The 143,320-nt window shown below is 47.7% G+C and overlaps 2 protein-coding genes across 8 annotated transcripts; both read left to right on the forward strand.

Moving 5' to 3' along the window:
• Positions 1–7,471: 7,471 nt before the first annotated feature.
• Slc6a17 (solute carrier family 6 member 17) lies at positions 7,472–54,683 on the forward strand. The gene is made up of 12 exons (XM_029475499.2): positions 7,472–7,873; positions 24,574–24,946; positions 29,512–29,669; positions 31,251–31,377; positions 32,060–32,241; positions 33,799–33,909; positions 46,282–46,523; positions 46,780–46,972; positions 49,214–49,406; positions 49,986–50,145; positions 51,487–51,649; positions 52,141–54,683. The coding sequence occupies exons 2-12, from the start codon at positions 24,661–24,663 to the stop codon at positions 52,507–52,509; spliced, it is 2,184 nt and encodes a 727-aa protein (XP_029331359.1). The 5' UTR covers positions 7,472–7,873; positions 24,574–24,660; the 3' UTR covers positions 52,510–54,683.
• Positions 54,684–64,771: 10,088 nt separating this feature from the next.
• Positions 64,772–100,629, forward strand: Kcnc4 (potassium voltage-gated channel subfamily C member 4). 7 transcript variants are annotated; one of them, XM_085835582.1, is made up of 4 exons: positions 64,772–65,461; positions 74,988–75,924; positions 77,753–77,956; positions 99,278–100,629. In XM_085835582.1, exons 1-4 carry the CDS (start codon positions 64,772–64,774, stop codon positions 99,415–99,417), a joined length of 1,971 nt encoding a protein of 656 aa, XP_085691708.1. In that variant the 3' UTR covers positions 99,418–100,629. The 7 variants fall into 7 exon arrangements, with proteins under 7 accessions (XP_085691708.1, XP_021014360.1, XP_021014359.1 ...); XM_021158701.3 differs by lacking the exon at positions 99,278–100,629 and adding an exon at positions 83,870–85,034; XM_021158700.3 differs by lacking the exon at positions 99,278–100,629 and adding an exon at positions 83,930–85,034.
• Positions 100,630–143,320: the final 42,691 nt, after the last annotated feature.

The raw sequence follows: 143,320 nt of genomic DNA on the forward strand, positions 1-143,320 counted from the left end.
GGTCATTTTGTTCTTAATCTTGGCATAAGTTAGGACTCCCAGGCTTCTCTGTGCTCTCATCTTAGAAGATAATGGGAGCTATTGAAAGTTTCAGAGCACAGTGGTGACACTATTGGGACAGCTAACCTATGCTTGCTTGGGAGGTGACAATCCAAGCATCCTTAAGATGTGCTATGATTTCTGAGAGAAAAATCTCAATTTCTATTTCTAGATTCCACCTTAAAAAGTAGAAAAAAGAAAAACCTCTAGGGGTGATTTTATACCAATAACATGAAAATAAGATGTACTAGTGGGAGGGAAATGCAAATGAGTCAATTTGGCATCTTTCTAAAAAATAATCCTCAAAACAAGTGTTGAATGGAACATCTCATCCCTGACTACCTGGTGCCGGACAAGTACCCTATTGCCTGCATCTGCAAGCATTGCTTCTCCTGTATCTAGGTGAAGTTCACCATTGTCTTCTCACCACATTGCTGCTTTGGGACTTTTACTGACTTCTATAGAGGGAGGCTGGGTGCACCCTAACCACCTCCAAGTTGTTCTTGATTGATGGTATAAGCCATTCCTCTGCCAGAAACTGAGCACAGTGCCAGACAGAGAGATTTTTTTTCTCATGTGCAGTTTATTTGTTTTTGAAAACCAGAGCACTGTGTGGCAATAGGAGAAGGTGGGTGTTGAGCCACAGGAAGAACTGCGGTCCCCAGGGTTGGTCCCAGGTGGCCATGAGAGGAGGAACTACCCTATGCTGCCTCTGCTCGTGGAAGTCCCTTCTCCTTTCTACGATGGATAGGCGACCTTCGGAAGAACATTCTGGTGTACAGGCCAAGCTCTCTCCCCTCCCTGAGTTCTATTCCATCTACACAGGGTTACAGGGTGAAGAGCACCATCAATTTCTGGACCCTGCTACGTCCTCACTGTACCACTGTCTTCATCTCCACCTCATCTCTTGTGGATGAAAGCCTCAGGCTGCACCCACTGCTGTTAGAAATGTGTTGCCTGGGGCGGGGGAAATCCCATTGGCATCTCAGCTAGCTATGAAGGGGACCATATTAACTGTTTTCAGGAGACCTGAGTCCTGAAAATGAGGCGATACCACAAAAACTTGCTCTCTGACTCTAGGAACCAAGATGATGTTGTGTTTGGTTTGTTTCTTCTTGAAATGGGGTCTCAACCTCATTCTGTATTTCCCCTGCTGCTCTCCATGTTCTGGGTTTGTTTACTCATCCTGCCCTAGGCTCCTGAGTTGCTGGAGCTATAGTCTGATCCCCTTGCTAAGGAGACAAGTTTTCTAGCATGTACTGTGTGCTGATCCACCCCACTGTCCCCTGTACTCTGAGAACTGGGGCTTGATATTTTTTCCTTTTTTCCCCCCTACACTGAAAAAACTTGCTTCATCTCTTCAAATTTGTGAGAGGGTGAATCCAAATCCATTAGGCATTGTTGCAGGTCACAAGGGAGAGTGACTATGGATGGGTAAAGACAGGGAATTAAAGGGACAAAGGTGCTCAAGTGTGAGTTAGCCCGAGGGACGCACCGGACTAGTGTTTCAGGTCCCAGTTCCTAGATCCCCAGGGAATCACATGACATTTGCCCTTTCCTGAGGTGACATGTCACAGAGCCACAAAGATTGGCTGTATTATCTGAAGCCGCAGCAGGATACTCATCATTTCATCTCAGAAGCAAGGTGTTTATTTGACAGATTCAACCGCATAGTAGCAGTGGTGGAAAGAGACTTCCTTATCAGCTGCATTTTAGATCTCAAACACTAGTTGGGTGGGATTTGTTAATCTTTGCCAACTAAATACAGTCTGAGGGGATGGGGCTCCCATGGTGGCCATTGGAAGAGGCACAATTTACTAAGCCAAGGGTGAAAGATTCCTCAACAGTGAGGGTAGCAGGTTGATGAAGAGTGGTCACTGAACAGCTAGCTGCTTTCATTTATTCACATTGATGAGTATATGACTCTAGTGTTTTTTTACATTGTTGTGTAAGAAAATTTCCCCAAATGTAATGGCTTAGGGGCTAGAGAGATTCCTCAGTGGTTAGGAGAACTGACTGCTCTCCACAGGACTTGGGCTTGATTCCTGTCATCCCTATGTCAGCTCACAAGTGTCTGTAACTTCAGTTCCCGGGAATCCTACACATTCTATTGGCTTTTGTGGACACCAGGCATGCATGCAGTGCACAGACAAACATACAGACAAAACAGCCACACACATAAAATTAGATAATGAATGAATTAGTGAGCAAATGAATGATTGAACAACTAAACAAGTCCCATGGCTCAAAGCATCAGACTTTTCTGTCTCGTGAGTTCTATGGACCAGGTGTCTTGCAATAGCTTTTCTGGGCAGTTGCCTATGCTCTATGCAGAAGTGACACCAGAATCTTGCTAGAGTCTGGATATCTGCTTCCAGGATGGCCTGCTCACTTGGCTGACAGGCTGTGGATAGTTTTAGGTCAAGATCCCGGTGAGGGATGGCATCTGGGGGGGGCTTCAGCTTCAAAATGAGTAGGCCTCTCTGCATGGGCTTCCTCTTTGGATGGTGGTTAGTTTTAGAACAAGATTCCAGAACAGAGATAATGGCACAACTGCTTTCTTATAGCCCGTATCTAGAAATAGGCATGAGATCGCTTCTCTTGTTTAAGCAGTCACGGGGCCCAGACTCAAAGGGAAAAGAGAAAGACTTCACCTCTTGAAGAAAGTGTTGTCAAAGGATTCAGAAGCCATATTTTAGAAAAACTGCATCAGGGAAATAACAATACTTGGTGTCACTCTGAACAAAAGACAAATCATCACCATACTCAGAAGTTACACATATGAAAGGGAGGCCACACCACAAGTCCCTAAATATCAAGAATTAGAGCAAAGGCTTTAAACATGGGATGAGCTCTGTGTATGACTTGCATGGATTGACTAACCACACTAAGTCTTAGCTTCCCCATCAGTAAGATGAAGGTACTAGTCATACCTCCATAGTACCACACTGGATAATTTTCATATCATACATAAAAAGCAAGACTTTTTATTCAGGATAGTCAGAGGAGAGATGGCCATTGGGATCTGAAGTGCTCAAGAAGACTACATGGTTCAAGTCTATATCCCATTTTCACCTCAACACATGTACTGTAGCTTCCTGTCACCTCATGAGCCTGCCCACCAGTGATGCCTTTCAAGCTTCATTTCTGACTCATTGCAGTTTTGACACTGCAGATTGCCGTTCCTTCTAGAAACTTCTATAACACACACTGCCCTCCCAATTCTTACCTTCCTGTCTCCGTTTCTGACCCTCCTTCTTCCTGCCTTAGAAGTCAGTCCTCGAACTGAGACTCCCTCCAGACCATCTCCACTCTTCCTCTGCATGGTCTGAGCATTGTCCTCTGTGGTTAGGACTTCTGGATTTGAACCCAGCCTGCCCTCCTGGTGTTCTTACTCACATGTCTAACCACTCTTTTCCATTCTTTTAGTTAATGTTTGTAGAGGGCCCATTGTGTTGAGGATAGACATGATCTCTGCCTTTATGGAGCTTCCAGGTCAGCCAAGGAGACCATTCTCAAGAAACCAGTCACACCTTTAAACACCTAACCATTGTTGTAAGAAAGGCTACAAAGGGGTATCCACTTGAGGGGTTAGCATTACTCTCCTCCATGGTCAGAAAGATATGGAGGATTCTGTTGGGTGAATGGACAGGAAACAAAGGAAGAAGAGGAGGGCCAGCAGATGGGCCTGAAGTTTGAGCCAGGAAAGCGTAGGAAGAGTGGGAAGAGTAGAGAGAAGGCTACTGGAGCAAGTGGGCTGCAGAAAAGCCAGAGAGGGAGGAGTGATGGATGAGAGTGGAGACAAGAAAGGGCTCCGAGGCACTGTGGGCTTGAGAAGGGTGCCATTACATCTTCACTTCTAAAAGACTCCTCTTGAAAGGAGAAAGGGGGTGAATCTGGAATTTGAGTTAGGAGATTATGAGTGCCCAGGTGAGTGGTGGTTATAGTTTAAACCAAGATCATGACAGAATTAAAGAGAAGTGGCCAGATGCTAGAGGCAGTTAGTAGCTAAGACCTCCAGGATTTAATGTGGATATCACGAAGGGATAAGAAGGAGGTGGGTTGCAAGGTGACAGATGGGTTTCTGACATGGAGACTTGGATATGGGGCAGTAGGCACAAAGTTGACTGTTTTTCAGGAGGTGGGGGGCAGGTGTGGTCTCTGAATAAGGACATCTGCCTGGAAATGTAAAGAATTGAGTGCACCACACTCAGGAAACTCTAGAATGAAGATATCAGCAACAGAGAAACAATGCAGAGTGACAAAAGGACCAAGTAGAATTCAGTCTATAAAGATTAGCAGGAGAATGGGGGGGTGTCCAGAGGGCAGAGGGACATAAGGAGTGGGGACATAACGAAGGAGAGGGGTCCAAGAATGTACTAGAGAATGGTCAATAAGACAAGGACTGGAAAATGCCCTGTGGATTTAGTCAGTCAGAGGCCATTGATAGGATCCATCTTGACTTCAGGGCAGAATAGAGTTGGCTATGGAGTGAGGGAAAGAGGGGGAAATGGGGACAGAGAACTTGGAAGAAGAAAGTTGAGCCACTTTTAAAGGCGATATTTGAACATGCTTAAAAGCTGCCGAGAAAGACACAGTGGCAGGAGAGTCTAGTATGCTTAAGGTTGACTCAGGCTGTCAAGAAGCTGTGGGCCATGGGCCCCAGGGGCTAAGAAGGGCTTGGATTCTGACAACAGGGAAGGCTCCCCTGCTCTCCCAGGGATGGGAGGGAGGAAAGGAGTGTAGCTGCTCAGGCGGGTGCAGCAGGGGCTGGTGCAACCACTCCAGGTGGAGGCGCTTCTGAGGACCAAGGCGGTTTCTGAAAGACCAGGGAGGCAATGGGTAGGCACAGGATGGTTAAGAGAATAGAAACTTGAGGAGGCCTTAATTAAGGAGAGGAATTGATGGCTCATAAAGCCACATAGAGGTGCTGGAAATCAAGAAGCCCACCCAAGGCTGGTGACCGTGAAGGCAGAGGGAGATGGTGACTTCACGCTCCCCCTCCCCCAGAGAACTTTGCATGAAGAAACCAGGTATTGAGTTTACTCAGGATTAAGATTGTCAGCAAGTGGCTATGATGAGACAAGGGACTTCTATCTGATACATATGCTTTCTTCAGTATGCCTCTTTACCTTCTTTTCCAAATTTCCTCTTCCTAGGGTTTGTTTGTTTGTTTGTTTAGTGACAATACAATCACCCAATATTTGCCATTTATCAAGCATATGTGACATCAAATAATTTAAAATAATCATCTTATGTGATCATAACAACAACTGTATAGGATTGCATTTTCTTACAGTATGCACCGTTAGGCTCATTAGGTTATAAATCCTACTCAGGGTATGCAAGTGATGACAATCTAGATAAAAAACTTAGAACGAAGACCAAAGTGTGGACACTTTGCCCCTTCTTAGAATTGGAAACAATCACCCATGGAAGGAGTTACAGAGACAAAGTTTGGAGCTGAGACAAAAGGATGGACCATCTAGAGACTGCCATATCCAGAGATCCATCCCATAATTAGTCTCCAAACGATGACACCATTGCATACACTAGCAAGTATTTGCTGAAAGGACCCTGATATAGCTGTCTCTTGTGAGACTATGCTAGGGCCTACCAAACACAGAAGTGGATGCTCACAGTCAGCTATTAGATGGATCACAGGGCCCCCAATGGAGGAGCTAGAGAAAGTATCCAAGGAGCTAAAGAGATCTGCAACCCTGTAGGTGCAACAACATTATGAACTAACCAGTACCCCGGAGCTCTTGACTCTAGCTGCATATGTATCAAAAGATGGCCTAGTCGGCCATCAGTGGAAAGAGAGGCCCATTGGACACGCAAACTTTATATGCCCCAGTACAGGGGAACGCCAGGGCCAAAAAGTGGGAATGGGTGGGTAGGGGAGTGGGTGGGAGGGTATGGGGGACTTTTGGGAGAGCATTGGAAATGTAATTGAGGAAAATATGTAATAACAAAAAGACAAAAAAAAAAAAAACCCTTAGGCTCACTGGGCTCAAAAGTTCTTTGCAGTCACTACACAAACTCTAAAACCCCTTTCCTGAAAACCACCTTTATCTGAGGTTCTCCTTCCTCTCGCCCCCTCTCTGCACCTCAGTTGTCTCACTGGGTTTGTTCACCTCCTCCACATCTCTTACATCACTTGCTTCTTCCTTCCGTGTACCTCCATCCTGCTGATTTCCTGGTTAAGTCCACCAGAACATATGTCCTTGGCCCAGATGTCTCATGGGCCAAGGAACTGATGGTTTTTTTGTTCCAGTAAGGTCTGGAGGATCTTTGCACAGTAAACTGGTAGATCTTTGCATAGCGATCTGCTTCGGAGAACAGAGAAGGTGGAGGGAAGTGTTGTTTGCTGTTCATTATAACAAAAATTCTGTAGGGGCAAATCACCTGTGAGTTTTCTTGGAGTCCATTATAAAACATTTAGGCTTCCCTAAACTTGAAGCCCTCCCACAGGACTTGAGAATTGAGAGAAACTGACCCGAGTCTGAAGCATTTCACTTGCAATACAAGTGCTTTGTTTCTGGCCCCGGACTTCTGTGTCTTCAGTCATCATCCATAAAACGGTGGCCAGCCAGCTAGTTAGACTGAAGTACAGACTATCCCAGTACTTGCTTCTGGTCTCCATCACTTTTCCCTAGGATAGTTAAGACGATCTCACTTCCTCCACCCCTTCCAAACAGATACTTGTTTGGAAATACCAAAGGTCCCCTAGAGCAGAGACAATTATTTCAGACTCCCCTAACAGCACTTCCAGCCAGACAAGTCCTGTCACTTCTTGTCATTCGCCAGCTGTTTCTGCTCAGGCAACCACTTGTATGCACATAGTCTACACTTTTGCATTCACCCTGAGCAAATAAATACATTTGCACTATTCCCTCCACAATGACTGCCTTTCCTCATTTTGTCTACGTATCCATTGGAGCCAGCATCCTTCAACACCTGTTTGGTATCCAGTCACAATTTCCCTCTCTTACTGCCCTCACTAGACTCATCAGGTTTTTGAGTTGTGTAGAGGTTGGCCTTGTGGGGTGATAGGATGGAAGAATGCCAGGGGGAAGGGGCAGCCAAAGGTGGGAATCGAGGCACCATCCACGTAGAGATGGAAAGAATAACCACTGAGTGGGACTGGAAATCCTGAGAGAGTCAAAAGAAGGTGAGTCTGTAATGACAGGTGAGGTCCTCAGCTCAGGAGGCCTTTGGCCATGGCAGTTCATTTTCCTGAGAGCAGATGCCTAATGAGAGCCTTCGGATCTCAAGAGGCTTCTTTCGGCAACCCCTCTCCTTCTCCCTGCCCACCCCTCTGTCTGGGTCCGCCATCAGAGCTTCGCACGCAGCCGGGGAGCCTCGCATTGACGCGGGCCCGCGCGTGAGTCAAGCCTGCGTCACGGCGCCCCGCCGCCAGGGTGGCCTTTCGGAAAGCGAGGGAACAGCGCGCGCCGCGCTCCGCCCAGCTCCGTTCCGCTCCGCAGAGCCGACGCGGACCGGGCACGGGGACGACGGCACTCGGCCGGGGCCTTCGCAGCCACGCGCTCCCTCCGCGGCGGGATCTGAACCCCGGGGTGGCTCCCTAGAGCCCCGAGCGAGCGGAGGGCGGGAGCAGGGTTGGGACTGGCGGCGACGGAGGGAGCGACAAGCCAGCTGAGTCGCGTGCGCCGGCGCGCGCAGCTCCAGGTCCCCCAGCCCTAGCTGGGGCCTGTCACTGCCTGACTCCACTTGCCCTCGGGAAGGACGGTGCACCCACGACCCGTCCGGGACCACGGCCACTCGGCGGAAATCCAGGGGCCGAGTCCGCGCGACGGCCCACGCGGGACAGGTGAGTCGCTGTTTGCTCCCCGAATGGCATCCCTGGGACAGCCACCGCAACTTTGCTTGCGCGGCCCCGCCTCAGCCTGGAAGGCCAGAGGACCCCCGTGCAAGGCGGCGCTTTCTCTGGGTCCACACGACCCTGAGCTGGCTCAGGGGCTCCTCCTGCCGTTCCAGCCACCGTTGCTTGGCGACGGAGGCCCGGGGCGGCGACGTTCTGGCGCGTCAAGGGTGCAAGGCAGCTCCTGCACAGGTTGGACTTGAGCTTCAGCTTTTGGAGCTCAGGATGCCCCAGAACTCCGGAGGTAACAGGACAGCTGCAGAGGCGAGCACGAATGAAGAACCAGCGAGGCCAGCTCGGTGGGTCCCTCCGCCTGGAGCGCGCCTAGGGCGCAGCCCCACGGGGAGGCTCCGGCGCTGCTGGAGACCCCAGCCTCAGACATGGCCACGGGCCCGTGACCTTGACGGTAACATTGGCCAGAGAAGCAGAACGTTCGCGCCCGAGATGAATATTTAATTCCCAGCCCTGGGGCTGCTCCTCAGTGAATTTGGGGCTAGAGTGGAAGAGCCCTTCCTCCCAGGAGGGAAGCACATCTGGGGACTGAAAGGCAGAGACAGGCGATGTGCACTGGGGGCCACAGTCTAAAGGGGCCAGCTGTCTGGAGAAAGGCCTCCGCCACATTTAAACCTGTGCAGACAGGGCTCTGAAGGGATGTTCGCAGTACGTCAGGACTGCTCCCCCAGGGGCGCGGCCGCCTGAGAAGGAAGCCTGATGCTTCATCCTCTTTAAAAGCCCAAACAGCTCTATCTTGTGTTCAAGTTCAGTTTTGAGGCTACTCGGACCCAGTAGCAGTCAAGTGGGTTTTATTCTTTGAAAACTTCCCTCCCTCCCTCTCTTCACCCTCCCTCCCTCCTCCCTTCTCTCCCTCTGTCCTTTTCTCTTCCTCCTTAGAAATAGTTTAATGGGACATGTGAATTAGGAAATTTCTACTATGGGAGGCAGTTCAGTTGTGAACAAGAGGCAGGTTGGATTGGGTTGGGTTGGGTGAGAATGAAGAAGAAAGACTGTTATTGCCCTTTTAACAAAAAACTGCCAGGGACTGAGAAAGTCCTGCAATGGTTCCATAAAAAAAGGTACCAAAACTTTAGAATATATTTTGGTGGGCTATGTGGAGCTTAAACATCTTGCGCCTCCCGCAGTTCTCACATTATACCATCTAGTAAGTTAGGTTCATCTCTTGGGAGAGAAGGACTTTCAGGTCACACCTGGTTGCCCTTGGCTGTGGACAAGGCCATCAGAGGTTTTAGCTCCTGTGTTCCCTTTTCCTCTAATAGAGCAGCTGTGGCTAAGTAGGTGGTTGAGCCGAATAGAGAATTTCTGCAGCTTAGCCTTTGGTGACTCAGTGCAGGAGGGGAATCGTGCCCACCAGCTCTGATTGGAGTTGGCTTAGCCTGAGTCACACAGAGTCGTGTGTCAGCTGTTTGTGAGTTCCTTGGAGTTCTTTAGCAGGACTCGTGAGCTGGAATGGCCTGAGCTTCCAGGTAGTGTAGGGGTAGCCAAGTCTTCAGAGTGGATCTCAGTCTGCCTGCTGTCAAGGAGGGCCTGTTGAACTCTGTCCCCATGGGGATGGTGAGTACCACCAGGCTGCAGAGGGGTCCTGTGCTTGTGGTCACAGTTTGGCCTAATGTTCCATCATGTGCCAACATGGTGACCTTGAGCAAGTCACTGCATCACGGAACATCTGTTTTCATCTGTTGTTAAGGAGGATGCCCTTGGTACCATTTTTCTTACTTTGTGACCAGTGCTAGACATAGCAGGTTCCACCCCATGTTGGGTTCCCATCTCTTCCCTTATGGATCTCAGCCAGAGATGATCTCCCTCACCTCAGCTATGCTCCTGAGCATGGTGTGAGTGTGTGAGTGTGTGTGAGTGTGTGTGTGTGTGTGTGTGTGTGTGTAAGACTCTTTATGACTGAACCCACAACTCAACTTCAAATGGAGCCAACTCTAACTCTCAGGTCTCCTCTGGAAGGGGAAGCTGGAACAAGAAGCAGGCTTGTGTGAGGTGAGCAGTGTGAGCATTTACAATAGCTCCTGGATGACTCCAGCAGAGAGACCTCGACTCACTGGTATTATTTATGACGGTGGCCTGTTCCCAGGCTGGTGTACCTGCTGAGTAGACTTCAGGGGTTCTTTCTCTTTGTTTGGAGATGTCTTGCCATCTCCCTACCTACATGTCTTATCTAGAACAGAGTTAGAAGCTTCACAAGAAAGGCTCAGCAGAACTGAGGCTTGCTTTTTCTAGAGGGGAAAGAGGAGAATGGATCTCTCACTTTCTTTAGGGGTTCTGGGCTTCTTGTCCTTCTCTTCTATAAAGTCCCCAATCTAGGGCTGACCTAAGATGAATTCGGTTTAAGAATGAAGAACATGACTGGGAGGTAGTGGCACACACCTTTAATCCCAGCACTTTGGAGGCAGAGGCAGATGTCTGTGAGTTTGAGACCAACCTGGTCTACAGAGTGAGTTCTAGGGCTGCCAGGGCTACACAGATCATAAGATCCCCAAGGTAGCAAGAAAAGGTCCAGGTTGACCCATGAGACTCCAACTGACTACTGAAAGTGTGTGTGTGTGTGTGTGTGTGTGTGTGTGTGTGTGTGTGTGTGATTACATTGCATGTTTACTCTGAAGTCAATGCCTTCTGTATTTTGTCTGGAAACATCCAATAGAAACAGAGATGAAAGGATTCCAGAGCAGCAGCAGCCTCCTGCCTGGTGCCCTCACCCCAGACTCTCCTGTTCAGTTTTGCTGCAGTTGGACGAGTCATCATAATCCCTTAAAACTGCTAAGATAAGCTGCAGAAGAGTTTTCAAAAGAAGGTGATTGCCCCACCTCCCAACCCCCAAATCCCCAGACAAAGTCTAACTTATCACTAGCTTCCAGGCTATGCTGCAAGAAATCCTGACAGCTGAACATCTGAGAACCAGGGTGGGAAAACAAAACAAAACAAAACAAAACAAAACAAAACAAAACAAAACAAAACAAAACAAACAGGCCTATGCCAGCGTCCCCAGAGCATCGTCCCAGGCTGCTGGAGGTCAGAAGGAAGCACAAGCCTGGATTGCTGGTATACTGTCCTGGAACACAAATGAGGCAGTGCTCTGAGGGAAATGCCTGCTGCCTTCCATTCCATTCCAGTACCTCCCCCGTCTCTCTTCTATACCTGTCCTCTTTTTCTCACATAGTGTCTCATGTAGCCCGGGTTGGCCTCCTACTCACCAAATAGCTGAGAATGACCTTGAATTCCTGACCCCTCTGCTCCCCAAGTGCCAGGATTACAAGTGTACAATAGCACACACATGCTTTTAGGAGGGGAAAATGTAGTTCTGGACTGCAGCACTTCATGCTGTGGCTGGCACACATAGATAATACCCAGCTTTTATTGGGGCCTCTGTGCTGTGCTAAATGCTCTATTTACAGGCCATCTTACTCAATCTTCCCCGAGATCCCAGGAGATAGATAGCACTATCTGTAGTTTATAGATGCGGATTTTGAGGTTCTGAGAGGTTAACTAATTTGCTCAAGGTCACTCAGATTAGTGAAAGGCAACCCAAGACTTGGCACTTGCTTCTGTCAGACTTCAAATGGCATGTTCTTAGCCACTGTGTGATATATTCTTAACAACAAGTTCTTAATACATGTGGCTGACAGTGTAGGTATTTATCAAAATGAGGTTTATTAAAATCTGTGGGCTTTGCTCTTCAAACTAGTGTCCTGGAAAAGAGAGAATTAGATCTCTATCAATGGGAAACTGGTAGAAAATGAGCAGACTCACATTGTCAAGGTTTAAGGAATATGACATTTGGTTCCAGGCAAGCTAGAATTGAGAAAAAGATGCCAGACTCTCTCTTGGAGCTCCATTGGCCCGCTCCCATCTTTCTCCCCCTGACTTGATCACTCCAGCTTTAACTCCCTCAAAGTTTGCCCACTCAGGGCTGGTGCCTGGAGCCAGAAGGGATGAGGCAGAGCAGGTCGGGTGCTGCCCTGAGAATCTCTGCATCTGCAGAATCAAGGACAGCAGGAGTGGATGGAGCTCTGGTGTGTCAGGTTTCCCTGCTGGACAGTATGTGCCAGGGATTTGCAGTCTCTGATGAGGCCCAGACCCCGGAGCCAAACTGCTGGTACACCAAGGTTATTTACTGCAACTGCTGGCAGGGTCTGGTGGGGGGATGCTGCTCACTTCTTGGTCCATAGAGATTCTCCGCTTCTTAGGCCTCTACCACTTGTGTCCTTGGCTGTTCTGGGAAAGACAGGAGGAAAATAGATTCCTCCTGCCTATCTGTCTCTTCTCTGAGAAGTTACCATTCCCAGAGGAACAGGCTCTTCCTGTCTTAGCCTGCCTCCATCCTCAAACCTCCAGAGAGCTCAAATGAGACATTCCTGTAAGAAAGGCTAGAGAATTGAAATGTAAGCATTAATGGTCCCCTACCCAAGTCGACAGAGGCTACTCAGAAACCTCTTCTACCTAGAAACCTGTGCTACCCAGAAACCTCTTCTACCCAGAAACCTTTGCTTCAGAGGCAGCCATTTTGTGGAGACAAAATCTGCTGATAATTCTTCTTTCTCCCCCTTCTTTCCACAAGTAATTAAAAAAAGATTGAGACATTCATCAATGTGCAAATTCAGTTATTAAAAAACAAACAATTAGCTATTCTCTGTGCACAGAAAACTCCTATGTGAGAACAAAAGCTCAGAGGCAATATGAATTATCACTGAGTTACTAAAATATTATCTCAGAACCAGGTATGTTTTGTTAGAGAATGATTCTGGGCCCAGTGAGTCCTAGGCTGCCTCAGTCTACAACTTGGAGTTGAAGTGTAAAGACTTATTTCCTCTGTAGTTGTGGGACAGGAGTGAAGCCAGAAGAACTCTAGATCTAAGCCCTGGCACTGAGTTCTAGAGCTTACCCAGCTGTTCATCTAAAGACAGCATGTTGCTTCACCCCACCCCATCATTCATATTTACTGGCTTAACTAGGACTTCGTATGCACTACCAATTTGTCATCCATTCTTTTATTTTCAAATAGAATTCATTGGCCCATACTCCCAAAACTCTGTCAATTGTATTTTTTCTCTGAATAAGACCCCTAGACGTTTGTGGTGCGGTTTAAAGACCCACAGGAGCTTTAAGCAGAGTAGATTGGATGTTCACAAAAGATGTGAATGTCACCCAATAGGTGGTCCCAGCAGGTGGGGCCAGGTGAGAGGTCAGGGAGGACCTAGACCATCTCTTCTCATGGGATCTAAAGGAAGGAGAGCTCAGGTTTTTCTGTTGGACTCGTTCCCAAATGACTGGTGGGTGCTGTCCACGGTCCTGCCACACCCCAAAGCTAACTGCCTGTTAGTAATTTGGGACTTCCTTACAACAGCTAGGAAGAAGCTGCTTGACAAGGCCTCCAAGTGTAGTATTCTATTGGTTTTTGAGAAGGACCCATGGAAGTAAGGAAGCTCTTGACCTCAGGGAGAAGCCTTGGTCCATGAGGTTGTTCTTCTGGACCTGTGAGGTGAGTTTGGCTGCACCATTTTGCAAGGCAGCAGGACATACTACAGATCTTCCCAAAGGGTGCTTAACAGTACATATAGTCTAGAAACCATGATGTCCAAATATCTTGAAATAGGTTGGGGGTGTCCCAGGGCTGCAAAGCCTCCTTCATTTACCATAATGTTCCAGACCAGTACTAATTTTTCTGTGTACTATGATTTGTAAAACTTTGGAAAATACTGGCACTCGAGAAAGAATCTGCACTACACAGCTTGGTAAGATCACAGTTAAAAACCTCAGCTCTTGCACTGATGGCTGGATAACCTTGTCCATGATGGTTAGAGTTGCTTTGCCTAGGAATTTTCATCCACCAAATGATGACTGAACTCTCTGTTAGCGAGCGTAGTAGGTCGTTGTTTTAACTTGTCCCCAGTAAGGAATATTAGCTTGCCCAGCTGTCCAGCAAGCTGCACAGAGGGCTGTTGGGGAAAGAGTTCCAACCCTCCTTGTTCTCAGGAAGGAGACACCATGTGGGGATTGTAATTAAGGGTTTCTGATTACTCTTCCTTCAAGAGCTCTTCAGAACTCTGCTGGGTAACTCAGGTAATTGGACACCATGATCCTTCTATGTCTCTTTGAAACAAGAGAAAATAATGAGTTTAAGAAAATCCAGGTCAGAAGATTTGGACAGATGCTAGGAGACCCATCTGCCACCATCGTGAGCCCCCCGTGGTAGGGAAAGCAGAGAGGAAGACCTGCGGTCATTCACTTTTGTTTTCAAATCTAATTTTAACCTTTTTCTTTCTTAAAATTGGTATACACAAAGGTCTTTTATCTAGGGCCTGGAGTGTCCAACAACCTGGCTCCTCGTTTTCTTTTACCTCATGCAGCAGCCCAGGTTGCCACCATCTTTCACCTGCCCTCCCAGTTTCTCCAGTTGTTGAATTACAGACAGCTATATATCCATTTGAAAATAACTGTCAGCTCACAAATCTCCGAGACCTTTCTGTTAGCCTCAAGAAAAGTCCAAACCATTTTTTCACATCTGTAGGACTTGCCTGCTTTGGGCATTCTGTCTCCCGGCCTTGATCCATCCCAGCATCCCTTACTCAGGGTGCTCTTGACATAAACCGTTTTGTTGCCTACATTCACCATGCACCCTGGTCCTGTCTCAAGGCCTTTGTGCTTTCTGGTTCCTCTATCTTCCATACCTTCCCAGGAAATCGAAATGGCTCATTCTCTCTGTGTTTAGCCCCTTTGTTCCCTTATCAGAATGTGTTCTTAACAGATCTCCATCTCATAGAACCCCTCCCCCAACTCCATCCCCTCATATTGTGTTTTATATATCATATATTTCTTGGCCTCCCAGCATGAGGATATAAATACCACAGGCCAGCAACACAATTTCCTCTGTCCTCTGTTGTTCCAGAACAGGGCCCAGCTCACAGTGTATAGTGTATATTGAAAGAAATAAAGAAAAGGAAGGAAAGAGAAAGGAGGGAAACAAAAAGCAATTTTAAATGTACTTTCAGTAGCGCCTCTAATTGACAGGAATCTGGGTTCCATTCTTACAGTCCAGGAGGTCAGTGGGGAGTCATTTGAGTAACGATCGCTTGCATGTCAATGCAAGCTTACCATGTCCATGGGTTCCCTTGGGACAGTTCCATGTCTATTTCCGGTTATACCACAGGTGGATCTATCTATGTCCCTGGTTAAGCCAAATCCCTACATTTTCTTAACTAAAGGAGGCAACCAGTGCTGCCTTACAGGGAGTGGGGGCTCTGTTAACCACAGTCCTTATGCTTTCATACACATGAATTAGGAGTGTTCATCCCCATCTCTCAGGTCCAGAAGCTGGAATCAAAAAAGGCTACAGATGTTCCCAGAGATTCCCTGCTGGTAGGTGGCAGAGCAGGACACATGACTAGGTTTCCTGCTTCTAAGCCCCATGTCCTCCCAAGATTGTAGCCAAGCTGGGAGTCAGGCCCTGGAGTCAGACCATGACAGTGCAGATCTAGTTTATGCTCACTGGTACATATGAGAAGCAGGATGTAATATACAATCAATGTCCATTTCAAAATGGCAGCCAGTGTATGGCAGGAGTGACCTACTTCCACTGGACCAAGATCCAAGTATCTCTAACTCAATGAGATATAGGCAATCCCTGGTAGCCTGCACTTCTTCATTTTAAAATGTGGCTATAAGTGTTACTTCCAGTTCTGATCAAGGGGGTGGGGTGGGAGTAGGGATTAAGTAGACAATGGCTAAGTGGTGCTTAGCACCATGGCTCCCACAGAGGTGGATCTCAAGCAGTGTGACAGTTGAGGTTTGGTTTTTTGCTTGCATTGTAATGATAAGTACTGGCCCCCAAGGTCTGGTTGCCCCCAGGGAAGAGAGGGACTGCACATGATTCCAAATAACATTATGTGACTTTTCCCCCAAGTTATCCGTGATTGCTGAATAAAGATGCCTACAGCCTATAGCTGAAGAACTGAGATAGGTGGGGTGTGAGGTTCCCAGAATTAGGGTCTGAAGAGAACTGTGAGGAGGAGAGAGCAGAAGATGCCAAGGGGTAAGAATCTTTAAAACATGGCCATGAGGGCTGGCCAATTGGATTTACTAGTAGCCCAGATGGAATATAACAAGTTATAACTCGGGGTTATGGGGAAGTAGACATAATAACATAGAGGGTAGATATCTGCCCAGCTCTAGTGATGATTAAGGCTTATTATAAATATAAAGGTTGAGAGTCTTTTGATCTGGGAAGTGAATGATCGATCAAAGTCAGGGTAAAACCCCAGACTGAGATTAAGTATTTTCTTCAACATATGACCTGTGGGCTGCAGCTGTCACTGTCACTGCCGCACCTGCTATATCTTCAGAAGTCCCCCAGAGGGCAGCTCAGCACCTCGTGCTATCAGGATGACCCCATGCCCGTCAGGCACCCAGCCACCCATCTCACATACTGAGCATGCCTTTCCCTCTCATAGGAAATGGTAAAAAGGAACCGAACGGTCTGGTCTGGCTTGCGCTGGCCACGCCCACGCCCAAGCCCACGTTCTCTGGTGCCAGTTTCTCCCTCTCTGGACCATCTGCCCCTTTTCCTGCTTCTTTTCTCTCTTGACTAAGAAAACAAGATTTTAGCCACACAGAGCACATTTAGCAACTATGACAGGAAGGTGGAGGGCATTGCTGAAGGTACAGTTGACTCCCTGGCCTCATTTGTTGTTGGGAACCACCCCATCCTTAGACCCCTGCAGGCTCTGTGCCCATCCACACATATTTCTGAGATGAAGATGAATCCCATCTGTGAGGTGATGAAGGTGGAGCACAAATGCTGGCTCCTTGGAAAGAAGAAAAAAGACAATGGCTCACAGTCAGGCTTTAGTGTGCTTTAGTCTTTAAACTGTCACCTGAGGACATCCCTGGGGTATGGCATGCTCTTGGAAATCAGAATATTGCATCAGAAAGTGGAAAAACTTTTAATCTATAAAACTAAATCAGACTGGAAAAAAATCTGAGGGGAATTCAAAATGTAGGTTCATTTTTTTTCATATTGTATTTATCGAGCATGTATTAAAACATGGAGCATATGATGTTAGAAAAACAACAGAATTTGGTCTCGCCAAATAGGAGACCAAAACACAAACCCGACAAGCCTGTGACGTGGAATGATCAGAGAAACTCCCCCATTCCCTGTATTTGACTCCTCAAGAAGTTTCTGCGCCCCTTTCCCTTCCACTCATGTGGCAGCCAGATGTCGTTGGTAGGTAAGTGATGTTCTTTATTTTACAGATAAACAAGGAGCAGAAAACTGGCTCCTAAGTTCTGGGTTCTCCCCACATGCTCAGAGAGCTGCGTTTGATTAGCACCCTGGTGGGGGCCTGCAGGCTTTTGGTGGGGCTCAGTGTCTCCCTGGTCAACTCTGCTTGCTTCTTACCCTGCCTCTCTGTTTTAAAGGCAACAGCTGAGATTTAAGCATGGAAAGGAGGTTGTTCTTGGAGAGTGGGTAAGAAAAGGACTTCAGAAAGTCTACGGTTTACCCGTGGAAATTTGTAGAGTAACATTTGTGTGACAGGCAATGGCTGTACTAGGAACAGTGAAGGGTGGATAAAAAGCTGACAGCTTGGTTTCTGCATTGAAGGAATGTCTTGTTTGGAAAAGGGCTGTGGCATAGGGACAGCTAGCTGACTATCCCAGGGAGCCAAGGGAGTCTTATGGAGTATGCTGAGAAGAGGAGAGGAAAGGGCCATTAATGTTCACTCAAAGAATAACCAGAGGTGTTACAGAGGTGAAGTCAAGAGATGGACCTAGAAGGCTTCTGGAGGTTGTAGACATGGAAGGGTTTCTGTAGAGGGAGGAATTGAAGGCCAACATTGATGGACATGGAGGGGATCAAATGTCTTGAGAAGGGCTCTGGGTTCTCTTTAAAGGGCAGCAGATCTGGATGACAGTATTTCTAGCAGCTGCTTCTGAGGACCACATGTAAGGACCAGCATGATGGTAAAGTTACTCGATGCCAAGACTGATGACATGAATTTGGTCCTGGAGACCCACATGGTGGACAGAGAGAACCAACTCCCACAGGTTCTCCTCAGGGCACACATGCATGCACTCATGCACAACACATATGCATAGACACTAATACAAATACATATACATATATAATAATTATTATTATTATTATAATTGCACACATGTATATACACACATATATATATACATAGTAAAGGGCCATGAGTAGATGGCTAAGAGAAGTAAGTAGGGAGCCTACCAAAGGTTCCTAAGCAAACAAAGGGCCTGAGGCAGAGCAGGCTGATGGTGTCAGGGCAGAGATGCAAACACCTGCAAGATTTCATGATATTTGGATGGAGTCAAAGAGGGAGGATTCAGAACGGAGTTGGTGATCCCTGCAGTCGTGTTGTGGGAGGGGAAGTCCAAGAAAAGCCACCACCAAACCATGCAGGCTCTATCAGCGTGCCTTGGGTGACTGTCAGAAACGTGGAGAAAATAGTTACAAATAGTCAAGAGGACAATTTGTATCTCTAAGAAGAGCCCAACTTGTTTTGAGCTATGTGGAAGCCCAAAGGCTCTGAGGAAATTAGGAAGACTGCTGGGGTCACAACCACTGGTCACATGGAAATCAGGAAGCCACTAAGCCTTCTCTGAGGGAAAGGGATCTGGCCACATTTTCTTTTTACCAGCAGGTGTTGGACTGGACCTTGGCCTTGTCACTTAACAACTAAAGTTCTCCACGTCTGCTTAGTGTCTGCCTCCGTGTAAAGGTTTTCCTTCAGAATGACTGGGTCATAGGATGCTTTCCAGGGTTATAAACTTTAGGGAACAGAACTGGGCATACCACAGACTGGAAAATGTGTACACTGTTGTATGAATTAGTTGGGCTAATTGCCTGCTTTTCCAAAGATGGCATCTTGTTCACCTGGCTTCCCTGGGGAGTTCATGCCTTAAATGACCTTCCTGAACAAGAGCCACCCCAGATCCAGAGGAGCTGATCCAGAATCCCAGAAGAGACTTTCCCCTGTATTCAGTGGCTTTTGGGTGGAGGCCTCAGTATGGCCCTGCTCCCAGGGTGAGAACAGCCATACTTTCCTTATGGCTGATTACCAAGGTGTTGTGTTTGAACATTTGTTGTGAAGCCATTAGAGCTCTGGCAGGAGATATTTTTACCTGTCTGCCTCCCAGTCTCACTATATGGGTTTTTTTCCTCCCTTCTCTCCTTTAAAGAAGATTCACAGTTCACTGCTCAGTCCTGCTTTTCTCGAATGAGCTATTCTGAGCTATGAGCTACACGGGTTGCTAAGTGACAAGCTGGCACTAAAGGCTCGCTGTGCACTCAGCCCCTCTGTTTTGTGCTTTAAGTAATTGAGGCATTCTTTTCAGACTACCATGCAACTTCATCATCTGATTTGCTGCTCTTGAAAGACTTCACAACCTACCCCAACTACTACTACAGGGGGATAACTAGAGTATGCATAGGCTGGCTGTCAACACCTCCTTACTACACTCCAGCAGGATCTCGGCTGACAGAATGGCAGGACAAACAGACTGCAGAGCCGGTTGCACCCAGTACCTGGGTGGGGCAGATCATGCTTTGCTCACACCAACAGGCAAGAAGGACACTCATTAGACATATGCTGGGAGGTTGCACAGAATCCTCACTCACACACTGGGAAACTGAGACCCAGAGAAGTTAGGCTGCAGGCTGCATACTTGGCTCACGACTGGCCCTGTGGGGTGTAAAGGCAGAGCAGAGAGAGCTTGCCTTCTCAGGATTCTAGTGTCCTGGTGTTTGTCCTAGGCTGTATTAGGGCCATTGACTAAGTAACTGAAAGCTGGCAATTAGCCATAGACTAAGTCAGCACATGGACTGCAGGCTTAGGCACTGTGTGTACTCTGTGTGTGTGTGTTTATTTATGTGTGTGTGTTATGAGGTTATGAGTGTGTGTGTGTTGGGGGTTGGAGGCTAAGATTAAAAAGCTGGTCCCACCTTACTTTTAAAGAAGCTGCACAGGGCTGCTGAGATGGTTTAGGAGGTAAAGGCCACCACTGGTAAGCCTGATGACTTAAGTTCAATCTCTATCTACTGGAAGGAGAGAACCATCTCCCATAAATTGTTCTCTGACTTCCACATGTGCATGCACACACACACACACACACACACACACACACACACACACACTAAAAAATTCAAAACACATTAAAGATGAATGTGGCCCATGCTCTGTGCTACCCTTGGCCTGGGTGCTCCCATCTGTAGGCAAAGTGCACACACAGTTAACTGCTTGCTTCCCTGGGTTCCATGGAGTGGAACTCAAATAAGAGCCCGTGGTGATGGTGAAGCGTGTTTGTGCAAACCTCTTAGAGTCTGTGGCTTCTGTCCTGCATGACAATTCTCAGTATTGTGAGGGATACTTTGGAACATATCTGTGACAGATGAAAGAACAGAGGCCCAGGTAGTTGATATACAGTGATGCTTAGATTTGAACCCACACTCATCATAATCAACACCCCATACTATATCAGCAGGCAAAAATGTTTAAAAGGCTCAATGTTTAAAAGGTTCAAATGACCACAAAGGCTATATGAGCTATGTTATTACTAACAACAGTGCTTAACTTTTCTAAGTCATGTTGCTGAGCTATTGAATCCCCACCTGGAGCCGCATGGTGTGTACTTGGCTCTTTGGGGCTCTAGGGTCTGATGAATAAGGTGCTAGTGAGAAGCCTCAGGGGGGCCCAGTTCCTGCTATGAGGACTGAGTGCTTCTGGGCTGGGGCTGTAACTCAGTGGGAGAGTACTTGCCTAATGTTAATAAGGCTCTGGGCTAGATTGCTGGCAACACACACACACACACACACACGCATGTGCACACATACAAGGTGGACATTTCTGAGGTGGGTGGAAATGTTTCTCTCAACCACCCACCTCCATTCCCACTTGTAGCTCACTCTTGCTCTTTCCTAGAAGAAAGAGGGAAATCATGTAGACAAATAGAAATGAAGACTTGTACAGTTTAATGTGAGAAGCTGCCTAGTGCTAGACCTTCTGGCTGCAGCTGTTGCCAGCTGGACCCTTCCTTTGTACCTGCATCTGTGCTGGGCACTTCCTTCCAGCCGTTTGCTCTGCCTCCCAGCAGCTTTTTGGGAGAGGGAGCCTGTCATTAAATAGAGCCGTTTTCACTGCGAGGAGATGAACTTTAGGTAACTGGTAGGTCTTGACCAGGAGGACACAGCTAGTATGTGGTCAAGTCCTCCAGGGGTCAGTACTTCATCAGATGCCCATCCAAGTCCTGGATGCCCGGCATGCATTTCAGGTTCTTTCCTGTCTCTGGCCATTTAGACCACATTGCTGTTCCTGAGTCACTCAGAGGACTTGGTGTGTGTGTGTGTGTGTGTGTGTGTGTGTGTGTGTGTGTGTGTGTGTGTGTGATCTCTGCTAGTGTTTTCTCCTGTCATTTAGGGCTCTGCTCCAGAGTCACCATAGCTACCATGATGCCTGACATCCTCCATCCCCAGCAGGAAGACAGGTGGCTCCATTCCTCCTATGCTGCTCCTCTTTGTGGCACACGTCATCCCTGGCCACATTTGATATTCATTTCTTTAGCATTTGATTGTGTAAAAGAAATGTGAACTGCATGAGAGAGTCTGTCTTGCTCACTGAAGTATTGCTGTCCCCAGAACAGATCCTGGTATGCTGCCTTCCTGAAACCCTCTCCCCAGATCAACAGTGTTGATCCTGACTGATTAGTGGGATTCCCTGTTAGGGTGTCAGGAGAACCTGGGTAGGTTGAGCAATTAATTGCCTCTCTTTGAGACTTAGTTTTCTTATACATATATACATACATACTCATACACACACACACACACACACACACACACACACACACGTATATTAAATGCTGTATTGGGCAATTATAGGGTCCCTTAAGATTTACTTTTTCAGAATATGGTTCTGTCATCACCTGAAATTAATCACTGGGTGTAGGACTTCCTGGTTGTTGTTACAGCCCAGCACTGCAGCTCACAGGTTGTATCCTGTGCAGCTCAGAGCTTGTATCCTGCAGACATAGTGGTACCAGGGTCCCTGGGCCCCATCCTACAGAGTGCAGGAAACTCTATGAGTAAGTGACATCAGTAGAAAGAAGGTCATGCAGCCCTGGGCGTGGCCCTGTGGCTCCCGGTGATGCAGCTGTGGCTGCCCTCTGCATTTGTGCTTGAGCGTTTCTAGCATAAAGAGGTGGTACTTTTTTTTTTTTTCACACTAGTGACCGGAGCTGCTACTCACTAGACATTTATGGAGAAACATGTGCTCTAGTTGGTTAGCACTGAGATGCATTCTGTAGCTGGTGGGGAGCTCCCCTGGTTTTGTCCACTTCAAGCCTGATGATCAGTAAATCAGACCTAAGGCGTTGCAAAGTGTTCTGGGAGGTCCTATGTAGAAAAAGTAGCTGGACAAAATTCTAAGCCAAAGCATCTGAGTGGTTGCAATTTTCAGATCCCTCAACCAATATCCTTGGCTCTAATCTGCAGTAAGAGCCTTCAAGGTGAGCTGCAGGGGATGAGCATGCTCCCAGTCAGGACAAGCATGTGAATGCTTCCATCTGAGTGGGTTACGGTCAGGGACCTTCTGCATGTCCATACAGGTACTCATCTTGACATCCTAGGTCTAGACACAGGAATTGCATAACTCCTAGAGTCCCCTTCACTTGTGTAGCATGGGGTATACAGCAGCTGGAAAGAGAGTCCTGAGGGCTACTGAGACCACAGATGCACCCTCTAGGGCACCCTCTAGGGCACTCTCTAGGACATAATGGGATATTCTGCTAGCCCACTGTGGAGTCCCAACAGAGCTCCCTATTGGGAATCCTGACATCTTTTGGACAGGGTGACTCTACCCCAGTTCCTCCAAAGCCTGAGACCCTGATGTGCTTTTCCTGGAATGGAAGGGACAGTTGCAAAAGATTCACTGCTGTTCTTGAATAAAAATAGCAGGCTAAAGTCACCTCCTGATGTGGTCCATGGCCCAGCATGGATAGAGCTAGCCAGTCCCACAGGCTAGCATGGATGACTTGTCCCCATCAGACAAGTCTCACAGCTTTATCACATGTGTAGCAGGTCTGGGATGGTCAGGTCCTACCTGGAGTTAGCCAGAAAGGCTATATCATCCCCAGAAGAAAGAATGCCCCGTGCACACAACGACCTTGTCTGTGCTTTTCAGGGGGGCATAGACGCATGAGAAGAATAACAAGCCTGGCTTCCAGAGACAGCTTGTTCCCTTAATAAAGTAATTACAGCGCTGGCTAATTTACATCCCTAGAAAGATGCAGGGCAACGGTAGGCTGGGGTGTGTGTGTTTAATTTTAAATCCTCCAGCCTCTCCTTAATGAGGAGGTGCCTTGAAATATAACAGAACACTGGGAATCGTCAAAGCACTCATTTTCTTGGTGCTCTCTCTCTCTCTCTAAAGGAAAGTGTAAAAGACAAATGAGGGATGGCAGCAGAAGGGGAGGGTTCTGCCTCCCCCACCCATGTCGTGCAGACATTATCTGCCATAAAGCTGTCGCTGAAGGATGGAGGAACAGCTCTTGGCTGCAGTGGCCTTCAGATAATGTCAATGCTGAGCAATGACCCAGGATTTGTTGGCACTGAGCAAGCGTTTCTAGGGCTTTGATGCCAGAATCTGTAGCTGAGCCTGGGCAGCTTTCCTGCCAGGGAATATGAAAGGGACTCAGAAGCTAGTGTTCAGGAGCCCCATAGTGATCCCTGCAGAGCTTCCTGAATCATTAGAAGGCCTAGCAGCCCTCATTTCTATAGAACTCCTAGTGACTCTTTGGCTCATGGATTATGTTTTGAGCAGAAAGAATTTAGAGAAGTCAGACACTGGCTTCCCATGTGTATTAGTTACTTCCTCGTGGCTGTGACCATAAGCAAGGCCTTCTTTTGGTGGTAGGAGCAGCGAGGGGCACTGGCAGCAGGGAGCATGCGTCTGCTTGCTCACATCTGTCTCCCCAGGCTAGGAAGCACAGCAAGGGGAAGCTGACTTGTTTTCTTTCTTTCCTCCTTTTTATTCAGTCTGGGACCTCAGCCCATGGGATGGGATGGCACACACACACAGGGTGGACACTCTCCAACCCCCTCTTAAAACACTCAAAGGGGTACTGCACGAAGTGCTTCCCTAATCTAACAAGTTGATAGTTGAAATTAACTACCACATCAGGGTCCCGCCAGGTGGCTTTGGCTAACTAGAACACAATAGAGATAGGTGTGAGCCCCAAGCCTGCTTCCTTGGAGGGAGAAGGCTGTGGGCCTGTCTAAAGGTCTTGACCACTCTAGGCTCTGCATTGCAAAAGACACATGCCATGGTAGATGGCCTTTATTTAGGTTTGGCATATGGTTTTGTTGGGTCTGCCACAGTAGGTTTCCAGAACCTTTTAGTGATGCCCAGGTAACACCTATGGGAAAACAACATGTGTGCTTACCTTCAGCTCCCCAGTGAGCATCCTAGTGGGGATAAAGGCAAGTTCAACACCTCAGGCCCCTCTCAAGTTAAGGGATATCTACCAGGGATTTGCTTTGGGTTCTGTCTGTTTCCTTTGGGACCCTTATGTCTGGAATTGCCAGTGAATCATCTGCTGCTCATCTGCTTTCACAGGCTTTTGGATGAGAAAAAGCTGACAGGAACCGAGCCCCACCTTCTCTGTGTGCCGGGGAACAGGGCTACACGGCCCCAGTGGCACCCATGCCGAAGAACAGCAAGGTGACCCAGCGCGAACACAGCAATGAGCATGTCACCGAGTCAGTGGCTGACTTGCTGGCCCTGGAGGAGCCTGTGGACTACAAGCAGAGTGTACTGAACGTGGCCGGTGAGACAGGTGGCAAGCAGAAGGTGGCGGAGGAGGAGCTGGACACAGAGGACCGGCCAGCCTGGAATAGCAAGCTGCAGTACATCCTGGCCCAGATCGGCTTCTCTGTGGGCCTGGGCAACATCTGGAGGTTTCCCTACCTGTGCCAGAAAAATGGAGGAGGTAAGAAGCAACCAGGATTGATCAAGGAGACCGGAAAAATGGGCTTGGCTAGGGTAGAAAGGGCCATGCTTTTGCTGAGGCAGAACTGGAGTCCTTGGAGGGAGGAGTGCGGGATTCCAGAACAAGACTCAGAGAGTCACACAAGTGGCTCATAGCTATAAAAAGGCTGGAGGCCATGATATGAATGTGGGTCCTGGACATTGCTAAGTGCACCTCACTAAGAGTTGTGCCAAGAATATAGCCCTGTTAACAACACTATCTGACAGACCTAGCACCTGGTACAAGCTGCTGAACCTCTCAGGGTTTATTCTGCAAATTGAGCATAAGAATACTTCCTGCCTACAGGATGGTTGGAAGGATTAAATGAATCTTATATACTATGTTGGTAAAAACAAGTGTTGGCTGTTATTGTCAAACACTTATGAGATACAAAGTACTATTTTAAGCACTTAATGGATGCTGGGCCTACTGCTAGAAACTCCTCCTAGCTGAGCATCCTGGAACAGCCAAAGCAGCAGTTTCACATGGTTCACCCATCAGCTCCTCCCAGCAACCTTGTTTAAGAAAGAAAGCCATTGTCTTTCCTTTATAAAGACTATAGAACTGAGGTACAAATTGGTTGGGTAATTTTTTTTCCAGGTCATGTGGCATGAAGGATTAATGCTAGTGACAGGATTTCACCTGGTGGGCCTGAACCTGGCCTGTGCACTTTACACCATACGGACTGGCTGCTTGCAGTGGGGTCTGATGTGGCACCTGCATGCACATTTCTCTTGATCATTATGGCTTGCAATAAAATTACCATCAGTGCTGATAAAGCACCTAGGGTAGGGAGATATTCCTAGGCTCTGTCTCTCCAGAGTGTGGAGGCTCATCAGAATTTTCCATAGGCAGACTGGTTTGAAACCATGAGAAAATTACAAACAGCAGCAGCAGCAAAACAGTAAACTTGTGTTTTAGGGGTTTTTTTTATTGTGCTAAAATACTCTTATTAAAAAGCAACTTAAGTGAGGAAAGGGTTTATTTGGCTTATATATGTCTAGGTCACAACCAGGGCTGGAACTCAAGCAAGAACTCAAGATACCATGGAGAAACACTGCATGCTTACTCATGGTATAGTGCCTAGCTAGCTTTCTTGTATAACCCAGACCACCTTCCCAGGGAATAGTGCTGCCCACAGTGGGCTGGGTTCTCCTCGATCAATTACTAATCAGAGGCCATGCCCAGAGGCTAGTCTGACCCAGGAAATCCCTCAACTGAGACTCCCTTCTCAGATGACTGTAGTCAAGCTGACAGTCAGAGATACAGAAGAAAGCTGAAAGCTGCATTTCCAAACCTGCTCTTGTGTTCCTGAGAAAGCTGCCAGCAGGGAACTTTCATAGCTCCTGGGTTCCCTGCTGGGGGACCACCACAGTCCAGTCTGTTGGATGGCTAAAGGTTTACAGGCATTATGACTCAGGCTCTTTCTGCTTTCCCCAAGGAATTCCTAACATTGTAGCCTCTCCCAAACTTTCTGCCCAGTTCAGAGAGGGACACCATCTGGCCTTTATATTGCCTACTCTGTATTGGTCACTTTGTGTTGTTCACTCTGTGTTGGTTACTTTGTGTTGTTCACTCTGTATTGGTCACTTTGTGTTGTTCATTCTGTATTGGTTACTTTGTATTGGTCACTAGAATACTTAACAGAAGAAACTTAAGAGGAAGGATTTAGTTTGGTTCAGGGTTTCAGGGGACGTCTGTCTTCATGGTGGAGATATGAATGTCTCTGTGCCTACAGAAGTGCATTGGGGAGTGATGGCAGGGTAGACTAAGAAATACAGAATTAGGAACTGGCTGTAACTCTCAAAGGCTCACTCTAGTGACCCAACTCTACCAGCCAGACCACCTCCTAAGAGTTGTATAGCAGCAGTCTTCTTAGTCTGTCTATTCAAAATCACTCATTTCTTCTCAATGACAACCCTTTATATAGAAGCTGGAAGTGGAGGAATACAAAGTAGCATTTTTTTTGTAAATTAAAAATGGGCACATATCAGCAATTTCATACAGTTTTGCCTAATATTTTCATTCTGTGTACATCAGTGATTCTTAACCTTCTTAATGCACTGACCCTTTAATACAGTACTTCATGCTGTGGTGACTCCCAACCATAAAATCATTTTGTTGCTACCTCATAATTGTAATTTTGCTACTGTTTGAATAATAATGTAAATATGTGTGTTCTCCTATGGTGTTAGGTGACCCCTGTGAAAGGGTTGTTTGACTTTGAAGGGGTCTTGACCCCCAGATTGAAAACCACTGGCCTAGGTAGCTGACAAAATAACAAGAAAGAGAGACCAAGTCATTTGTCCAAGTTGCAAAGTAAGTGGCAGAGCCTGGATTCTAGTCTGGATGATCTGACCTGAGTCTGGTCTCAGCTCCTTTTCAATCAATGAACTGGGCCCAAAAAAATGGGCTCTTGGTGTCAGTGAAATCTTGTCACGAGAAATAGAAGAGGTTTGCCAAAAGCAAGACACAGGGTATAGGTAGGGATCTGGGGAACTGAGGAGAACCAGGCTCCACTCGTGGTTGTGTTCTACTAAACACCCTGATGTTCCCAGCTGTTCAGTCCCAGGACTCCTGAAAGACTTGGCAGCATCAGAAGAAATCCAGTTGTCTCCAAGTCATGTCTTCCAAGGTAGAAGAGGGTGGCTGCTGCATGTCCATTTGCTTTAAACAACGATCGATACACACATTTTCCTTTGACTAACCATGAACTCAGCTCACCTAAGTGTCTTGGCCTTGAGCCCTCTGTGCAGACTAAGCTCCATGTGGTAATGACCTGCAGTCATGATTGGGATAGAAGGAACTTTGGTCACAGGAAGCCAGTCCATATTTCTTTTTCTTGCCATAAATCACTTTCAGAGGCTTTCCCCAATTTGTGGCAAGAGGAACATTTACAGGAGATAGTATTAGTGTGCTCTGACTCTTAGACTCAGATTCCTGTACATTTCATCCTACCCGAGGCAAAATAAAAAACCAATGAGGCTCTTTCTTGTTGTCTTTCTGCAGTTTCTATTGCTTCTGTTTCTATTAAAGACCAGGAGGCCGAGTTAAAGAGAGATGAGGGACCTGTGCCTCTGGCTTTTCAGCCCCGTTCCCTTCACCTATGAGCACTTGATAGGACAGCTTGTGAGTGACAGGGTGGATGAGTGTGTGCGTGAATGGGTGCCTTTGTGGTGTGTGTGTGTGAATGTGCATGCGCATGCTATAGGCACTGCTCTATGAGGCTCAGTGGGAAGCTTCTCCTGGAATGCTCTCTCCATGAGTTCCCTCAGCAGATGTGTGCTCAGGTGTCCCCCTCTGGTGTGACCAATCCAGGATGTGTGTATGCACCTGCTTGCTGACATTACCCAAATGAATCTGAGGGACACAGCTCGCACAAGGTCTCCCAGGATGACATCTGTGCTTTCTGTTTCACCTGCTTGAGTCTGGCCCAGAGGAGACCCACGGTAAACAGCTTCTGTTGCTAACTGATGGATTTTTGGGTCCAGAAGATGCCTGACCCCGCAGTGTTCATTGGGAGATGGAGTGCGTGCCAGAAAAGGTTGAGATACAGGGGACAGAGCACTGTAGCTGGGGTCTTTAGGAGACTCCTCACTGGAAAGGCTTTCCCTGGAGGTGCTAGGAAACCCAGGAGACAGGGACCAGCAAGACAGTTTGACAGGCAGGGCCTGGCTGATAGTGCTGCTAACAGGGATCTTGGCACAACTCTTGGTGGGGTGCACTCGACCATGTCCAGCCGTGGCTTTAATTCTCCTGCTAAATGCCCTGTCACTTGGAATTGAGATCGTGTCTGCAGCTAGGTTTAAGACAGCAAGATTAATTTGTTATCTGTAATCTTTAGCAAGATCATTCTATCCTTTATGATTCCCTTATCACGCTTTCCTGAACAGCTAATTTCTCTTCCATTCCTCCCAATTAGCTGTGGATTAATGGTGAGGCTGATCAGACCCTCTCCCTGGAGAGTTTCCAAGCTCGGCTTCCTTCTCTAGAGTGTCTCAGTCTGCTGTGTCAGCATCCGCCTCCGATGCCAGCAGGCTGGACCAAAGAGTGGGGAGGGGTGGGAGTGAGCCCTTGGCAATGAGTGGAGCAGGATCCATCACGACTTCTGGGTGGATAGTGGACAGGTATCCACACAATACTATGTGAGGTCAGAGTCTGAGACTTGGCATGCGGCTCCCTGAGAGGCAGTGAGGACTTCTGGACCCAGCCCTGTGAACAGAAGGCTCTGGCATCCATATGGCCCTTCTTTTCACATCTCAAGTCACAGGATCAAGGAGAAGAAAGTCTGGAAGTGCCAGTGTTGGAGAGATCACAGCCATGAGCCATACTATTCACAAAGAAGCTCCAGGTGGCCTAAGAGATGTGGCTGAGACTGTAGTATATGGCTCCCACGCCCCTTCCCTCACACTCCTGCCTCCGTGCGCACACTAAGGTTAAGACCGTAGGACACTGTGGCTACCCCTCCCCTCACACTGGCCCTCTAATCCAGACCTACTCTAACAGCCTTTTTCTTTTCCTTGCAGGTGCCTACCTGGTGCCCTATCTGGTGCTGCTGATCATCATTGGCATCCCCCTCTTCTTTCTGGAGCTGGCTGTGGGCCAGAGGATCCGCCGTGGCAGCATTGGTGTGTGGCACTATGTGTGCCCCCGCCTGGGGGGCATCGGCTTTTCCAGCTGTATTGTGAGTCCGGTGCTGGAGGGTGACACTGTGTGGGAGGCAGAGGGGCCACTTGTGGATACTATAGAGGACATCATCAGGTTTATAGGCCACAGTCTTGGGCCAAGACAAGGGGAGCAGGAGAAACCACCACAGAATTGCTTACAGCTTGTGTCTCAGGGCCATAGTCACCATATTTCCTAAACTGAAAGTTGATGGTACTGCCAGAAACCACATGTGACATCCACAAATGATGCAAAAGAGCAAAAAATGTGACATGTTCACATGAATATCTCAGACCCTATTATCTAGGGACACATAGACCATCCCAGTATCCCGGTCCCTCCCCCACCTCCCCCCGCAATCCTTACCAGTCTTCAGCTTTTGAAATCCATTACCTTTCCTTGGGAAGAATGCTCCAAATATATGTGGCTTAGGACTCCTTGCTAGTGTGCCATGTAAATGAACAGTTGAAATACTCAGACTGGAGCCTTATGATCAACCCAGGAGACGTGAGATTTTGGGAAACCTCATAGGTCTTGGATGGGGACTTCTAGGCTCATCTGTATGGCTGTAGATGAACTCTGGCCAAGAGCTGTATACACTTGAGGGAACTGAGCATTCCTTAAAGGCAAAGTCCCCAGTGCCCACTCTCAGGCTTGAGACAAAAACTGGAATCCACATCTGGAAGGGACAGAGGATTATGTCAAACCCGGTGGGAGGGTTGTCCTTAGTCTGCTCTGTCCTGTGGTCAAACCAGGCATTACCTATGCACAGCTTACTGTGGTCAGCTACAGTGTAAATGCCAGGCTGGCCATGTATGCACATGCACGAGTAGGGAACACTCTACTTGGACTGGAAACACGGCAGTTAAGGAAATGGATACTCTCTGTGTTTATTCCAGTGCAACCCCTCCCTCTTTTTCTCTCTGTGTACAGGAATACATGCTTCTTCGTATAGGTACTCATACAAGAGGGAAGAGACCAGGGACCCTCTGCACTCACACTAACTAGCAATCTCAATTGTCTGGGTTAGCCTGAGCTTTGGAAGGGACCTCTGAGCATCAGGAGCAGATACAGCCAAGCCCTGCCTATAAAACATGGATAGACACTCCTATTTTAATAAAACTCTGCCAAGTTTAATTGCCGTGTCTCTAGAGGCAGGCTGCTAGAAATTTCAAAGAAAGAGTAGCACCCAAAAGAAGGGAAGATGTAGGAAAACAGTGAGCCGCACAATCTCAACACATCACTCTCTGGGCCTATAAGGACCAGTGCTGTGGTATGCCTCCACGGTCCTGGAGGCCATCTCTAATTAAAATCCCGAGTCATCAGGAAATGATGGAGGAAGGGCTTCAAGTATCTTACAGGAACTTAAAACTGGAAAGAATTAACATTTTAAGAGCTTATTGCTTAAAGGAGCAAATTTTAATATCCCAGGAATTCCTTTGTGGCCTGCCTGAGTACCAGATGAATCAGATGAATGCGGGAGCACTAGTAGCATCCTGCTCCCTTCATCAAGGCTGTTTCTGCTCTGCTAGGCCTTGTGCAGGGAGGTATGGCTTACCTCTAGCCTCTATGATTACCTTATTTCGGCCCTCATCCTCAGGTCTGCCTCTTCGTTGGGCTGTACTACAATGTGATCATTGGGTGGAGCGTCTTCTATTTCTTCAAATCTTTCCAGTACCCACTGCCCTGGAGTGAATGTCCTGTCATCAGGAATGGGACTGTAGCAGGCAAGTGTGGGATCCCCAAGGAACCCCAGCTGTGATCTCCAGTCAGCCCTGTCCCAGGAAGGAGTCTAAACTGTTTAGTGTTCAGATTTGGGATTTCGTTGGGTTTTTGAGTCACCTTGGAGAAAGCATTCCTAACCTGATCCTCATTTTTGCCCCCTTCTCCTGAAGGAATGACCTACTGATCTCCTTTTGGTCTGACTCACAGAGGTCTCGAAGATTGAATTTTGTTCAGTTATTATGAAGTACTGTGTTACCTCGATAGCATATGTCTAAGAAGAGTTTTAATTTGTGTGAAGCAGACTGTCCCACTCCACAGATGGAAAAACAGATTCTGAAGCCCATTCTCATACTATATACATTTAACCAATGGTCTGAATTCTGGGTTTTCAGCCTCTGTCTCTGGGCCTTTTCCCCAAGAACCTTTAGACAAATTTGGTTCTTCTTTTTGTGAATTAGTGGACAGAAGATGGTCTGGGTGGGAATTCAGCCATTTGACTGTGGCCTAAAGCCTGTTAGGTCCCACCAGAGACTCAGAATTTCTGAGGATCTACCAGCTCATGGCACAGCCCACTCTTAGTTACCCACTCACCCACTGCAACCTGGGCAATGTCCCACACAGGACATGGCTGTTAGGGCTGGAAGCTGAGGCTCTGTGACCTTTCTGTGTCCTCTGTGGTTTCAGTGGTGGAGCCTGAGTGTGAGAAGAGCTCAGCTACTACCTACTTTTGGTACCGAGAGGCCTTGGACATCTCCAACTCGATCTCAGAGAGTGGGGGCCTCAACTGGAAGATGACACTCTGCCTCCTTGTGGCCTGGAGCATCGTGGGCATGGCTGTCGTCAAGGGCATCCAGTCCTCTGGAAAGGTGAGCCGGGATAAGGCAGCAGGGGCCCAGAGAAAAGGAGCTTGGACCACCAAAGAAGAATGCTTCAGTGATAGCCTCGTGGGAGGGGTCGGAGCATTACCACTGCAGACAGCCCAAGGGTGAGCTTACTGGGGAGTCATTTCTGGAACCCTTGTCTGCCCTGGTGTTCATAGTTCAGGCCTGCGCTGTAAACACCAAGGAGAAGGAAAGCTGGAGGCCTTGATCTTGGGGTGACACCTGTCTGGATGCTGTCCCCCCCCAGGCTCCTAAGCAAAAGCCTGGGTACTCCAAGCAGTTTCTAATGACGCTCTGCCCTTACACTGAGGTCCATGGGTAAAGGGCTGTTAGAACAGCTGAGAACTTTGAGGCCCCCAAGCAGTCCAGCCTCTGAAGGTGCATAACAGCCAAGCCCTAGCCACCTTTCCCAGCAGTTCCAACCTCTATTATTTATGGCTTAGTAGAGTTGGACTGCAAGCGATAGAAAAGATGACAGACATCTGATAGGCCCCCACTCACTTTACCGACAAGGAAACTAAAGTCTGCACAGGGGAAAGCACTTCTTATAATGTCATACAGCTAGTCTGTCTGAGCTGGCGCTGGAGCCCTGTCTGTCTGTCTGTCTGAGCTGGCGCTGGAGCCCTGTCTGTCTGTCTGTCTGCCTGCCTGTTGAGGCCCTTTTTTCTTTGTCAGACACGATGAGTCCCAAAACTAAGTTGTAGAAAGCTGGTATCACTTCAGCCACCAATCTTCCCCCCTCTCTGAAGGCCACAGTAGTAGCTGAGACTTCATGGTATTTGTCTGAACTGTCACATCTGAGCATCCTTGGTTCTCACCAACGTATGAGTTAAGAGTATTACAGCCCTTTAAAGGTGAGGAGATGGGGGACATACTAAGATTAATAGACAGCCTGAGGCCCCAGGATTGGTTGGTGGTAGCTGCAGGAGCAGTACTCAGATCGCTAGCTCACAATGCTCCCTCTTAGCCTTTATGCTGCCTTGTCCTTAATATCCCCAAGATTTGTTTTACTGCAGATGAGGTTCCATGAGCAAATTCTTTGTGTATGGCTCGGTAGCAGGCACACAGGGCTGTAGAAAGATGTACGACATATATCAGCTAACAACTGATTCAGGTTCAGGATCCCTAGGGGCTGGGTCCTCCTCTGATGGGCTCTGCTGTGTCAAGACCTAGACACCTTTTGTTTAGGACCTCTAAGGACAGGGGAGATCTTGGAACTGTCTACTGGGGACACAAGACTGCGAAAATGAGAAGGGAGAGCACAGAATTTTTTCACCCCGTAACAGCCTAACAGCTCGTTCCTGCCAGCCCTTGAAAGGCAGAACAGCTCCAGGCACAGCCATGCTGACTCCAGCTTGTTCTGCTCCTGCCTGGGCCCAGGGCCAGATGGATGGTGGGTTTGGCTCAGTGCCTGGGGTCTCCGGGCTCCAAGTGCTGCTGCCTAGTATCAGAGGAGGATCCTGGGCCCCAGCTGCGAGCAGGAAAGGAGGGTGCCTGCTGTAGGAGGGGCTGGCCTGACAGGGGCCTTTGTCTTCTCTGCAGGTAATGTATTTCAGCTCCCTCTTCCCTTACGTGGTGTTGGCCTGCTTCCTGGTCCGGGGGCTGCTGCTTCGAGGGGCAGTGGATGGCATCCTGCACATGTTCACTCCTAAGGTAAGGGTTTGTGGCCCCCTACATCTGGGGAACCCCATCAGATCAGCTTCATGCAGTTTCACATCCAAACCCTACTGTGTGTCAGGTGTTCTGCCAGCTCCCATGGAGAGGAAAAAGGAAAGGGCCATAGGCTCTGTCCTCATGTTTCAAGGAGAGAGATGTTATACCAATTTGGGTAAAATCAGAAAAGGCTCCGGGAAAGAGGTGGCCTCTGAAATGAGCCTTGCAGAGCAGGATGGGTTTTGGCAAGTACCAGTATGATTTATTAATCAAAGGAAACCACACGAGCAAGGATGTGGAAAAGCACCAGATATGCCTGCAGCCATGGTACTGGCAGATGCCATTGAAACGTGAGGGAGGGGCTTCATTCACTCATTCACTCACTCACTCATTCATTCATTCATTCACTCGAGGGTGGCTTTATTTCATGGATCTGTGACAACAGGAGCCAGGAAGATGAACTCCCCTCAGGAATTCCAGTTTGTACCCAAACCAGGGGAACAAGGAGCCCACCCAGGCTCCCTCTCAATCCTACCTATAACCTATGAAAGGAACGCACAGAAACTGTTTATAGAGGATGCAGATGAGAAACAGGTATCCTGAAGATGTGTGCCCAGCCTTCAGGAAGGTGGTCTGTCCTCACCTCATGGCCATTTAGACCACTGGGCACAGCTATGGGAGTCATGCCAGTGGGGATTAATAATTTTAGATTGCCATAAACAACGTAATTAGTGCCTCCAGTTGGTGAGACCAAGCACTTCATCTCCAAATCCCCTTGTCAAGCAGCAGCCAGAAGGGGTCTGCTAAGACTCTAGCCCACATGCTCCAGGTCAGACTGGGCCAGACGAGCTGGAAACCTCAGGGCTCAATAGAGCCACCATCCATTCGTAAACAAATGCACATACACGCTCCCTGACACAGGTAGTTCACACTGGGTGATACAGAAGACCTCAAATTCCATGGAGTTTGAAGTCCCTAGGTCCCTATGACTTCCCTGCCCTGCTATTGTGAGTATGCTCTGGTGTGTGGACGGTGGCCACGGATAAGGCTTACACTATCCATAATAGCACAAACTAGCCCTAGGCATCGTTGGACTGACCAACCAAGATTTCTACAGTCATACCCACAAGCATGAAGCATATGTCCTAAAGCAAACAATAGGGCTGTAAACACATGATATCTAACAGATAAGCAGTCTGCTTCCTCTGGGGTAAGTGGTTATGAGAAGGCCATTGGCTTCCATGAATGACTTCAGCAGTCACTATAGAGTCACAATCAATCTCAAGCATCCACTTGAGTCTTTGAGTTATACTTCACTGAACTATGTGAAGATGTTAGATGCTTTGGTGATGTATATAAATGTGGAGCGTCACAAATGTCTCCAGGTAGGCTGCTGACAGAGTTAAGAGTCACTGGTATGAAGATCCAAAAGATAATGGCACAAAACACTGGACTTGACCACCAGACCCAGCACACACAGTATTTCAATTCACCTCAGTGGATTCAGACACCCATTATATTATCTCTTTAACTGTGAAATATTTCAAGCTTATATAGTAATATAATAGACATTTTAAAAGGAGTAAAACAACACAGATGCGAATAAAGTGACTTTGTAACGCTCTCTGATGTCACGTTACTTTTCTTTCTCAAAGGTAGCTGCTGGCAGTCTGCTTTTGCTACTGTAACAAAAATACTTTAGACTAAGTAATTTATAAGCAAATGAAATTTATTGCTCACAGTCCTAGAACTAGGAAGGTCAATGTGAAGGCACCAGAAGATTCCATGGTGAAAGGGCAGAGGGACACAATCTATCACTGAGGAAAAGTCCGAGCAGAGCTCAGGCAGAAGCTGAAGAATGCTGCTTACTGACTCTCTCTCAGAGTCACTCTCTGCTAGCTGTCAGATATCTAATATCTTATTTCTCATAGCTTGAGTCCCTATTATAAAGACACGAATCCCATTCTCTGGAGTGGATTCCTCAACTTGCTCACTTCCAGGGAGTCACTCCTGAATATTAGGGCCTGAGTGCAAATTAGGGTTACAGAAGCTATTATTCTGAATTTGGAATTTATTCTGCTAATGCATTCTTTAAGATGTTAGACATATTTCCACAAACAGTGCATAGCATTTTTACGTACTTTTAGAGTTTACATATATCTCCACAGGTATCCTCCTATGACTTGCTTGTGATTTTTCATGACACTATACTTTTTGCTTTACATATAATGATGTGTGCATATAATATATATGATTTACATATATGATAGATGGCTCTAGTGCCTCTTTTTCAGTGTGGTATAATGTTTTACCACAGATAAAATGTACTTATTTGTTTTCTACCTGATGGCCATGTAAGTAGTTTCCAGTTTCTTCTCTTGCTGATAATGCTATGTTCTGGTTAGTTTCCTTGTTGCTGTGATACGCAGTGTGACCAAAAACAACTTGAGAAGGATAGGGTTGACGTCATCTTATCCTTCCAAGTCACCGTCCATCACTGAGGAAAAGTCAGAGCAGGAGCTCAGGCAGAAGCTGAGGAATGCTGTTTAATGACTCACCCTCAGAGTCGTTCTCAGCTAGCTTCCTTATATAGCCCAGCTCTATCTGCCTGGAGATGGTGCTGCCCAGCGTGGGCTGGATTCTTCCAAAGCAATCATTAATCAAGATAACTTCTTACAGACAAGTCCACAGGCCAGTCTGATCTGGGTTGTTACTCAGTTGAGATTCCCTCTTCCTAGTTGTGTAAAGTTGACAATAAAACCTAACCAGCCACAAGTTATAATCAACATTGTTACACACATCTTTGTTCAAGTTTCTATAGGGTATCTACAGTAAAAATTGAACTTGCTGTCTCAAAAGGTTATACAGCAAAAATACTTCAGCCAAAATACTTCCCAAGTGGTTATAGCCGTGAACACTTGCAGTTTATAACTCTCAGCCAAGATTCCTTATTTAGATGCATATAGCTTATGTACTCATTGAGCAACGGGGGCACCTCCTTTCTCAAACCACTTCCTGGATGTTCCAGAAGCCATGTGAATCTATCTTGGCATTTGTAGTGGCTAAAATCTTCTGAGCTGAAAAATCAAACCCTAGAGGAGCCAAGTCCCCAAGAACTGGCATGGTGAAGCTCATGGCTCATCTGATTTGTTGGTCTCCAGGACAAGCCTTTCTTGACCTAGCTTGGCATTGTGTCCACTGAGCAATTTTGTGGTACAGCTCCTGCCTGTGAGTTGGAGGATTGCATTGGTCAAGGAGGGGTGACTAAGAAGACTTGAGCTCTGCTCTATCAAGGGCACCGAGGCAGCCTGTGCTACTGTTTGCCTGGAGTGAGGTTTCTATTTATGGATACCTCCAATACTGTGCAGAGAAGATGAAGCCACAGTCAGCACCAGCCATTTAGCAGTCAGTGCAGGATGAGAACCACTGTGGAGAGGTAACTGTTTTTGACACATAAGGTAAAACATGGGTCTCTATGTCCATTTAAAGTTCTTGATACCATAGAGTACCAGGTAACTGTCCAGAGGTGCCCAGGATATGGGCACTGTTACATTAATATAGGCTTCAATGTTAGTAACATCCCAAGAGATCATGCCATTTGTCATCCTGAGCAGAGTCCAAGGTAATTCTGGCCATGGCATCTCAGACTCCTTTCAGACAGTGCTGGATGATGTGAGAAGTCGTCCCTCCTTCCCTGACTTCTTCCAACATCAGAAATTATCCAGGATACAGGATCTATCCTTTTTGTCCAGGCCCACAAGCAGAAAGCTAGTGGATCTGATGACTGCTGTGTGACCAGGATGCTGGGATGATTCACTAGTGCCTCTGATGGAATAGTAATTGGTGTTAATGGCTACTGAATTGCTTGAAATTCCCAGACAGCTTCCCCTTATCATTTTTTCATCTGATTGCAAACTTATGTCACCGTAGAGAGCCCTGTAATTCTTATGTAATTTGCCCAATATATAATGGCGAATTAGGGAGTTTTCTGAACACATAAACTCTCAGAGTCAGAATTATAAATATTCATATTTTTGGCCCCGTAACTTCATTTGTAGGTATTTTTCTACAAATGTAATCATATATAAACAAACTGGTCAGTGCTCAGTATTGGTTTTATTATTTTAGTAGCAAGAGATGACAATGCTCCAAATGCCTATCATTTGTCTTTGCATTCATCTGACAATGGCTCACTGGATGCCAAGCACTGTTCTAAGACTGAGATTCAGTCATGAGTACAGCAGACAGATTTCTCAGCCTTCATAATGGGTGATATAAGCTAAGATCCAGCACTGAGACTGAATGCTGTGGCTGAGGGGCGAGGGTGGGGAGGGGGATAGAGCAGAGAACAAAGGAACTGGGGTATCTAAGAGAAGAGTTGTAACTTTATACATACATAGTAGGCCTCAAGGAAGGCCTCATGGAGAAAGACCATTTGAATAGTCACTCTAAGGAGTCCCTTTCTCCTTAGCTACATGCAGATGTGGAGATCACACCTTCTGTTCTAGACAGAGAGACAATGAATGAAAGGAACTTCAGGCTGGGCCATCTTCCAAAGTCTAGGTGTGCTAGAGTGGAAGGGAGAGAGGCAGGACTGTGGTCTAACTAGGGCTATGAGGGCATAGGGGGGCATGAGGCATTTTTTTTCTCTGTAGGAACTATGGCCAGTGGAGGTTCTGGGCAGAGGGATGGGATAATATGGTCACCTGGAGCCTCTTTGAAGGCTGCTATAGAGAGTTCAAGAGTAGAACAGGGAGGCTTGCTTGTGAGGGTCACTGGGTGAGAGGCAACTGCCAGCCAAGAGATGATGGAGGAGTGAATTGGTTGAGTTGAAGAAACACTTAGAGAGCAGACTCAGGAGGGTTTGCTGTTGTTTGGATAGGACATGTGGGAGGAGCCAAGAGGAACTCCGAGGTCCTTTGCCCGAGCAACCAGAAGGATGAAGATGACATTTACAGAGATGGGAAGGATGGTGGGAGAAGCGGAATCTAAGGGGAACACTCAGAGAATTGTTTTGGATGTGGCAGTTTTAAAATGTCAGATAGGCAGGTAGAGATACTGAGTGGCAGTTTGCTCTATGAATCTGGAAGAAAGAGGTGAAGGAACAGATTTGGGGTTCCTGGGTAATGGAATTGAAAGCTGTGGCTTGGCTTGTGTCACCTGGAGGGTGAGGGCTGTCAGAAGGGACCCAGCTCTGGAGCCTCCATGTTTATAGCTTGAAGGAAAGAGAACAGGTGAGGGAGGCAGAGGAGGAGGAAGAAGCACGCATCCTCCTGCCCCTAGGCAGAGTGAAGAGAATGTCTGAATAAAGATGGGATGTTCACATGATAAAGGCCAATCAGCTGGCAACAGAAGCGGCATCGGTGGCCTTCATGGGAGATGCTTTGGTAGAATTTGGGGGACCAACTCTAATAGTAATAGACCGAAAGAAAAGTGAGGTAAGGACTCAGAGACAAGTAGTTGACAGCATTTATATTTGGTAGTTTCACTATAAAAGGAAGCAAACAAACGAGACAGAGAGAGAGAGAGAGAGAGAGAGAGAGAGACAGACAGACAGACAGACAGACAGACAGAGACAGAGACAGAGAGACAGAGACAGAGACAGAGAGAAATGCAGTAGTAAGTGGAGAGGGCCCAGGTCAAGGATATTACTGCAGAATTTATATAATGATTAAAACAATCCATCAAACCCTGGCAGACTAGAATTGAAAAGAGCTTTAAAAAACAGCCTGGTGTCTCCATATATGAAGCAGCAATTCTACCTTAGATCTTAAGAAAACTCAAAATGTGATTTCACAGGAAGTTTGGACATAAAGCTTCATAGCAGAGTGGTTTATAGTAGACCTGAAGTAGAAACAAGCAAGATGCCAATCAGCTGAGGAGTGGACATAGAAATTGGGGCTTGTGTATAAAATGGAATGGTATCCATCTCTAGGAGGGGATGAGGTACCCGAGCTGTGATAATGGCACAGCCAATAACAGGCATGCTATACAAGCCTGAGGACCCAAATGTGACCCCTAAAACCTACATAGAAGAGCCAGGCATGGTGGCATGTACTTGCAACGCCAGCTCTGTGGACAGAAACATGAGAAGATCCTTGGGACCTGGTGCTCAGTCAGTTTAGGTTCTAGTCTAGGCTACCAGTGTTCATCAGTGTTCAGTGACTTAGTAAACCAGTTAGATACCCTGTATCAAAAACAAACAAATAAATGGTGGAGAGCAAGGAAGAGATTCAAGGCTAACCTCTGAATTCCACCCATGTACATAGAGAAATATATCATCATTCCCTATGATCATGTATATAACACACACACACACACACAAGAATAAAGTAATTCATGATAAATGCTACAATATGGAAGACCCTGGAAAACATTAAACAAAGTGGAAGAAGCAAGACTTATGTCTCTTATGAGACTACATACTATGCAATTCCAAGCATATGAGATGCCAGAGCAAGGAAACTCATAGAGACAATATTCTAGCAGTCATGTAGGGCTGGACTTGAGGGCAGAGGTGAGGAACAACTGTTAATAGAAACGTGCTTTTCTTGAGGGAAAGGGAGAGGCTCTACATTAATAGTGGTACAGACTGCATGACTTTGGTGTGCTAAAAATCGTTGAACTGTGCACTTTAAAAATATCCAGATGGCATCAGGGAGAGGCCCAGTGTCCTTGGGGGGTGGGAAGAGATGGTGTTAGCTGGAGTCAGAGTTTCCACATCAACAAGAGAGAGCAGCCCCTGGCAGCATGCTGTCACGGAGAAGCTGTGGGGAGGGAGAGGTTCTAATGGTGGAGTCTTCTTCTGGTCGAGTTATCTTTCTCAGCAAGGTAGGAAACCAAGTGGTTAGCTGGGGAACGAAAAAAGAAAGGAACACTGGAGAGCTAAGGAAGTGTGAGTGTGAAGTTATTGTCCATTTGGGAACAATGGACAAGCATGGCCCTAAAAGCCATCTGGTAAATAGGACTCAGAAGTGGACAGGACCTTGGTAGCTAGTGGACCACCCCTAGCTCTCAGCAATCTGACAATGCAGCCTTTTGCACACTACTATTGTGAAAGCACATAGCTTCTGACGCTGGTGAGGCACTTAAGCGGTGTTACACTCCTTACACGAATCAACTTGCTTAAGCCCCCTAAGGCCCCTCAGGGTAAAAGTATTCTTATTAATACTGCTTCCAAAGAGATGAATTAACTGTGGTGGGGTGAGGCTGTGAGGAGAGACAGCAGCGCAGTTTGCTAGGCACTCTGGGACTCTGTAGGATCCCAGGAAGCACACTGAGGAAGTGTGGCAACTAAGAGCAGGGTGGTGTGCTCCCAGAGTAGGAAGAGCTCCATGGGGTGTGGGAGAAATATACGCACACATGTGTCTGTATGTGTTGTAATATGAGATATGTATTTCAATGTGCTGTAATCTGTATAATTGTTGCTGGGAGAATTCTCTAGAAGCCAATATCATGGTTACATATGTCTGAGGAAGGAAACTGGACTTCTGGGATTGAGGGCTAAAGAAAAGGAGCCTAAAGGATCAAGAGTGTATATTAACCCCTGGAGAAAAGCAGAGGCATTCGTGAAAGTCCCAAGAACTCAAGAAAAGAGTCTGGTTGTGGGACTTCTTGACGCCTATTTGAGCAAAGACCTCTCCCATCAAGAAGATGGCCAGCCTTGTGACCTGCGACCAGCTCATCACCCAGCTTCCACTGGGAAGGCCCCTCATTTCTTGAGGTTTATTTTCATAGCTTCAAGATGGGGTGCACAGTGATGCCCCTGCCCAGGGCTGTCAGCAGAGCTCATAGGACTGCTCCCGGCAAGTGTGGAGAACACATAGCAAGCACAAGCTATTATTGTCTCTGTCCCTTGTGAAGGTGACACTATTCTTAGGCAGTGGGAACTCTGCACTCCAGTGCCATCTGGTGTCTTGTGGCTCAGTCTGGCTCTGCCGTGGCAGGCGCTAGAGAAATGGCAGGTACTGAGAAGCAAGAGTGTGTGCTGCTGTCACGTGTGAGCTGCTGTCACTCACCACTCAGGCGGTGCTCGGCGGCTGTTTGTGCATTCAGAAAGCATATTCTATGCTGCAAAACATCTTGTTCCCTTGGCAGGAAGTGACTTAACAGCTGTGCCAAAGAAACAGCAGGAAGCCAATGCTATATCACACTGGGCACCTGGGAGGGAATGGGCTTCCCTCCAGAGTAGAAAATCCCTTCCCACCTCTCTTCTTATCCCAGTGTTTGGATAAGTGGTATGCCCTGTCTAGATAGTGACACTTCCTGAAGTCACATAGTGTCATCCCATGACAAGAGTCTCCTTTAAAATCACCTCTAGATTAGCTTTGGGTACCTGTTCATCTCCAACAGCAAAGTGTCCCATTTAAGCTATGGACTAGAAGCAAGGGTGTCACACAGGGCCATCTCCTCTCCAAGAGCAAGCTAAAGCATCACATGATTTTATGGGGCCTCAAACTCAATTCGGAGCTATCAGCCTCCTTCAAAATGATCTAGGGCTGGAGGGAGTTGGGTGAGGATGCAGAGGGGCTGGATTTAGAAGAATGAGATTGGTCTCATATGGATAGTTTCTGAAACTGGGATCCTAATGACAAGAATAGGGATTTGCTATGCTACCCTTCTCTATAGGTCATATTTAAAAAGAATAATGACAGCTTTAATCTTAACAAAGAAACAATTGTTTCTAACAAAAATCATTACATGCACTTCAGTCCTTCCCTGTCCCTTGCGGTGTCCCTCGAGCTTTTATATCAGTCTTACTCCTCAGTTTGGAACTGGGTTGTCTCCCCTGGAATAGCTGCTTTTATTTAAGAAATTTGACTCTAAACAGTGATTGGGCTAGACATAAAGCCACATTCCTGCTTCAGCTTCTGGGAATAATGAGAATCCTAAGAAAGTCTCATGCTTGAGTCTCAGACGAAATCATGACACCAGAAAACGCCAGTGAAGTCCAGCATGCCTTCAAAGTATATGTAACTCAACTCATTTCTGGAGCCTTTTGGAGAATCACTGAAAAATTGTCACCCAAAGGGGTGAGGGGAGAGAGGAGGGGTTTAGAAGAGTCCTTTAGAAGTGATTGGCTATTTTCTTCTCCTTTTCTCTAATCTCTCCTTTTCTAGTAGTCCTACTACAGACTCCTATTTACTAATGTCTTTTTTTAAAAAGCTGCTTCTTTTCACTTTGAGTCCTATAGAACTCATTTGGAGGGAAAATCCCGGCACAGATATGAGGCTATTTACAGTCTTTATTGATTCAATTGGTATGGAGATTCCTATTGTGTTGCTGAGACCCTAAAGTGTTTGTTACAGGGTGGAGCCCTGGACCTTGCTGGGGATGTTAACACTACTGGGTCTCATAACACTGTATTATTATCTTAAAATAAAATTAGAAGCAACAGCCCCTAAGTCTAAACCCAGTTTGGCACCAAGGTTTTACCAAAAAGCCCTGGACCTGGGTTTCTAATGTAACAAACAAACAAACAAACAAATTTCATTCTACATCAAAAGCCAGACCTCGGTGTTAGGGATGGAGCTCAGAAGTAGAGCCTACAGTCCTAGCATACAGGAGGCCCTGAGTTCCACCCCTCATTCTGTATATTTGTATAAACACAGGCATACACACATGTGTGAGCATACACACACACACACACACACACACACACACAGTGAGACCCTTTCTTGGGAGACAAACAACAGCAAGCAGCATACCTTACCCTTGCACACGGGGTGGCCCACAGCAGTGCAGGATCTCCTTTCCCTGTTTCTGGGACCCTTTGTCTCCCAGGCTCCTCCGTGACCACTGATGTAGCATCTACCCTTCAGCACCCTCGCTTGCTTCTTGCTTTTCAGGGAAAGCAGGGCTATCAAGTCAAGGACCCCTCACATGACAGACAAACCTGTAGGTACAGACCTGCTTGCACCTTTCCTGTCTTTCTTCCTCTTCCATTACTAACAAGTAGTTCAAAGGGCTCTTGTGGAGGACAGCTTCACTTTCCATTCCTACATCCCTGCCTCCCACTAGTTTTTTTTTAAATCCGACCATCAAGCCATGAATGAGAATATAGAAAACAACAACAACAACAACAGCCTGATTTCATAGATTTTTCCTCCCCTGATTAACACCCTCTCTACTGCCTTCCAAGGCTGCTTCTCTAAGAACTAGTTTGTATGCGTGGTTCTATTTCTTTCCCTATGTTGCCTCCCTTTCCTCCCCCTGGCTCCAGGGCCTCTGAAGAACTAAACCCACCTGTTACCTCCTGGCTGCTGACTTCCTCTCTGGGATCTTCCACTGGGATGCAGACCTTCCCTTTACAATGTCCTGGCCCTGTCCCCCCCCCCTTCCACCTCACCCCCCCCCCCGCACCTTGTGCCTCTTCTGCTCCCTTCAAATTGACTTCCTTTTCCCTGCATGAAACCCTAGAGATAAATTTGGCCCCAGGATCTGTGGGACCTCTTCTCAGTGTCTGCCTCTATCCTACAGGGACACATGCTAGTCACAACCGCTTTCTCCAGCTGTGCTCTCTGCAGTAAAGCTGCAGTATCTGCCCAGCTCCCTACTGGACGTCTTCCAGCACATTAAAACTCAGTGTCTCTGTAACTGCTGTCTAGACCTGTTCTGCCCAGCCCTGTGGATCTCTTCTTCCCTGAGACCCATCTCCAAACCAGCCACAGGCATGGCCTTCCAGCCTAGCATACCCATCTCCAGTCCATCTTTAAGGTCTCCATTTCTCCCTCAGCACCATCTAACGACAGACAAAGCCACTATCACATGCCACTTGGACTTCCAGAAGGTGTTTCCTTAGAGCTTCCTAGCTACATACACGAGTTACTTTTGTGAATGCACATCTAATAGTGGCCTTCCTTCTTCATCCCTTTAGTGTCTCCCAGATCAAGTGCTTTCTTAGAATAAATACAAAGATCTTTAAAGGCCTTTGACTCTTTGGATTTTCTCAGAACCACTTGTTCTACCCTACCTGCACTATCCCACCTGCACTGCCTCACCTGCACTGTCCCACCTGAACTGCCTCACCTGCACTATCCTACCTGCACTGCCTCACCTGCACTGCCTCACCTGCACTGCCTCACCTGCACTGTCTCACCTGAACTGTCTCACCTGCACTATCCCACCTGCACTGTCTCACCTGAACTGTCTCACCTGCACTATCCCACCTGCACTGTCTCACCTGAACTGCCTCACCTGCACTGTCTCACCTGCACTGCCTCACCTGCACTGTCTCACCTGCACTATCCCACCTGAACTGCCTCACCTGCACTGCCTCACCTGCACTGCCTCACCTGCACTGCCTCACCTGCACTGTCTCACCTGCACTATCCCACCTGAACTGCCTCACCTGCACTATCCTACCTGCACTGCCTCACCTGCACTGTCTCACCTGAACTGCCTCACCTGCACTGTCTCACCTGCACTGCCTCACCTGCACTGCCTCACCTGCACTGTCTCACCTGCACTATCCCACCTGAACTGCCTCACCTGCACTATCCCACCTGCACTGCCTCATATCTCCAAGCATACGTGCTTATCTATACTATCTCATAAGAACCACCTCACCTGTACCACTGTGTCTGCATCACCTCTCCTGCCTACATTTCTCGCCTATACCACCTTTGCTGCCTATATCACTGTACCTCTACCTACATCACTCCACTTGCTCAGCTCATCTGCACCCCTACCTGCACCAACGTATTTATACTACTCCATCAGTCCAGCCATACCCCTTCATTGTGTAACCACCTCAGGCACTTCAGTGTCCCTTTATATGCCACCCTATGCTCACACTGATCACCCTAATGCTTTCTCGTCTCTGCTGTCAGTGGTCAGAAGGCCATCTTGAGGATTCCCTCCCCTGAGAAGCATCCCTTGCCTCCTGATCCACTGAGTGCCTGACTGTCCCAACCCTTGCCATATTTTCAATTTAGCATCTGTTGGTGAAATCAGTTTCCCAATGTCCATCTGTCCAACTAGCCCATAAGCTCCAAGGATGCTGGAACCATGCCTATTTCACTCTCCTTGGCCCTACCTTGAAGAATGAAGTGTGAAAGAAAAAGTGATTTGATAAAGGCTTTGGAAATGGCTCCATATCACCCAAATACTCTTGTAACTCAGCCTCCTGTGTAAGCACTCAGTATTTAAACAGCCCTTTGAGGTCGACACTGTTATCTGTCTTCTGCATGTAAGGAAGCTGTGGCTCAGAGGAGTTAGGTGAATTTCCCAGGATCCTACAGCCATAGCTGGTTTATACCAAGCCATGTTGCATGGTCTCAGTTGAGGCTGAGGAAAGGGTGGGATGGCGGGCACACGATTAAAACCATCATCTCTTTGTCTCTTTCTTTGCTCCCATGGTCATGCCTGTAGCTGGACAAGATGCTGGACCCCCAGGTGTGGCGGGAGGCAGCCACACAGGTCTTCTTCGCCCTGGGGCTGGGCTTTGGAGGCGTCATCGCCTTTTCCAGCTACAACAAACAGGACAATAACTGCCACTTCGATGCTGCCCTGGTGTCCTTCATCAACTTCTTCACCTCGGTGTTGGCCACCCTCGTGGTGTTTGCTGTGCTGGGCTTCAAAGCCAACATCATGAATGAGAAGTGTGTGGTCGAGTAGGTGGCATGGCCCCTCCGGTTCCTCATTTCCCTGTCTGCCTCACCCAGGGGTAGCAGGTGGGCCGGGCAGGGTGAAAGGTCCCCTCTGTTCCGTAAGGAATGAGACCATCATCTTCCTCAGCCTTGGCCCACAAGAACAGGCTCATGGATGTTTCTATCAGTAGCCTGTGGGTGCCCTGCCTGGGTTTCTGAGAGGGGTCTCCAGGGCCCTACTCCTACCTTCTTACCTGATCCCGCCCTCTTTGCACTGCAGGAATGCTGAGAAAATTCTAGGGTACCTCAACTCCAATGTCTTGAGCCGGGACCTCATCCCACCTCACGTCAACTTCTCACACCTGACTACCAAGGACTACTCAGAGATGTACAGCGTGATCATGACTGTTAAAGAGAAGCAGTTCCCAGCCCTGGGCCTGGATCCCTGCCTCTTGGAGGATGAGCTGGACAAGGTACTGGAACAGGATGCCCTTCCCAGGGCAGACAGGAACCCAGAGATAGGCTTAGTGGCTGGAGCTTGGGAACAGGCCTTGAAAGACCACAGGGTGTAATCATTTACTAATAAGCAAAGACTCACTATGTAGTCGGTTGGAGAAAGACAAGTATCAGCCAAAGCAATTGCCAGAGGTAAGCTTATGATTAGATGAAGGGCCAAAGGAAACATTGAAATCACAGGAGCCTTTATCAGTTTGAGGGAGCTTCTCTATCTATCTATCTATCTATCTATCTATCTATCTATCTATCTATCTATCAAGATTTTTTTTAAAATTTATGTACATTGGGGTTTTTTTTGTCTGCATGTGTGTCTGTGTGAGGGTACCAGATATTATAGAACTGGAGTTACAGTTGTGAGCTGCCATGTGGGTCCTGGGAATTGAACTGGGTTCTCTAAGAGCAGCCAGTCATCTTAACTGCAGAGCCATCTCTCCAGGCCAGTCTCACCATTCATTGAGCAAGCTTTCTGTGCACAGGGCTCTGTGTATACAGTGCACTTAGAACAGCACCTGTGAAACAGGTACATGCCAGTCTCCTTTCATTTCCATTTCCTCTGACCCCTGTGGCAATACTATGAGTTGAGTGTGAATATTATCCCCGGTTTTAGCAATAAGCAGCCTGTAGGTTGGGGGAGGGGCTTGATCAGCATCTCACAGCTAGCGAGTGAACAAGCAGTGTGTGTGTGTGTGTGTGTGTGTGTGTGTGTGTGTGCATGTATGTTTAACTCCAGTACTCTTCCTCCAGAGTCCCAGTTCTGCATCATCCCTTGAGAGTTCTGCCCTCCCCAACTGTCCCCCACTTCCATTGCCACAATGACACTTAGCTCCTGGTCTAGAGCAGAAATCCTGTCTCCTCATTAATGCTCAGGTTGAAGTGAGGACGACTTTTTTTGTATTTGCATTTACGCCATTGTTAGCTTTCAAAAGGACTGCTCTGCTAGAAGTGTCCATAGGAAACAAACTCACAGATCCCAGGTCCCAGGCTGGAGCCAAGGTTCACATTAGGGATAGCAAACCCTAGAGCCCCTGAGTTTCTTCATGAGACCAGAGGCTTCCCAGAGAGGCGTCTGAGCGCACTGGCAAGGCAGCCCTGTAGCTTGGAGATGGACTTTGGTTGGCAGAGTGCTAATGTTGCAGCCACGTAGCTCTGGGTTTGATCCTGAACGTTAAAAAAAAAAAGGATTGACAGAAGAAATTCACAAAGTCCGCTTCACTGCTCTACAGGAGTTGCATCCCACATCTCTTGCTCTCTCCCATGATCAAGGGCGAAGGAGCCCAACTGGAGGATCCTCTCCCTCCATGTTCCATGAAACTCCACCCAGTCTCACGGGCATGGGCCAATCCTCTGAGAAAACTAGGATTGCAGCAGGCAACCTCAAGAGTGTCTGAATGACAATTAAAAAACTCAGGTTGGGCCATGTGTTCCCTCAAGATCACAGGACAGTTCTAAGTGATGTGAGCAGGCAGTGTGTGAGCAAAGGGCCTCTGTATTAAAGCAATGGTTCCCTACTCGGAATTTCCATGAGAACCCCTGGCAGCTTTATACAATCTCACAGCAGTTTAACCCTAGACCCAGGAAATCATTGCCTCTGTGGGAGAATGGCATGGGATGGGTACTTAAAGACTACAGTTGCTTCTATTGCACAGCTGAGCCTGCTGCTTTAAGGTCTAGAGTTTGGCAATTCAGAAATGGGAGTGGTCATTGTGGGTGCAACAAAGACGATGCCTTAGAAAAGCAGAGTCTCACAGTGGATGTGTTTCATTGTGCGTCTTCACCTGGATCACTGGGCTCCATGAACAACTTGTAGGTCAGAGGTCACCCAGGGAAACTCTCAGAAACCTTTTTTTTTTCTTTCACATTTTGGTTTAGTTTGGCTGTTTTGAGACAATATTAATCTGTAGTCCAGGTTAGCAGGAAATTCAATGTGAAGCCCAGGCTAGCCTTGAACTCATAGCAATCCCCCTGCTTCAGCTTCCTGAGTGCTAGGATTAGAAGTATGAGTCACTAGAGCTGGCTCTCTTCAGAGATTCTGATACTCACTAAAGTTTAAGACCCACTCTCTCGAGCTGAAAGAGTTCAAGTGGCAATGGGGATCCCTATGAAATAGGGGACGTGGTAACTGTAGCCCTAAGGGCAGTGGGAAGGAGGCAGGGGACTTGTGGAGTAACAGTGGCCCCTACTCTCTGCCCCACCCTCAGTCTGTGCAGGGCACAGGCCTGGCCTTCATCGCCTTCACTGAGGCCATGACACATTTCCCGGCCTCCCCGTTCTGGTCCGTCATGTTCTTCCTGATGCTCATCAACCTGGGCCTGGGCAGCATGATCGGAACCATGGCAGGGATCACCACACCTATCATCGACACCTTCAAGGTGCCCAAGGAGATGTTCACAGGTAACTCCCTGCTGCCCTGCCAGACACCAGCCCAGCTTGTGCATGACAATTTAGGTTCTGACTTGATCGGGTCATTCAGCACCCTGTGTGCAGAAGGCCCTTCTCTCTCGCCACAGACCTGGATGTGCCACTCAGCTTCCAATACTGTCAGGATATGCATTTACCACTCACCTGCATCTCTGGGTCATAGGGATGGGGTAGAGCATCTTCCTCCTCTCAAATAAGAAAACTATGGTTTCCTGGGGAGGAATCCTAGGACCAATTGGTTGAATCATCTCAATTCAATTCAGTAATTAAATGGAATGGTTGTCTTGAGCCTGGTGCTGTGCCAGGCGCAGGAAACATGGCAAAAGCATGCAGAGTGTTCCCTTCCTCGAGTCTCCTGCCTGATACAGGAGGGCTCAGAACCTCAGCTTCCAGCCATCTCCTGCAGGGCTGTGCCTGGGGGTTATGGAGAGGGTAGGCTGCAGGCCAGTTTGGAGCAGTGTGGTGGAAGGAGGGAGTTGGGTCCCCCTAAGTCCCCAGGGTCCCGCCCACCCTGCACCTGCGCCCCCACACCGGCCTCCCGGCTCTCTGTAGTGGGCTGCTGTGTCTTTGCATTCTTCGTGGGGCTGTTGTTCGTCCAGCGCTCCGGAAACTACTTTGTCACCATGTTTGATGACTATTCGGCCACCCTGCCACTCACCGTCATCGTCATCCTTGAGAACATCGCTGTGGCCTGGATTTATGGAACCAAGAAGTAAGGAGATCATAGAGGAGTGGCGGGGACATGTGGTGGCTTCTTTCCTGTAAGGGCTTTCTGGGGAGTCTTATGTTCTCATGGCTGCTTGTGAAAGGGGCAAGAGATCATAGTCCATCAGAGCTAATCGGGCCCTGGGCTCTGAGAAACTGAGGCCTATAAAGAGGGCTTGGTTAGTAAGAGACAGAGCTGTGCTAAAGACCTTGGGAATCCTGAGTCCAGGTTCTGAGGCCATCCTGAGTGATTAACTACCACAGCCCCTTTGCTGAGTACCAGTCCTTAGATGTCCACTAAGCTTGTCTAGCATGTGGTGGGATTTGAGGGGCCCTGCTCTGTCCCCTCAGAGTCGGTGGGCTTCAGCAGCCTGATTTATAATTTTAATGTATGGTTTTGGCATCAAGTTTAGGTTTTGCAGGGAAAGAGGATTAGCAAGAAGGTAAGGTTTGGTTTTATATCTCTCCACTTACAGTCAGCTCTGACTTATGGTCAAATATGCATTCCCAGGAGCTTCCAGAACTGGCACCTTCCTACTCCCTTAGTATTTATTGTGCTCACTGTCTTTGTCCTCAGAGGGACCCAGGCCTTCCACTAACTACCTCAACTTGACCCTCCTTGATGTCCATATTGGTTTGGAAACCAGCTTTCCTCACAGAGGTCATTTGTGTCCTGGGAAGGCACAGAAGGAGTCACTGAATGCATAAGAAAAAGATCACCTAAAGGAGATTTAGTTATGGATCTAATAGCAACTGTAATTTCAAAGCAGTTATGGATATAAATGTTTCTAGGTACCTCCAAATAACTGGGATATGATAAATGTCTGATGCAATCTATTTGGGACAAAGTCACCCCTGAGGTCGCTTGCACTTATAATAAAAGGATTGACCGGGCTCAGTTAGTATAACTGAGGTAAAGATGAGTTTTCTATACCGCTGAAACCCATATCCTGCCCGCCTCCTGGAATTCTAGCAGAGTCTGGTTTAGAGGTCCCTGGGTTTTGGAAGTTTCCTTCTTCCCATGCTAGGTAGGTGCATTACTGCCTCTCCTCCAGCAGGGGGAGTCTTGAGCCAGGCCAGTGGGAGGAGGCTGTGCTTTGGGAATCCAGAGCTTTCCAGCATCTGTCTGCAAGGTTCAGGGCCTGTCTAATGGATCATATCTCTGATGGAATATGGTGTGAAGTAGGCAGGGCCGAGCCCCCTGGAGATCACAGAAGCTTCACACTGTGAACACTGAAGGCAAAGGCTAGCGGAGCCCAGAGGGGACTGGTCAGAAGCAAGTGACCGCAGGAGAATGAGAGGAAGTGCTGAAGGTGCCAACTGCTCTGTCTTCTGCTGTGCCTGGCAGGTTTATGCAGGAGCTGACAGAGATGCTGGGCTTCCGGCCGTATCGATTCTATTTCTACATGTGGAAGTTTGTGTCTCCACTGTGCATGGCTGTGCTCACCACAGCCAGCATCATCCAGCTGGGGGTGTCGCCCCCAGGCTACAGTGCCTGGATCAAGGAGGAGGTGAGTGGTGGCCCCCACAAACCCCAGAGTCTCTGGCATCTTCTCAGGCCTTTAACATAACAGACTAGAGCAAAGCTTCCTAGCACAGCTACTCTGTAACAAGTCTTGTTGGGTGTGCCTTGTGTTCCTAAGCAGTGGCACTATTGCTATAGTATAAATGGGAAAACCGAGGCTCAGCAAAATCAGCATGCTTTCTAGTTCTTCTAAGGCATAGTCTGTTTTTGTGTCTGTGGAGTGGAATTACCCACCCTTTCTACAGATGTAGAAACTGAGGCCCCTTTAACCAAGCTGATATTCAAACAGCTGTCCCTGGGACCAAGCCACCGTACTAAACTCAAGTAGCACTCCCCGGAGACACCATCAGTACTGCTACTTGGTCAGGGGGCGGGGAAGAGGGGAGCCAGGGGCAAGGGTGGGACAAGATTGGCCTGTAGGCTTGGGACCCGCACAGTCTGGTGCCCTGCAGCCTCTCTCCTGCTGTCACCCTTTAGGCTGCTGAACGCTACTTGTACTTCCCCAACTGGGCCATGGCACTGCTGATCACCCTCATTGCCGTGGCCACCCTGCCCATCCCTGTGGTGTTCATCCTGCGGCACTTCCACCTGCTCTCCGACGGGTCCAACACCCTCTCTGTGTCCTACAAGAAGGGCCGCATGATGAAGGACATCTCCAATCTGGAGGAGAACGATGAGACGCGCTTCATCCTCAGCAAGGTGCCCAGTGAGGCGCCCTCCCCCATGCCCACCCACCGCTCCTATCTGGGGCCTGGCAGCACATCACCCTTGGAGAACAGCAACAATCCCAACGGACGCTATGGAAGCGGCTACCTCTTGGCCAGCACCCCTGAGTCAGAGCTGTGACCACAGCTCCACCCTGCCTGCCTCCCCTCAATACCCAACCTGCCCATTTGTCTGGGCCTGGTCTCTTCCTCCATGGTGGCCACCAGACCCAGGCCAGTCCAAGGAGAGAGGATCTGTCCTGTCTTGTTCCCCACCCAAGTCCCAGCAGACTCCCTACCTATGAGCAGAGGACTGGGGACAATTCAGTCCCTATTCCAGGCCCCCAACCCATGTAACTTTTTGAGAACTCTTGCCAAGTTGCAGTCATGTAACCACAAAATCCCAGTATGGGGGGACTTCAAGTGGACACTTTAGGAGTCACCTCCCCCTCTCCCTGTAAAACCTATCACTTGTAGTTCTTGGGTCTCAGGGAGGGTCCATTTGTGCTGCTGGTCACGGTGGGGGGTGTTGGACAGAGGGTTTAGGGCTGAGGGTGCAGGATGTAGGTGTTAGCCCAGCCTGCCACAAGACCAGGACTCATCGTCCTGTCCAGCCCCGCCAGGCTGCTCCTGAGTTAAGATAGAGATAGGGATGCGTGTATCAGGTCTCAGGCTTTGCTTTGCCAGAAGGTATATGGAGTCTCCTCAATTCTATCTTTTGAGAAAGGTGGAGACCTCTCAGGCTTAAGCATGAACGCTGCCATAGAATGAAATGAATCCACAGCCAGCTCGTGGAGCCTTTGAATGTCCCTGTCTACCCCGACAGGTCCTGCCCGAGAGCACAGTGATGGGGTCACTTTAACTAGGGCTTAGCCATTTCTCAATCTCCTCTATCCAACCTGGAGCCACGGGTGGAGGTCTTTGCCTCTGTCCCAGAAAGAAAAGGGCACAGTGCACAATGGGTGAGGTTTCCAGAGCACAATTTGCAGGTTCCCAGCACAATCTAGATGGTTCGGAGCACAAGAGAAACAAGCGCACCTCACCTGGAGCCCCATCTTCTCCTTAGTGGCAGCTTCTCCCCTGGATTGAGGGTTCCTGGAGGTCAGAGGTGTGTCACCAGGAGCCCTTGTTTCTAAGGAAAGACAGGTAAACTCACTGCCCTCTCTGGCTGCCACTCACTCTCCTTGTTGTACAAGCACAGCCGCTGGTGTGCACATCATGTGGAGACACCTTGGGAGCCTTTCCCTGACTTCCCCCAGCCTGTTCAGGGAAGTGGCACAGGCAGTTCTGGGCAGCGGAGAGCCTCTGGTCTTAGGCTCCAAGGGAGATATGATCTATGGCACTGTCCCTGACCACCTTTCAAGGCTCCTCTGGGAGGAAGGCTGCTTCAGAGCGGCCTGTGAGGATTCGGAAGCTGACCTGAGACTCAGAGTATCTCTCTGTAGTATCACCTTAGAGAGATGGGTGTATGGACTTATATGGTTGGCTGGCTGGGATGGACAGATGGATGGGTGCATGGATGGGGTCACCTTAGCTAGGGTTTAGTCATTTCTCAATCTCTCCTTCCAACCTGGAGCCAGGGGTGATGGCCTTACATACAAACATCCATACACACACACACACAAACCACACACACACACAAACACACACACACATGCACATGCACACACACACGCACACACATGCACACACACACACACACTGTTTCTATCTTTGAAAGTTCTGGTCGGCAAGAACAGACCTGGGCACCTGCCAGAGATTCCTGGGTCATTGTTGTGGCCTAAATTTCCCTCAGTCCTGAGAGGGACAGTCTAGGCCCAGATGTCCACCACTTGCTCCTAAAGCCTCCTGGACACCTCCCTCCCTAGCCTGAGAGGTCCCCCACCCTCAGCCTGACATCTCTTATTCCTCAGTTCCACACACCTTCTCTCACTTCTAGCCTTCTTGGTCCCACCTGTCCTAGTATTTAAGGTGAGAGGGAAATGAGCTTTGGGGCGGGGCATCCCACCATCGGCCCCTCACCTGACAACACCCCCTAGCTGGCCCCGTGCCTAGTCCTGAGCAGAATTAGAAAACAGGAAAGCCAGGCCCTAGCAGAGACTCCACTCTCTCTCCTCCTCTCCACATGCTATTTCTATTGTACATTCAATCTGTACATGTGGGTGTAGATGCTGTGAAATGACAAACCCAATATTATACTGTGGCTGGTGGACTATTTTCATCCTCAGTGCCGTACAGATCTATTTTCATTGTATATTTGATATATTTTTAATTTTGTAGCGTGGCTGGGCCAGGCCCCAGCCTGTGAGCCTGCAGTGAGTGGGGGTGGGGTGGGGGCGGGGGGCTGGGTGGAGCTGAGCTGGGGCTGTTTGCTTATGCCTTGTGGGCTCTGTAGTGTGTGTTGTAGCCTTTTGCTGTAAGCCAGAACCTGTCCTGGCCACATCTTTGCTTCTGTGAGTTGGACATAGGACCCAGAGCTCTGTGGTTGTGTGTGTGTGTGTGTTTGTGTGTGTGTGTGTGTTTGTGTGTTACATTCGTAGGTGTGAGTGCATAAGGTGCTGATCTGTGACACCCCCACCCACCCAGTGTTCATCACCTTCTGAAGACCCCGTGTCTTCCTCTCAGCTCTATGGGTGAGACCTCAGGACAGGCACCTCTAAGAAGCACCAGCTGTGGGGAAAGGCACGTGTTTCCTTCAGGTGACTCACTGTCATTTCACCTTTGGTGGGAAGGAGGGCCTTGGGTGGGGGGGAAAGCCCCCAGATTTATTTTCCAGTCAACCTTTTGTTCACACTGGAGTCACGATGTCTTAGGCAGACAGTACCGGGCTTCTTAGGAAGAAGGCATCTCTCTGCCCTTCAGTCCTGCCCTTGTCCTTGAGAAAGTCTGGAGTACTCAGAAAGCAACAGCTGCTTCTCAGACCTCCGCTGGCTCCTCTGGAGAGATGAGGTGGGCTCACCTGACCACTGAAGACCAGCCCCAGCTTCTGTGGAGGAGCTGGAAGTGAGGACTGGGTCTCCAAGTCTTGACGCAGGGTCCCTAGTGCTGGTTGGTGCTGCTCATACGGTGCCTACCAGGAGACGAGAGGTTTCTGGGGCTGAGTCATTCCAGTTGGGGCAGTGCAGAGGTACACCTAAGTGTTCCTGTTCTGACTGCTCTCAGCTCCAGTCACCAGCTTCTTGCTCAGGGAGCCCTCAGACCTCTTCCTGGGGACAGCGAGGAGCCTGAGGCCTAGGTTGGGTGGTGGGGGAGACGTGAGGTGCAGAGGGATTATAGATAGGTTGGCTTCTGCCATCAAGCAATACAACTTCAGGAGCTGGCTGCTGCTTTTTAAGTGCCAGGAGATGTCCTCCAGAGGCAGTGCGCGCGTGTGTGAGCCCTGAGGCTATGAGCCAATCCCTGTGCAGGTCTGCAGTATTCCCAGGCAGGGACTGCCCTTCTTCCCTTCTTTACCACTACCCTTCCCCCAACTAGAGTATGCCCACTGTGAAAAGAGAAGTGAGATCACGCAGGTTGTAATACACCTGACTCTCTGTGAACCTCTGAGTCCCTCTTCTTAGGTCTGAACTATGGGAAGTTAGGGGAGGAGGGCCCCGGGTCATTTCTCATGAGAAGTCCTGCTTTGTACAGACCTAAACACATACCAGGCAGTCACTTCCGGTCCTGACACACATTCAGAACAGTTTAAGTTCATGTGTCCTGGAGTGGCCAGTGCTCTGGGTCAGGATCACTTGGCCCAGGAGAGGGGATGAGGCATTGTCACCCCAGGGCCCCCCACTTCATCTCCCCCACCCTGGTGTACAATAAAGTGTCTGTTCTTAGCACCCTCTCTTGCCTTTCTTCACTTACAGGAGGGGAGCTGAGGGAGGCTTTGGGACAAAAGTATGTTGTAGGATGGGGTGGAATGGGATTCTCGTGGGTGCTGGCTGAGAAATTTGAAGGTAGAGATGCAGCCAGTTTTCTGGACGTGTCCCTGTGCTTGCCCTTACTGTGCCTCAGCAACTCTGTACACCTGAGATTTTTCTCTGAGGGAAGTGCTTGAATCTACGTTATTCCAGGTAAGGAAAGTGGGGCTCCATCTGATATGAGGATGGCGTTTGGTGTCCTCTCCAGGGCTTTTCAGGGCAATTCTTATCCTGCCCAGCTTCAGAGAAAACTATGTATGTTCACTTTTTGAAACACAAGAAAGGCAGGGGACTGACCTAATCCTTAGGGAAGTGAGCTAGTTCACAGCAAGCCATGTTCTAAGTTCTCAGAGAATTACCCCTCAACTTCAGATCATATCTTTTGAAATCTCCAGTGGAAGGTAAAGATGAAGTATAAGATGTGAAAGCCCAAGTTTTTGTTAAATAGGCACCCACGGAATGTAGGGTCATAAAGAATGGAAGAGGCTGGTGGCAGAGAACCCGCTCTTCCTGCCTCAGCTCGGAGTATAATCTTCAGAAGAGCGCTACTCTCATCTTTCCCCATCCCAGCCGCACTCAGTGCCTTGTGATCTCAGTTTCATTCAGAAGGGTCCTTCCTCCAAAGGAACCTTCTATTTCCTCTCCCTGCCACCCGTCATTCCACGAGCAGCCACCAGGTGGCAGGAATCCCTTTCAGTTCGCGGTTTAGCCTGGCAACACTCTTACACTGTCTCTCCATGTTAGCAGTAGTCGTCCCCAAACAGGCAATTCAGAACTCACTGGCCCGACTTTGGCCAAGCGCCTCTCTTGTCACATCAAATCTCCTACTTAGTTCTCAAACAAGGGACTGGCCCAGTGCTGGAAAAATCACTCCCCACACAGTCACTCAGTCTTTTGGTAATTCTGGTTGAAACGGCAGCCATCCTTCCAGGAGGGATGCATACACACAGAGACACAAGGTATTAAGGGCTTCACTTCTGTGGCACTCTGAAGCCAGAATCCTCAAAGCCACGTCTAAGTTCAGTGTCAGCTGGGTCTTGTCTTTCCTAAGAGACACAGCTTCTAATTTGCAAGAGAGAAGGAAAGAGAGAGGGTAGTTCAAAGGCAACAATACATCCTGAAACAGTTATCTCTTGCAGTGTTCCATGTCCGTCCAAATTTTAAAACAACCAACATTTCCTACCTCATGATTTTATGAATGAGGAATTCCAGTATGGATTAGGGCAGCAGATGGGTGGAAATGAAAGTGATGTCCCGTGGGTAGAAGAGCTGGTCTGGACGTCCCAAGGGAGCCTGTCTCACATTTATTTAGATATTTAGTTCTTGGGTGAAAACAGGTAGGAGTAGAGTCCAGCTGAGCCTGTTGGTCAGAGTGACCAAATCCTTATCTGATGGGGAGACCACTTCAAGAGCAGAAATGTGGAAGCTGGCCTGGCCTTGGGAATAGATCACCTCCACCAGTCTGAGGATCATAGCATCTGTTCAGAGGCCCACAGGCCTCGCTGTAGATTGGAGATGGGAGGGTCCCCACACAATAAACCTATTCTAGGGCATTGGATATGCCCACCATCCATCTTTGGCATCCTTTTGGAGGCTTTTCCTGAGAGGATATTAGCTCTGAAACATGGAACTGAGACACAGAGCTAATCTGTTCTGATGAGGAGGGGAACAGCTAGATTTGGGCCCCGAATGGAGGCAGTAAGTAGGGAAGAAGACGGCAAGGGCATGCCAGAGGACAGGAGAGACAGATTCTTCCACTTCTCTCTGGCCCCAGGGGCAGGCTGTTTGAGGTTGTTTCAATCATGAGTCTGTCACCAACCTTGGGCAGGCCACTTAACCCTCTGAACCTGTGTGACAATAAAACCTTTTCCTTGAGGCGCTGGGAGGAATAAATGAACTCCTGAGGTGCCAGGTGGACCGTCGCATAGAAGTTTTCCAGAGGGGGAGAGAATATATGCTGATTATTACTCTCTTCTCTCTACCAACACTGGCCCCGCTTCACCCATGCAATGAGCCAGCACCCTGGTACCATTGTTAAAAGACAGTCTCAACCTAACCCTGGAAGAAGCCAAGGAAGGCGGAAAGACAAGGTCCCCTTTCCAGGGAAGAAGGCGCTTACCAATCCTGTCCCTGTCTTGTTTCCTTCTTAATCACATCAGACACAGCTTCATCCGGCCCTAGCATGGGCAAGAGAATTCTATAAACTCCCAAAATGTTGTGGCTTGTTTGCTGGTGAATTTTCAGAGGTTTCCCCATTCTTTAACCCTTCTCCCATCAGGAATATTCTCTGCCTTTGCTCTTGAGCCTGGGCAAGCAGATTCCTCTTCTAGCCAACAGAAAATGGAGGAGGCAATGCTATGGACTTGCAGAGCTACATCAACAAGGGTGTTGTTCTCTGGATAATGGTTCTGGGGGCAGTTAGCCACTTTGGGAGGTACCCCACTCACCTGAGACACTGACAGTGCTAGAGGGTGCACACTTGTGGGTGCTCTCGCTGACAGCTGCAGCTGAGCCCTTAGCCCATGTCAACCACCAGCCGTGTGAATGTGCCACACTGAACGTTCATCTCAAAGGAACCTCATGTCTCTCAGTACCACTGCAATTGCATGAGTTCTAAGTACTGCTCAGCTGGACCCTTCCTAACCTCCTGGCCCATAAAATAGTGAATGGAGAAAAATTCCTGGTAAAGTTACATGTAGGAGCACTTTATTATTTCACAGTAAAAATAACCATGAAGTGAATTCAAGGGATGATTTGACCTAATCCCCTTATAACAACTGAGGAAACAGAGGCAAGGGGTAGGTAAGGCTTTCTCGAACAAGTAGAGGGCGAACTGTGGCCACAGCCTGGTTTTCTGACTTCCAATCCAGTGTACTCTCTACCACATTGCAAGACCCTGACAGAAAGGACCCCAGCCTTCTCTCACTTCTAACCTTCTTTCATCAATTCCTTGCCTTGAGAATGAGGCAGGTATTAGGGGTGCCTAGAATTGTGCTAAACCCTGGGAACCTTCGGAAAGGCTTGGTTCAGGCAAGGCTCTTTGTCTTGTCCAAGCAATCACAATGAGTCTTGGTGTGTCCACCTTCCGGTGGTGCCAGATGGAAGGAACCTGGAAGATGGGTAGGAGATTCAAGTTATTTAACAACAACACATTGTGAATAAGATTACTCCATGTAGGCAAAGTTCCAGCTGCAAAACAGAAAGACTTGGTAAAGGGTTTACCCTCGGGCTCCCAGCGTCCTAGTTGGCAGCATAATGTGTCCAGAGCTAACCTAAGAAGAGACAGATTCTTGGGCTTCATGATTATCCAACAAGATCTCGGATTTGAGTTGCCTCTGCAGACAGCTGCTCCCCTTTCTCCAGGATACTGCGGGAGGGGATCAAACCCATCAGGTCTAATTAACTACTCTGCTGGAATGAGCCTGCTTTGTTGGACCTTAGCCCAGGTAGGAGGAATATGTACTTTTCTAGATGGAGAAATGTGGAGTGCCAAGGAGTCATGCCAGCTGGGCCCTGCACTGTGTGTGTGTGTGTGTGTGTGTGTGTGTGTGCACTCCCCAGCCCCAGCTGCCTCCCACTGCCCAACAGCCTTGAGTAGAAAGACCTCGAGGGGACCCTTCCACTAGCTCTGGGTCTGTGATTCTTATGAACACACTCCTACATGTGGAGCCTCCATGTTTTCTCTGTTCTTAGTTCAAACCCAGCTGTAGCTCCTTCTCTCAGGTTCACTGATGCTGCATAGGTCTGAAACCCTCAACAGGAACATGCCTAAGAGGTAGCACCCAATCCCTCCCCGGCCTATGACTCTAAGCCACCATTTCTGAAGCCCTGAGTTCTAACCCAGCCCGAGCTTGTGATCTGTGCATTTGCAGTCTCTTCCTCTTAGGAGGTGGGCCACCAAAAGGCCTCTAGAGTTCTCTGAGATTTTAAAATGGGCCCAATTCTGTCTATAACCCTTGTCAGAACCAGTGTAGCTGATCTCCATATTGCTGGTAGTACTTTGGGCCATTGTCTTACATACATTCTTCCTAGAACCTTCCCAGAACCGCTCTCACATTTGATTTGGAGCCTAAGAGTCTGGGGTGAGAACTGAATAAGACAATGAACTGTTGAGCAAACAGGTTCCCAGTATTCTCTGGCCCACCCTACTCATCCTGCACAGAATCAAAGACTTACTACATGTGCCTGGTGATGAGGTCTGATAAAGCAATTCAATTTGTTGGGCTGAGAGGGAACAGGGCATGCTGGGAAAGGATGCTGGCCCCTTGGTCTGCATCTGGAGGAGGAAGAGGAGGAGGAGGAGGAGGAGGAGGGATAGGTCCCTGGCAGGACCTGTAATGCTAAGAGATGTGAGTACCAAAGGATATAACTTTGCCCTAATAGCTATAGACTAGCTCCTTGGCCTGGGGCACCTTAGAAAAAAGGATACCAAAGAAGAGGAGAAGTGATCAGATGACCCCTGTCACTTAAAAGGGGGAGACCACACACTGCCCCCAATGGGGAGAGACTTTAATTTTAACCTCTTAATTTCCCTCTGGCTTCAGTAGAGATGGGGAAAGGGCTTCTTTAAGAGCCCTACAAAGGATACAGGAGCCCAAAGAATTTGCATCAGCATCACTCTAGGTTTAAGCTTAGCCTTCTATCCCTATCCTTTGGCTACCCTCTTAATTCTAGCTGGGAAATTTACTGCATATGATTCCATAGTATTAACTGGCTCTAGATCCTCTTGACTATAGCAAAAAAAAAAAAAAAAAAAAAAAAATCTTAGGGAAGAAAAGTAGAGAAAATGCGAGGATGGGGATGAAGAGAAGCTTGGGGAATAAACATTTTTGGCAGGGACCGAGGCACGCTTGCTTAGGCTTGTAACTATCAGGATCTTGAGGAATGGACAACAGAGCAGGTAGTATCCTGGGAATGCTAGGTGGGGCTAAGGCCTGAAGTCTTGGAATCAACAGGAAATCCTGGACCAGCTGCTGTTAGGAACCAATAGTAAGGATCGAGTTCCTTAACTGGGTTGTCCCAGCACCACTAGGGGGCAGCACCCTCCCACACAGTAGGGCAGGGGGCTGGCCTCTTCTAAGCCTATAGATTTTGGAAGAGATTAGCCTTACCTCACACACAGAGCTGAGGACAGTAAAAGTTGGAATGCCAACCTTAGCATACTTACGCTTCCAGGGAATCTGGGAAAGGCCCATGAAGCAGGTTTAGTCAAGACCTTTAAAATAAATTGTCAGTGGGAGCTTGCCAGGAGCCCTCCTCTTAAGAGTGCCTTTAACAGGTTTTTCCTGAGCTCTTCCTGGGACCCGCTAGCTACACACTGACTTTCTTCTCTACCTCTCTTCTTTCATGGCTTCCTTTTTTTTTTCCTGGCAAGGTTCCTCCTCCATGTTCCCCAGACACTCATCCCCATCCTACCAGTATTGCAGGATGAAAGCACAGACTGGACAGAGGATTCCTGGGGCTAGAGACAGGGACTATTTTATTGACAGATGTGTGATCAGTGTCCAAACAGCTTCTGAAAGGTAGTGGATGCTCAATGAAGAAACAAATGAAATTTGGGATACTGTGGCCTGTTTCCTTCCTCTCTCCTACCAGTGCTAGCCATTTGTCTGTTTTCTCAGGCTGAAGAGTAGAAAGTGAAGGGAGACTTTTTCTTTTTGGCCAGGACACAATCCTGAGAGGACTTTAATGTCATCATTACAGTCAGGACGTCAGTATCCTCTTGTTAGTGCATCCTTCCTCCATCCAGACCTAGATCTTCTCTGGGATCCAGACATGATGTAAGAGTAAGCAGGTACCCAAAGAGGCTGCCCACAGATGAGTGCTTCTGACTCCAGTCAAGATGGTGGAACGGTCCGGTCCTCTCCTGCCTGCTAGCACATGTCACCACAGATGATCATTTGGTCTGTTTGGTTGATTGGTTTGGGTTTTTTTTTTTTTTTAAGCCTCAATAATGATAAGACCTTTGTTTATAGATATCCCTTGCATTTACGTTGGACCTTTAGCCTCTTTCAAAACAGAAAAGCCCCAGCTGGTGGATAGTTTATTGTCATCTTGTTTACTCACTATGCACTATGAATAGTGCTGCCCCTTCCAGAAATCAGATGGTACACACACGTAGTATCAGGTATGATGTGTCAATCACCTTGCACTTCTGTTTTAAAATCTTCCCTGTATCACCCAGAGTAACTGAAGCAGAGAGAGAGAGGAGGAGATGGAGAGGGAATGTAGGTGTGGTTCTAGGCAAAAAAAAAAAAAAAAAAAAAAAGCCCTAAAACTAATGAATCTGGAAATTGCTTTTGGGAGATGGCCAACAAAGTCTAATGCTTCATGTTTTGGATACGGCAGCTTCTCAATTACTTAGCAAATGGGTCCTCAGAGGCGGGCACTGTGGGTGTTATCAAGATGAAAAAACACAGTGCAGCCTAGAGGAACCCGGAGTCTGGGAGAGAAGTCAAGTGCAAGGACTGGAACAGTAATAGGACAATAAGACAGCATGAGGCAGAGTGTGGCACCTCCTAAGTTCCCTTCATTGCAACAGGGAGCCAGGCCTTCAACCTGATGATCTTAAGGGACACAAGGACACACTCATAAACCATTTCTCTACTGAGAGCAGCAGGTTTAGGACTTCCCTCCACCTCGACCAGAAACATTTCTCTGCCCAAGGCTGTGCTGTCCTGGCTCCAAGGTGGAGGCTGTGGTGAATATGTCAGAGATCATAAATATCAAGATCGAGAGCATCCAAGACGCAGGATGGGGCCATGGTGGTCAGACCATGTTTCTGGAGGAGGAGAGGAGGCAGCTCTTGCTTGATGTAGTCTTGCCACTCTATTCCACCCTGGCTTCCAGTCAGCCACAATGAAACAGTGAAACTGCAACAATACAACCAGCTTAGCTGTAAGGGATACACAGGTTAGACTCTGCGTGAAGAGGTGCAGAGAAACGACAGGAAAAGAGAGAGGTTAGAGGTCAGGGGTCGGGAGCGCTCAGGAGTCACCAAGGGCTGCAGTGGGTGGAGCTGAGGGCTACCGAGAGGCGGGGAGTGGGGCTGAGAGGGGATGGAAGCGGAGGCGCGCAGGGGCGGCGCGCGACGCTGGGCACTGGCTGCTAGCGGGTTACGCGCCTCCTGGGCTGGGATGCGCGGATGAAGGCTGAGCTCTGCTGCCCGAGCTCCGCAACGCCCCAGGTCGGCCTTGCGCCTCGGCGCGCTGCGCCCACCCCGCCCCGCGGAGGGTGCGCCCCGGTCAGGCGAGGCGGAGAGGAAAAGGCGCCACTTGGAGCGTCGCATCCTCTGCCAACGCGGGAGGGAGTCGCAGAGCCCTCTGAGCCCCATTCCTCTGGCGCCCAGGCGCTCCCTTCCCTAGACCACCTCGCGCCCGCCCCTAGCAGGGAGCCAAGGCCGGCGCCCCGCCCGGAGATGGGCAGACGCACAGATGGCGCGGCTCCCGGCGGCGCCAGATCGCAGGAACCCGGCGCCGGGGCGCTGCGCTGAGGCTCCCTCTTGGCGCGGCCCCGGAAGCCTGCAGGTGTCCTTGGCCATTCGGCCACCGCCCGGGACACTCCTCCGCCAGCACCCTGTGCCTGGCTCTTCAGAGCAGCCCCGCCCTCCAGGCTCTGCGCCGCGCAGGACGCCCCGTCTGAACCCCCCCTCGTCCCGGCGCGGCCCCCGCAGCGCTGCACCCAGCCCGGCGCAGCTCCCGGCCACGGACGCAGGACCCAGGCTCGCTGCTGCGGGCGCGCTTGTTTTCCTGCCGCCTGGTCCTGAGCAACCCCCACCTGCTGGTCCGTCTCGCTCGACTCAACCCCGCCCGCCATCGGTGCTCCGCGCTGGATTTATGAATGGGGGGAACAGGCCACATGCTCGCCACCGCCGCCTCGAGTTGACCGCACACTGCCCGGCCCCGCAGAGCTCTGACTACCGTAGGAGCATCCGCCCGGCCCCGGTAGCCGCTCCGAGGACTTGTTGCTGTTACGCTTCTGCCTCCGCCGCTGCCGCCACCCAAAGAAACCCTGCCGCCTTCGGGCTCGCCGCGTTCTAGGAGCCAAAGGGTGGCCCGTGTGAGTGTGAGCGCGCGCGCCGCGGACCCTCGCAGTGCTCTGGGACTGTGCGCTTCTCTGCCTTTCTGGGGTTGGGGGGGCGTGTCCCCGGCCCGGAGCATCCTTGTGCTTGCCCCTACCTCCTGGGACCCCGGACCCTTTGGTTTGAGTCCTCGACCCAGGTCTTCACCTCCTGCCTCCACTAGGTTCTGCCTGCCTAAATCCCAACCACCTGTGCACTACAGAAAGCCAACTCTTCCTGCTCCGCGCCCCGGGGGGGTTGGGGGGGGGAGGCAGGAGCAGAGCCACTCCGCAGAAGGGGCCGCCACCACCTCCTGCCTCCTCCTCCTCCTCCACCTCCTCCTTGTCGTCTCCTCCCCCTCCCCGTTCTGACGCTGCCTCCTTGGGAAGGGTGTTTGGAGGGCAGCGGCCGCCCCAAGCCGGAGCCCCGCAGCGCTTCTTATGATCAGCTCGGTGTGTGTCTCCTCCTACCGCGGGCGCAAGTCGGGGAACAAGCCTCCGTCCAAAACATGTCTGAAGGAGGAGATGGCCAAGGGCGAGGCGTCGGAGAAGATCATCATCAACGTGGGCGGCACGCGACATGAGACCTACCGCAGCACCCTGCGCACCCTACCGGGCACCCGCCTTGCCTGGTTGGCGGATCCCGACGGCGGGGGTCGGCCAGAGTCGGATGGCGGCGGTGCAGGCAGCAGCGGCAGCAGCGGCGGCGGCGGCGGCGGCGGGGGCTGTGAGTTCTTCTTTGATCGGCACCCGGGTGTTTTTGCCTATGTGCTCAACTACTACCGTACGGGCAAGCTGCATTGCCCCGCAGACGTCTGTGGGCCTCTCTTTGAGGAAGAGCTCACCTTCTGGGGTATCGATGAAACAGATGTGGAACCCTGCTGCTGGATGACCTACCGGCAGCACCGCGATGCTGAGGAGGCACTGGACATCTTCGAGAGCCCGGACGGGGGCGGGGGTGGCGCAGGGCCAGGCGACGAGGCTGGCGACGATGAGCGGGAGTTGGCCTTGCAGCGCTTGGGCCCCCATGAAGGAGGCTCTGGCCCTGGTGCTGGGTCCGGAGGGTGCCGTGGCTGGCAGCCCCGAATGTGGGCGCTCTTCGAGGATCCCTACTCATCCCGGGCGGCCAGGGTGAGTGGCAGAAGCCAGGGTCTCCCCATCTCCGTGCCCAAGGGTTTCTTGGTGTTAGTGTTGATAGGTCAGATGGGGAGGGGGTTGGAAGGAGACTGACATACCTGGCAGACGATAACTACCTGCCTCCTAACACCCACCCTCCTCGGTCTCTTGCATGCTCCATCAGGAGATTGCACACACTTAACTTACTACTTGGACCTGATCCGAGCTGGCTGCTCTGGCACATGCCCCTCAGTGGGTGGCAAGCCTTCAACTTGAGCATTTCTCACTCCTTTTTGATCAGCACAATTGCCCTCCACAAGACCACAAAGTCCTGGAGAGCTTAAACTTGGCCTTTTTCAGGGGTGAGACCGGATCAAGAGAAGGAACCGTGGATTATGTAGGATACTTAACCTGTTTCTATCCTGCCAACAGCTCTGTATGCAGGCGCCTATGGATTTCAGAGAAGGGGGCATAGTTTCTAGAATACCTGTCTCATAAAGGGCAGAGATCCCCCAGAACCCAGGCCTCCTCTCCTGAGTGAGGACATTTTCTCCTAGGAGCAGGCCATGTCCCAAGGCTTTCTGTACCTCGGTCACAGCCTGGCTGCTGCTGACAGGAGAGAGAAGTAGACAGGAAAAGCCTCCTGCTTTAGGCTCTTCAGGATCCCAGGACAGTGGCCAGCCACAAGCTTCCTGGTGACGATACCAGATTTGTCACTGCTCTTTTGTTTCTGCTGCAGCACAAAGTGGCTTCCCAGAAAGCCCTGGTTCAGGTTACACTGGAGATGAACGTGTGCAGAGCAGGGGAAACAGGTTGATTTAGACAAGACCTAGTGTGTGTCCTGAAGGTAGGAGGGGGTCCTAGAAAGGTATGTATCTATTCACTCACTTCATTCTCCTCTGGCAGCTAAAACCCCGAAGAAGGCTTTAGACTTTAAAAATAGAAAAGCCTGGAGGTTGGTATCTGATCTCATAGCCTTCACCTAAAACCTGTCTGGGAGACAAGGAAAAAAAAAAGAGAGAAAAACAGTGTGTTTGCTGTGTCTGGGCTATGCTCAGTGTGTTTGCTGTGTCTGGGGTATGCTTCTGGAATTGGATTGATTGATTCCTTTGGCACCCCAAGTTGTCATGCTAATGAGTCTCAAAGCCTTTCTCACTACCTCCCTTCAACACCCCATGGGCTGGTCCTCACCCTAATCATGGGAGAAAAAGTTCCACTTCCTACCCAGGGGAGAGCTCAGTGTTGAAGATTGCAGCTAAAGGGATGGGTTAGTCTGGTGTAAATACCAAGCCAGGGTAATGCATCTCCTACCTGCAAGAGAAAGGGGGTAGAGGTCTTAGCAAGAGGTTCCCTGCAGGACGAGGACTTGAGGTAGCCACTGTAAGTCTGATTTCGAGGCCCCTGTCTATCTCCGCTGCTTTGTTTTGTGGCTTTGTCATCCTGAAATCAGCTAGGAAGGCGGGAACACAGTGATGCTCCTGACCAGTGCCCCTCTGTTGTGACAGTGTCTTTACTAGGAAAGCGAGTCAGGCACAAGTCATTGAGACAAGTTGTGGGGTAGGGAAGAAGCAGAAAGGGGACAAGCCAGGGAAACAGTTCTTAGAAGAGCTGACTAAGTGAGCCAGGCCCTCTTTCAGAGCATTCTGGGACCTCTGCTCAGTTTTTTCCCTCCTCTGGAATTATGAGAGGCTCTACCATCAAGTAGAGGGTCAATTCTCCCATTTAAGCAGGGAAGGAACCAAGATTCAGACACATAAACTGTCTTGCCAAAGCCACCCTGAGTTTCCAACCTCAAGATCATTAATGCTGATGTGGATCATGCTGTGGAGCTCTGGCTGGCACGGGAGCCAAAAGACTTGCCCACAGCGGAGGAACACGGGCAGAGGCCAATTCTGAGCTGTTCCTGGACACACAAGTGGGAATATGCAATTCATAAAACGGGGGGGGGGGCAGCTCTTCACCAAGCATCCTAATTCCAGGGTTTTGCCATAAAGATAATACATTAATCTCTATTATTCCTAATGAACTTAATACAGTGCCCATTTAACAGATTGAGGCTGGCAGCAAATAAACCACTGGTGGCAGGACTGTGAATCAAAGCCAGGGCTCCTTCGTGCCTACCTAAGCCTTTACTCCTGTAACTGCTACGTGGTCTCCCCACTGAAGAAGCTGATGGCAGGGGGGAGCAGTGCCTAGCTGCTTGCTCCAGCCTGCTTGGTGTCCTGAGGTTCTTTCCTTCTGTGAATAAACATCAGGAACCAATGGGACTCAGAAGTCAAAGGGAACATCAGAAGGGACACTTGCCTTGTTCCTCCTTAAGACCCGAGGGTGCAGTGTCACAGAGTTCTGCAGTGTCATAGAGTTCTAAAGCTGCATTTATTTTCTCCACTGACCCCAAGTTGGCAGAACTGTCCCCCACGGGAGATCTGTACTGTTGCATACCACCAATCAGCTGGAGTTTCCCCGGAAGGAGTTTGCAACACTAGGGGTTTGTGTCACCTAGTAGGGCACATGAGGGCAGAGGAGTGGTGCTCTGGGCCTCGAGGCATCTCTCTACATACAACAGCCCAGTCGTTTGACTAGTGCGTTATGACAGGAGCAAAACAGACACAAACGGAAAGTGAACTGAGCTAATTAGGAAAGCCTGTTGCCTAGCTACTGGCCTGGCCATCAGCTGGTCCATTCAGGAAGGTTCCTAGGCAGGACGATTACCCCTGCTGACTTCACTATAGTCAGGCTGCTCCTGCAGTTTTGATCCTGTGGTTTGAGCTGAGTGCAGGCTGGTTCTAGCCTCAGCCTCTCATGGACACTGCCCTGGGGCAGGGCAAAGGCTTCCTTGGATGTTGTATAACCCAGTAGGAACCAGGAGGGCCTGGGCAGTACTCAGATCTATAGAATCCTGCTTTGCGCCTTCTGAGTGCCAACTAGAGGCCTACCTAATGGGACCCTGGGCTGCCTTGATTCCTTGCTCTGTTCTTTAGAAATCCCGAGATGAGTTGGATTTAACTCAGTGATCAGCTGTATAAAGATAGGGCCACAGCCCTTCTCTTTTGGCTATGGTTCCTGGGTGGTTCTTTTTCCCTTCAGAACAGAACGGGGCGATCACAGGATCCCCACCTGTCTCAGGAGGGCAGCTAGAAATGTCCTTCTTTCTCAGGCATCGACTATGTGTTAGGTGTTTGACTGGGCTTTCTCCTGATACCTCCTCTGATTCAGGAGAGGCAGGAATCATTCATCTTAATGAACAGACAAGAACACCAAGTCACAGTGACACAGTGACAGCACAGCCAGTTGCACTAGGATCCAAACCCAGGTCACTTGAGTCCAAATCTGCAGCCACTCCTGCCTTGGTAGCTTCAGCCCAGAAAGGCTTGGGGCGGGAGTGGGGGGTGGGGATGGCTGTCACCAGAAAACCTCTGCTGATCCACTTCTCTATTTCTTATCAGGTCTAAAATTGCCTGGGTCCAACTCCTGTCTCTCATCTTTTTGCCAGGTGACTTTGATAAGAAAAACAAGAGGTCAAACTTGGTTACAAATAAACAATAGGTCATGGCACAGAGAGACAAAACTCATGCCCCTCTAACGGTCTGACATGGTTGGTCATCACAGTGCTCATGACAGGCTTCAGTGAGAGCCAACACTTGCTGAAGCTGTGCTGTCTAAGCTAGGGTGATCGGATAGGGTGTACATGAAATATGAGTCTAGAAGGGTAGTGCCAGCCCACCCTGGGCTGCCCAAGGCTGCAGACTCCCGCTGATGCTGCCTTAGGCAACCTCCCAGGTTCTTCTCAGAGCTGTTTCTCTTTCTCATTCTGAACAGATCAACATTGCCTCAGAGCATTTTGTCTCTGGATGATGAGTTGTTTCTGTTTGTCACCATTTTGTAGGAATGTGGAGTGGGGGAGGGGAGTGCAATTACATTTGGAGATCTAAGGAAAAGAGCAGGCAGAAGCAGAGTTCGGTAGCTCAGCCTTGGGGAAAGCTGGCTCCTTGATCCTTAATCTCCACCATGGGCGTTGCTAGTGTAAATGATGAGTACCAGTCACTCACAATACCCTGGGTACAACCAGCATACCATGATGGCCCAGCTTCATGCTACATTTTCCTTTTGACCATGAAGTGGTCACCCAGCGCATAGCACAGAGTCCTGTCAAGAAGTAGGTTTGACCCACTCTAGAGAGCTGTCAAGGTGCTAAGTGACTGGTATCTGGAGGGAGTACCTTTGTCACCTCTAGCCTCAGTTAGGTGGCTAATCTCATCTTCTGGCAGCTTGCCAGTCCGGTGAGAAGAAGCTATGGTCACCTTGACTCTACTCATCTAGAAGACACTCACCTAGCACTTACTTTGTGACAGCTACACGCTGGCCTCTGGAAACATAAAGAACAGTATAGGGGTCTGAAGAGAGGTAGAACAGGCAGAACGGATGGTAGTAGAGAGAGCTCAGTGACAAGAAATGGTAACATTAGGTGCTCTGTGGTAGATGCTGTGGTAGGTGTGAAGGATAAAGTCCAATAGGCAAGGAGGAATGTTGAGTCCCACCTCCAAATGGGGTGGGGCTTCTAGGAGAACATAGAGAGTTGGCCAAATGGGCCTTGTAGGATAATGAGTTACCTCCTTGGATAATGGTTAAAAGGAGGCGTGCTATAAAAAAAAAATACATGACACCCCCCTCTGCAGAGTCAGGGATGGAGTTGTCCACCTTGGGAAGACAGGTCTGCATGGGACATTGACAGAGAGGCTCTTAGACAGGAACTTAGACTGGAGCAGATCCCATTTGCTTGAGGACTCACAGATTCTGGACAGGCCTGTGAGACCTTTCGCCCAGGTTAAGGTCAGCTCCAGTGGCTGGCTTACAGCCAGAGTGGATACCTGAGGAGTGGCCCTCAGCTAGGCTAGGACCTCCTGCGTGTCCACTTAAGAGCCAGGAGCTGCCATTCTTGGCCCTGTTCCTTCTTTTTTGTTAACCCCAGGGCACCCTACTCCCTGTTCAGCACTGTCTGGGTAGGAAACTCTGGCTTTACCAGGAGGCTCAGCCCCTCACCCAAGCTCCACGGATCTTCCTCTGCAAGCGTCTTTGGCTGTGTTCTCAATTTTTTCCTTCTCCTACACGTCTTCCTTAATATAGGTTTTTGGGCATGAGTCTCCTTATGTTTATCTGTTCATCTGTCTCCCTGGCCCTCCTTCCTTGGACTCCCCTCCCCAGCCCCCAATGATTGTATTTAGTTCCCATTGACTAGTGTCTGTCACCTCTCCCCTCATCCAGCCTGTGCCAGCTTCCAGACACTCCATGCTCTGTGCTAAGTTTCACGAGTATCATTTCTTTTAGTTCTCAGAACAACCGGATTAGGCAAAGTCTTCTCTCGTCCCTCTAAGACTGCAGCCTTGGAGCCTTTGTGCTGTTGATCCTGCTGCCTGGGGAACATTTCCTTTAGGTCTCCATTCAGGCCTCTCTTTGTCATTGTGATCTGAGCTGACCATTCCGTTTAAATTAGTGCTTCTATTCCATGCCTCCTTTTTCTGTGCCTCCATAAAGCTCATGCCATTGGGTATGCTGTGTAAGCTATCCGTTTAGTTGTTAGCAGTTTCTTTCCACTAGGATGGAAGATCCAAAGGGCGGGAATGTTTGTCTATATTTTTTCTGCTCTTCCAAGCATGGCGGCACATAGTAGGTGTTCAGGTTTCCACTAGGTAAGTGATGATTCTAAGGCTAATTGGATCCACTTTGTAAATTTTAAGGCTAGCTGGGGCTAAGAAAGTCACAGAGGTCTCATAGGCAGTTGGTAACAGAAGCTAATTAGAACCCAGAAGTGTGTCCTTTAATTTGTTCAAAGACAGTGGAGTAGGAGGAAAAGCCGGTAATTTGACTGATAGTTGCAATACTATGGGCCTTTAGATATGGACAGGTCCCTCAAAAGCCATAGTGGCCAGCATATGTGTATGGGGGGGGTGTCTCAGGAGAACAGGGGGCTGTTAGAAAGGGTGCAGTCATGACAGGAGCCTCCAATCCTGGATGCTGAGGCCCACCTACCTCCTCTAGCAGGCACAGCCGGTTCATTCAGCCATTTTCTGGTTGGGTGGTTTTGACTTCCATTAGAATCCATAGCCCGTGTCCTTATGCCAAGGAGAGAGGAGACAGGCAGCCTCAGGCATGGAGTCCAGTACAAATTACTTCTAGCCCTTGGGTTCCTTTGTCTCCAAAACCTCAAAGGGAGTTGATTTACACACTTCTGAGGATTCGATGATTAGTCATTTTTAGACGTGGTGTGGGGGTGTCCCCAGATACTACCTCTACCTCAGCTTGGTCACCATTTTATGGACTACTTAGAAAATCCTAGGCATGTGCTGTGTTGAAGCTTGCTTATCCCGCAGTGGTACTACAAAGTGGGTACTTGTACTGTCCCAGCACATAAAGAGAATGGTAGCACCTGACTGATCATAAGAAACAACAGACACCCCAGCAAGGCTGCCAGCTCTTTAGCTGAGCTTTGCCCTCAGATTGGCAGTGCAGGGCTTGGTGACGGGGGGCTCAGGCACAATCAACAGACCTTTAGTACAGCTCATGGGGGCTAAGGTATAAGCACGTCTTGTAGGATGCCATTGCTATAGTTGCTGTCTCTTGGGATCTCTTCCATCCCAGGCAGCCTGAGTCAAGGGCCTTGTGGGAAATGAAACAGTATCCCTCCCTCAAGGATGAGGCCCAGCAAAAAGCACCAATTACACCAGCCAGCCACTTAGGAAACAATTGCCTGAGAGTAATATAGAGGAAAGGCACACTGTAGGTCACTATATGTCCTAAAGGACCTGGACAACCTTATGGCCATTTGTGGGACAGCTCTGTGCTTTAAAAAAAAAAAAAAACCAAGGAGACCACAGGATTGGGGTTGTTTCTGCCACCATGAAGGTGGTCTGGGCCTGCTGTAAGTGCCTATGGCAGAGGCAGCTGAGGAAGGCAGGCAGTGGGGAAGGTTGGACATCTCCCTCCTGCCTCTGCTCCCAGGGCTCAGCCCCTTGGCAGCTCTTTCTGACCTTGTTTTCCACATCACTAATTAACCTCATGCTCAAGTTCCCAGGTGGGCTGACTCTGCTGGCTAACGAACGGTCCCAGGGAGAGAGAGGGAGAGAGAGAGAGAGAGAGAGAGAGAGAGAGAGAGAGAGAGAGAGAGAGAGAGAGAGAGAGAGAGAGAGAGAGAGAGAGAGAGAGAGATTGGGCTTCTATGTCTCCTAGCAAAACTAGGAATTCTGTTCCCATCCCTCACTCTGGTTCCTTCTGCTTCTGAGAGCACAGGGTAGAGCCAGGACCCTGGATTGTCACAGTCACAGCCTGCAGCAGCCTGTGTTGTCTTGGCAGCCCATATCTCAGGGGAGGAGACGTGAGGCCAGCAAAAGCACTTGCAATTTTACTTTCCTGAGGAGAAGTAGGTAGGAAGAGCCGTAGAGTAAGGAAAGCGTCTGTGGACCCTCCTCCCCAGTGTGCTCCTTCCTTGCTGTTTATGATCTGCTCGTCCTACTTTCAGGATAAAGGAAGTAATGACTGGATGGTGGGAGTGTGTCCTATGAAGGCACACATCCTCATGCTGATGGAACAGGCTCAATCATCAGGACCTATACTCCTGGGCCTGGGAAGTGACTCTGCCCAGGGGATAGTAAAGATGATATGGTTTAAGGGTGTAAAGGAAATGTACAGACTATATGATGTTTGGTTCATATCTGGTTCTTACCTGCTCAGGGCAGTATGGCCCCAGAATAGGCGTATGATCTTGGTTCTTTTTATGTAAAGTGGAAAGATGGAATCTGCCTTCTATGTCACTAGGAAGACTGAAGGCAGTGACACATATAAGGTGCCTAGTAGTTCCAGGAAGAGGACAGATGGTGAATTGCGTGTCCAAAATTCCTTCCTTCCCTTACTTCTACCCCAGAGGCCTAGGGATATGAATTTCCATACTCCTTATTTCCCACTGGTATCTTGCACTGCTTCCTCCCTTTTACCATAGGCACACCAGAAGGAAGCCCCTGCCAGGCAGACCTGACTGTTCACTGGATGGGGATAAGGACAAGGTCAGGTAGAAACTGGAGCAGTGCAGACATGGGGTTGTGAAATGTGCAGCCAGGGACTTGCCTCAGCTGCCTGTAGAGGTTCAGTCCTCCTCCCCAGGGGGAAACCAAAACCTGTCCCCCAAGCAGGAGCAGGAGCTGGAGCAGGAGCAGGAGCAGCAAAGACAGGAGGCTAGACTTCAGCAGTGAGCATCTTGACAGTGCTGAATGAAATGGAATGAATAACGAATGAAGGCTCTGTAATTGGTGTTATTACACATGAGTCTCATCTCCATTCATAATGGCTGGCCACTTAGTCCAGCCGTTCCTCTGCCGAACTCTGCTGTCACCATTCTCGCTGAGATCCCCGTGGCTGTCAGATCATCTGATGCATGTCTGCCACCATTCTCACCCTGATAAGTGCAGACTTTGACTTTGGAGCTCAGAGTCCCAGCTAACATCAGGGAGACACTGTTCTGGGAATGCCCACCTATCTCCTGCCCTAGCCCATATGTTCCCCACTTCCTGGATTGGCTGCCCAGGCCAGGTGGTTCTAGGTTAGGTGGTGGGTGGGGTCATGAAGGTCATGAAGGTCAGTTGGCAGAAAGAGGTTATTTCTTGTAGCCCTTGTCTCTGGGCATCCCTTAAAGCAATGGACCGTAACCTTGAGTGAGTATCAGGATTTAGCAAACTGGATGGTTTAATAAAGTACTTCTTCTCTGTTCCCACTCAAGTTTCTCCTTCAGTAGGTTTGTGTGGCTGGGCTTTGTATTTCTAACCTGTTTCCATGCATCACTGCTTCTGGTTTAGACCCCTCCTTCAAGAGCCTGCTTATTGCCGCTGTGGTCTGTGGCATACACTTCACCTGGGGATTTACGAGGGAGGTGGGAGTGCTGACCTTTCCCTAACCTCCCGAGTCAACCACGCTTGAAAGGGGTTTTTTCCTAGTTTGTCCACACACCACAATTTGTGAAGTATTAAAGCATGAAACGGGCAGTGCTATAGTAGGCAGGGCCAGGCAGCTATGGTGTCCTGACTTGTGGTTTCCAGACAAAAGCAGCCTCTGTCTTCTGGGCACTCTGGCAAAGATTAGGAATTATTAGATCTGTGGAGTGGCTCTCAACCTTCCTAATGCTGAAACCCTTCAGTACAGATCCTCATGTTGTGGTGATCCTCAACCATGAAATTATTTTGTTGCTACTTCACAAGGGTAATTTTGCTACTGTAATGAAACATAAACATTGAGTGTGCAGGATATCTGATACCTGACCCTTGTTGAGACCCACAGGTTGAGAAGCGCTACCCTAGAACACACATACATATACATACACACACACACACACACACACACACACACACACACACACACATCCTCTTCTGTCTCTACCTTAATCCTACCCCTTGACTAGCAATGAGCTAGTAACCTGTATGTGTTCTATGAGTAGAGGTCACTGTTCTCAATGGAGCCAATTATCACTGACTTGACAGCCATATCCTATTCTGGCCTACAGGTGGTAGCCTTTGCCTCTCTCTTCTTCATCTTGGTCTCCATTACCACCTTCTGCCTGGAGACCCATGAGGCCTTCAACATTGACCGAAACGTGACGGAGATCCACCGGGTAGGGAATATCACCAGCGTGCGCTTCCGGCGGGAGGTAGAAACAGAGCCCATTCTTACCTACATCGAGGGTGTGTGCGTGATGTGGTTCACTCTAGAGTTCCTGGTTCGCATTGTGTGCTGCCCTGATACGCTGGACTTTGTCAAGAACTTGCTTAACATCATCGACTTTGTGGCCATCTTACCCTTTTACCTGGAGGTGGGATTGAGTGGTTTGTCTTCCAAGGCAGCTCGCGATGTGCTGGGTTTCCTGCGCGTGGTACGCTTTGTACGCATCCTGCGGATCTTCAAGCTCACACGCCACTTTGTGGGGCTGCGTGTGCTGGGCCACACACTCCGGGCCAGCACTAATGAGTTCCTGTTGCTGATCATCTTCTTGGCCCTGGGTGTGCTCATCTTCGCCACCATGATCTATTATGCCGAGCGAATCGGGGCCAGGCCATCTGACCCACGGGGCAACGACCACACCGACTTCAAGAACATCCCCATCGGTTTCTGGTGGGCTGTGGTCACCATGACAACGCTTGGCTATGGGGACATGTATCCCAAGACGTGGTCAGGAATGTTGGTGGGTGCGCTGTGTGCGCTGGCTGGCGTGCTGACCATTGCCATGCCCGTGCCTGTCATCGTCAATAACTTTGGAATGTACTACTCCCTGGCTATGGCCAAACAGAAGCTGCCCAAGAAGCGAAAGAAGCACGTACCACGGCCACCCCAGCTCGAGTCGCCCATTTACTGCAAGTCTGAGGAGACTTCACCCCGGGACAGCACCTACAGTGATACCAGCCCCCCTGCCCGGGAAGAGGGTGTGGTCGAGAGGAAACGAGCCGGTGAGTAGAGCTCAGGCTCCCTTCTCTCTGTGTAGCCAAGGGAGCTGCCATAGGCCTTGAAATCTGGGTTTATGCTATATCGTGCAAGCTTCACTGTGTGTAAGATGAGCTTCTGGGAGGGGAAAATATTAAGACCAACTTAAGTCCCACGGTTTAAAGATCTTGGTGAACACCAGTGCTTGTGGAGTGAACTATCCTTCCAATGTAGGATATGTGGACAGTACATGGAGACTGTATGTTAGAAAGACTGGTTTCTAGTCCCTTCTTGCCCGCCTTGCTCTGTTCCCAGAAGCCAGTTCCTTCCCCTCTGGGCATAACCTATTAATGGGAATGACATATCAATATCCTACCCTACTCTGATGAGACCCAAATGGGTGGTGGCTCTGCCACACTTTGAAAAAGTAGAACACATGCCAGTGCTGATATGATTAGGCAGAGAGCAGGGCAGCTGTTCCTCCAAGGTGCATTGACACATGAGTCACCTCTTTCCCAACATTCACGTCTGCTCTCTCTTGGCCTAATAGCTGTGATAACGTAACAGCAGTGGGAGGCTGCCTTCTGTTCAGTATAGCTGGAGTGAGTCCTGGGCTCACAGCTTGACACGGATAGAGGGGAACCAAGGGAGAAGTAGTCCAGGCTCTTTATAAGAAGCAAAATGGAAGGGGAAGTATCTGTGTCCTGAAGGGAGTAAGACTGAGCATCACTCTGTCTTTCCATGCAAATTCTACTCCTGTTCTGGGTCAGGAGACAAGAAGGAAAATCAGCATAGTCCCCAACAACGTGGGAGGAGGCCAGAAGACAGGGATCATAGACTGGAACGTGACTGGCTATCAGGCTACTGAGGCTGGGCTCAGTAGAGCTGAGACTGAGGCAGCAGCTCCTGGTTAAGCTCTCAGGGACTAGTTCTCCAGAGAGGGGCTTGAATTGAGACACTTACCTGTGACCTTGCCTGTGTTGGGGTTAGTTGTTCTCTGGGATTAACTAGGGTTTGGGTCTTCCTTGATGAAGACCTTGGTAGAGAAGCTTCCATCCGTTTGCACTACTACGATGGTGCCCCTTCCTGAGCCTGTTAGGAATCTGAGATGTGTTTTGAGGTCCAGTCAGAGCTCAGAGCAGATCCTTATGAACAAATTCAGAGGGCTTTAGGTAGCCTTCTAGACATGCACAGCATGGAGGCCCCTGTCCTGTTTAACTGGCCACACTGGGACTTTGAGTGGCCAATGCCAGAGCCACTGTCTTAGGCCAGGTAACTCTATCACATCCAGTCAGGCCCATAGTGATTGTGCCACTCTCCAAAAAAGGCAAGTTGGTCCCCACAGGGAAGACTTGAATTGGAGCTCTTTTCTTTATCTTCCTAGACATAAGAGAGTCCTGCTCCAAGCCCTTCAGAGTGGCCTGGGTGCCGGAGGAAAAAGAGTAATTGCCTTAAGTGGTGCAGAGAGAAAGGCAGAGAAACTTCGGAGTATGTCTGGCACTAGAGCCACCACCCATTATTCCTACTAGCCAGGTATTCTCTGAGGAATGCAGACTCATCAAGAGCCTACCTGAGCCAGACCTGAGGGGAAATGAGAATATGCGCCTGCCAGGATTGATCTCCTGGGACATCCTCACAAGCCCTATTGGGAAGTACTGCTGCTATAGGATGTCTGAGCTGTGGTCCAGCTCCCAAAAGGAGGCTCTAGGCCAAAACTGAGAGAAGATCCTTCAGACCAAGCACAGGCACTCTGCCTTTGCTTCCAGGACCTGGGGTCTGAGACTCCAAGTAGCTCCCCTTAGGAAGAAAGCCCCAGCAACCATCTTAGCTTCCTTTCTCTCTGTCCCCCTCCAGACTCTAAGCAGAATGGTGATGCTAATGCGGTGCTGTCTGATGAGGAGGGAGCTGGCCTCACCCAGCCCTTGGCCTTGGCCCCCACCCCTGAAGAGCGTCGGGCCCTGAGACGCTCAGGCACGCGGGACAGAAACAAGAAGGCAGCTGCCTGCTTCCTGCTCAGTGCTGGGGACTATGCCTGTGCTGATGGCAGTGTCCGGAAAGGTACGGCTCCATGGGCTGGGCAGGTGGGGAGCCCCCCCAGAGCTGAGTCTCCCCAGCCCTCCCCTCAGAGCTTGAGGTCTCCCCCTCCCCTGAGCCCGTGGCCACCATCTCCTCTGCCTTGGATGCGCCCTCGCTTTTAGAATGGATATCCTAAATTGCCAGTGTCTGGATTGAAAAGGTCTCTAGCATTCCCTGTGGAGCCCCTCCCTCAAAGGTATCCACACAATACTAGACATTTGAGGGCACACTCTTTCACCTCCCCCACTCTAGACCTGCCGCAGCCATTAGGCCTAGCCCACAGGGTCATACCCAGCCACTTCCCTAGGCCTCCTAAACACTGCCAAAGCTTCCCTCAAGGAAACAGACTCTCCCAGTGCATGGCAGAGACAGAGCTGAAGTTGGGCTGTGCAGCTAGGGACTCTTAGCCTTAATGGAGAGAGGGACACAGAAGCCATTAGGATGACAAGGGCCAATGATGGCTGAGAACCACGAGGCTCAAGACCAGACCCTTGTCCTCTCTGTGTTTTCTGATCCCACTTGACCTTGCCTTTCCTGAGTCGGAATCTTCCCTAACGTCCTGCCTATTTCCAGGAGAAGCCATGATTCTCCCTAAACAAATATCACCATCAAGTTCTCATTCTGGCCACTCCTTAACCAACTAGGTTTCCTACACTCAACTTCCAACAGTCCCAAGTCCCAGGCTGGGACTGGTTTGAATCCGTCAAGGGAGTGGTTGCTGCAGGAATAGCCTGAGAAACTTCTGAACCCTAAAAAATGGCTCCTAGCTTCTCGGTCCAGGTAAACTCCTGGGGCACCTTCCTGTGTGATTCCTAGGTATCCTGAACTGAGAAGCTCTGAAAGGTGGGCCTCCAGCCTTGCTGGGTACACATCTTACCGAGTAATAGCAACAGGAACAAGTCTGGCACCTGGAAGGAGAAGGCCCAGAGGCCCCAGATAAATGGCTATAGGTAGAGTACTCAGAGCTCATATACCCTCACCTGCCAATCCTGCACTCCAGTCTTCAGGTCCTGGATCTCTCTCTCTCTCTCTCTCAAGAATGCAGCAATTCTACTGCATCTTCTTTTAACCGAGGGATCTGGGCTCAGGCTGCAGCCTGCTAAGAAATGGTGTAAAATGCATCCTCTACTCCTGTGGAGGACTTCAGAGCACAGAGCTGGGGGATGAACATCCTGGCTTCCCCTCTGGTGCTGGGAGGTGCTTGGTAGAAGCAGGGATGTGGAGGAGACCATGGGAGTACAAGTTAGGAGAGCCCTGAGGGCAGATGCTCCTACATGTACAGGCACCATGCAGAAGAGCCTGCATCCCTCCACTTTGCCTCCCTAGGGTGCCTTTGGGGCCCATCTGCTCTATTTTCAAGATGCCTCCACACTGCTTCTTGGCAACAAGCATGTAGCTCAGCCAATTAGAGTGACCTTCGAGAGGGAACAGGTGGGTTGCTGGGAAACAGGGCCCGCTAAGCAAGTGTGGCAATTAATATCACCAAACTCCCAGTGTGCACTTAACAACTTTCCCCACGCCATGCCTCTCTGCACTTATCTAGACCTAGGACAAAGAGAGGGTGAGTCCAGGCTTTTTCCAGCCATAAAACTGACCACATCACTAACCAGTAGTTGCCAAGGAGCCAGGAGTGCATGTGACACATCATTGGAAAAGGTTCATGCTAGAAGCTGTGGGGTCTCTGCAGCTGGACCACCAAAGAGATCGAGGGAACCAGGACAGGCCACAGGTCCTATGGTCTGCCCTCAGGAGCCCAGGAGATTGTCAGGAAGCTACTTCCAGCAAGGAGAGATCCCTCCACCTCAGACTGAGGTCACCTCCCTACCCAGCAGAGTCTCCTGAAGCAGCATGGTGCTCCCTTGATGAGGAGAAGCTCCTGTTTGACCCATGTGCCTTTTCTTCACCAAGGCTGTGAAAAGTCCCGGAGTCTAAACAACATAGCTGGAGCAGCAGGAACCAGTCTGGGGCTGTCTCCACTGGCATCGCGGTACAGTTCGCCCTATCCTCCAAGAAAGCTCCTGCTCTCGCCCCCCTTCCACCCTCTCACCAGCCCCCCACCTGGCCACTCAGGTCCTTAGCCACACCCACGGCCTTCCTCAGTTCTAACACGGGGACACACATCTAAACTGGCATGTTTACATGCCACCCCAGCCTCTATCCCTCCTGAGGTCTGAGAGAACAACAGACAGGAACTTCTGTCAGAATGGAGAGTTTGAGTCCCTGAGCCAGACCTACACAGCACCAGGCTCCCCCAGATGTTCAGCTATGGAGCCTGAGTGCAAGGAAGAGATACTCACAGGGCTCCTCCCTCATAGCCAGTCTCCTGAACCATTGGAGGTCACACACTCAGGACCTGCATCTCTGGGTTTTGCCCCCAATTCAGGAGCTTATAGGCCTTGCTGTGGTACATGGAGTTTCTGGAGCTGCTCATGCTTGCCTGCGACTCATACCTACATTTGTATTTTAATCATAGACATTTCATTTGCATTCCTTATGGCCTTTAACTAATAACCAAACAGCCTGTCTGTCTGTCTGTCTATCCACCCCATACCAAGATCAGCAGATAACAAGGCTGTCTCGTGGGGCATTTCTGCTGGTGTAAAGGACATGTGACTGCTTAGAACAGCCACACCTGTGGCTAGCCACCGTGAGAATGGGACCTGGTGTTTTCCAGCTGTGACATGGGGCACAGGTGGGAGTTCCTAGAATCCAAGCCACAGGCTTGGTGCAAGCCCTGGGCAGGGTGTCTAGGTGCAGGGAGGCCCTCCTCCCTGGGGCCTGTGCCCAGATTCAGCGGGTGACACCCTGCGGCCCACCCAGCATCCCATCTGTGCCCCGCGCCGCAGCATCTCTCCATACTGCTTCCTCTTGCTTCCGCGACAGTTTGCTCCCTCTCCGGCTCCCTCAGATTCCCAGCCCTGCCTCTGAGTCACCTGCCACTCCCACCCAGCCTCTGCTCTGTATTCCTGCCAGAACCAGAGACTCATCTAATTTCTATAATTAAGTGTATTCATTTACCTAACGAGCCCGGGAGCACAACAGGTTTGTGAGTCATTGGGTGAGCAGGGGTACACCTTGCACAGGGCCAGCTGAGGGGAAGTGAGGAGACAGAAGCTATCCCACCCACACCTGCCACTGGCCCCACCTGCTCCCAATAAGCCCCTTCCTCAGCCTGGGGCTAAAGAACAAAAGCCACAGCCATGACATTTCCTGTTACACCTGATGGGAATTGACCTGACAGCCGGGCCACGTGCCTGGCAATTTTAGAGTCAGATTATGCAACTTTGAAAAGGGAGCAACTAAAGAAGGCCCATATTTGCTCCCTCCAGGGTAATCAAGAGATCTGGTGAAATAGCTTTAGGGACCTGGCAGGAGACTGGGACCAAGGAGGGCAACTCAAAGGGTGGCTCAGGTTTAAGAATAAGACTGTTTCCTGTGGTCAGCGTGCAAAGCATGTGGCAAACATGTCTGTCAGCACTGAATAAACACTAGATGACCCTCTGTAAATGTCTGTTAGAGCAGGCCCTGGGATACTCCACTCGAGCTGTGCTCTATAGGGCCTGCCTGCTGCTACTTGCTTTCAGAGTGACGTGTCTTCTGAGATACGGAGATACAGAGAGGGGTTGTGGGCAGGGAAGCCTGTGGGGTAGGGTATGATGCGAAGTCGAAATGCAGCTCCTTGTAGCAGCAGGTTCACCCCACCCGGAAGGGCTCCTGGCACTAGGAGACTGTGGTCTGACAGAGACACGATGAGCCAGGTGTCCAGTTTAGCGGTACCACAGCTATTTTCTCTGACTTGCCGTTCTGGTTCGGGGAGCTGAGGCAGCTATTTCTGTGGCAGCCCTCAAGTTGTCAGGAGCCCAAGTTTCCACGGCACCCACCGCCTCCTCCCCTCTTCCCTCCTACAGGGATGGGCATGCTCATAGCACCCCTGTGGGGGGCACAGATGTCCCTGGGCAACACAGTGCGTCTGCCAGGCTGAAGCCCTCAGTGCTTTGTTGGAGGGATGGGCTCCTATACATGCCCTTCCCCCCATCTCCTGGCTCAACAGGAAAGAGACAGGGACCCACTTAGTGGAAGAACTAGGTATGTTATCTGCCCTCGTGCTTGCCCAGGGTCCTAGGAAAGAAGGAATGCATCATGGACAGAACCTCCATATACACAAGTCCCCAGCCTAAGAGGTACAGCCTCAGGCCCATCCAGGCCTTGAATATTCTTCACTAGCAGAAAAGTCTGTCCCACCCAGAGTCTGAGGACACAGTTAACATTTCCTTGGGGCAGACTTGGAATTGGATCTGTTGCTTTGGCTTTTAGAAACTTGGCCCTGTAGCTGAGGGCTGGGCCCCTTCTTAAAGGGCAAGCAGGCAGCCCAGGAATGAACTCCTAGCCTTACCTTCCAGTCTGTGCCAGTACTACTGACAACCCTAGAGTTAGCTTCACAGCCCAACCTTTAAGACAGGTGGCTGTGACAGACCACCAGTGGGAAGGCAACTGTTCAACTACAGCTAGGGGGATGGTGAGTACTGGCTCAGGCTGCCATTCACAAAGTATCTAAGCAAGCACGGCTCTGGTCAGTTTCCCTCAGAAGTTCCTGCACCATACCTGGTGAGTTATGTAGGTTAGATAGATTCCAGATAAAGACTCCTAGAAAGAATCCAACTAGCAGAGGACCCCAAGGACAGAGAGCATATAAACCATTGACAAAAGACAAGAGCCACCCAAGGCCATTCTCTGCCCAATGCATCTTAGGGTGACCTGTATGTAGAGTACCCAGAGTCACTCCCCTTTTCCTTGTGAGTAGAGACCAATAGCTGGGTATTTCTGGATGTACACGGACAGATCACTGTTAGGAAAACAGAGCAAAGGGTAGCTCTGTCTTATCCTCTGAGTTAAGTCTTCCCCTTGGGGTTTCCTGAGGGATACAACTCAGAGGCAGGGACCGTAGAAGGCTAAGGGGCAGTGTTTAAGGAGGAGAGTTGGGGCCAGAGTCTTAAAGAGATGGTAACAGGTCACTCTGAGATGAAAAACATGGTTTTAGCAGAAAAAAAAAAAAGCTTTTAACATGCCAGGAAACCCCAGAGTTGAATGCCAGGTAACATGCCCACCTTTAACTGTAAACCTATTAGCTATAGTAGTCAGTCTGGGAGGCTGACACTTCCACCATACTATTAGCCCAGTCTCCCTAGCTATCTAGCTAGTGCTACCTCTGGAAAATAGGGAAAGACACAAGCCTCGGATATCTGAAGCTGAGGTTGTGGGTTTTCTTCGTAGGATGCTGTGTGCCAGTGTGGCATATGCCCTCTGCACATCCCCCCACCATGCCCCAGGACTCTGTTATCACTTTGAGGTCGGGGGCTGGGCGTGACATGGCTCCACACTCTAGAGACATCTTCACTTGCTGCTTGGGATAGTGGGATTGCCCATGGTGGTGAGGGCAGATGGAGCTCTTTGGGGGTAGTGCACAAATTGAATAGAGACAAGCTGGAGTGGTCGTCCATAAGCCATAGTCCACATCAGGGATTCACCACCACCACCATACCTCTCTGCTCAGCTATGTAGAATGTGCTATGGTTCCTCTCCCTGCTGCATTAGAACTCTGAAGGCTGGAGATGGTATTAGTTCTTGGAAATGGTTACCCGAGCTTCAGCATCCTCTGGGTCTCCATGGCCTGGAGGTGGGATGGCAGAGGAGAAATGAAGGGCTCACTCCACTCCTGTACCACCCCAGCTCTTCCTTGCCTCTTAGCCCTGGGTTCCCTATGCCTTCCAGCTCTGTTCTTGGCTGTTCCTAAGTCCACAGCCTGTGGGTCAGAGGCTGGCTGGCTTCCTTCTAACGTCTCTGTTTTTTTGTTTCTCCTTTTCTTTTGCTGAACCCTTTACCCCGCACCCCCGCCAGAAGGCAATGTTGAGCCGAAAGCGTGCGTCCCAGTGTCTCACACCTGTGCTCTTTAAACAGAGACCTGCCAAGACGCCCTCTCGTCCAACTATGCCCACGCTGAAGTCCTCACCCTCTCTTAGAGTGGCGCCAACGTGAGAAAGACAGACAGACAGACAGACAGAAAGCCAGAGGCTTAGGAAAACTCTGGAACCCAGGCACGAATCTTTTGCTGGGAAAGACTCAGATATCCTTGTTTGCACAAGACTGGTGGAAAAACCTCCCATGCGACTCTCAGGGCCCAGAGCCATCTGGGTCTGATACTCTGTTCTACTGTACATTGAAGAGACATATATGCACATATAGTATCTATATTCATACATACTATATACTCTTGTGTGTAGTGCACGTGCTACTGGTGGTCTGTCTTCATCTGTTAGGCTATGTCTCCCAAGTCCTCTTCCCACCCTGTTTCCCCTCCTCCCTTCCTTCATGGATTGTTTCTTCTGACCACGTGTATGGGATGTCCCAGGAAAAGTGTCCCTGGGACCTGCCCCTCCAGCTGGGTGGTCCCAGGCTGCTCTCACTTGGGGATGTTTCCCCTGCCAGTAGGTGGCCTGTTGAAGTCAGTTGAAAGCAAGATTGCCCTCCGGGGTCACTGCTTCACTAGCCCAACCCCACCCCAGATTGGGGTTCTACCTCCCACCCCACACCCCAGTTTGTGGGGCATTTCTAGGGGCTCTTTTGAAGCCTCTGTCACTCCTTCCAATGCCCCTTCTGTGTCTGTGACGGGGGAATTTCATTTCTTTTGTGTGTCTCCTTTGTCCATTTCTTTTCAAAGATGCTGCTGGGCAGATGGAAGGGGATCTGTTTGCCCATCTGGCTCAGGGGTCTGAGAAGGGGACACCTCGGGCGAGAGGAGACCAGTTGCAATACTGTACTTCCTGGCCAGTGGCCAGAGGATGCGTGCAATAGCAGAGGCCGGGTGATCCCTTCAGCCTTGGCCTCTGCCCCTCCCTCAGCCCTTCCTGCCCATCCTTGGTATTGGTCAGTCCTTTTCTAAAGCTGTCCTCTTGTGTGTGTGTCTGAGGCACGCCTAGGCTGGGCCCACTGTGCCCTGTCTGCATGCCCTCAACTGTCATGCTGTGCTCGAGTACCAATAAAGACATCCGAGTGTCCTGCTGCTCCTCTGAGAGCATCTGCCTCGCCTCTCTTTTCTGACTGTGGGTCTGTGACGGGGATGGGGGTGGGAGAAGGTGGGGGTGGGTGGGAGGGCTTCTCTTCATTCCAATGAAGCTACCACCTGTGTCTAAGGAGTGCAAGAACACCTGAGCCTAATTGAGTCCACACCAGGGACCCTCCCTGTGGCTCAGCTCCTGCATTTTACTGCTAGCAAGGCAATCTCTAAAGTGATCTGCAGGAAAGAAATGAACTCTAAGCCCCTGGGTCGCCCACAGTGTCCTCACCACCCACTACGGCCACCTGAAATCACCATAACATGAAACAAGTCTTCTTTGTTGTGGGAAGTCCACTGTGGACCTGTTTGTTTGTATAGGAACCTCCTTCTCCCTGTAGCTGCATCAGCCTAAATGGGCCAAGGCCCTGGGGAGGCCAGCCATTGCAATGACTGCATGATAGCTGATGGACTGAAGCCAACCCAAGACTGGTGGCACAACCATGAGCCTCTTGGGGATGGAGAATGAACATACTTTGGGTACACAGGCTAGGAAAGTGCCAAGTTCTGGTACACTGGTGACTCTTTCTATTCCTTTCACCCCCACATAGGAGCATACCCAAAGCTGGCTTATGGATGTACAGGCCTGCAGCCTCTCAGAAGGGCCCCATGCTGGGTTTAGAGCTCTACTGTCATCGTGGTTGTTTTAGCCAGGGTTTCTATTCCTGCACAAAACATCATGACCAAGAAGCAAGTTGGGGAGGAAAGAGTTTATTCAGCTTACACGTCCACATTGCTGTTCATCACCAAAGGAAGTCAGGACAGGAACTCACACAGGGTAGCAACTTGGAGGCAGGAGTGGATGGGGAAGCCATGGAGGGGTGTTACTTACAGGCTTGCTTCCTCCGGCTTGCTCAGCTTGCTTTCTAAGAGAACCTAAGATTATCAGCCCAGAGATGGCACCACCCACAATGGACCCTGCCCCACCCCCATCACTAATTGAGAAAATGCCTTAGAGATGGATTTTATGGAGGCATTTCCTCAATGGAGGCTCCTTTGTGATAACTCCAGCTTGTGTCAAGTTGACACACAAGACCAGCCAGTACAATGGTAGAGTTACTGATCTTCAACAAGATCTGGGGTTTCATTTGTGCTGGGCTTTATAAGTCACGTGCCCAGGCCCAAATGTGTGTTCGAGACTCCTTCATCCTCACTTGAGCGTAACCTGAGTCATAGGAACCTCCATTTAGTCTTCATCTCCCGCTGGTTATCTAGGTAACTTGGGACCCACTCTTTAAATTCATGTTTGTGTCTGTAGAATGACAGTGCCTATCCCAAACATGGCATTAGCAAGCCTGGCCCAGGGTTAGGTGTCTGCACACAGCATGCAGAAGACAGGAGAGCTACAATAAATAATGCCAGCTCCCTCCTCACCCTTGCCTTCGGCTCAGGCTTTTTTTTCCTGCAGGTTTCTTCTTGTCCAAACATACTCAGAAAAGGACAAGTGCATACCCAGAGCCATCTAGGGCAGTCCAGCACAGCACAGTGAGGACCACAGGGCCCTGGGGAAGAAACAAACAAGAGGAAACCTATTCCTGAAGGAGCATGGAAAACCAGCCGTGAGCCTGGGCCAGCAGCAGAGGCAGGGCGGTGGCAGGCGGCCAGTTGTCAATTAAAGATAAAATCTCTCCTCCAACTGGAGGGCAGATAGGGCTGTGCCCTCCTCCCACCCCCCACGAGAAAGCCATTTGCAGCCAGGCTGCTCAGAGAAGCTTGGCCAGGCGATAATGGGATGGGATGTACTGCTGGCTCCCTAATGACATTACGCATCAGGGCCCACATCCAGAATAGCTGTTTTTTAGTTTAGCTGGGGTTTTTTTGTTTTGTTTTGTTTTTAACATAAATATGAAACCATATTTACAGGGCTAAGAACCTAGCAAACAGCACACGAGTATTGGATGCCAGGAACATCCAGAGGTGACCTAAGGGGATGCAGCTGGGAAACCCAGTAACACCTTCAGAACCCTGGAGTAGACAGACGCAGTTGCCCTTCCGCTTCAGAAGCTGCATCATGTAGGAAGACACACTCTAGGCTTCCGCTGTCCCTGGAACTAGAGCTGAGTCCTAACCTGGGGGCTGCCTCGGAGAATGGAACAACAGTGCTGGGGTGGGATCTGAGTCCCAGATCTGTTACTTCCCAGTCGTCCCGACTTGCTTAGGCTACCAGAACCTCCATTCTTCTTGGTCTAACAGGAGTAAGAGTAGGTATACAGAGCTCCAGGAGAATGACATAAGGTGGTACCAAGGAAGCATGAGCATTGCTTACTGAGCTGGCCAGATAGCCAAGTGGGTAAAGACCCTGGTTGCCAGGCCTGACAACCTTCATCTGATCCCAAGGACTCACAAGGAGAGAACTGACCCTGACAAGTTGTCCTCAGACCTCTCCATGCACACAGATAAAGAGTTAAAAACCGGGCAGGGCGTGGTGGCGCATGCCTTTAATCCCAGCACTCGGGAGGCAGAGGCAGGTGGATTTCTGAGTTCGAGGCCAGCCTGGTCTACAGAGTGAGTTCCAGGACAGCCAGGGCTATACAGAGAAACCCTGTCTCGAAAACACAACAACAAGAACAAAAACAAAACAAAACAAAAAAAAGAGAGAGTTAAAAACCATTGCATTTAAACACCTATGGATAAGAGGGTGCCATGGAGCAACCTCCACCAACAGCAGCAGTCTGGTTTAATGCCTTCACGTTTCAGAAGACGTGCTCTGAGTTAACCTCCTCCCAGCAGGACCCTGTCCTTTTTTTTTTTAAGATCTATTTATTTACTTAATGTATATGAGTACACTGCAGCTGTCTTCAGACACACCAGAAGAAGGCATTGGATCCCATTACAGAGGGTTGCGAGCCACCCCGTGGTTGCTGGGAATTGAACTCAGGACCTCTGGAAGAGCAGTCATCTTAACCACTCTTAACCGCTGAGCCATCTCTCCAGCCCGAGGCCCTGTTCTTTTAACCAAGGGGTTAGGGGAATAATCGACAAACAGCACGCATGTGTTTCGCCTGAGACGTGTGTAGTGCTCATGGAAGCGCATTCTGAGACTGGTGTAACAGTTTGCTCCACAGAGAAGAAAATGCAGCGTGACATGTAAGTTCATACTTTCAAAGTCACAGTCCTGTAAAAGGTGAAGCTGAGATTCAGGCCCAACTGTACTGCTCTATGGTCCCAAGCCTGGACAGCATCAAAACGGAATAAAACTTAGGAGGTACCCCCCCCATTGGCGCTTTTAATGCTTTTCACTTCCTTAATCGAAATTGATACCTTTAGCAAGATAAGAAAACCAGAGCTTGAGGAAGTCTCATGTCTGTGTAAACACACACACACACACACACACTGGGGAAGGGACATCTTGGCTTCATTAATTAATGATCAGGAGGCAACATGTAGCCCAAGGAATGACAAATCCCTTCTTAGTGCAAAACCGGTGGAATCTTATTCTCTGACACACAGAAGAGAAATGGGTGCGACCGGCTCGGAAACCAGGTGACACGAGGAGCAGCTTGGCCTGGAGAGTATTTGGTGGAAAACCACCTCTTGAAGGACATGGGTCCAATTATTGGTAGAAATGTTAAGGAGGCCAATTGGGTTCAAGAATAAAAACAAATGTTATTTGGGGGATGGATAGCTGGCTTGGTCAATAAAGTACTTGCTTTTCAAGCGTGATAAGCTACGTCTGATTCCCAGAATCCATGTTTATAAAAAGCTGGTCATGGCAGTGCGTGTTTGTAACTCTGGCACTGGGAGGCAAGACAGGCAGATCCTCGAGGCTCGCCAGTCAGCTAGTCTAATCCACTTGGCAAGTCCCAGGTCAGCTAGAGACCCTGTCTTAATATGAAGATGGAGGCACATAAGGAACAATAACCAAGGTTGTGTACACGACACACAGATACACACACACACACAGGCACACACAGACTCACACACACACAGAGATACACAGACACCACAGACACACACACCATTTTTGTTTCCTTCACAAACACAGTGGGGAAAAAATGTTAGAAAATATTCCACATCCACTCAGCAGGGAAGCCTGATTGCCTTCCTTGCATTTCACTGTCCCCCAAGAGGTGGCACTGTGAACATCTGGTCAAGGACTTTCAGGCCTTTCAAAACCATGCTTTCTAACAAAATGGCCAAAGAAGATTAGGAACGGACCACTCTGTAGGCTGAGGGGAAAGCCATTCCTGGAAGGATGTGGAGACACCAGTAGCCAAGTGCTCGTTGTGGGAAGAGCTGCCTGGTGTGCGAGGTGGTTAGACCTCTGACCGAGGGCTGACTCAGCTGGAGCAGGTCCAGAACCTAGAGATCCTGGGAAGGCTCAGATGTGCTCTTTTCCTGATGTGACTTTTCCAAATTCCTGCCATGGCAAAGAACATCTGTGACCCTTCTAGTCAGTAGGGACTCAGTAGACACGGGCGTGGGTTGCCATGGGATCCCACACTCACCACCAGAGATTCCCCGTGGCATTGTCACTGGGAACACTCTGTCTAGCTTGGAGCTCCAAGGCCTTTTGTGCACGACAGTACTCACACACTGGCTGGATGTGAGCTATCCCCAGTCCTTGGGGACTATAGTCATCATCCTCAGGCCCCAAACAGCATGCATGGCTCTAGAGGACTGTCAAGGACTCTTGAGACCTGGCTGTCTCAAGCACCCCAGTTGTAACCACCCCCTCCAGGTGTCTGCTTGCCTTTCCAGGGACTCTAGGGAAGGGCACAGTTAAAGTATTTACTAAGGTCATTAGGGATTAGATTACTGCAAACCACAGTCCTGCTTTTGGTTGACTTTGCTACTGAATGCGACAAGTCCTGGTTGTGGGTAGGGACCCCTTTCTCCTGCATCCTCTCTCCTAGGCAACCTTACCCACTCACATGCTTTAAACATTTGTAGCATGCAGGTGATATCTCATTTCTCGTTCCATTTCAGAAATCCCCTCTCACATCTGTTAGTCATTCAGCAAGCACACGGTGGTCCACCTTCATTCCCATGCTGCCCTCAGCAATGTCATAGCATCTTTCCTGTTACTCTGCATAGGCCTTTGACTTCACCCTCTACCTTCCCTCTTTCTCTCTGCACACACCCTAAGGCTGGCCAGAACCTGGATGGCAGAGTGGCTCCACCATCTCATCTTCTTACTACATCACTGACTCAGTTCTCAAACACAGCACTCTTAAATGCTTGTGCTACTTCCTGGGGAAAGGGAGCGGACAGGAGTCCCGACTGCGAGGAGCTTGTGTGCTGGAGGAGGACACAGGCCAGACATTCTTTTTTTCTCACTTGGAAATGTATCTCAAATGTCCTCTTCCTGCTCCCTTCCAAAATCGGTGCAGTTCTGTCTGAGGTCCCCAGCCTGGTCGTTTTGCAAGAGGTCCCTCCCAGCTTCTCCTCCCCTCCATGACCCCCACGATCCTCGTGACCCCTCAGCTCTTCCATAATCATCACTGGTCTGTACCCAGCAACCAGAGAGCAGCTTCAAATCCTGTTCCTCTTGGAACCCTTGGTGGTTTCGTTCCCATTGCACTTCAAGTAAAAGTCTAAGTCTGCAGGGGGCCGGGCGGCAGAGGGGGGTTATGACATGGCTGTTTCTTAGCCCCTTTCCCTACCCCACCCCGCCCCCACCTCTGCAGACTCACCTCACCTCTATATTCAGACTCCAGGAGCTCCCCCAACCCCCGCCCCAGCTTGGCTTTACCCTTAGCTCTTCCTCTCTCTTCTCTCTTCCACGCTCCTGCAAATGCCTGATACATATTGTTCCCATCCCATCGTGGGAACCATTTTCCTTGTTTACCTGCTCCAGCCCTTTGCTTGGCTGAGTTCTTATAACCCTGTGCATCAGGCAAAAGAACCCATGCTCCCATGCTCCCAACCTCGGTGTGCCCTCCTCGCCAGGTGCCTGCCCTCACCCGTCTTCTATGGATGTATATATTTTTCCTTTTGCCATTTCCCTTCCTGCTTAGTAGTCATCTTCCATTTTGTGTGGCTGTGGTATATGTGTGTGTTCCTGTTGCACCTGTTCACCATGCCATGACATGCATGTGGAAGCCACAGGACAACCTTCAAAAGTCAGGTCTCACCTTCTGTTCACTGCATCACATACCCTAGGCTAGTTGACCCATGAACTTCTGGCAGATTCTCCTGTCTCCTCTATGGTCTTGTAGGAATGCTGGGGTTTCAGATGCAATTGATGGCATCAGGTTTTTTTTCTATGGGGTCTGGGGATTTAGCTCAGTTTTTTTTGGGGGGGAGGGGGGGCTTGTTATTGTAGCAAGCGCTTTTAGCTGCTAAGGCACTTTCTAGACCTTTGCTTGCTTGTTTGCTTGTTTGCTTGCTTGCTTTCCTTCCTTCTTTCCTTCCTTCCTTCTTTCTTTCTTTCTTTCTTTCTTTCTTTCTTTCTTTCTTTCTTTCTTTCTTTCTTTCTTTCTTTCTTTCTTCCTTCTTTCCTTCCTTCCTTTCTTTCTTTCTTTCTTTCTTTCTTTCTTTCTTTCTTTCTTTCTTTCTTTCTTTCTTTCTTTCTTCCAGCACTCAATATAGGTCTCCTCAATTCATCTAGGCTGACTGGCCAATGAGCTCCATGGATCTACCTATCTTAGGTATCTCCCTCTCTCTAGTGCTAAAGGTAGAGATGGATACCTCCCTATCTGGACGTTTGTTTGCTTCTTTGTTTGTGTGTTTGTTGGCATGGAGATCTGAACTCAGGTCCTCATACTCATGCAACAGGCACACTTTACCAGCAGAGCCATCTGTCCAGTGGAGCCCCAGCTTGGTCCTCTGTTGTTTTCTATCACAGCCAGCTGGTTGTCTTCATGGCCCTCTGTATTGCTGCACATTTGCCTCTTACTAGCTTCTGTGAATTGCTGGATGGAGCCCAGCACAATCTGAGGGGCTCAGTCCCTATTTTGTGAATGAATGAGCAAGCAGGAGACCAGCCTAGCTCACAGCTGCTGAGCTCAGCCATGCCCTCCACTTGGCTCGAGTGCCTCACTTCTAGGGCATTCCTGGGAGCCCTTGGGGAACATGTGAAAAGCTGTTCTCTTTCCATTATACATTTCCTGCCTGAGAAGCTGTCAAAATAATGAGAGAGAGAGAGAGAGAGAGAGAGAGAGAGAGAGAGAGAGAGAGCACAGCACAACAGCTCTTCATCTCCCTACCTTCAGAGCTCTCCATTTTCTACCTTATTTTTTTGTGTGGCGGGGGAGAGAGGGTGCTGGGGGTGATGCTCTGGTGGAATACCCCTACCCCACTGCAGGCTTCTCAAGAGTGCTGACTCCTCCTGCCTTCTCTTGCATAGTAGATGCTCAACAAAATGTTTAACCGAACTAATAAATAACAAGGAAGAAAGAAGCAAGCCAAAGAGAACAAGATGAAGAAAGAAAGAGGAAGAAGTGTTGAAGAACTGATGAAGAGGAGAAAGATGGTGAAGAAGATGAAGATGATGAAGATAGGAGTCATTATCAGTCAGGAGGACTGAAAGTAAGGCTGGGAAGAAGGAAGGAGAGCCCTGGGACCCAGCTGCCTGGCCCAGCATTCACCTCTAACCAGTACTCCCAAGAATCTTATTCTTCATGAAACCCAAGCCTTGTCATCCTGCCTAGGCCCATCCGGTGGGAGGACCAGGTGCTTCGTTTCACTGACCAAGAGGGGTTTCCTATGTTGTGGGTCACATATCCTGGGATTGTAGGGTTTGGCTGCCCACCAAGGAAAACCTTTGTAGAGACAAGAGACCAAGATTCCTTAACCCAAGCTCAACTCCACTTCTGATTTTGGAGACCCTTTTTGCATTTCTTCTTTCTGTCCTTTGTATCTGGCTCTCTGACTCAGTGATGAAATGGTCACAGCGAACCAACCACTGACAGCCTTCTTTACAGAGTCTAAGACCCAGAGGCCAGGCTTAGAGAGATGGCTGCTTCTCCTTCTTTAAGTCCCAGGTAAGCTAGTGACCCCTCAGGAAGACCAAGAGGACAAGCCCATAAAGCCTGGAGGCCCAGAGGCTCCTAGCTGTTCTGCAATAGCTGTTGCCATGGTGGCTTCCCTGGGGTGGCAGCTCCCTAGTTGCCATGGAGAACAGAGGTGTGATGTTGCGCCACCACCATCATGGCTGCCTCTGTGGAGGAACAGCACCTTCCTGAGGCATCAGACAGTCAGCCCAGTGAGAAGTCAATGCACCCTTCCGTGGCTAGGGACAGAAGTTAGGCCAGCCTCACCCTGACATCTTGTGACACTAGTATAGTAGCAGTCCCTCCGTCCCCTTAGGGGACAGCACTGTTTATACTTCTGCAAGACCGCTGGGGGATTTCATTTCTCTTGGGATCCTACTAGAGGTAGCAACCAATTCCCAGGAAGGCTGGGCAGGATGGGGAGGGAGAAGGCACAAAGGCCCCAGGGAAACCCTTCTCTTTCTCTCTCTGGACCTTAGTGCTGAACTGTGACAAGTTGGATTTCCCTACACACGGTTGAAATGTTGGTTTCTAGTATGCTCCATTTCTTCCAGATTCCCATCTCCTAGCTAGGGCACTCTGCCTTCCTCTTGCTGCTGGCTTCTCCTTGCCTCCTTTCAGGACATTTTCACTCTGTTTACTCGCACTTCCCCTTCTAATCTAGGAACAAGAAGACGTTAATCATCCGCATTTCAGCATGAATTAGGGTCTGTCTCTGTTTTATTTCCCAGGAGATAAAATTGCAAGACCTCTTACCATTCAGAGACAAAAACCTTATTGTATCTTAGGTTGTAACACCAAAGAGCCCTAAGCAGGATAGGCTTTTGCTTGTTTGTTTTGTTTTGTTTTTTTTAAACCTAAAGAAGGCAGATCTCCTTACATGGGTAAAATTAGAAGATAGGACTCTACCGGAGTTAATGCTTGACTCTGATTAACCACAAAACAAAGGAAGGTGGTTAGGCTGTAGTTCAATGGTAGAGAGCTTATGTAGCATTCAAAAGGCCTGGAGTTCAACCCCCAGCACTGAATTAAGCTATCAGAAATGCTGAACATTAGCATCTGCCCCAGTCTAATAGATCCTTCTCCCTTTTGCCCCCTCCCACATGCTGGTATTGAGTCTTTTCCCTGATACGCTTCTGTATCTCTCAAGGCTCACTCAAGCATCAGCTCGCTCTGAGAGTCTTTCCTGAGCTCTCCTGGGGCCTGCCCTTCGCGTGTGCACAGTAAGCACTTTGCATACTTTCCACAGGGACTACTTCTTGTTTGTTTACTCACCTAAGCCCCTGCTCCGTATGTAGGAGCTCAAAGGAGAATGGGGAAACAAATTGTGGATGGCTTAACCGCCCGCTGTTGACTTGTTTCTTTCCTGTCTGTCATTCCAGCTTACATCTGAGTCTCAGAATTAGCTCAGAACAACTTCCTGGGGAGGCTGTGCCCTAGAACCCCACCTCCAAGTCCATGCCCTCCCCATCCATAGCTCCCAGGCTCTAAGCAACTAAAGTTTCCCTGGTTGGTGAGCACGGATCTGCCCACTCCATTCAGGACAGCCAGGGGCTTGTGTCCTGAGCCTTTCTCTCCAACCTTCTTCCTTCTCAGTCTTCATGGTGAACATTCTGTGCCTCTTTCTCTCCCCAGCTCTTACTCAGTAAGTAGTCAGTGCTGGACAAAGATCCCCACTGACGAAGCGAGCCACAGAAAGAGAGGCCTAGAAAGGGGAGCAGCTACTCCGTGGGGTCCAAGCCAGGCCCATGATGCTGCCGTGCCTCCACATTTGTGAAATTGGGGTAAGCCCACAGAGACATCACATCACCCAAAGGTCCTTAGGTAAATTGGATGCTGAACAGGTCCCCTGAGATCGTGTAAAGCAGGAGCTGGAGTGAAGGGCTATCAATTCCCTTACCTTTTAGAGGTGTGGGTGTTCTGTGGTCAGAGGCGGTTGCCTCAGAAAGTTAGAGAACACGGGTCCCTTTGATTGAGTACTTCCAACAGGGCAAAGCAGGTTAGTTCTGTGCTCTGTGCAGGCAGTTACTCATCTGAACAATCTCATTACAGACAAGAAAAGCAGAGGGGGAGGTAGACTGAAGATAGATTTCATGGGCTCAAACTCATTCGGGCTGGTTCTGGTTTTGTGCACTCATCACCGAGTCTATGACCGAACTTAACCATGGGTCTCACTCAACACCACCACTACAATCAATCCATTCTGTCCATATCCAGCTAATTCTAGATGCAACTGTTCTTGTTGCTTGGGCACTCTGTGGCATTGGGCAAATGACTTAACCCCTCTGAATCTGGTGCCTTCTCTAAGAAACCCTGCATCTCAGGCTCTATAGAGAGGAATAGGGAGATGGATGAGTGAAACACTGGCCAGACCCCGTAGGTGGGACAGTGATCAGTGTATGTTCTTGAGGAAATAGGGGTTAAAGTTTCAAGTCTGATTTTAATGATATAAAGTTCCAGAAATGATCTCCCCCCCCCCAATCCCTTGCTAAAACTATTTACTGTGGGATGATGAGGTGGTATGTGTCCAGCGTAGGCCATTAATACCCATGAGGCTCCTCACTGGTACAGACTGGTTCCTTCTTAGTGACCCAGAGGCAGGATAACACATGCTTGCTGCTCGTGACACTGCCTGCTATGTCCATGGTTAGGGTAACTCAGCCCTAACTTTAACAAGCTGATTTTTACCTCTCCTCCAAGGCCCAAGGCTTCACACACACACACACACACACACACACACACACACACACACTACTGAAAGTAAGACTCTGGGAGACAGTGGGGTGGGAGAAAGCATAGGACACATTGGAAGCAGATGCTACAGTTTGGATCTTCCGTTTCCCCCGAAGATTTGGTCCCCTGTTCAAGGTGCTGTTGTCCAGCAACAGAACCTATAAGATAGGAGGCCTAGTGGGAAGAAGTTATGTTCCTAGGAGAGTGAGTGGCATTTAGGAGGATAGTGGAGTTCTAGTCCTTCCTCCTCTCTTTGCTTCTGGAACTCCATGAAGTGAGCAGACCCAGTCCTGGGTGGATGCCAGCTCCTCAGCCAGCACCACCTCTGCTGCTAGTTCACACTGCCTTGTGATGCTCTGCTGTGTGTTCCTGCCATGATTGACCATGGTCCATGGTCCCCAAATGACAGAACCCAGTGGCCATGGACTGATGCCTCTGAAATCATGAGCCAAATAAACATGCCTCCTACTAAGATGATTATCACGGGTTACAGTTGTTACAGTGACAGGGAGCAGACCAAAAGAAAAATCAGGAGTCTAGAAATGGACGAAGAGGGGGCATTGGAGAAGAGAAGATAGAGAAGAGGAAAAGGAGGAAGAGAAGAAGGCAGGGAGGGAGGGAAGGGGGAAGGAAGGAGGCAGAGACAGGGAGACAGGAAGGAGGCCTGACTATTGAAGGCCAAGACTATGAAGCCTAAAATGAACCAAACAGTCTAGAAATAGAATCACTGGGCAAATCCCACACATTCATCTGTTGAGCAAATGGGCCGAGCAGGCATAATTAAAGGAAGACACGGATCAAAACCTCACAGATAGGCCCGTCAGGAGACATACATTCCATTCCGGCGTGAATTAGTTAGGGCTCTTTCTTTGGCGATGTTTTCCTCATGTAATCATTACTTTTAACAGGCTGACTTATAAGTGAGTTAGCCTGACACCACCTATCTTTGGCAAGTGTAAAGTTACTTTAAGACCAAGACTATTCTGGGTTTTTATTCTATGTATGGATGCTGCTGGCTGCAAGGGGAAAGAATTTTTTTAAAATATATTTTTATGTATATCAGTGTTTTGCTTGCATATATATGTGCGTGTGTACCCTGTTCATGCCCAGTGCCTACAAAAACCAGAGGAGTGTGTCAGAAAACAGATTTGGATCCCCTAGAACTAGAATTACAAACAGCTGTAAACTGCCATGTGGGTACTAGGAATCAAACCTAGGTCCTCCACAATGCTACCAAGTGCTCAGTTTGTATACAGCTTAACAGGTCAGAGTGCCCTTTCAGGTAGATCAGTTGGTCTGAGCCTTTCCCAAGCAGTTCAGCTGGTCTCTCTGCTTCTAGGCAGCAGCCTGACTAGTCTCTGCTTCTTACAGGCTGCTCATTTTGCCTGAACCTCTTATAGAGAGCTCAGTGCCTCTTCTAGGCAGCTCTGCTTGTCTGAGACTATCAGAAGTCCTTACTCTACATACACACTTAAGGAGGAAGGGAGGGACCTATTGAATCTGATCAGTTTCAGGGACTTCCTGAAGCTATTTCAACCATTTGCTTCCTGTCTTAAAGAGCTTTCCTACAGGACTAAGTGTCCCCTTCCTGTTAGAACATCCCTGTTATTTCATCCCCCGATAAGCATACTGTGTCTTAGCCAGTTTTGTTCCAAGATGGAAGGTTTTAATCTCAGATGAAACTGCTATACAACACTAGGACACCAGCAAGCTTCACCGTAGAAGTGTCTAAGCTCTCAACCTCTGCACAGCTGACTCCCTGTCTGGTCCCAGTAGCATCCCTCTGTTCCTTCTCCTCCCCTGCCAAAACACCCATGCTACCCGCAACACTCATTTCCTACCAAAGCGTCCACCCTGTAGACTCCTGGCCTTTGAAGGAAATTGGTCAACTCCCAGAGCCCATGAACTAATGGGAATTAGTTGCAGCAAAGGTTGTAAGCATCTGTGGGTTACAGTACATTTTTACAGAAAGATCTATAGTTCCTTTAGCATCTCCGTGGAGTTTGCTCCTTTCTCATGAACTGTGAGAAAATTCAGGCTTGAGGTTATACACAATGTGGCCAAAGAGATGCTCAACAGTAAAGGCACTTACCACCAAGCCTAATAACCTCAGTCTGATTCCTGGGACTCACATGGTGGAAAGAAGAAAATGGCTTCCAGCAAGTTCTCCATGCATACTATATTGAATGCATGCACACACACACACATACACACATGCACACACAGGGTTTGAGGTGGGGGGAGGTTCTTTAGAAAATTTAAAAAGGGTAATATACTGCATAGACTTTGAAGACAGCCATCCTTGAGTGATATTTTCCCATCTACTCCAAGATGCGTTTGTTTCTTCACTGGTTTTTGTTTGTTTTCCTACAGTGCAGCTCAGGGCTGCTTGGAAGTAACTGGACAGGACCTTGAACTCTAGCCTGCTTTCACCTAGGCTGTGTGACTTTGGCAGTTGGCTTAACTTGTCTGAGCTACAGCTCGCACTTGTCATTGAGAGATAGGATTGTCAACCCTCATAGGTTCTTGGGGGCTTGAATGAAATCCCATACCTACGACTGAGCTCAGAAACTGATGATCATGAAGCTTCCCTATGAAGCTTCCCGTACTTCTCACATCTTCCCCTTCATAAACTGGGACAGGGTGAGTGAGCACAGTTACCCACATCCTGCCCCCTGGGCCTGGATGCTTAGGTATGACTGGAGGTGGGAGATGGAGAGTCCAAAGGTCTCAGCAGAAGTGCTGGCAGCTTAGGTGGCTGGTAGAGAGGCAACTGAACGTGCCTGTGATATTTGGAACACAACCGGAGATCACACTGCATTTTGGCTTTAACCAACTATTTGGCATTTTTGTGGAGCTCATTTCTAAACATGGAGCTGGGAGCTGGCAGGCCTGGCTCCATTCCCAAGTTCCAATTCAGTAGCCTCTGCTTCTCTGGGCTTTCATTTTCTCTCCTCTCCCCGTCATCAGAAAGCGTTTCTGTGAAACCTAGCAGCAATCGGTTCATAGCAAAATGTGTGGAAACTGAAGGGGGGGGTGTCTTATCTCCAAGGAGATGAGATCAGAGCTTCCCTGATTCTACTGGATGGTTAGTCTTGCATATGGTAATTGCATAGCCCCAAGTGAAATAAGGACCCTGACTCATTCAACTAGAGTCTGCTGCCTTCCAAACACACCAGCTCTCCAAGAAGCTGTCTAAAGACCCAGCCCTGCCCGCCCCCCCCATCATCCCCACCCGCCCCAGAGTGAGCATACAGGAGAGTCAGCTGACCACAGAGCATCATCAAATCTCCCCCACGCTGCTTCTTCTCTTCCTACCAACTACAGGCTCTCCTACTGATGCTTCTTCTGTGCCCATGTGCTGTTTCTCCTGGAGAACTAACCGTGAAACAAGTTAGTTTCTTGTTGATGTTGATAGGGTGGGGGACCCTGGAGAATATTGCCAAGAATTGAGGCATTCTCCATTCTGCTTATTCTGTGACCTATTCCAGCTTTACCTATTCTCCTTTGACCTGTTTCTTCTAGAAGCTGAGCCCAGTGATTTAGAGAATGCTTGTAAAGGACTCAGGGCGAGAGAAATCCAAGTCACCTCTTATCTCCCTCCAGACAACAGGGATGAAAACTGTCCAGCTATGCCCTTTCTTGTTTACTTGGCCCGTGAGTGAGTTGATGCCAGGCTTGGATGGATATTCATATCTCACACGAACCTGACCCAAAGGTTGCCTGAGATCAACCATGAAGTCACCAATCCATAAATCATCATGCAGCCTCCCTCAGTCCCAGGAGTCTCTGTTCATTGGAGACCTTAGAAATCACTTTATCCGATCTACCAGTACTTTCATCATCCTGGATTTGGACATCATTTCTATCATTTGATGGCTAGAAAATATTTTTAGCTACCAACAATGATACAGATTTTATCTCTATTCACAGTGGTGGTAACAAGAGGGAATGAGTCAAAAATGTGATCAGGATCAAAGCTCTTTGAAAGAGCTCAAGATAAGATGTGTCCTTTCCTTTCTGGATATAGACAAGACATGCCACCATGGCTTCCACAGACTTCAAGGTCTCAGCCTACCCACCAGACCTTAGTCCATGCCTTGCCTTCTCAATACACCCTGTTCTCCAGCCATAGCCCCACATCACTGTTTCTTAAAGGTGTGCCCTCCCTTGCTTTAGGCTCACTTGGCCTTCTGCTTAAAGTGTCTCTCCACTACGTTCTCCACCTTGCAAACTGAAATGTGTTCTGCCCACAGGATGTTGTGTCTTGTAGCCCTGAACACCTGCTGCTTTGCACAAGCCTGTTAGGATCCATAGTTGAGGGTCACCTTTCTTGGAATCTTTGTTGGTTCTTAGGAATCTGGAAACATTGTTATGAAGAATGATCTCAAGTACGGATGAGGCCAAGTGGAGGACTGCATTTCTTCAGTGTCATATGGAAGCTTCGTTTAACACATCCACACAGAGATGATTGAATTCTCCAGAACTGTAATCCACAGATGGCTGTTGAGCTCTTGAAATGTGGCTATTGCCATATGCCAAAATGACAATATTTTGGACTTGTCGGGTTAAAACATATTATTCAAATGACTTTTGTGTTTGTTTTTGCTTCTTTTGTGTGTGGGTTTTGTTCGGGGGTTTTGTTTCTTTCGAGACAGGGGTCTCACTATATTGTTCATAATGACCTCAAACTCAAAATCCTCTTGCCTTAACCGCCTAAGTGTGGGGATTACCGGTATCTGAGCCACACCTGGCTCTTGGCTTTCTTTCAGTTTTGTTTTGTTTTGATCCTAGTCAGAGTCTCACTATGTAGCTCTGGCTGTTCTAGAACTCACTATGGAGGCAAGGCTGGCCTCAAGCTCACTGAAGTCCATCTGCCTCTGCCTCTGCCTCTGCCTCTGCCTCTGCCTCTGCCTCTGCCTCTGCCTCCCAAGGGCTGAGATTAAAGGCATGTACCACCACACCCAACTTATGGTTATATCATCTGTCTGTCTGTCTCTCTGTCTTAGTTAGGGTTTTACTGATGTGAACAGACACCATGACCAAGGCAAGTCTTATAAAGGACAACATTTAATTGGGACTGGCTTACAGGTTCAGAAGTTCAGTCCATTGTCATCAAGGTGGGAGCATGGCAGCATCTAGGCAGGTATGGTGAAGGCAGAGCTGAGAGTTCTACATCTTCATTTGAAAGCTGCTGGCAGAATATTGGCTCCTGGACAGCTACCACAAGGGTATTAACGCCCACACCCACAAGGCCACACCTACTTCAACAAGGCCACACCTCCCAACAGTGCCACTTCCTAGACCAAGCATATACAAACCATCACACTATCTATCTATCTATCTATCTATCTATCTATCTATCTATCTATCTATCTTATTTGGATTTTAAAGACAGAATTTCTCTGTACATCTCTGGCTGTCCTAGAACTCACTGTTCACCAGGCTGCCCTTGAACTAATTGATCCACCTTCCTCTGCCTCCTGAGTGCTGGGATTAAAGGTGTGCACAACTGCCATCCAGCTTTCTTTCTTTGTTATTTTATTCATGTATGTGTTTTTCCTGTATGTATATCTGTGCACCACCAGTGTACCTAATGCATTCAAAAGCCAGCACTGGATCCCCTAGAACTGGAGTTAGATATGGCTGTGAGCCATCATGTAGGTTCTGGGAATTGAACCTGAATCCTCCGTAAGAGCAGCAAATAAGTGCTCTTAGCCATTCTGCCATCTGTCCAGCCCCACGGTTTTATTTCTTAATGTGGATGCTAGAAACAGCTAACTCACACTTGGGGCACACATCTATCAGAAAGTAGCTCTAGAAGATCGACTGTCAAATATTATTAATATTAATCAAGGAACCAGACTATGAAGTTGCATGTTAACTCGAACCATATTTTCTCAAGTAGTGTTACAATGACTTCTTTCCTGTATAAAATAAATTCAATTTTACTGCTCTGTCATTAATCAAATTCGTCTTAAATGGTTATAAACAACAAACAAACAAAACAACAGCAATAAAAAGGCAGAATCCTTATTTATTTTTTTCTCTTACATACTTTTCCTCAAGTGATTTTTGAACCAACATTATCATTTTATTGCTAATGAACATTCTGTTGTTGTTGTTGTTTTAAAATAATATTTGGGGGGCTCTTAGTTTCATTGTAAATTCTTGAATAATTTCATATAGGTATTAATGAATATTGGTCGTTTTTAACCCTTCATTACCCTCTCTTATCAACTGCTCCCCTGCTGAAATCCTCCTTACCAATCAACCAAATCTTTCCATGAGACTCATATTTTCTTTCCTTTTTAGATTTCAGTTTTGGAAATTATATTTTGAAAATACAAAAGAAAGTTATGCTTCAGTAGATCTTTGTCTCTGTGCAGCTTTAAAGCAAAAACTAAACTGTTGTTTACAACTAAACTAAAGGCCTAACATTACCTCAAGTCTCCATAAACAAATACAAGGGAGGGAGGGAAAGCACTTATTTGGGATTGGGGCTCAAACTTGTACTGCCAACCATATTTCCCAGTAGGATTCCTGTGAACTGCAGGTATAGGGGTTAGAGAGGCAGAAAAAAGTGAGACCATCTTTTAAGACTCCCACCCCAGACTCTAGGTTGTTCTCTAGTACCTGGGGCCTTGGACCCCAAAGGGAGGCTGGTCAAAGCAAGTTCCTTAACAAGTGGAAACTGGGATTGGCTTCTTGTCTCTACCTGCCTTGGGGCCTAAGTGCTTGCTAATTCTAGTGCTCTGAAGATTCTGTCAGTCAAGCCTAATGTTCCTCGTGTCTAGACCCAGGTGCTTTTATTGTTAGAGGTCACTAGCAAAGTCAAGTAGCAATGCCCATCTCAAGAGCCAGGTCATAAGGCAGTCCTAGAGAGATGTCTCTAGGTCCCAAGTCATGGAAAAATATTTCTCTTTCCTTTTCCCTTCCTAGGCATCTCCACAGTGAAGCCTGGCTAGCTGGCAACTGAGGCCAAAGGTGATTGATTGCAAATTCCTCAAAGACAGCGTTTTTCATTCACAAGCCTGGCACCTGGTTAGCACATGGGTTGGTATGCAGTAGACAAGAATCTTCCGTTTCCTCCCTCTGCCCTACTCCAGCACAGAGCCAGCTTCCAATGAGCCTGATCTATAGACTTCTTGGTCTGAGCGGAGCACCATTAATCAGTGCCCCCTCTGGGAATCTGGGCAGGATCAGCTGATAATTAGGTGTCAGGCTCAGGGCTGGTGACCTTTCAGAAGTGCCACAGTGAGTCTGCCCTTGTCCACATTCTTCAAGAGAAAAGGGAAACCAGTAAAACCTTTGCTTCTGAAGTGGAATAAAGGCAACATTAAAAAAAATTGTTCAAACAACTATAGTGTAGATTTACTGTTTTAACCATTTTTAATGCACCCGGACATTAAGTGTGTTCACACAGTCGAACAGCCATCACCACCATCCATCTCCAGAATGTTTCAACATCCCTAAATGAATTAAACACTAATCCCTCTACCCCTGTAACCATGCCTGCCCACCACCGTTCTACTCAAGTCCCTCATCCAAACAGAACTGCACAATGATCCTCTGTGTGTGTGTGTGTGTGTGTGTGTGTGTGTGTGTGTTGTGATCGAGTGTGATCACCACCCATGAATGGGTTTCTGTCATACTGGACTTAAGCCCAGGGCCTCAAATATGCTAGGTAGATTCTCTACCACTAAGCTGCATACCTAGCACTTAAAAAAAAAAAAAAAAAAAAAAAAAAAACTCCTATTTTAAGACAGGTCTCACTAAGTTGCCCAGGCTAGCCTTGAACTCTCTCTGAAACCCAAGCACAGCCTTGAACTTTTGGTTCTCCTGCTTGAGCTTTTAGAGAAGCTGGGATGACAGGCTTGGTGGTCTTCTTTTTCAAGGTTGAAAAATATTGTCACATGTGTAGATAATATTATATGTGTTCTTACCCACTGGCAGGCAGTTAGTCCCCCAGCTCCCTTAGCACTTTATGGACAGCATTGCCAGGAACACGGCTGGACCAGTATCTTCTCAAGCCTCAGTTTTCATCCGTTGAGGGTGTGTACTCACAAAGAATTCTGGGAGTAATGCTTACTTTTTTGAGATAAAAGCAGGTAAAAAGTAATGCTTACTTTTTTGAGGGAAAAGCAGCATGTCTGAGCTATTTTATGCAGGCTCTAGGGTGTAGTCACAATAGCATCTTTAACCAGCACAACAGCCCTAGGGATGGAGATGATTGTCACCATTTTACAGAAAGTGAGGTTAAAAAAAAACAAACAAACCAAACTGATTGCGTCAGTGACTGACAGCAGGTTTTGAAACCTATTCTCCTTGATTCCAAAGACACTGTCATCCCTGCACTGGGACACTGAGTCATTGGAATCTGGTGTTTGAAGCCAGCAAGGCTAAAGGAAAAGAAGAGATGGTAGCGGTGGAAACAGCCTCCAAGAAGGGGTGCTCCAGCTATGGGGGCTTCATGGCATGTAGGGAATTGGAACATGGAGTTTCCAGCCCCATAGCTGGAGCACCCCAACCCTTGATCCTCCTAGTGACCAGCCTATCTCCCTAGCATGGCCTCTTAGCACAAACCTTATTTTCCTCTAGATCAGCTGTACCGCTTTGGGGGGGTGGGGGGCGCTCTTTCATGTTTTCCCGTACTCTGGGCCTTCCACTGGAGAGTCTTTGTTATTGTTGCTTTATATAATAGCTCCCTGGGGGCACAGTTCATATCACCTGCTCTGTATCATTCACATCTTCCGACGTATCTTGTGACTGGTATTCCCAAGAAAAAGCCATACCTATAAAAGAATCTGCAAGACTGACTGGTTACAAAGGCGATTTTCAACCTATGGGTCACGACACCTTTGGCAAACCTCTAGCTACAAAAATATGTACATTACAATTCACAACAGTAGCAAAATTCTAGTTGTGAAGTAGCAATGACAATAAATGTATGGTTGGAGGTCAGCACAATGTGAGGAATTGTATTAAAGAGCCACAGTGTTGGGAAGGTTGAGAACCACTGGATTCGAGCTTCATGGTATGTAGGGAATTGGAACATGGCATTTCCAGAGCCAAATTAACTTGGGCTCTCTTTGCCCTCTTAACAACTATTCAGTGTCTACCTCTGTGTCTGACCCAATATCCTTGTGAGTATCAGGTAAATCTTTTAGAAGATGTTAGCCTAACAGACCACTAGCTTCCACTGACTCCAAAGCTAAGAAAGGCTGTCTGCATCTGAGACTTATATCTGATAAGATGGGCTTGCGTTCGAGTAACGCACTCATGGAACATCTCTATCTGTGGCTCTGAAGATGCCTTGATTTATGACTTCCTTTTGTTCTGTAACAATAAAAGCCCCATGAACTGGTTTTCATTGTGTGTGGTGTTGGGGAAACCTGTATCCGTGTTTCCAGGCCACCGTGATGTCAATCATATTTGGGTCAAGAGTAAATAAGCATTCAGTTCCCCCTAAGGAGAGAGCTCTGCTTTGTGTGGATGACCTGATGCTCTGCGAGCCTTTGAATCATTCAATCAGCCGCACCAGGAAAGAAGGGAACAAAAGAGAGAGCCAGATTTGCCCTCCTCTGCCCCAGGTTGTTGAGCTCTCAGTACAATTCCTCAAGGGACAGTTTGCCAAGAGACCTCCACAGTCATTCATTCTTGCTTTCCCCTATTCAGTCATCCCATGGACCCACTGTTGGACTCCACTGAAGGAAACAACAAAATGAAAAGAGGAATGTGAGACCTTCTATTGGAGTACTGTAAGATGGGACACAGAATCCTTCCAGGAAGGACCAGCAGCATACAAGGCCCTGGCTCCCTAGGCCTCCCACACTTAAGAGGATCCTCTGGAAAAACAGGGAGGCTGTGTATGAACACATCAGGCCAGGCAGGGAAGCAGGTGGCTTTTTCTGAAGCCAAGCCCCTGGAAGGGAAGCCCTGAGTTTACCTTTAGTAGGTTCAGCTCATGCATTGATGTCAGCACTGGGGGATGGGAAGAGGGCCACAGCAAACAGAGAGGAGAAAAGGGGGTGGGTAATAGGCACAGAAAGAAACAACTCGGTATCTTAGATAGTAGGGGTTTGTACACAGCACCTAGCAGGGGAATGCCTTTGGATGGGGCTCACTGGCCTGGGCCTTTGCCAGGGCCTCTGAAGGACCTACGCAGGAGGAACACACTCATCTTCTAACCCAAAACTGCTAGAGCAGCTTGACTCTGGGAGTTAATGTAGACAGAGCACTTCAATTCCACAGGACAAGAACATGAAGTGTGTGGTAGAAAGAGAACTGGAATTTGCTCAGACGTCAGGGATTGGGAATTATTTGCCCAGTAGAGAAGGAGGCACTTAAGTGACTCGGCTGTGATTAGTTCTAAGATGTTGATCTGGCAGCACTGATTCAGAGGGTCCTTACAACCACACTCTGTGACAAGCAGCACAAGGCAGCCATCCCATTGTGCAGGCAAAGAAAACAAGATATCCAAAGGTGTGAAGGCCCTTTGGGCTACTCATCCATCCATAAAGCAAATGAGCTTGACCCCAGTGCTTCCATCCTTAGCCCAAGGCCCTTGCTCCTGCAGGCTCCCTGTCCTACAGGCTGAGTCCAATGAGTCCCACGTTTGTTAGACTCTAAGAACAAGCCCACACTAGTGAGCTGTCCAGCTGCTCCAGTTAGCTCTTCTGAGGACTGACCAAGGGAAGGAACAGAGGTGGGGACAGATTCTGAGTCACCTTGGCAGCCTACCTCATGCCACCTCCACTCTAATCAAGATGCCTAGAGCCCAGTGGCCATGCACTTGGGTATATTTATCTGATGAGGCTTTGGCAGGGGTGGCTTGAAGAGCTCAGAGGTTTCATGGCTGGGGGGGGGGAGTGCCCAGGTTCCGTGACTCAGTATTCCTACGGGAAAATAAATCCGATAAAATTATTTCTTCATCCTTCCATCAAAGAAATGAGGTTCACAATGCATTCCGGGCTGCCAGAGGAAATCCATCTCCACATGCCTAAGCTACCCTGCTTACAGCTATGGAATTGGTCACTGGGGTTTTGGGAGGTGAAAGACTGCCTGGCAGAGTAGGATGAGGCCTGCTTCATTTGCTAGCCCCAGTCAGGAGGAATCAGGGCAGATGGCTTTGCCTCTCACTGGGTTCTCTCTGCTGGGCACAGTTACATCTTATTTGTTGGAGCATTCTGAAATGTTCCCCTTGGTCACAGGGGAGAGTGGATAGGCCAGATGGGGATGTGAGGGCAACCTTAGTGTGGCATCTGTCACATCATTGATTGCTGGGGTCAACTCAGCAGATCTGACGGGCTAGGCAAGTGTCCCCTTTCTATCTCATTGCTCCATGTGCGTCCCTCCCAAAGTCACATGCTCAATGTGTGAGAGTGAATTCCTTGAATGAGGAGGATAGTTCTTGAGTCTCCAAGGATATATGAGCAGCTACTTACCTCTGCTAGATGCCCTAGGACAAGCTCTCAAAGTCCATTTGGAACAGTGTAGGGTAATTAAGCTTCTGAGACTCCAGACACGTTCAAATGAGGTGCTACATAGTGTGGCATTCTTTATTCTTTTAATTTAATTTTTTGAAAGAATTTTATACACAAGCACTAAATTACTCCTATTCCCTCCAAATCTTCTTGTGTCCTCCCCTCTCCCTCCAAAATTCATACTCTTTTTGTTATCATTGTTACATGCACACACATGTGTGCATATGTATATATATATGCATGTATGTAGTGTGTATGTATGCATGCATGCACATACAGCATACTAAGCCCATTTGGCATTGTTCATATATGTACATGTGTCCAGGGTGTATTTCTTAGGATTGGAAAGCCTCAGTGGGAGCTGGCAGTCCCTGAAGGAAATTGATTCTCCATCTCTAGATAATTACTCCATAGCACTTTATCTAGGGGGAGACTATGAGGAATTTGCCCTGTCCACATTCAACTGGTGTTGTCATTACACAGGTCTTGTTCAGACAGCCATATTGTTGGGATGGGTACATTTTGCTTGTCACATCTAGGAAGTACCATTTATCAGCAAGTGTCCTGAGACTCTGGCTCTTTATAATCTTCTTAGTGCACAAATTCCTATTGTATAAATTTACCGATTGTACAAATTTCCTAAGCCTTAGATGTAAGAGTTATGTTACAGATTTGTCATTTGGGGTTGGGCACCTCACAGCCCCCTATTTTGAGCAGTTGAGGACATCTGTAATCTCTGTCTGTTGTAAAAAGGAAGCTTCTTTGAAGAGACGGAATAATATCTGTGGGGGTGAGGACAAGTATTTAGATTACAATTAGAAATTATATTGGTTTAGAGAAATGGCATCAGTAGGTTCTCCCCTTGGGCCCATGACTTCTCTAGCCTGGCTAGAACTGTCTAGGCTTACTGTATTGTGTCTGAATCCCCTCCTTTCCAATGAGCCATAAGTCCCATAGGATAGGGTACCACTATTGCACACCCAGGATGTTGTGCCAGTCCAAGCATTGCTGTTGTTTGCAGGCTTCATAGCTACCAGTTGCCCCTCTCCCTTGGCAGCTTGTGTAGCACCTTCTGACCCTATGAGAGCAGCTCCCTAGGGAAGAAGACTCCAGGTCAGTTAGCTCAATGTCTCCAAGACCTGTGTGCACAGTGTGTGGAAGAAACCGAGATTTTGGGAGGTTAATCACACATATCCAAGGTAAAAGACTGCAAAGTAAGCCATAAAAAATAACACTGGAGGCCAAAGACCAGCCTGTGTTTAGGTTGCACCTCCCATTAGTTCAGAAGGAAAGTTCACGCCAGGCTAAGGGCTCAGTCCTTTTGCTGACTGGGTCCTCTCCACTCTCCACCTCAGCCAATGTTCTCAGGTAAATTCCTGAAGCCCAAGCAGTCACAGGTTGCTTAATAAACCATGTGTTCTAAGGAATGACTCCATGGATGTGTGAACATGAGTGTGCTTAAACCAAGATGTCTACCATGGTGATATAATCTCCTGGGAGCACCAACAGACATTCAGCTCTTCACTCACAGAAACACGAAGTGGGACATGGCTGTATATCTCCATCATTTTCTACATGAATGCTCTCCTGACACTCTGGGCCTTCTCCTCTTCTCCTCCTTCCATCTCTCATCACATTTATTGATTGTGAAGACCCTTTGTCACCATCTGTTTATGTGTCCCTTTGTTTCACAAACGTGTGCCTTCCTCTTGTCCATCCAAAAGAACAACAACCAAATCATGCTAAAAGTCCCATTGCTCACAGCCCTGAGAGGTCCACTCCAGAGCACACAGCTTCTTTAGGATAGAGGCATCCCTCTCATACTTGTTGCAGCACACAGCACAGGGTCAGCCGCACAGTGTCACCCAGCGCTATAGAACACACTCCCCCACAGCTTTATGTTCTTGTTCAAAGCATTTGAATGTGCATTGCCTCAGTGGGCCCTTCTGAAAACCTTTGACATGGGACAGGTTCTGAGGGACTAGGACTGTCATGTACCAAAGTGACTAAGCTGTGTGGAGTGAAATCACGGCTGGGAGCTGAGTTCTGATCCCAGCGCTAAGACCTCTTCTCTGCAGAAGACACCGTCATATAAGGAATCTGCTGGCTCTGTGCACTGGTTTTTCTCTGCTGTTCCTCCTGTGACATGGAGCCTGCTAGGGCCTTGTGAAGGGTGACATCAGCCTGGCTGAAGGCAATGTCAGAGAGAGGCAGGGATGGAAAGCACAGCAGGAGAAAACTGAAGGAGTTCAGCACCCAGCCACACTGAAATCTGTCAAGAGAAGGCTCTCCCCGTGTCTTCAAAGGGTCCATACTCATACTGGTTTAGAGGTCTACAGGGCCTGTGCCCCACCCTATGACCAGAGGAAGCCTCTGTGGAGAAGGCAAGTGATGTTTTACAGACGAAGTCCTAAGTAGCCCCAAGAACCTCCCTCCAGCAGGAGGGGAGAGGGGAGCATCGGGGCGAGCTAGCTTCTTTCACCTGACAGAGGAAATAGAGCAGAAGGAAGAGTCAGCTGGACTCTTAGCTGCAGGGTGGCAGAGGGAACCTGAAGCTCTGCTCTGCCCTGCCCCTCCCCACAGGTATCCCTGGAGGGTCCTTGCCAGGACTGAGGATTAAGTAGCTCATATTTGTCCTCACTCTCAGCCACACCAAGGGGGGTTGGGAATGCCTCCAGGAGCAGCCTGCCCCTTCTCTGTCCCCTCAGAGTCTGATCCCCAACACTTAGCCTAACACTGTTAGGTGATTAAGGGCATCATGTGTACCTAAGTTACCTGCTCATCCTGGGTATCCAAGGACAGTCCCCAAGAGCTGTGGTCATGTTCCATTTTTCCCATCTGTGGTTTATCTGCCTGTGGCGGAGGCTGGAGCTGGAGATGCGGCTGGAGCCAAGCGTGCGACACCTGTTTTTTTTTTGTTGTTGTTGTTGTTGTTTGTTTTTTTGAGAGCAGTCCTGGCATGGGTTGCATGCTTTAAAATCTGTACAGTCTCCTGCTCTGGGAAATGCAGAATTAATTGAATGACATGTGCAGTGATTACGGGAAGACAGAGATGGGTTGGAGGAGGACTGTCTGTAGATCCTGCCAGAGAGACTAGGAATTAATTCCACTTGTCACTTTACAGTGAGCTCCTTTAGCAGGTGTCAGCTGAGCGGTCACCTCATTTATCCTGAATACAGTACCTCATAGCCTGAGCATGCACTTTGCAGAGCTAGCCGGGCCTCATGGAGACCCAGAGACAGGCTACAAGACGAACGAGGGTGGAACAGGCCACAGCTGGAACCGCAACGCCTTTCTATTCTATCCCATTACATCTAATCCCATATCAGCTTACTGCCTACTAGGTGCTGGAAATGATGCCAGGGTTATACGCAAAAGGATCTTCCAGCTGAAGCAGCTCATGGCTCTGGCAGATATGTTAGCCAGACAGATACGTAGTGTATCTAGACTTTCACGGCTAATCTTGACTTCAACTCTGCAGTAAGGTCTGCTGAGATCAGGGAACATACATGCTCTTGTAGTCACCCCTGCAACCTCCGTGCCCTGCCCAGAGCCTGGAGCAGAGTAGGTGCTGAGTATCCATTTATTGAGTGAGCAAATGAACAAATGCTTAAATGATCTGAGTTGAGCAACAATATCCCCCAAACTCTGCAAAGAATGATGGTTTTTGCTGATTGTCCCCTTCGGTTTCCTCCGGGGTGGTGGTGGGGACCTCACCTCTTCTCACAATCCCTCTCTCTAGACCTGAGCTCTACAACCTTGCATTTGAGCCCCCGTCTGAGTCCCCTAAGTCCAAACTGGCAAAGATACTAATATTAGCAGGTCAGAGTCAGCACAGAGATACTTTAAGATGCTTTGACTGGCTGAGGAGCCCTAGACAGAGCTGGGTGTATTTTTAGCTCTTTGGGTATCTGGAAAGGTATTGAAATGCAGCCGATGTTGCAGACACCCGGGCAAATCAGTATTCTGCTGCTGGCCTCCCCATGCCAGCAGTTTCCATTCAGTGTCTCTGGAGCAAGGGTTGCCATGGAGATTGAGTGCCAGGACAACTGAACTCCCTGTCAGAAAGCCACGGCACAGGTAGAGCTCTGGGCCAATGAGAAGCAGGGAGCTCCCTGGATGGCCGCATCTTCCTGCCTTGAAGATAAATGGTGGCAGAACTCCCTGGCACCCCTTAGGAGGGGTCAGTCAGAAGACTGAGGGCATTGTCTCTGGAGTTGCATTCTTTGAAGGGATTAAGTCTATTTCTCCCACACACATCCTCATCTCTCCTTTCCCCATGGAATCCTGGTTTTTCTGAATGGCAGTTTGGAGGATGTGAGAGAGGTAAAAGGAGGTAGAACAGGAAGTTCTGAGATAAACCTAGAACATAAGTGCTGTGTGAGGCTGGAAAAAGCTGGCCAGGCGACCCCAGCCTGGGAGCTGTTAGAGTCACAGAGTCCCTCTCTTCTGGGTAGCACTGCACAGGATCCCCTAATTTTATCCTTGTTGTTCCTGTGTACCTGATATGCTAAGCAACTGAAATGAAATTTGGAGACTATAAGAAGCTGGTAACCCACTTACACTGGCAAAGCTAGCAAACCACAAAGCCAGAAGATCATCCATACTGTCACATCCAAAGACTCTTAGAATCTAGTCTTATCCTCACATGGCATAGAGAATAAACCCAAGGAGTTTTAGCTCTTTGGGTATCTGGAAAGGTATTGAAATGCAATCAATGTTACAGACAGTGGGACAGGGGATCTGGCAGGGCCGGGGTGGGGGGAAGGAGGGGCAGGATCTTTTGCTAAGTTTTCTTCTCATCCTCCAAATCTCTTTCCAGAGAAATGTTCTATTCTAAACATGTTCTGGATTGGCCTTTAGCAATGGAGGACTATAATCAGTTGCTGTTAATGGAGAATTTATTTCAGGTACTAAACATTAGTTTATTCTTGCTCATAAAACAATTCATGCTTATGAGATTGAGACAGGAGGATCACAAGTTTAAGACAAGCCTGGGTACAGAGTGAGTTCAAGACAAGCCTGGGTAACTTAGTGAGAGCCTGTCTCAAAATAGAAAGTAGAACAATAACAACAATAAGGAGTCCAGAGGCGGTTATTCCGGGACTGGGATGGCAGAGAAGCCCAGGCTTCAGGGATAAAGGCTCTCTTTACTTTTCTTCACCAGTATCTTAAGCACATAGTTTTAATTCTAAACTGCTCAAGGTGGCTATTGTATCAGGGGCATTACACCCACATTCCATATAGGTAACGTGGGGAGAGAAATGACAGAAGGGCATGCATGCATGTGTGGATGCTTGTGTGGATAGGTGCGTGCGTGTGTGTGTGTGTGTGTGTGTGTGAGAGAGAGAGAGAGAGAGAGAGAGAGAGAGAGAGAGAGTGAGAGAGAGAATACGCATGCACGCACTGTACTGGTATGTATATACCTCCTTTCACGTAGGGATCTTTCTCCAATCTAAGCTCCATTTAAAACCTATTAGCACCTGCTGGCTAAGAGGGAGGCTGAGAAACAAACTGTCTTTCACTTAGGTACATGGCTACCTTAGATAAAAGTAAGGCTGTGGGAGGGAATGAAGGACTGGAGAACAGTACTGGGAGAGGAGCAGTTTCTATCACTTGCATCTTTCTAGGCACATTCTGCTTCTACAGTTAAGGAAGAGCTCATGTTTCTTGCACTGTAAAAGTTCTCTGAAGCCGTGGCAATGCACTCTGAATAATGTACTTATGGCATTAGCTTGGAGACCTGAGTTTCATTTCTCAGAACCCGTATCAAGCCAGGTGTGGTGGCCTGTGTGTCCCTAATCCCATCACTCCTAGTGGGAGATGAGAGGCAGAGATAATAAAATTCCTGAAAGTTTAGGAGATAGCTAGCCAGGCATATGCAGTGGGAAAAAAAGTCCAAAAACTAACAAAAATAAATAAATAAATAAATAAATAAATAAATAAATAAATACCCTGACTCAAGGCAGAAAGTGATAACAGACCTCTGAGGTTATATTCTGCCACAGAGTGCCATGCAGATATGCACTGGCATTCTCACACACAAATTCATGCACACACGCATACACACACATTCATTTTCTAACGTTCCTGCAGGGTATATGGGTTTGTTTGGTAATGAAGAAGGAAAATGTCATCGGTCCTTTCAGTCATCCGTATAGGTGTTGATTGAGATCTTCCAAGAGCCAAAATGAATGTCAGTTCAATTAGGTTTGAAAGAAATCAATGGGCTGTATCACGGCTAGAAGAGGCTGGAACAAAAGTACATAATCCACCAAGGAGCTAGAAAGGTGTCATGGCTTCAAGTGCGGTCAAGTCGCAAGCTCAGAACCCTCCTGCAGGGTCCAGAGCCTTTACTTCGAAACCTGGGATGCTGAAACCTGGCTCCTTCAGGCTAGGGCAGCACTGCTGCCTGGAGTTTGGAGCTACCTCCACAGAGTCTTCACAAGGCTACAGTCCTTTCTGAATGCCAGCATCCATTAGTTAAAGGCAGATCAAAGATACAGAGGGGTGTTCTCCTCCTCCACAGGCCAGAGTCCTAGGCCTTCGATTCCTGCCACTCTTTCTGAAATACTTCAAGAACACAAGGAACCCAAAGTATCCCAGAATGGTGCTATCCAATACCATCTCCCAGGGCTTCATTGTTCATTGACAAATGTTTTGAGAGGGGATGCTGACCAAGCTAGGGTTGGCCTGTTCACAGGCAATCACCACATGAGATGAGCCCAGACATCCCCTCTAATCTCAGAATCCTTTCCCCCAACATAGACAAAGGATTTGAGCTGGGGAATCTTGTCCTCAGTTGAAAAGCATAACTCCTCAGAAAAATTTGCAGATCATCACAGCCCTGAACAACAAAATATTCACTGGGAAGTCTGGGAGCAACAGGCAAAGGCCAAGAAGAGACCGAATGTGGCTCCTACTCAGTGGTCACTGCTCAGAAGAAAGCCCTGGGGATTCACCTACGAGGGCATGGAGGGGAGGCTAAGAGGTTGGGCATCCGAGGCCTTTCGTGACTTTCTTAGCACTCCCCCTCACCCCACCTCTATACCTTATGACTTCTCCCAACCCCACTGGAGTAAGCCAGTACAGAGGGGACTCTGTTACAGAGAGCCACATACAGTTCTAACTTCTGTCTGAAGACTGCCAGAACCAAGGACCTAGAGCCAACTTATAACATTCAGTGCCTGGCCTGGCTTGTCCCCAGGCTCATCTGGTCTACGTTGGGAGCCTGGCCAGGCTTTGGTTAGTCCAACCATTTCTCAGGATGCAAACACCGGCTGGATTCTCCCTCAGAGCTCCTGGAAACTGACCGTGCCTTTCATTAGGCCCAAGGCCTTCCTCTTCTTTGTCTGCACTGCGCTGGTGAGTGGGAAGAATGAAGCTCCACAGATTATTTTCCCTCTATCCAGGAGAGAACACAGCTCTCAGGAAATGACTCTTGGCTGCAAATCCAGAATGAAGAACTTGATCTTTTCAAATCTGAGAATAGTCTTCTCCCCCAAGTACAGGATAAGGGGGCTCCCTATTCACAGCCCCATGGGCTATACTCTGAGATCTATAAACACTTAGCTTTGTAGACAGAAAATGATGACTGTATCATCTCCATTTACCTATTTTTGGTGTGGCTTTGTTTGTTTTTTCTGTTTTCTTTCTCTTTTGAAGTGCTGGTGATTGAACCCTGGACTTTGTGTATGGCAGGCAGGTGCTCTACTACTGAGCTACACCCTCAGTTAATTCACTATGTCTTTGAGTGACTATTGTATACCTATACAACCCAAAATGAACAAATGTCTTTCCATGATGTCTAAAAAGAAATCTAGACAGGAGACGATATGGTAAGCATAAGATGTTAGAAAGTCTTTGGGACTGCAGATGAGACTCCGCTGGTACCCTGCTAGAATGCACAGAGCCTGGCATCAGTCCTAATCATGGCATAAACTGGATGTGGTGGCACAGACCGCAGGAAGTAGAGCAGAAGAACCAGAAGTTCAGGGCCATCCTCATCTCTATAGCAAGTATCCTGTCTGGGGATAGATGAGATCCTGAGTAAAACAAAAGAAAGAGCATGTCTAGGATAACCCTCTTCTTTCTTCAGACAGTCTTTATAATTTGCTTTATTTTTAAGCAATTTATTTACTCTTATATGTATGAGTGTTTTGCCTGCATGTCTGCTTATCATATGTATACCTGATATCTGTGGAGGCCAGAAGACAGCAATGGATCTCCTGAACCTTGAGTAACAGAAGATTATGAGCTGCCCTGTGCGTGCTGTCAACCAACCTTGGGTCCTCAGCAAGAACAGCAAGTGTTCTTAACTGCTGAGCCATTGCTCTGCCCTTTTTATTACTCCTGTTATAAGGGAAAAGAAATTTCAATAAAGATCTGAAAGCAATAAGAAAACATCTAACATCTTCAACATAATTACCTGAAATATGGTTATAATTCATTATTGGTAATGAAAGTTATTGCCAAAAAAAAGAAAAAAAAAAGAAAGTTATTGCCCTAAGATCTTTTGCTTTTGAGATATTAGCTAATATTTGAAGGGGGAAAAAAGCTACCTACTTAGTAGGATATTAAAAGGAGAAACATCCAGACCATGAGGATAAACTGTCTCCATTTTTTTTCACCAATGTTTAAAGTCACTGTGCAGCTTAGTCTAGAATTTAACTCTTTGTTAGGTAGAATAATAAACACAGGCTTTCAGTGCTTTTTAGTCATCACAAAATACGAAAAGCCACATGCCCTTAGGGAAACATTTGCCTTTTCTTCCATGAAAAATGGTTGAAATAATACACAAAAGCAATACAGTAATAAAAAAAACCCGCAATCTTTTGTCAGCAGGGATTATTGGGAGATACACAGAAAACCTTACTGAAATTTTTAAGAAATGAATTTTAAAACAATATGTCTTATAGACAGTGTGCTATGCATTTGATTAAAAGAATGGAGAGTTCTAACATTTTGGTTAATGGGATTTGCTAGGCTTTATTGAACTGTATGTGTGTGAAAGAGCTGGTTTTGATCCTTTAAAGGGAGGTTGTATAGGAGAGGAATAAATGACTTCCTTAATAAAAGTGTTTTATGGGAAAACTATTGACGTGAATAACAAGAGAAGCCTCCTGTGGTTTCAAACACAGACCCACACTTGACATTCAGTCACTGGGCTGCCAAGATGTTAAAGCCAGACGTGCCCGAAATGGACACATGCCATTGATGTTCTCCGTTTTATAAATATACAGTCCTTAAGCTGTACTAGAACTCTCACACATGTTGTAATGGGAGGTACAGTGATCAGGAAGATTTTCAATTTACATAGAGGCTCACAGAGGCTTCTCTTAGCCAGTACCTAAAGGTTCACCAACAGCAAAGATAAAGTACATGCTTTGCCAATACCCAAAAGACAATGGTTTCTCCTTTTGTCCATATCTGTGATGATAAACATCTGTCAGGTAAATTTTTAATAAGCAGTCTTAACTTGTGCCTTTGAGATTAAAACTGATACAATCTTTTTTCAAAGTGAAATTATACTAAAGGGAGAACACTTGAAAACTGATGTTTGTGTTGCCTTTGTTACATAAATATTACCTCCGCATGGCTTGTAGTGTGGTCTGCCCTTCCCATCTACCAGTTCTGTATCTACAGATTAAATCAGTCTTGGGTCAAAAGTGTAGTTGGGTCTAACATGATTGCATCTGTGCTGAACTTACACAGACAAAGGACACTTTCTTCATCTCTATTTTATGAACAATTCAGTTTGGGGCTGGTGAAATGGCTCACAGCAGGTAAAAGCACTTGACATCTGAGAACACAATGGTATTGGCCCAAAATCTTTCACACTGATCAATGGAATAGAATGTAAGACCCAGATACAAGTCCAAATGCCTACGGACACGGTTTTTTTGTTTGTTTGTTGTTTTGTTTTTTTTTTAAATAAAGAAGCTAGAAATTCACACTGGAAAACAGACAGCATCTTCAAAAAATGGTGCTGGTCAAACTGGGCAGGGGCACGTGGCAGTGCAAATAGATTCATACTTATCACCCCGGACAAAACTCAACTCCAGATGTATCCAGGGCCTCCACATAAGGCCAGATACACTGAATCTGATAGAGAAAGTGGGGAATATCCTTGAACCCACTGGCACAGGAAAAGCCTTTCTGACCAGAACACCACTAGCACAGGTATTAAGACGACTAACAACTAATAAGTGAGACCCCATGAAGCCAAACAGCTTCTACACAGTAAAGGACACTGTCATTAGGACAAAGACAAAGACAAAGGCAGCATAGATCTTAAAAAACAATCTAAACAGAGAATTCTCAAAAGACATGTTCAACATCCTTAGTCACCAGGGAAATACAAATCAAAACCATTTTGAGGTTTCATCTTATATAAACCAGAACAACCAAGATCAATAAAAATAAATGACAGATCAGGTTGAGGAGGTAATATCCATATATTGTTGATGGGAATGCAAACTTGTACAGCCAGTATGGAAATGTGTATGGTGGTATGATAGTTTCTCAGGAAGATGGGAATCAGTCTACCTCAAGATTCAGCTATAGCACTCTTGAGCATATACCCAAAGGATGCTTCATCCTACTATGGAGGTATTAGTTCAACCATGTTCACTGCCTCTCTGCTCATGATAGTCAGAAATTGGAAACAACCTACATGTCATGAATGAATGAATGAATGAAGAAAATATGGTACATTTACACAATGGAATGTTACTCAGCCATTAAAAATAAAATCATGAAATTCACAGATAGATAGATGGAATAAGAAAAAAAATTATCCTGAGTGAGATAACTCAGACCCAGGAAGAAAGTTTTGATAAGCAAGCAACAATCCATATAACCATGGAGGTCAGGGAGAAAGTAAGGAACTAGGCAGGAAGGATGGATCTCCCTAGGAAGGGGAAATAGAATAGATAGTTATGGATGGATGGAGAAGTACTGGAATGGGGGAGGCAGAGCGAGAGGCAGAAAGGGGCAATGGAAGGAAATACAGGGAGGGACAGACCAAACTGAGGACCATTTGAGGGGTCATATGGAAACCTAATTCATTAGAAGCTTCCTAAAATATATACATGAAGATGATATAAATGAAATCAAGTAACAGGGTGTGTGTGTGTGAGAGAGAGAGAGAGAGAGAGAGAGAGAGAATCCCAACTGAACATATCTTGTCACCAAATGAAGCTTCTAGCACTGGGAATGGGTTACATTCAATTGCGTTCTTAGCCAAAGAGGTTTCATGGGAACCCTCAAACAACCCAGGCTATTGATTGCTCTCCACTAACTGACAGTAAGTCCCTATTGCTAAAGAAAACAGCACACCACTCATTAAACATGAAGATGTCAGACTGATGCCACTTAGAGCCTTCACCCCTATGAAATAGTGTTCATGATACTGGAAGTACTCTGTGCACTACAGAAAGAGAAACACAAACCCAATTAGAAACCCTTTGATCTACAGTAGTGACCTACCTACAAGGTATTCTAGTGCCATAATGGCACAAACTTGTAGGAATAACCAACAAATATCTGAATTGAGATAAAGCCCACTCCATGAGATGAAAACCAAATCCAACACTACTTCTTAAAGCAAAACTAAATAGTCCGGGAACCTAGGAGCATACGAAACACTACTGTTCTGCTAAAGGACTATAGCACTAAGATGACTCCTAAAACCATTCTGCTACACTCATAGACCCATGCCTTGCTCAGCCATCTTCAGAGAAGCTTCCTCTACAGCAGATGGGGATAAACATGAGACCCGCAGCCAGATAATACACAGAGAGTAAAGGCCTTGGACCACGCATCCCTAAATGGTCTCTATCAAATCCCACCTCTCAGAGCTCAGGAAACCCCAAGGAAGAGGTAAGTGGCAGAGAGAATGTAAGAGGGGCTGGAGGAGAGGACACCAAGAAGTTAAGAGCTGCTCATTAGGGCTGTCACATACATGAAGCCACAGGGTCTGTGGCAGCATGCACAGGGCCTGCAAGGATCTTTAGCAGATGCTGTCCCTAGAACTGAAAGGAAAAAAAATACACATGCCCCCATCCCTAACCCAGAAACCATCATTGTTAGCCACTTGCAAATCAAAATTAGTTTTTTCTCCTTGTTTTCTCCAAAGAAGTCTCACTGGGGAAATAAACTACTCTTAAGGATAGACCCCATGCCCAATAGTAGATGGCCAACACAAAATGATCTCAAGGACATCTTGGGAGGTTCATTGTCTCATAATGTTAAGTCAGGGTTGTTTTTTTTTTTTTTTAATTTTATCTTTTGGGTATAGCTTCCAGTTTTGTGGGGGAATTCTTCAGTGTGTGAACATGTGTCTCTGCATTCATTTGCTTGCAAATTTCATGGTGTTATATTTTTTAAAGACTAAATAATACTCCATTGTGTAAATGCACCAGTTTCTTTATCCACTTTTCCATTGAGGGATAGATAGGTTGTTTCCAGTCTTGCTATTATGTTGAGAGCAGCGGTGAACGTGGCTGAGCAAGTGTCTCTGTGGTAGGATGAAACATCCTTTGGGTATATTTCCAAGAGTGGTATAACTGGATCTTGAGGTAGATTAATTCCCGTCTTCCCGAGGAACATCACACTGATTTTCACAGCGTTTGCTCTCCCACAGCAAACTCTTACTCCACATCCTCACCAGCCTGAGCTGTCACTTGTTTTGCTGATCCCAGCCATTCTGACAGGTGTAAGATGAAATCTCACAGTAGTTTTGCTTTGCATTTCCCTGATGACTCGGGATGCCAAACATTTCTTTAAGTGCTTCTCAGCCATTTGAGTTTTCTCTATTGAGAATTCCCTTTTTAGATCTGTACCCCATTTTTAATTGGGTTATTTGTTTTCTTGATATCTAGTTTTTTAATTTTTTATGAATTTTGGATATTAGCCTTGTATGGGGCATGTAGTTTCATTCTATAGGCTGCCAACTTGTCCAAATGATGATATCCTTTGCTTTACAGATTTTCAGTTTTATGAGGTCCCGCTTATTAATTGTTCTGAGTGTCTGTTTTAATGGTGTCCTGTTCAGAAAGTCATTTCCTGTCCCCCACTTTCTCTTCTATCAGGTTTGGTGTATCTGGTTTTATGTTGAGGTGCCTGTTTGTACTCTAATGAGAGACAGAAAAGGTGTGGATAAGAATGTAGAGTGTGGAGCTAGAGAGATGGCTCAGTGGTTAAGAACTCTGACTGCCCTTGTAAAAGTCCCGAGTTTAAATCCCAGCAACCACATGGTGGCTCACAACCATCTGTAATGGGATCTGATGCCCTCTTCTGGTGTGTCTGAAGACAGCTATAATTATACTCAAATATACACAAAATAAATAAATAAATCTTTAAAAAAGAGAGAAAAAAAGGAAAGGAAGGAAGGAAGGGGGAGAGAGAGAGAGAGAGAAAGAAAGAAAGAAAGAAAGAAAGAAAGAAAGAAAGAAAGAAAGAAAGAAAGAAAGAAAGAAAGAAAGAAAGAAAGAAAGGAAGGAAGGAAGGAAGAAAGGAAGAAAGAAAGAGAGCATGTGAGGCTTAAGAAGCAGACCACAAGAGCCATACTGAGGCCAAAAGTTGAAGCTTTATTCAGGCTCTGAGCTTCCAGGCTGTTCCCAAGTGAAAAGAATGTAGCACCCCAAGAAGGAATCTGAATTTTTATAGGGTGCTTCTAGTTGGGTGGAAGTGTGGCAGGAGACTATTAAACAGAAAAAGACTACAGTACGCAACATTTGCCCCCAGCAGGTGGGGGAGGGGACTCTAGTCCTTAGAATAGCAGGAAGGTGTTGCCAAGCTGCTGAGTCAAGGGATCAACAGACTTCTGAGAAGTGAGGACCATTCTTTTTCCAGTTCTCTGATAGAGCTAGATTCCACACCAGTCCCCACTTTAGTGTCTTAAGTGACTCCATCTTGGACCAAAAATCGAAAGCCTCATTTTTTTAAACTGTGGTGCTGACTTCATCTAGGGCTTTATAACTGAATGTGGGAGTGTCTTCAAACTTAGGGCACAGTAGCACATATAAACATGTAGACATAAATTTTTTGCAACCTACTTTTAATAAGGGTTCCCCCTCTCCTGTCCTCTAGCCCACCACCCAGCAGAGGGAGTGGAAGAGAGGAGTTATTAGGATATGGGGGGAGTGGGCCTGTTAAGCAATAGTTCTTTGGGGCGAGCTTGATCTTCTTTAGCAGCAGGCAGTTCAGTCCCATAGTAAACACCAAATACAGCTCAGCAGCTGCAGACTGGCCCTGTAGGCAGGCAGATACCACAGATGAACAGGCAGCTACAGTCCAGTCCTTTCAGCAAGCAAACAGCTGTAGTTCAATTCTGAAGAAACCACCAGGCTCCCCAACAGGCCTAAGGTAAGGCCACTAAAGTGGCAGACTGCTGTTGGAATTTCATGAGCAGTTCTTGGGCGAGTTTCTCTCAATGGCAGGGTTACCAGAAGTTGAGCTCAACAACGCTATGTTAGGCGGACTAATACATGCATGTTGTTAGTGATGAAGAGTAATAAGGCAGAACAAACCAATGCTTAGTGCCCGTCTCCCACTGTCTGTGGGGTCATATTTATACTCCTCCGTCCCAGGTCTTTTCACGTATTTGCTATATCCAAACATCCTCTCACCTGTGTCTGCTTCAGGAAAACAGTCTTTCACGTGTTTGCTTTAGAAGCACATCCTTTCACCCGTGTGCCTCAGCAAACCATCATTTGACACAACTAACTTTACAACGAAACTAGAAGTTTCCACTTCATAAGCACACGTGTACACCCATACATACAAACATGCGTATAGATGCAGGTACAGTGCACACGTGTACCCATGAAAAGGAAGAAAATGCCCTTTGAGCTATTGACTTGAATTTCACCAAAATCATTAAATGATTTTTGGCTTGGGATCAGGACAGAATTTCCAACAGTTTCTGAAATGGCCATTTTATATTACATATTAATACAAATCTGTGCCCTTAGCATTGACAATTATAAAATCAAAATGTTGACCAACTCAGGAAAATGTAGATTTTGCTCAAACCCTGCAGCATGAAATACTCAGCCAAGATTTAATTCTTTGTGAAAAGTTACTTGTTACAATAGCATGTCCCATTACCTCTACCTGACCATCAAACCACACAACTCCATGTGGTTCCCAGCATCCAGAACATAGTCCTGTGAACAACAACACAAACTGCAGAAACGTGGTGAGTCTCATTCAGAAACATTCATTGGTGGCACTGTGATGTCTGGTGACTTCATTTGGTGACCTGCTTGCATCTGTCACTTGCACATTTTTTTCTAATGTAGAAGGGGTGGCTCTGTGCTTGCAAACCTAGAATTGTTGCCCTCCTGGTGGCAGAGGGGACATGTAGGGTCAGGAGGCCTCAAGACATCAGTGCTCTGGAAACAGACAGCTACCATGAGCCGAGGGCCAGATGTTGTCTCATCCCGTAAGTAAGAGTTTCAGTAACAATAGCTATTTTAGGCCAAAAACCACATAGTGATGTTCTGGGAGATTTGTGTGCATGAGGTACAACTTAAAAATATACAAGAATGTAAGTGTTTTTCTCCCCCTACACCTGCTGGAGAAGCATGTCCACACATCTAGGCTAATATTAGGGTTGTTTATTTTCTGATGCTGACATCTCCTTGGCCCTCTGAGATTGCTGCTGGAGATAGAGTGATTGATGTTTGCCTTGGCACCCTTGAACCAGTAAGGATTACCAAGGGTAAGAAGGAACGTGTCTGGGCAATGCAGACAGAGAGACGCCCAGAAATATGCACACTCCTCCAAGTGGGGGCATCATCTGACCCACAGTTATTTCTGGGGTTCAAAGTGGTCCTTACGTAAGGAAGACCAGCCTCTAGAGGGAAGTGTTTCAGGTGGAGAGCTGACAGGCTCAAGGCTCCAGTTTTAGTCATAGAACAAGAAATTATTAAGATGGTTTGGTGGTAGCCGGGCAGTGGTGGCACACGCCTTTAATCCCAGCACTTGGGAGGCAGAGTCAGGTGGATTTCTGAGTTCCAGGATGGTTTGATGGTACAGGTGCTTGCCCTGCATACCTGGCAATCTGAGTTGCATCCAGGAACTCACCCCCATGAAGACATAAAGGTAGAAGGAGCCACTCTTCAACTGTCTACTGCTCTCAGCTCCACAGTTTTCATCTGATTCCTATGTCTTCTATGACATGCTTACACACATACATTAAAAATAAAAAGAAAGAAATAGTCTTACATTGGAAAAACCACTTCAAAGCACATTCAGATTCAGGCTTAGAAGGTTACAGTCCCTTTTTGTTGTTGTTGTTGTTTTTTGTTTGTTTGTTTTGGTTTTTTTTCGAAACAGGGTTTCCCTGTATAGCCCTGGCTGTCCTGGAACTCACTTTGTAGACCAGGCTGGCCTCGAACTCAGAAATCCACCTGCCTCTGCCTCCCAAGTGTTGGGATTAAAGGCGTGTGCAACAGTCCCTTTTAAAATCCTTTTTTTCCTTCTTCTTCTAGTTTTGGAGGGAGGGGGCATCTCTTTACCAGGTTGGCTTTCCCTTTGGGTACAAAGCTCTCCAAGTCTTCTAGTCTAGTGGGTAGGAAAATAAATCTCTTCATAGTGGCCCTTGAGACCACCGAGGCAGACAGAAGTCCCTGAAAGGAACTCTACATTCAATGGGTAGGAAAATGCCCCTTCTATCCCTTGAGAACTCCATTCTGGACCTATGAGTAAACAGAGTAGAGAGATGAACACAAGAAGAGGTTTACAGGTTTGTTATATGCACAGGGATGCCACAGAAAAGGAAAGTGAATACCCAAACCTGAGCTCATCTAGAAACTTATGCTCTTCTTCCTAGAGAAGATGGAGGAGGAAGGGAGGTGGAAGAGGGAGGGAGGTGGGAGAGGTAGGGAGGTGGGGAAGGATGTAGGTGGAGGAGGAAGGGAGGTGGGGGAGGGAGGTACATGGATGTGGGAGGGAGGTGGAGGAGGGAGGGAGATGGGGGAGAGAGGTAAACAACTTAGGAGAGAATGACTTGTAGAAAGATGAATAAGCCTCAGAGGAACAGGTGACAGCCTGTGACAGAGTCTGTGGGGCTGTGTCCACTGCCAAGCTTCTCTCCTGTGATACAATTAATTTTCTCTGGTTGATGAGATTCCCTAGAAAGGGATTCTTGACAGCTATGTTCCTTCTGGGGTGGATCTGTCTTTAGCTAGATAAGGGAAGCTCAGAGAAAGGCTCTGAGTGTGTTTGCTATTCCCCAAATGCTCTCAGAAGTAATCCACGGACCGAAACAGCATCACGGATTGGTACTTCTTGAAGGGAGGAAGTGGAAGAAAAACCACAAAACCAGTTGCAGTACAAAACTTTATAGTAGACTGGGGCTACAGCTCAGTTGTTAGAGAGCCTGCCTACCACTCACAAATCTCCTCAGTACACCCATGGCCCTTTCCTGGGGTTGAGGGATACAGGAAATGGAATAAGGGAGATTAAACATGGAGCTGACTTTGGAAGGCTAAACCTGTTTGTTTGTTTTCAGTGAAATAGTAACTAAGAGTGTGGTCTAATCTAGGAAAGAAGACAGCAGCCAAATTCTAAATGTCTTTTGAGAGTGTTCGTGAGGAAGGTGGGGGCATAAGGAGAGTGTTGATATCTGGAATGTACAGATTCAGGAAGGCTATGGCAGCAGTGGAATAAAGATTGCCTTCAATTAGCTGTGGTGTGTGTGTGTGTGTGTGTGTGTGTGTGTGTGTGTGTGTGCTTTCACATGTTCATACAACACAGAGTCGGAAATCTTCATGCCTCAGAGCCTCAGTTTGTTTGAATGAACCCCTTAGGCAGTAACAAAAAGCAGGCAAACACAATGCTCTTCCACATCCAAATGGAGAGAGTTGTTGGCTTGAGCAGCCTGAAATGGAATTTTGCATGGGTTCCCACAGGGCTCCAGCCCCCAGCTCCGACTTCCCAAGGGTTGTAGTCAGTTCAGCAAAGCCCACCCTGCACAGGCGCTTGAGACAATTACAACCAAATAAGCCCTGAACAGCAGCTCTTTCCCTGTGCACTCTACCAGACCTCTGGGGTTGCTGCAACTTGTTTCACTGTAGGCCCCTTGGCAGGTGCTGTTTGCTTAGCTCCTCCTGCAAAGTGAGAAATGGGTGTCCTTGGAGAACTACCCAGAAGATGGATGATAAAGGAATATAGAAAAGAAAGAAAGAAAGAAAGAAAGAAAGAAAGAAAGAAAGAAAGAAAGAAAGAAAGAAAGAAAGAAAGAAGCAAACAAACAAAAACGCTCTGCAAAATAATGGAAAATGAAGGGAAGGTCTGGGTCCTCAGGAGCCCAGGGTGCTCACAACTTCAGCTATCTTTCTATATTCTGATTTCTTGGAGTATAAATACCAAAGACTTAAATTGGAAGAAGTGAGCCTCTTCATTTGGAATGAATGTTAGTGAAGGCAGCAACCATTGTGCTAGCTGTGTAGCCAGGAGTAAAAACTAAGCCAGACTACGTGGGTTCAAGTCCCAGTACTACTGTTTGTGGATTCTGTACACTTAAGCCAAGTTCCTCGTTTACAAAACAGGAATGTTGTCCCTACTTCTTGAGACTGCTGGAGAAACTAAGTTATCAAACTGTCACTGCTTAGGGTAAGCCTGACTGCTGATCAGGACTCAGTCTGAGTTACCAACAATAAAGGGCTGTTTTTCTAGAGAGACTCCAAGGGGATCCAAGAGCCTTCTACCAACTATTGTTTCTTCTCTTGAGGAATATGATTTTCTAGAGTTGGTCTTGGTGGGATGGAGTCCATTCTGTGTTCTAGCCCAGCCCTTCTAATTCAGCACTCTAGGTGTGGTCCCAATCCCACGACCATCAGCCAGGATCAGCCACCTATGAGGCAGCATGGAGACCTTCTGGGATGAGTCATGTCGTTTGCTCTCCTGTCCATTCTCCACCCAGAGAGAAGCAGGAGTGGCTGCACCTTATGGTACTCTCCAGTGTGGCTTCGGTCCGCATGTAGAGCCTTGGGAACCATCCTCTGCCTGTTCTTAGTTAATGCCCCTGCAGCACCAGCACACTGTCTTCGTGCTTTCTGGAACAGTCCATTGCCCAGCAAGAACTTTCCTGTCCTTTCTCATGGCCCTGAAAGCTTCTTTGGGGTTCCCACAGCAACCTGTAGCTAAAATGGCACATGGTAACTACTTGGGCTCTGTATCCAAACTACAGAGGGTTCATGCAAGTGTGCTGTAATCCAAGACACTCAAGCAGCCAGACAAGAGGGTTGGGTGATATGTTCAGTATTTCCTGGGGATGGCTGCCCAGAGACACTCTCGGGAAGGGCTCTCCTTTGAATCAATACAACTCTTTTCTAGAAGTCAAGAAGTCAACTTCTAGGGACCATCCTCTGAGTGGGCAATTCTTACTCTAATCTAATTTAATTTGGGCTGTTAGAGACTGAGGGAGACTTAGAGTTCTATGGTTCACTCACCAGCTACTTGCAAGCTCATTTTTCCAGATGTGCAGCTAAGAAGAACCTCGATAGAGGAGCTTTTTCTGGGGAATTCTCAGAATGGAAGGGAAATAGGAAAAGAAGTTATTACCACAACACCAACAAATTACTATCTTATTATTGTAAAGATTGATTTTATCTTTGAATTATGCATATGGATATAGGTATGTGCTTGTGTGAATTTAGGTGCCCTCAAGGGCCAGTAGAGACAGTTAAATTCCCTGGAGCTGGAGTTACAGGTGGTTGTGAGCCACTTAAATGGGTGCCAAGAACCAAATTCAGGTCCTTTGCAAGAGCAGTACATCCTCTTAACAGTTGAGAGGATTAGTCAGTTAAGACTTAACTGATGAGTTATTTCTCCAGGCCAACTTGACTAGTTGTTTTGTTTTTGTTTTTGTTTTTGTTTATTTGAGGCAGGGTCTCTCTCTATAGTTTGGAATGGCTTTGAACTTGGGTCTTTCTATGTAGTTTAGGATGGCTTGAATTTAGAATCTTTCTCAGCCTCCCTCAGATTTTGGGATTCTTATGCTTATCTCTATAAAGTTGTTTGTTTTTTGAGGTCAAGTCTCACATCCCAGGTGGGCTTTGAACTCTCTGTGTAGCTGAAGACAACCCGTTCAACTTCTTTTTTTTTTCAAATGTTCTTTTTTTTTAATTGGGTATTTATTTCATTACATTTCCAATACTATCCCAAAAGTCTCCCACATGCTCCCCCACCCACTCCCCCACCCACCCACTCCCACTTCTTGGCCCTGTCGTTCCCCTGTACTGAGGCATATAAAGTTTGCACGACCAATGGGCCTTTCTTTCCACTGATGGCCAACTAGGCCATCTTCTGATTCATATGCAGCTAGTGACACGAGCTCCGGGGGTGGGGGTACTGGTTAGTTCATATTGTTGTTCCACTTATAGGATTGCAGATCCCTTTAGCTTCTTGGGTACTTTCTCTAGCTCCTCCATTGGGGGCCCTGTGATCCATCCAATGGCTGACTGTGAGCATCCACTTCTGTGTTTGCCAGGCCCTGGTCAACTTCTAATCCTCCTGCCTGTACCAAGGGTTAGTATACCAAACATGCATCACCATACTCAGTCTGCAATCAATTCTAGGTTTGCAAGCACATAGCCACCCCTTCTACATTAGAAAAAAATGTGCAAGTGACAGATGACATAGAGTAGAAACTCAGCCCTTTTGGCATACATTTGTCAGGCTTTTTTTAACATTCATAATTATGTATTAATAACTACAACCCTAGTCAAGGTACAGATGACTTCTCACCCTGACAGGGTCCTTCATAAACCCTTGAGGCTACCCACTTTACACATACCCAAACTCTCACAAGCACCACTGTGAGTTGGTTTCAGCCTTTTCTGGATTGTCATGCAATGGAACCTAAGTCTGGCTTTTTTCACCTAGTTGGAGATTTATCCATGTGCTTAAATATACAGTAACCCATCCTTCCTTTTGAATGCTAGGTGATATTTTTAATATGGGTATACCACAGTGTGTTTATCCACTTACAGTAGAAGGACACTGAGTTATATCCAGTTTGGAGTAATTAGGAATAAGCTTTTGTATAGAAGGTTTTTGTTTCACTCTGTCTGTCTTTGTCTCTGTCTCTCTTTCTCTCTGTATCTCTCTGTGTGTTAATAAGTACTTAGATATATTAAGTATATATGGAGTTAACTTAAGTATATATGAAGTTAGATACATACTTACCTTGCAACTTAGAAGCCCCATTCCTGGGTATTCAGCAGGAGAAATGAAAACATGCCCATAAAGACCTACATGTCGGCTGGGGAGCTGGCTATGGTGTACTGGTCCTTCCACTGCAAGCATGAGAACCTGAGTTTGAATGCCTAGCCCCAGCCCTGCATCCCCAGCATGCAGGGCAGAGACAGGTGGACCCTGAGAACTCTCTGGCTAGACTGACTGAAACACTGAGATTCTGGCTCAGTGAGAGCACCTATGTCAGAGGAATAACATGAAGAGCAACAGGGGAGACAAACGACATTGTTCTCTGGTCTCCACAGACAGAGCTGTGTGCACCTGAACATGTACAAGCATGCATCACACAGACAGAGAAAGAAAGAGAGAGAGACCGAGACCGAGAGAGAGAGAGAGAGAGAGAGAGAGAGAGAGAGAGAGAGAGAGAGAGAGAATCAGAGAGACAGAGCAAAAGAGGGACAGAGGGACAGAGATGGAGGAAAATAGATGACATAGTTCTCTGGTCTCTACAGGAACAGCTGTGTGCACTTGAACATATACATGCACGAATAACAGAGAGAGAGAGAGAGAGAATCAGAGAGACAGAGGGAAAGAGGGACAGAGGGACAGAGGGACAGAGGCGGAGGAAGATAGATGACATAGTTCTCTGGTCTCCACAGGAACAACTGTGCACCTGAATACATATGTGCACCAATAACACACACACACACACACACGAGAGAGAGAGAGAGAGAGAGAGAGAGAGAGAGAGAGAGAGAGAGAGAGAGAGAGGAAAACAGAGGGTGACAGAGAAAGAGGAAAACATAGAAAGACAAAAAGATACAGAGACAGACAGAAACAACAACAACAAAAAAACTATACAAAAGTTCATTCCCAATTATCCCAAACTGGAGATAACCCAGTGTGCCAAATTGTGTCCAAAGGTAGTTGTATTGTTTTGTATTTCTTTTTTTTTTGATTTTTAATATTTTTATTACATATTTTCCTCAATTACATTTCCAATGCTATCCCAAAAGTCCCCCATAGCACCCCCCACTTCCCTACCCACCCATTCCCATTCTTTTGGCCCTGGCATTCCCCTATATTGGGGCATATAAAGTTTGCAAGTCCAATGGGCCTCTCTTTCCATTGATGGCCGACTAGGCCATCTTTCGATACATATGCAGCTAGAGACAAGAGCTCCGGGGTTCTGGTTAGTACATCATGTTGTTCCAACAATAGGGTTGCAGATCCCTTTAGCTCCTTGGGTACTTTCTCTAGCTTCTCCATTGGGAGCCCTGTGATACATCCAATAGCTGACTGTGAACATCCACTCCTGTGTTTGCTAGGCCCTGGCATCGTCTCACAAGAGACAGCTATATTTGGGTCCTTTCAGCAAAATCTTGCTAGTGTATGCAATGGTGTCAGCGTTTAGAAGCTGCTTATGGGATGGATCCCTGGATACGGCAGTCTCTAAATGGTCCATCCTTTCATCACAGTTATGAACTTTGTCTCTGTAACTCCTTCCCTGGGTGTTTTGTTCCCAATTCTAAGAAGGGGCACAGTGTCCACACTTTGGTCTTCATTCTTCTTGAGTTTCATGCGTTTAGCAAATTGTATCTTATATCTTGGGTATCCTAAGTTTTGGGCTAATATCCACTTATCAGTGAATACATATTGTGTGAGTTCTTTTGTGATTGTGTTACTTCACTCAAGATGATGCCCTCCAGGTCCATCCATTTGGCTAGGAATTTCATAAATTCATTCTTTTTAATAGCTGAGTAGTACTCCATTGTGTAAATGTACCATAATTTCTGTATCCATTCCTCTGTTGAGGGACATCTGGGTTCTTTCCAGCTTCTGACTATTATAAATAGGGCTGCTATGAACATAGTGGAGCATGTGTCCTTTTTACCGGTTGGGACATCTTCTGGATATATGGCCAGGAGAGGTATTGCTGGATCCTCCAGTAGTACTATGTCCAATTTTCTGAGGAACCGCCAGACTGATTTCCAGAGTGGTTGTACAAGCTTGCAATCCCACCAACAATGGAGGAGTGTTCCTCTTTCTCCACATCTTCGCCAGCATCTGCTGTCACCTGAATTTTTGATCTTAGCCATTCTGACTGGTGTGAGGTGGAATCTCAGGGTTGTTTTGATTTGCATTTCCCTGATGATTAAGGATGTTGAACATTTTTTCAGGTGTTTCTCTGCCATTCGGTATTCCTCAGGTGAGAATTCTTTGTTCAGTTCTGAGCCCCATATTTTAATGGGGTTATTTGACTTTCTGGAGTCCACCTTCTTGAGTTCTTTATATATATTGGATATTAGTCCCTTATCTGATTTAGGATAGGTGAAGATCCTTTCCCAATCTGTTGGTGGTTTTTTTGTCTTATTGATGGTGTCTTTAGCCTTGCAGAAGATTTCTTTTTTAACTTATTTTTTTGAGAATTTCATAGATGTAAATGATGCACCTTAATCATATTTTCTTCCACTTCCTCCCTTCATCTCTCACTGGCTCCTTTTCCCAATGCATTTCCCTCCCGTCTGATTTCACGTCTTCTTTTTCAAATAACTTACTGAATCCAGCTAGTGCAACCCTTTGTGCATGGCTGTGGAATCAATCATGGTGTCACAGGCTATGGTCAACCCCCAAGGAAAAGTGACCCTCCCTCCCCAGCAGCCATCAGTTGCCAATAGCTCCTTAGTTAAGAGTGGGGCTTTGGGAGCCATTCCACCCTCCGTGCTAGAATTTTTAACTGGCTTGAATGTGTGCAGGTGACCAGAGCTGCTGTGAGTTCATGTATGTAACAGCTACATCGTATCCAGGGTGTGGCTAATTTTACATCTTTATTACCACTACGGATAGGCTTTTGTTCTGCATCTTTATCAGTGTCAGGCATTGTCAGCTTTCTGATCCCATCTTCTCTCCTTCTGAAAGATGTGCTCCATGGTACTTTAAATTTCCGTTTCTGTGCCTCACCTCAATGGGCAATCCTAGAATGCAGGAATTAGGGCTCATTTATTTCTATACCATCTATACAGAACATATCAGGGTAGTAGTATCTTGATAAACCATTGTCACTTGAATGAATGAATGAATGAATGAATGAAGCTTTCCAGGTGGCTTGGAGGTTTCTAGAGAACAGACCTATTGATGCACCCCCCTTCTTGTTTGAAAACCACTATGGTCCAAACAGCATCCCTTAAGTCATAGGCCATCCTTGCTTACTTTTCTTACCCCTTCTGGAATATCAGGCTGACTCCAGACTCTTCTCTCCAGTCCTTTTCTCGTAGAGAGCTTCCTTTTACCTGTCTCATTATTTTGGGAGTAAATTAAGCACACCATAGACAGGGCCTTTCCCATCAGTGCCAGGCATAGCCCATGGTTCCTTTCTAGGTATGTACAAGCTACTTAGACATATAAAGACTGTGGTATGAAGAGAAGGAACTGGCTTGAAGTACAGTTACCTCTGCCTGGAAGGGTTACATCATAGCTAAGGCACTGAATGAGAATGCATTGACACATGTCTGTTACAGTAAATCTCCAACCCCTATAAGCCCATGCAAAAAATATTATACCAGTTATAATATTTATAAGCTGCACACCTAGATTAGGCAGATCTACCACTACACTACTCTATTCCCCAGCTATGAGATCCCTTGCTACTTACAGCTTCTCCGAGCCATGTGGTTCTGCTCCATCTTCCTTCCACCTCCTCTTCCTCTGTCTTCTTCCTCTCGTTCTCTACTCCTCCCTCACTCTCTAAAACCTCCAGCCTCACTTTTCCCTTCCACTGCCCAATCACAGTCTCTGGCCTTAATTTGACCAGTTAAATGGGGAGAAGGTTTACATGAAATCACCTAAGTATGTGATCCACTCCTCATCAGGGCAGCCCCTCTTGAGGAAGCAGAATTAACATCAGAATACAAACAGCACAGCACTAGGGCAACCCACAACTCGGGTCTCTATGTCTACACATTCACTGAAAGTCCTTTAGTTTGTCTTTCACTGTCCTGGCTAGTTTTATGTCAACTTGACACAAGTTAGAGTCATCTTAAAGGACTCAAATAAGAAAATTCTTCTATAAGACACAGCTGTAAGGCATATTTTTAAATTAGTGATTGATGAGGGAGGACCTAGCCCATGATGGATAGTGCTACCCCTGGGCTGGTGGTCCTGAGTTCTATAAGAAAGTAGGCTGAACAAACCCATGGAAGCAAGTCAGTAAGCAACATCCCTCCATGGCTTCTGCATCAGCTCCTGCATCCAGATTTCTGCCCTGTTTGAGTTCCTGTCCTGACTTCCTTCGATGGGGAGCTGTGATGTACAAGAGTAAGCAGAATAAACCCTTTCCCCCCACCTTGTTTTGGTCATGGTGTTTATCACGCCAATTGTAACCCTAAGATGTCCACGGTGGCTGTTGGGTTTATTAGGGAGGTAAGGAGCTTAGTGGTGGGTTTAAGTGCTTTCAAGGAAGGTATGCAAATGAGTGCCAAGAAAGGAGCAGCCACATGGGGATCTTACAACCAAGACAAGCAGAAGCAATGGGGAAACAAGGATGCAAGGCCAAGAGAGATTGCTAATCAGAGTGAACCTTGGTCCTCTGACCCAACCACAGAGCATCAGAAGTCAACATTTAATAGGGATCCTCACGGCCTGACTGTAGGATGCCAGGTCTTCCCGTAGCATACCTCAACCCCCTACAGATTGCTCTGGAGTGGTCTTAATTGAGAGTTACACATTTTGGAGACAATGGAGAAGTTTATTGATAAGAACATTCAGCTTCTTGGTAGACTTAAAAGCATAGATTTGGAATGGAAGTAGACAGAACTGCCTCCATCTGATAGCCTGAGGGCATTCTCTTGATTGCTAATTGACATAGAAAGGCCAGTCCACTGTTGGCAGTGTCATCCTTAAGTAGGTGATACCAGTCCAGGCAAATAGGCCTGGGATGTCTGAGACAAGCCAGTGAGCATTACTCCCTCATGGTCTTTGCCAAAGCCTCTGCCTTGAGTTCCTGACCTAGCTTCCCTCAATGATGAGCTACAACCTGTGAAATTAAATAAATCCTTTCCTTCCCAAGTTGCTTTTGGTCAAAATGTTTTATTAAAGCATCAGGCAAGCTAACTACAACAACTGGCAAGGTCTAGAGGCTGGCCACACAGACCCTAGAGAAATTGAACAAAGAGAGAATAAAAAAAAAAAAAACAGTCTTCAGAAGTGAAACAATTAGGAGTTCTAAGTATCTGTCGTCCCAACCCCATGAGATGAAGACTGCCTGGAACTGACAGTGTAGCTAGGGAAAGGCTAGACAATGGTGGTTAACAAAGGAACCTTGGGAATCATCTATGCTGGGAGTTGGGGGAGACAGAGAACTGAATCCTGTGGTGGGGGAGGGACTTGCTCTGGACCCATGGCTGGCAAGTAGGAGGGATAAAGTGAAACACCACTCTTTAGACTCTTGAGAACAGTTGGACTCCAGAGTCCTGGCAGCTCATCAGGAAAACCCAGTCTAGAAAAGTTCTCTTAAAGAGCAAAAAGCTAAAAATGGGAAGTAAGATTTGCTGAGCCCAGATCTGTTTGGATTCGTTCATTTCTATCCAAAATACCCCCACACTTGCCTGTCTCCAGCTATAGGGGTTTCAGTGTTCAAGTGTGTTGCCAACGAACACTCCCTTCTTCCTTAGAAGATCATTTCAACAAAGAGTGGGCTAGCTGCTCCTAGAAATGTCTAAGTCTAGGCTTGCCAAGAAGCAGACAATCCCAAAGGGCCATTTCTGGTGTAGTATATGGCAGAAGGAGCAGTGCCTGAGGCTGAGGAGAGCACTTGCCCACACAGGCTTTAGGAATTTTCCCTTGATGTACAAGAGGACTCTGGAAGGTAGATATTCTGCTCACACACAGAAAGCTGAGATACACCTGAAGTAATCAGGAAACAGAAACGCATCTTGAGTATAAGGCGGCGATAAAAGTAGTCTATGCATGCACATAGATAAGATATCGTGGAGGCTCCAGAGGAAAAAGAAACAACGAGGTCATTTCAAAAAGGGCTTATGTAGGGAAGAAAAGCGTTAGGTGTGGTGTTGCAAATTAAATACCTTTAATTCTGGCACTCAGGAACAGAGGTAGGTGGATCTCTGTGAGTTTGAGGCTAGCCTAATCTACAGACTGAATTCCAGGCCAGCCAGAGTTACAGAGTGAGACTCTGTATCAAAACAAACAAACAAACAATCAAAAAACAAAAAACAAAAACAAGAAAAACAAACAAACGAAGCTTGTGTGGCTGTGAAGCAAGCTTTTAATTTCATAATCTAAAGAGAACTTCCAGACAAACATGATGGCCTGTGACTGTAATCCTAGCACTTGAGTGGCAGAGGTAGGAGAATCTAATTTGAGGTCAATCTGAACTATATGGTAAGACCTTGACTCAGCATTTCTCCAAGGTTGACATCCAGGGAGATGAGAGAAAGAAAGGGAGAGAAGAAGGAAAGAAGAGAGCAGGGTGTGGGAGATATCTCAAGCCAGAACAGCTCTGATTTCCCATAATTCCGTCTAAGAGATTGGGCTGACCCCTCTTTCCTAGTGATGCTTCATATCTTGGCATGGATGAGTGACTTTCTGTCCTTTACCTCCAGTAAAGCCATCCCCAAATGCCTTTGTCTTCATGTAATCTGACTTCATGTATTATCAGAACGACTGCTCCCAAATCTCCAAGGAAAGGCTCTGGAGCTAGCGGTGATGTCTGTCTAAGCCTCAGCCGTTCCCATGACAATTGGCTTTGGCAGAACAAGAGACCATTAAGAAGCTGAGTTGGAGAGGAAGTAGGAAAGAAAGCTGCACCCCTGTAACTGCAGATAAAGCTTCCTGGAGAAAACGAGCTGGGGAGTCGAAAGAGGACATCTAGTTAGAGCTAGGAAGTAAGTGTCTTTTCACCAACTCTGTGTGGTCCCCAGGGAGGAAGTGTTCCCTCCCAGGGATCCTTCACTTTTCATAAACATTTACTGTGAAGAGAGACCAGTCCTGGCTTGGTGCTGTCTGAGCTTGACCTCGGTGCACAGGAAGCAGACAAGAGACACACCGATTCTCCCCACAGCTTATACTAAAATTCTGTTGCCACCGAGAATGGGCCTTAATTCTGGTATGTTTTCAATGAGAGCTTTCTAGCTTTCAATGATACAAAGAATTCAGAAAGCACAGGACTCGGATCCTAGCACATAGAGCACGAATAGAGAATTGACCAGAGTTGGCCTCTGGGTCAGAATTCCCATGTCCCAGTGGACACAATTCCCCTATGTCCGCTAATGGTGATCGCTGATGGCTCTGTCCATCTTGGGGATGTGTGCTCCTGGTGATACAGTGGGACAGAAAAGGTGAAGACTGGCTGAAGTTGCCAAATCCAAGCTAGGGAAAGAACTCAAAGCAAACACATATTGGATGTGAGTGAGTGGTGTCTTACAGAACATGCTCTGACCCTTACAGATAGAACACCTTGTTCAACTAAGGTCAATAACAAAACCAGTCACCCTAAAGATTATTGGGTTTTCTGAGGATTTCAGACTGTACTAATTGTACATAGAACCTGAGGCATTCCAGGACAAACCTAGGAATTCAGACTGCTATCTATGGTGTCATTAAAAATGGAAAGCGTGCTAAAGGGACTCTAATAGGCCTGAGCATGGTGAACATGGCTCTGATGGGCCTTACCCTTTCCCCATTCCCTCTGTCTTGCTAAAAACCATTAGATGACATTCCTACTACTAAGGCTGACTCCCAAGGTACAGCTGTCAACATATTGAAATCCAGAAATCAAAAGCCCCCTTTGGCCCACCTAATTAACATGCCCAGTTAAAATTAAACTCCTCATCCTAATAGTGGATGTCTCAGTTTCTTTTCCTGTTGCAGGGATAAAGTGCTCTGACAGAAAGTCTTAGGAGAGGAAGGGTTTATTTGGCTCATGGCTCAGTTGACATGGCAAGAGTTTGAGAATACTGGTCACATTGTATCCACAGTTCGGAGTAGTGAGCAATGATTTAATGCATGTATACTAGAGCTAATCTTCTCTTCTCCATTTTATATACTCCAGGATTCCTGCCAGGGAATGGGTCTACCATCAATAAAGATGGGCTTTTCCACCAATTAGGATAAACAAGACAATTCCTTCCAGACCTTCTCAGAAGATGATATTAATCTAGAAAATTCCTCACAGGTGTGTCCATAGACTTGCTTCCTAGGCAGTAGGTTATCAATAATATCAACCATACAGTGGATATGTAGGTCCCTGCCCCCACAATATGACTACCAATGAATGCAAAAAACAACCCCCTGCCACCCACACTGGGCTTCAGTGCCATGCAATTTGCCGCTGATTCCAGCCTGTTAGGGATCCATTTCTCTTGACAAGTTCCGATATGCTATCAATCTCTCTGGGGACCTGTCAGCCTGACTGAGTCCTGTGGCACATCTAAATGCATGAGCATCATCTGCAGCAGAGAGCAGGACATTTTGTATTCAGTACATTACAGAAACAAGTGTCCTACCAGCCCCAACAGCTTAATCTCTCCGGCAGGAGCAACGGATCATGTCACCATGCCAAAGCCAAATCAAAAGTTGATGAACACAGAACTTAGGGGGTTCATGCAGTGGGAGAAATGAGTTGATAAGAGACAATTTCAAAAACTCTCTATAGTGCAGAGATCAGGGGTGTACATTTTCACCAGGAGGGCCTATGTTTTTAATTAACAAAGGGCTCAGATTTTGTTGTTAACTGTCCATTTTCTACAGTGTCTGCTTTCATTGCTATCTACTACCCCACACCCAACCAAGATCTAAATTTAGCTTTCTCCTTTTTGCATTTCAGTAATCATAGGGACTTGGGCTCCCTTGATAGGGGTGATCTTCTAAGTGAAGCCAAGAAAGAAATGCACAGCATCAAGAAAATATCCAGGGCCAGGGAAAAAAAAAGTCTTTGAAATTGCTTGCTTTTTAGCTGGAAATGTGAACTAGCCTAGCTGGAGCAGGTTTTGATGCCTGCATTAGGAAGATAATAGAAATTGCTGTTATTCCCTCTGCCACTTTCAGTGCCTGTGGGCGACTCCAGGCTCTAACAAATTAACAGTGGGATGTACTTTGAGGGAAAAAAAAAAAGACAATAAGATTTGTTGGTGAACTGGACAGCCTTCAACATTTCCTTCTCAGTATTATCCACCCTGGGCGAGCTGGGTCATCCCTTACTAATAACCTCGAATTCCTCCCCACGTCCCTCCCCACATGGGCTTCTGTACTCTTCCAGACTAGGACACAGGGCTAAAGATATGGCTCAGGGGATAAAGGTGCTTGCTGCTGAGCCTGATGACCCGAGTAGAAAGATAGGACTAACTCCCACAGGGTGTCCTCTGACCTAGAGATACACACACACACACACACACACACACACACACACACACAGAGAGAGAGAGAGAGAGAGAGAGAGAGAGAGAGAGAGAGAGAGAGAGAGAAATAAACAACAATTAAAAATGATTTTCTAAAAATTCCTAAGTTGAGGAACCCTGATGATTCCTAACTTCTCTTTAAGGTGTAAGACTGTCTGCCCTTTTGTACTTATAAACCCATGTGAGCATGTGCAATTTAGACTCTTGGGTTATTTGTATTGCATTTTAATTTGTGTGAGTGTGTGAGTGTGTGTGTGTGTGTGTGTGTGTGTGTGTATAAGTAGAATGCCATGGAGATGTATATAGAGATCAGAGAAGAAGTCGGTTTTCTCCTTTTCACCAGCTGGGTCCTGGGAATCAAACTCAAGTTGTCTTGCTTGGTGGCAGGCACCTTTACCCCAAGCCATCTCATCTGCCCCACCTTGAGTATTAATAGCAAGATCCAGGGCACTTGTTTCAGGTGCCAGGAGGCCATCTTCATCCATCGCTCCCTCCTGAGAGAGGTCATCTTCTAAGCCAAGTAGACCCAGGGTCACCTGAATCATCTTACCAGTCACCTATAGAATATAGACAATATCTATCATTGGGAAAAGCATCCCCAGTTAAGGAAGCTTGATAAGGGCTGGGACTGAGCCCATGATGGCTCTTCTTCTTATCTGTCAGCCATGCTGTCAGCCCTAGCTGCAATCTTGCATCACTGTCCCGTGTCTATTTCTTTCCTCCTCAGGGGCTTTTTGGTCTGTCAGCTCTGAAGAGGTGCATTTCCTGGAGCTGGGGAGTCAGCTCTTTACCGCAATTACTGCCATCCTTCAGGTTTGGATTCATACCCCTATAAAAGAACTTCAGCTGTGAGCTTTTATTCCAGGATTTGGCAAGCCAAGGAAAGGTCCGATGTTCTTATCGATGCGACATCTAATATTACATTTTTCTCCTGCACTTGTGGCAGACATCATCAATCAATCGCAGCAGTTCGCTCATTGAACAGGGGCTTGGTTAAGCACAGTCCTCTACGTAACCACTTCTGGTTGGTCAGAGTTGCTAGTCTAATTTTCACCAATTCGATACTCCAGTCTCTGAATCATGTAGATGGCAGGAGTTAGGAGCAACCAATGAGGTGAGACCTTCAACCAGGCTGTAAGTTCTATAAGGAGAAAGAAAGGCAAATTCTACTGGGTACATTAGTTCAATACAGATATACCCAGAGCTAATTTGATAGCAATTTGTTGACTGAATAAAGAACCATGAGTGTGATATTCCTCTGAGGGGCAAGCACACTGCCTCCTTGGCTCCAGGGGGTAAATGGACTCTAATTGATAACTTGTCATCTGGAATGATGTGGCACAGAGTGACCATGGAGAAGGAGGGGATTGAGGAGGCCAAGTGATGTAGTGAGTGCCAGTCAGGTATAGAAAGGGAGTATAAGACTGATGGTTCCCATTATTTCTAAAAGAGGGTAATGGCTTTGAGAGAGAGCCTTGAGATAATCTGATATGTGTGTCACTTTCTCCCATTTACTAATTTTTATTATTCTTTTTCTGGTTCCCTGTGGTTATTAGAGAGCTTTGGGGATTTTTCAGTTAACATTTATTGAGCACTTTGTACCTACGGCTTTATAAATATTAACCCATTAAATGATTATGATAGGTTGTTTCTATTTCGCCTCCATGTCCCAGAAACCAAGGCACATGGTTAATTAGATGCTTAGACGCACAGCTAGTGGGTTGATAAGCCCAGATTCATTTCCAGGCCTGTACACTGGTTCTTGGAAGCTCTTCCAACAGAAAGAGACTGAATGATTGTGCTTGGTAGCTGCAAGGTAGTGGGAGGCTACATACCACCTCTCTGTTGGCTTTAGAGAGAGGTCCCTAGGTGAAAAGAGTAGTGGGGGAAGCCAAGAAGACAAAGTTAGCACAGATAGGTCCTCAGGATCTAATCCTGAAAAAAAAAAAAGAATGTCAAGGTGCATAGAGGTCCAGGTAGCGCATAATTCTAGCCTATTATCCCATGATATCTTACCTAATTTTGAGAGGGTTAAAACAGGGTCTCACTGGGTAAGCCTGGTTGACCTGGAACTTCCTTTGTAGATCAGGCTGGCCTCAAATGCTCAAAGATCTGCCTGCCCCTGCCCCTGCCCCTGCCCCTGCCCCTGCCCCTGCCCCTGCCCCTGCCCCTGCCCCTGCCCCTGCCCCTGCCCCTGCCCCTGCCTCCTGAGAACTGGGATGAAAAGTGTGGGCCATCCACCCTATCCTAATGGTCTGCCTTTGGGTGTACTGCTCCACTGTCTCCTGGCTGCTCCTCTCAATGTTAAGAATTGCCAGATTTGGAGAATAAAAACAAGATGGCCAGCAAATTTTGAAATTCAAATCTAAAGACTTTCTTAACTGTATATCATTCCCCAATATTTCATGGGACCTACTCAGAGCAAGGAACCACTTGTTTATCTGGAATTCACATTTAGTTAGCTGTCCTGGATTTTATGTAGTGATTTTTACCACCATTCCTTATATAATTGCAACACTGAATCATTAATATTTTTGATTCATGATTTTGATTTATTTTATTTTATTAAAGATTTATTTATTATATATAAGTACACTGTATCTGCTTTCAGACACACCAAAAGAGGGCATCAGATCACATCACAGATGGTTGTGAGCCACCATGTGGTTGTGGAATTTAAACTCAGGACCCCTGGAAGAGCAGTCAGTGCTCTTAACCACTGAACCATCTCTCCAGCCCTTGATTTTGATTTATAATTTTGCCACACTGCAACATTTTTAAAGGGTTAATAATTTGATTATAGTAAACAATACACAAAAGGTAATACCTAGAGAGCTGGTAAAGTATGCATTCCTTTTGGGTGCATCTGTGCACAAGAGCTTGGCATATGAGTCAGTAGACTGGGAGGGGAAGAAACATTCTCATGGAAGGCAGGCATGTCCAGTTCTCAGGAAAAACAGCTAGAACAAAGGACAAAGAACGAAGAGACAGAGGCAAGCTGAAATCTTTCTCCTCCTCCCCTGGAGCAGGGCAGCACTCTTCTCAGAACAATGGGATCTTCAGGCTTTGGACTCTAGGACTTGCATCAATGGTCTCCCGGGTCCCCTGGCCTTCAGCCTCAGTCTGAGAACATGTCATGCACTTCCTCCCTTTTGAGGACTTGGACTGAGCTGTGCCACTCCATCTCAGGTCTCAAGCTTGCAAATGGTTTATCTTGAAACTTCTGAGTGTCCATAACCACACAAGACAATGAATCCCTTTACTACGTCCACTCTCATAATATAGATATGTGGCCTATTAGTTCTGTCTCTCCTGAGACACTAACTCACTCATCAGTGTCCTGTAAGTCCATCCTTCTCACATTTACTGACCTACCATCTTTGGCCCCGTATCCCCACTGTCTTCTGTTCTATGCCCTCTAGTAGAAATCCTCGGACCCACTGGGCCTGAGTTGCTGTCTGTCTCTTTCCTGCCTGGAGTTGCCTTTGATCTTACCAGCTTCACCCTGCTTGAGTCCTCCTTGAGGCAAACAGCTGCAGCCTGGGCCTGGGCCCTATGTTCCCTTCCCGGAGTTGCTTAGATCTTGGTGGGGGCATTTTATTCAGGCTCCTGGGGGAATGGTGAGGGGCTCTGGAACAGGAAAGTGATGAAGCTAATGAGCCAAGAAATGTTCCTTGTGGTTTGGAAAACAGTTCCCTGGCTCAGGCCCAAAACAATCATTTTAAGGTGTTTGGGGGGAGATAGTGAATGGAGAGCAATTTGCTGTTGGTTTCTGCCCCCAGGCTTGCCAGCTGCAGACAGGATGGGCTCATGATCTGTAAAAGCAGAGCTCACCCAGAAAAAGACTGGGGGCTGCTCCCAAAGTCTGTGGCTAAAGAAGCTCTGGACTAGGAATGAGTGGATCTGGGAAGCTACTGGCCATTTGGGGGTTCCCAAGGCCTCCTTCAGACACAGAGAGATGGAAAAAGGACATAGTCTTTGGTCAAGAACCTATAAACTGGGGAAGACAAGAAGGAGGCCAGAGGAAAGAGAAATGGAGCACTCACAGATACATATACACAGACAGGCACATCCATATCCCTGCCTGCCTCCCTCCCTGTCTCTCTCCCTCCCTCCCTTCTTCCCTCTCTCCCTTTCTGGGTCTGAGATGCCAAGTCCCCATAGATGAACCAGTCACACCCCTCTGTCTCAGCCACAGTTTCCCCACCTTCAGCCTTTCAGAGAAGGGCTGGGATCTTTGACTCTGACTCTGGTATTTCCACCTATGGACTCCCCAAAGGAAGGGGCATGGCTTTAATTCTCTCTCTCTCTCTCTCTCTCTCTCTCTCTCTCTCTCTCTCTCTCTCTCTCTCTCTGTGTGTGTGTGTGTGTGTGTGTGTGTGTGTGTGTGTGTGTGTGTGTGTGACTGATGCCCCTAGAACTCAGACAGCCTCAAAGAGGATCCAGCAGTGCTGGCTTTGGTTGTTGCTGCTATCACAAGAACTAGTGATGAGGGGCTGGTGAGATGGCTCAGTTGGTAAGAGCACCCGACTGCTCTTCTGAAGGTCCGGAGTTCAAATCCCAGCAACCACATGGTGGCTCACAACCATTCATAAGGAGATCTGACTCCCTCTTCCGGAGTGTCTGAAGACATCTACAGTGTACGTACATATAATAAATAAATAAATCTTTAAAAAAAAAAAAAGAACTAGTGATGAGTAAAAAAACCAGAGGACTCTCCTGTTGTATGAGCTAGGGGCTGTCCAGCTGCTCTGACCAAGGCTAGATTCCTACTCAGAATGACCCTGTGACTATCCTGGGCCAGCCTGGGTAATAGGGCAGAGGATGAAGACACATCTGGCTAGTCTTACAACCACCCCACCCCCCGGCCCGCCACCAAGTCATTCACACACTCAGAGCCACTGTGAATGTCTTGCGATTGAGCCTAATTAAGCCATCTGCCCACATTAAATGGTAAATTATCTCAATCACTCTCCAGATCCCAGAGGAGAAAAAGAGAAAAGGGAAATGGCATCCCCGGTGGATCTCAGGATCCTGCCCTGCCAGGGATGGATGAGTCCTCCCTTGGGGTGAGCCAGCCTCCAAGTGTTTACAAATCCTTGTGTATCCTCAAACTCTAGCTCACTGCTTTCTTCTCCCGCTAGGGGGAGCAGCAGGACTCAAGTTGGCTGTGGGTCAAAACCAGATTCCAGAGGTAGTTTCCTTCTGGGATGCTTAGGATACATTCTCTTCAAATGAGCCTCCCTCAGTTCTCAGATCCGTGTCCAGGAAGCTGTGCTTTCACTGAGCTTCCCTAGGTTCTCAGATCTGTGTCCTGCAGTCAGTCCTTCCTCTCTGCTCAGCACCTCTGCTGGGCCGTAGCAGCAGTGTGGCCAGAGGTTGAAGGATAGAGTGATCTCCTTCTTGACATCTGTTGGTAGTGGAGGTGGGAGAATCTCCTTAGTGAGTTTACTGTGGAG

Source organism: Mus caroli, unplaced genomic scaffold, assembly GCF_978045245.1.
Source record: "Mus caroli unplaced genomic scaffold, Mus_caroli_1 scaffold_3, whole genome shotgun sequence".
Classification (NCBI taxonomy): Eukaryota; Metazoa; Chordata; class Mammalia; order Rodentia; family Muridae; genus Mus; species Mus caroli.

Excerpts from the sequence above, each read along its gene's own strand:
- Kcnc4 (XM_085835581.1), top strand. The coding sequence starts at position 64,772 with ATGATCAGCTCGGTGTGTGTCTCCTCCTACCGCGGGCGCAAGTCGGGG. Across the intron at positions 65,462-74,987 it reads ACTCATCCCGGGCGGCCAGG|GTGGTAGCCTTTGCCTCTCT; the intron begins GTGAGTGGCAGA and ends TCTGGCCTACAG. Across the intron at positions 77,957-79,882 it reads TGATGGCAGTGTCCGGAAAG|GCTGTGAAAAGTCCCGGAGT; the intron begins GTACGGCTCCAT and ends TTCTTCACCAAG.
- Slc6a17 (XM_029475499.2), top strand. The coding sequence starts at position 24,661 with ATGCCGAAGAACAGCAAGGTGACCCAGCGCGAACACAGCAATGAGCAT. Across the intron at positions 46,524-46,779 it reads AATGAGAAGTGTGTGGTCGA|GAATGCTGAGAAAATTCTAG; the intron begins GTAGGTGGCATG and ends TTTGCACTGCAG. Across the intron at positions 50,146-51,486 it reads TGGATTTATGGAACCAAGAA|GTTTATGCAGGAGCTGACAG; the intron begins GTAAGGAGATCA and ends TGTGCCTGGCAG.